Below are 134,481 nucleotides of genomic sequence, written 5' to 3'. Positions count from 1 at the left end.
AAGATGTTCGTGTTTCACATACATAGACATGAATATATTTAAAGGTGAGTGTTTGTATCGATATGCTGCGTCGGTAAGTGAGTCGGTGTGAAGTATATCCAAGAATAGCGGATGGCCTGTTTGGATGCGGGAGGTTATGTACCTAAGGCGGAGTTGTGCGAGATGCTCGGTGATCTTAGGAAAGTCTATATATTCATACGTGAGCCACGTCGGATATGGAAGTTTAATTCGATACGCCAGTCGAATAGCATGTCGTTCCAGTATGCTAAGCTTTTCATAAAAAGAAACAGAAGCATTGCACCAAGCGGTATGCACAAAAGTAAGGATCGGACGAAAGAATGCTTTGTAAGTATGAAGCAAAATATCGGCTTTAAGTCCCCAAGTTGTTCCTGTGAGGCGTCGCAAAAGATTTAATCTAAGATTGGCCTTGTCCGTTAGTTTTTACAAGTGAGCATTCCAGCTGAGCTTTGAATCGAAAACCACGCCTAGATAGGTAGCAGTGGTGGAAGGGCGTACAGGATACCCATCAACAGTTATGCTTAAGAGAGTTGGGTTTCTATGGACTTTGGAACGACATTTAGGCAGTAGAAATACTAGAGCTTGTGTTTTCTCGGAGTTGATCATTAAGTGCCATTTCTTACACCACTTGACGAAATTATCGAGTGTTGTTTGTAAAGCAATGTTAAGCTGATGTACAGTTTTTCCGAGTGCAAGAAAAGCTGTGTCGTCAGCATATTGAAAAATAAAGACGTTGCGTGGTACAGAAGGAATATCGGACGCATAAAGGATATATAATAAAGGACTGAGAGCTGATCCTTGTGGTACACCAGTTAGAGGAAAAATCGGCCAGGAGAGTGCTGTACCAACTGTAACATAAGCTATGCGATTTGAAATGAAAGAATATATTAACCTGAGATAGCACACGGGAAGTTTGAACGACTGCAGTTTTTTAATGAGGCCATAATGCCAAACCTTATCGAACGCCTTCTCTAAATCCATAAGAATAAGACATGATGGTAAAGCTTTGTTATATTGATTAGTAATTATTGTGCTGAGACGAAGTAGCTGGTCATTTATGGAAAATCCAGGACGAAAGCCCGCCTGATGGATAGGTAACCGACAAGTTGTGTCAAGGTACTTATGGAGTCGGCAAACGAGAATTTTTTCCAGTAATTTACTGAATACTGAAGTGAGCTGAATGGGTCTGTAAGAGGATACTGAATGTATAGGTTTATTAGGTTTGTGAAACATGCAAACTTTGGAGACTTTCCAATCTGAAGGGTAGAAACCAGATTTAAGGATGAAATTGTATATTGTTACTAGGAGTAGCAGGAGTGATGGCGGGGCTTCTTTGATGTGTCTGTAAGATATCGAATCGATCCCAGGTGCTGTATTTCTTTTCCGTGCTAGTGCCGTATGGAGTTCATTGACTGTGATGGGTGAAGTAAGAGGATGATTTGGGTCAATGACGTGCTCCGTGGAAGGTTGTAAGGCAGGAAGACAAGATATATCTGTCCGTTCACAACGTTTGGAAGCAGCTGATGGTGTGAAAACGGCCTGTAACTGGGCAGCAAATGCATTTACCTTTTCTGCATCAGAATTGAGAGGAGTACCGTCAGCTATGAGAGGATATGTTATTGTAGTGCTTTTGCCAACAAGGTGATGAAACCGCTTCCAATAGCGAGAAGGATGAGCTTCCTCGGATAAGTTGTTACAAGTTCTTATCCAGTTTCTACGTTTATAAGCAACAAGATAGTTACGAACCGCTCTTTGCCATTGATGATGTAGGCGTAAATATGCATCATTTCCGGTTCTATAATATTCTCGAAGATGTTTTCGAGCTTGCTGTATAAGTGGAATGTAGGTTGGCGGTATTTTACAACGATAATGTACATTTCTTATGTACTTTTAAGTATCATTTTTATTTACGGGCAAAATGAGCTATTTAAATGGCACAAGCTATCAAGAAGAAGAAGAAGAAGAAGAAATTACATAAAGAAATAATTTAAATAGTTTGTATTATATTGAGATTTTTCTTGTCGTTGCTATGACGATTTGTTTATCTGTTTAATGTGGTTGCTATGCTAACTGAAAATGAATAGCTGTAACTCTGTAACTAAGAACCATCTTGTGTACTCTGAATGTATAATATTTAAATGTGGCGAACGAGATATAAGTTGAAACATAATAATGTATATATCTGAAGTGTATAACTGTGTTGAGTTATTCTAGATAATCTTGTGCATTGCATAAACATTTAGAATCAGGGAATATGTAACGTAGCTAGCGAAAATAAATAACGTTACAGTTTAAACCCGTTTCTCTTGAGTTTAAGTTAGCCGTGTTACCGATTGAGCTAGGGCAGCCCCAACTTATCCTTATAGTACCGGTATATTTTACTTTATCACAGTACATATATTTATGGCAGCGTTCATAAAAGATTTTAACTAAAAATCAATCAATCAAATATCGAGACTTCACTGGAAACATTATAGGCTGACACGTCCCACCATGATATGCACCCACATAAAGTCGGTGCTGTTGGTTTCGAGTTCTATGTTTCAATTGTACTTGTCAAAATACATTTTAGGAATATATCTTAGTTGTGTCTTGTGCTTATTTAATAAAAAAATATTAATTATTAAAATTGGAACTTTGTTCAGGATTCAGCCACAGTCAATTAGTTATAATTTCCCCATTTTTCGTTAATATTCATAGGGAAACTACAGATATTGAAGAAATTTGCAGTTGTAACAATTATGTGAAGAATTGTTGTCCATTACAACTTTCTGCTTTTCTATTATCATTTCGGTGGGGGCGCCTAAATATTGTTTGTTTTCACTTAAGAAATAGAACCGACACTGTCTATAGTGCTTTGGAAATCGGGGATCCTTCAGGTTTTGGTAACATTATATTCGAGTCTCCTTCCCCAGAGATTCGGAAAATGGCCGATTCAGAACATGACAAACTTTTGCAAATATGAATAATCAGCTTCATACATCTATGATTCAATGCTATCGAAGATATGACATATGGTTCTGCTGCTTTTCGTCGAAGAAGATACTTGATGATGATCTGTACTTCACTTGGGGTTGCTAATAATTATGGATCAAATGGTGTAAGAAATTATGGACATCGTCGATGTGATCATCATCAAATAGGTCACGATATGGGATGTTTTCGTCTTCCAACATACTTGCTAAACACCTGTATTGTCCGCATCATTCTAATTGGTCTTTGGATAGTTTTGATGGTTTGACATAAACTTTGTCGAGGATCTCACGAATGCCTTGAATTAATGATTTGGAACGTTGAAGGAATCTAAACAATCATTCCATCCTTTTTGGCGTAGTTTGTGTAACCGTTTCTTGTTTTTGGTGATAAGTGAATTGAAAATTGTCTTGAGTCGAGGTTGAAGATGTGCTGGCACAACTTCCTAATCCATCGCTTGATGGTAATGACGATCCTATTTCTTGATGATAGTGGCCCTGTGATTGTGTCCTCTTGGTAATCGTGATTGCTAGTTTGGATTTTCTCTGTGAGAGCATTCACTACTTGATTTATCTGCTCCTGTTAAGTAAAATTTAAAGGTTGATAATTTGCGTTTGTGTATGGTCCAAATTTAGTGCGTTAACAGATTCTGTAAGATGGTGAATGGAATATGATACAACTATAGGTCCAACTCATCTTGTCTTACTCCATTCTTCGGGAAGTGTTTTGGTTCATTTGAAGCTATTAGTATTAGGTCCAGTCTGGGTGGGCATCTTCCGTTATGTTGTGTAACTGATAGCAACTCTGGAGTTCCAGTATCTAGCCGTGTCTAGCATTGAGGTCACTAGTGCTTATAGTCGATTGTCTCATATTTTTAAAGTGGGTAAAGCATCTGCATAAAGTGTATATTTGGTGTTTTATATGCGGAGATGATATTGATAGTTGTTTGAGATGTAAGTAATATGTTCCGAGTTCCCCTAGAGATTAGGGTGCTGATAGTTGAAGTTATACATATGATATATTCTTCTTGATCAGTATAACAATTTCTGCTCCCCTACGGGTAAGTATATTCTAAAGAAAACCTCCATAGTTCCTAATTTTGAGTATTAAACTTGGTTTCAGATGTATTTCTTGGATGAGTGCAATGTCGATGTACTTTTCTGTTAAGAAATGAGTGAAAACATCGTGTTAGTACTGTATTCGACCAACATTCCAAGCGAGAAAATTAGTATGTCGATGGATATTATGTTTATTCTACCATTATCAAAGATGCCCACAACTAGGGATGCGCACGAGACGAGTCGAGACAGGATTTTCCTGACAAAATTCGAGTCGAGACACCGCTCTTCCAATAGAGAAATATACATTTTTTGAATCGAGACATCACTTTTACAGCACATTTTCGAGACGAGACAGCCACAAATCTTGTCAAGTGCGCATCCCTACCCACAATAGCTAACTAACTAACTAACTGGCCTATGGAACCCGAAGGTTCAGTGCCGCGTTCACAAAAGCTCTCCACTGACTTCTATCCTTAGCTAATTGCATCCAGTTTCTACTTTGTATTCCCATCTCTGCGAGATCCATCTTAATATTATCCTCCCATCTGCGCCTAGGTCTTCCTAATGGTCGTTTTGCTATGGGTCTTCCAGTGAAGACTTTGAAAGCATTTATACTTTCTTCCATTCTAGCTACATGACCTGCCCACCTAAGCCTCCTAGACTTGACGACCCTAACAATGTTGGGTAAACCGTATAAACTATGTAGTTCCTCGTTATGAAGTTTCCGCCATTCCCATTCTCGTTCCTCTTGGGTCCGAATATTCTTCTCAGGATCCTGTTCTCAAATACTTTCAGTCTATGTTCTTCCCTCAGAGTAAGCGACCATGTTTCGCAACCATACAGAACAACAGGCATGATTATCGTTTTATATATTTTAAGCTTCAAATTCCTCGACAAGAGATTTTGAACCGAATAGTATCACGAATTCCCTGCTTTCAGTCGACATTTAATTTCTTCGTGAATATGATTTTCGTCTGTTAATATTGATCCTAGATATTTGAAACTATCCACTTTATCAAAAGTATTATTTAATATTTTAACGCCTCCACAATTTGCCGTATTACGGTCCCGACGCACTTCCATGTATTTAGTTTTCTCTGCATTTACTTCTAAACTCATGTCCCTGCAAGCATTTAATAAGATCTCTGCATTTCTTTCTACTGTTCTCCTATCATCCCCTATTAAATTTACATCATCAGCATATGCCATAACCTGGTGAATACCGTTCAACTGTAGGCCCTGGTTGCTATCTTTGATTTTTTTTATGGCGTATTCCAGCACAAAGTTTAATAATAATGGCGACAACGCATCTCCTTGTTTCATTCCATTTTCGACGTGAAAGCTCGTGGATAAAAAAATTCCTACCCGGACTTTGCTTTGGGATTCACTTAAACATATCTTAATTAATCTAATTAGCTTTCTCGGTATTCCAAGTTCTGTAAGAACGTTGTATAATGTTTCTCTCCTAACCGAGTCGTAAGCCTTTCTAAAATCAATAAATAGTTGATGTACCGGGGTATTGCATTCCCACTTTTTTTTCGAGTATTTGGTAAATATTTGGTCGATAGTTGATCGATTTCGTCTAAATCCGCACTGATAATCTCTAATAATTTCATCTGCGTATGTGGTCAATCTTGCTAATAGAATATTTGAAAGGATTTTATAGGATGTTGACAGAAGAGAAATGCCTCGATAATTATTACAGTCAGTTTTGTCGCCTTTCTTGCGAATTGGAACAATGATTGATTCTTTCCACTGTTGTGGCAATTCTTCCTTGTTCCAGATAAGGAGGATGAGTTTGTGTATCTTGTTCCACAATTTTTCGCCTCCAGCTAAAATTAATTCAGCCGGAATTTCATCCACACCCGGAGATTTGTGTTTCTTTAATTTCTTTATAGCGGCTTTTACTTCTATTCGATTGGGTTCTGGAATATACGGTTCTGCGGTGTGTATCTTCTTTTCTCCACGCACATTAGTTTTTGGCTGCGTGTTCAGCAAATCGTCAAAGAAATCTTTCCATCTATTTAAGAGGCTATCCGTATCAGTGAGAACTGTTCCGTCAGCTTTCTTTAATATATAAGCACGAGGTTGATAGCCTTTCTTAAATTCGCTGATCTCCTTATACATGTCCCGAATATTTTTATTTTTACTATTATTTTCAAGTTTCTTAATTTTAGCTTTCAAAAAATCGCGTTTCTTTGTTCTAAAAGTTTTGGAAGTTTCCCGCCTGATATCTGCGAAATTTTGTGTAGTTATTTCATTCGGATTTTGTATCCACCGTAATTTTGCCTGTTTTCTCTTCTCTGCTAATTTAATGCATTCTTGGTCGAACCATGGTTTGTTCCTAAGTATTTCCGCGTGTCCCAATTTTTCTATTGCTGAACTTTTAATGCTATCTCTAATTTCAATCCAAGTATCCTCAACACTAGTGCACTCCGAATCTTCTTAAACCGAGAATCTATTCGAAACTTTAATCTGGTATTCCTCTCTTACCTGGCTCTCTTCTAATTTCTTTAAATTAAATCTCTCCGTTTTCGGACATTGAATATTACCTTTATTGAACGATAATCTCTCCCGTATTATCGCTACTACCAGGTAGTGATCAGTGTCACAATCAGCCCCTCTAAACGACCGGACGTCAATTATGCTAGATTGCCTTCTTCTATCTACTAAAACGTGATCAATTTGTTTATGTGTTTTTCCGTCTGGTGATGTCCAAGTGTATTTATGAACGTCGCGATGTGAGAATTTTGTACTCTTCACGATTAGGTTTTTGGATGTTGCAAAGTTCACGAGTCTAACACCGTTGTCATTACTTTCCTTATGCAAACTTTCGTTCCCTATAATCGGTTTGAAAATGTCCTCTCGTCCTACCTTCGCATTGAAATCCCCTAGTAGAATCTTCATATAGTATCGCGGGAGTTGGTTAAATATCCTTTGCACTTCTTCGTAAAAACTATCTTTTATATCGTCACCTTTATCTTCAGTTGGAGCATGTACATTTAAAACAATAATATCACACCACCGTCCCTTGAGAGTAATAAAAGAAAGTCTGTTAGTAACAAATTCAATCCGTTTAATTGCTGGTAATATTCGTTTGTGAACGAAAAACCCTGTTCCTAACTGGTGATTTTTATTTCCTTCCCCGTAAAAGAACGTAAAATTTCCGGAATTCACAGATCTATTTCCTTCCCACCTAACTTCCTGAACTCCTACTAGGTCCATCCTGTATTTCTCTAACTCACTCGTTACGCATTTTAACGCGCCTGCCCTATAAAGACCTCTAATATTCCAAGTTCCAAATCTCATGTCCATTTTCTTTTGCTGAGGTCGTTCCAAGTTATCATTCCTTGCCCGAGGGCTTTCTGAATATTTCTGAACAAGTACCTTTTTATTTTACAGGAGGAGGTTGTTAGCCTTACCCAAACCCCCAAGCTGGAGGACCACTCCTAGTCGGCTGTCCGCGACTGCTTATTCAGTATATTCGCAGCTAACCTCTATATCTAGAGGCCTTCTCCTCGATCCGCAACCTGAGGACGCGCCATGCCGTGGTGACAGGAACCCACGTTACACGGACCCACAACAGCATCTAATAGAATTGTAAATTTAGTGATGCAATTCGGTGTTGTTTTGAGTTTTAGATGCCTTTTTCTAGTCTTTCGCAGTATTGCAGAATGATTTAAGATTGTGAACACTTGGAGATGTCTTTGAATCCTATCCTGAAGTAAAATCTCTTTCATTTTTCTGTTACTTCGTGGTGGTCATCTCCTTGTTGTGTGCAGTTTTTGTGTTTATGTGGTTGATAGTGATTTTGAACTGGCAGAAGAGGAATTGGTTGCGTTTCAAGTTGATGATGTGTGTTCACTCTTCAGTAGTCCGTTCACTGTTCGAAACTTGGCAGTTGCAATATACAAGTGTCGAGTTTCCTATCAAACTCATGCCTTCTATGTGAAGTGGTAGTGGCAGTGCTGAAAGAATATGACAATGAGAATAGGAAGCCACTGTTCCATTCCCATGTAGAATATATCAGGGGCGGATCCAGGGGCGCGATCGGGGCCATTGCCCCTCCCCCAGAAGAGCATACTTTCTTAATTTATATATATAAATAAAACCCATCCCAAAGTTTGGAGCCCTTAAAAGTAGCAGTATGACAACCCACCTCCCCCCAGAAGTCGGTCCTGGATCCGCCCCTGGAATATATGTATGTAATACCTCAGAATAGTGATAGAAGGAAGAAAGAAGAAAGAACCGGACTGGAATGTGTTAAAAAGGGCTCTGGTGCTTCATCTTGACAGTGGAAGTTCAGATGTCTTCTTCAAAGGACGGAAAATTACCGGCTTGAGTATTAAATGAGCCTGCTCAGTGGTTGGTGTTCTCTTCATTCAATGATTGGATGCCATCTGCGAAAATTCTGATTTGTTATTATCAGAAAAGTGTCACAAGAAGGCATCGCTTGATTTTGAAACGATGCATATTCATCTCAAGTCCGATTTAAACTACTCGCTGTCCAAAATAATACGTTTATTTTTAAAAAAAAAAAAAATATTAACGTATAACAGTTCTGCCAACTAACTACTTGGCTTCATCAGACACTACAGGGTGGCCCAAAAGTACGTTTACACCTCTGCATTGATCAAGTATAACATTCTAGCTTATAGGTTTATTTGCTTCAGCTGTCCCGAGCTTAAGATAAAAGTAAAAAGACATTTAAAACAAATAATAAAGAAGCTAAGTCTACCTGCTGGATAACAATAAGAAATGATATAAAAAAACAATGAGTTGATCAGTACGGGACTGATACCAACTTTGGGGCCACCCTGTATAAATACACAGATAATGTTAGATTATACGTATAAGAGACAGTGAAACAATTCCTGAATGCTGAATTTATAAGGTTATATAGTAAATTAGATATGTATGTACGAGGAGTTGTTATCCAATCATGACAATAGTAAAGAAATAGAAAGATATGCACATCAATACAACATGCAAGAGGACTTTTTGTCTTCTTTTGATCTTACGAATCACCTCTCGAAGTATGAGCACATCTTTTTGTTCTGTTGCAATTGTCACGATTCAATTTGGATTCCAAGTTGGCAACCCGACGCGACGGAATTCGACAATATGCAAGAGGACTTTTTGTGTTATTTTGCTGTGAGGAATCTGTTCACAAATTATTGTGACACATTTTTGCACAAATATACAGTGTGCGTTCGCACTCGAACTGGAACCGAGGGTAGAAATTGTTCACAAAAATAGTTGCTGAACTGATTTAGCTTTTTTTTTTAATGTTTAATGTACAATGAATGTGTTCCGAGGCTATGAGAGGCGCTAATGATGATAATAAAATAATGGAAAGAAGGAAGTAGGAGGAAACAGGAAAACATTTGCAAAAATCATCCACACGGTGTTTGTACGCCATAAAAACCACTTAATGTGAGCGGAAATCGAACCAGAGACCTCACACAGGACCCTCTGCCATTGGCCCACCGCACATCTTTGTTCGTGAACCTCCGACGATACGTTAATGAAAATCCCTTGCAATGATCACTTCGTTCAGGAACCGATGTGAAATTTCGTAAGGACAATGTATCCCGAACTACTGTTCAACTACTATCACTCATTCCGGCAGTGCAGAATTGAATATGAAGAAAAAATTGAATGAAAATTTGAAATCTTGCGGTTTTTGTTGACAAGAGAGAATGCACAATAAACGCAACTAAGAAATATGTGGTGGAAAGGAAGAAATGGAAGGAAATTAAAAAAATCAGAAAAACCAGGACCATAATCTCCACCAGAAATGAACATGTTCTGGAATCGAACGAATTATTTTTCATTGGCACTAGATATGAGTGCCATGCGCTACCAGAGACGGTGTGGGTCAATGAAAACTTAACTCATAATCTATCACCCACCGTGATCCATGATCCACTCGACTCACGATCCACTGTGACCCACTCTGACTCACCACCCACCCAAACCTGTCGTCATCAACTCTGACTCTTGACCCGCGCTCTCCTCTCAACTGAATAAAAAGTTTACAGTTATAATGAAACAAAGTTGAGAAATTATTACTAATCGGAGTTTGAATTTCTATTGTCAATTGCTCAGACACCCTCAGTTACAATACTGGTGGACAGTAGCGTATCCAGGAATTTATTTCGGGGGAGGGGGTCCAAACTAAATATGAAGGTATTTTATATTAAAATTCCTAAAATTGCCCCTAAAATTAGGCTATTTTTTTTAAAAAAGTCGAAATTTCGGGGGGGGGGGGGGAGGCGGACCCCCAGGTCCCCCCCTGCGTACGTCCCTGCTGGTGGATCAGACCTTTACGATATAAAATGTTTGCCATGAGTCATATTAAGATAAATTTGAATTTAATTATTATATATAATTATTTTCTTGTTGAATTACATATATACTTATCAGTGAAAAAAGAGGATGAAATTTGAAAGTCTCAAATCAAGATAAAATAGACCAACGTAAGGAAAAAAGAAAGATAAAGTAGATCAACGTAAGGAAAAAAGAAAGATAAAGTAGACCAACGTAAGGAAAAAAGAAAGATAAAATAGACCAACGTAAGGAAAAAAGAAAGATAAAGTAAACCAACGTAAGAAAAAAAGACAGATAAAGTAGACCAACGTAAGGAAAAAAGACAGATAAAGTAGACCAACGTAAGGAAAAAAGAAAGATAAAATAAACCAACGTAAGGAAAAAAGACAGATAAAATAGACCAACGTAAGGAAAAAAGACAGATAAAGTAGACCAACGTAAGGAAAAAAGACAGATAAAGTAGACCAACGTAAGGAAAAAAGACGGATAAAGTAGACCAACGTAAGGAAAAAAGAAAGATAAAATAGACCAACGTAAGGAAAAAAGAAAGATAAAGTAGACCAACGTAAAATTCGACTGTCTCGAAAGTCAAGTAGTAACTCCTATTGCTATTACTATAATTACAATTATCAATATCCAAAAGTGTCTGTTTCACTTAGATATACTCACCTCAGGTAAGTAAATAGAAACAAATGAAAAAGGAATAAAATTGGAGACTTTGAAAGTAAATCGTAGACAAATTCAACAGTGTCCAGAAGATGCTGTCTACAATGAATGCACTGAGCAGAATTGGTCAGTGGGTCAGAGTGGGTCACTGTAGATGGTGGGTCGCAGTGGGTCACGTCCTGTTGACTCAGGACCCACTGATTCATTCACAAATCTTGAACTACTGACCCACTCCATTTCTGTGCGCCACTAGGGATGCGCACGAGTGGAGTCGAGTCGAAATTTAAGCCTGTTTCGACTCATCTCGAGAAAATGTCTCAACTCGACAGTTTCTGTTTCGACTCGACTCGAATTTGAGAGGAACCGTCTCGAAATTCGGGTCGAGACAAAATATACGAGTCGAAATACACGCACACATCAGCCAGAACATTATGACTATCTACCTAATTGTCAGTATGTCCATCTTTGGCACGGATAACAACGGCGACGCGTCTTGGTATGGACCCAATGATCCTTGAAAGGTCACTGGAGAGAGTTGGCACAACACACAGGTCACCTAATTACTCTAAATTGCGGGGAGAGGGCGATGCGCTCTGACGTCACTTTCAATCACATCCCAGATGTGTTCGATTGGGTTCAGATCCGGGGAGCTGGGGAACCAGCACATCACTTGCAACTCGCCCCTGTGTTCCTCGAACCATTCCATCACACTCCTGACCTTGTGGCATGGTGCATTATCTTGTCAAGAAATGTCACTACCGTTGGGAAACATGGTCGTCATGAAGGGATGTGCGTAGTCTACAAGCAGTGTGCGATACGCCTCGGCCGTCATGGTGCCTTGCTTGAGCTCCACTATACACATGGATGCTCACGTGAATGTTCCCCAGAGCATAATTAGGCTGCCGCCAGCTTGTCTATGTCCCGCAGTACAGGTGTCAAAGAGCTGTTCCCTTGGAACACGATGGATTCACACTCTCTCATCGTCATGATGAAGAAGTTATAACGACTCACCAAGGGTAGTCGTCAACCTGGTTCGATCGTTGATATATGAATCTCGAGTGGTAATAATAGTTTGCATGTAAAAATATCTTTAATAATTATGTATACTATTATTCTCACCTTTTCTATCAAAATTATAAAGTCGATGAACGGTATCCAATGGTTTATTTTCATTCAAACTGTCATGCACACAGACATGATGATTAGGTATCCATAAACAATTACATAGCAACTAACTACCTAACACTATCCCATAATATCTCTTACAGATATTAAAAACATTCTTCTTTTGTTAATATTAAATTAACATTCTATTAAGTATAGTGCACATGTATGAGCACTTCCTGCCCAAGGTACAGGTAATTATTAAACTATCCAAAGTATTTCGTTATATAAAATGTCGCCCGACAATTGGACTGAATATAAAAGTCATAAACGAGCTTGGCTTTTATCTTCAAGAACCACTGGTCCGTTCACAATAATGGTTTTACATTACATATGTCCATCACATTTTGATCGTCCCTCGTATGTATCTTCATTACATATTATAGATATAGATACATTTATAACAAATCTTTCACTTCATTAATACTTATCTTTCATTACATTAATTATATTTATTTCATTATCATTCATTACATTATTATTATATTTTATTATTAAAATGTCGTCGCCCATTTATTTAATCTTTGAAGGGTACGAAGTCAAAATCGTAAGAGGCAATTACAGTTAAAACATGAGTTACCATTATCTAGGGCGCTTTATATAATAATTATATTGGGTGATATTTTAAAATAAACATTGGATCTATAAGGCATCAAAATATAGAAGAATTTCATTCAAGATAGTCGTTGAATAATTAACTTAATAGAATGAATCTTATACTTAACATAATCTTTGACAATTAAGTTTTCAACACAAATCAATCTAATATAAATAACCTTTGCTTTTAATCATTTATGAATCGAATTATAATTCTTCACATTAACAAGAGAGAATTAAAATCATTTGAAAATTAACTTTCCAGTCTATCTAAAACTATATCAAAGCACTTCAAGTATTCATAAAAGTCGTTTTTTTTAAAATTACTAGCGAAAGGCTAGCTACCTCTGAGAGGGTTACGCCCTCTTTTAGGGAAGTGACGTTAGGAGACAGAGGAGTATAAGGTTTGTGGTTGGTCTAAGTGCTTTAAGAGACTTTATTCATAGTATTAAAGGATTTAAGGAACTTTTCGCTCCTTAACATTAGGTTTAAAGGTATACATAAATATAAATATAGACACAAAGAAATAACATATATAGCTGTTATGAAAATCAAAGTAGAAATATGAAAAGAATAATAATAACAATAAATGAGAAACATTATATAAACAATACGGGATATATAAATGTGAGAAACATAATGTGATTATTCGTGGTATTATAGCAGAATGATTAATGGTGGTGAGTGATGAGATGAGGTGCAAGCACAGGACAACACATATGAAAAATATTAGCAGACAGATGCTGTTATCTTCTTGCCTAGGGGGACTCTAGGCTATGATGAGAGACGTAATGGACCCAGGTTAGTATGAAGAATTTACTGTGCGTGAAATGATGGAAAAATGAGTGGCAAATGAGCATGAGTGATGCAGTCAGTTAGCAAGAACAGGGAGGGGTCATCGGGAGGAAGCGTGTAATGGTATAATGTAAAAAGAAGAGATAATGGACTGTGAAAATACCGGGTGGGTGTGGGATGTAGTGCTATGTAGTGCATAGTCTCGAAAAGTAAAGGATGTTGGGTTTGAAAACGGCGACGTATGTATGACAGTCGAAGAGTTTCGAGGTAGTACTGCAAGGCAGGAAAAGTAATGCGCTGATAGAGTTCCTGTGTTGGGCTAGGTAATTTGATACGATAAGCTATGCGGAAGGCGTGGCGTTCAAGGATAAGAAGTTTGTGATAGAATTTTTCTGATGCGGCAATCCAAGCTGTGAAACCATATGTTAGAGTAGGGCGGAGAAAGACTTTATAAGTGTTTAAGACTGTGTGTGCTTTTAGACCCCATGTCGTTCCTGCGAGACGTTTAAGCAAATTCAGGCGATTGTAAGCTTTTGTTAAGATTGTTTTAAGGTGGGGCGTCCAGGTAAGATGTTTGTCATACGTGATGCTTAAGTAAGTGACTGTGTTTGTAGCTAGCAATGGAACGTTGTCCACATAGAGAGATAGGCAACGTGGATTTCGGCGGACTTTGGTAGTTTTCTTTGGCGGAATAAAGAGGATGGCCTGAGTTTTAGTAGCATTTATGGTAAGTTTCCAATGACGACACCAAAGGCAGAAGTCAGTGATGGCTGTTTGTAAGACGTTGTTGATATGCTGGATAGATGTTCCTAGTGCCAGAAAAGCCGTGTCATCAGCATACTGAAAAGAATAGACTTTATCTGGAAGACGTGGCATGTCAGCAACGAACAGAATGTATAATAGAGGTGAAAGTGCGGATCCTTGTGGAACTCCTGAGAGTAAGAAGATCGGGTGAGACAGATGGTCGTTTATGGCAACATAAGTGAGACGCCCAGAGAGAAAGTTAAAGATAAGCCTTATGTATGCTATAGGAAGTTGGAGCCTGAACAGTTTGTGAATAAGTCCGAGATGCTACACCTTATCGAAAGCTTTCTCGAGATCGAATAACACCAGACATGATGGTTTCACTCTGTTATAGTGTGTAGTGATAAGGCTTGTGAGTCGTAAAAGTTGATCGTTTATCGAGAAAGAAGGGCGAAAACCTGCCTGAGTGAGAGGTATGACGTTTCTGCTATTTAGATAAATATGAAGGCGTTTAACGAGGATGCGTTCGAGGATTTTACTGAATGTGCTTGTGAGCTGGATCGGTCTGTACGAAGAGATCTCTTGAGGAGGCTTACGTGGTTTTGGGAACATAAGCGTCTTTGATGTTTGCCATGACAGAGGGAAGTAACCTGTACGTAGTATGAACGTGAAGATATTGGCGATAAGGATGAATAGTGTAGGTGGACACTCCCTGATCTGTCGATAAGTGACGTTATCAAGGCCAGGCGCTGTGTTTCGTTTATATTTGATGGTATCGGTGATCTCTTGTACAGTGATAGGTGCTGTGACAGGTTGATTGTTGGCGAGTTCATGGAGATGATTAGGTTGCAAAAGTGGAGAAGTGTCGGCTCTATCAGCAATATGGGGTGTATTCGCAGGTGGTGGTGGCGTGAAGATGCTCTGCAAATGATCTGCGAAAGCATTTGCTTTCTCCGTATCAGTGTGAGCAGCGGAGTTGCCGATCAGAATGGGGTATGGAGTTTTTGTAAACTTTCCGCATAAAGCATTAAACTTTTTCCAGTATTTGGTCGGGTGTCTGGTGTTAGACAGATTATTACAGGTTTTAACCCAACATCTAAGTTTATAGGCTTGAATGTAGTTATGCACAGTTCTCTGGAGCTGCTGATGATGGCGTAAAGCTTCAGGATTTCTAGTACGAATGTAGTCTCTATAAAGTTGGCGAGAACGTGAGATCATGGTCAGATAATGTGGGGGCAAGCGAGGTTGATAGGGGATATTTTTACTGGTAGGTATATAAAGAGTACTAGCTTCCTGTATAGTATTTGTGAGTGTATTGACCGTGGTGTAGAGCTCGTCTTCCGTAGTGGGGGATGAAAGGTGCTCGGTGTGATGAGTAAGGTAGGACCGATAAGAGACCCAGTTAGCTTTGTCAAAACGATAGGAGGTCCGGGAAGGTATTTGTAAGCGAGTGGATGCCGTAGAGTTGAGATTTATGGTGAGTTTAACAGGAGCATGATCACTACCGAGAGGATCAAGTACTGCAATGGAGCTGTGAGTTAGAAGTGTGCTAGATGTGATAACGATGTCTGGTGTTGTGTTAGACTCTGGTCGCGTAGGTTTGGGCAGATGATGAATGGTGCCAGTGGTGTTTGTGGTGATAAAAGCTTCAAAATTAGTACGAGCGTGTTGCGTACGACTGTGCATATTGAAATCTGCCATGATAATATAGTGCCGATAAGTGTTAGAAATATGCTGTACAAGGTGTAGTGGGAGGGGATGGCCAGGCCGTATATAGATAGTAGCGATGGTGATAATAAGAGATTTAAAATACACAGTGACAATGATGTGTTCCGGTAAAGCGGCAATCGAACAATCGTGTTGGCGATAAGGTAAATGCGGAGAGAAACCAACTGCTACGCCCCCATTAGCACGCTGTGCTGGCAGGACATTGTCTGCGCGTAAGATGGTATAGCCTGGTAGGCGACATGTAGTTGATTTTGTGAGGAATGTTTCATTGAGTAGAAAAACTGTAATACGTTCCTCGTGGAGCAGGGCTTCAAACAGAAGTTTGTTTTTCGAAAAGGATCGGATGTTTAAAAAGAGAAAATTTAGAGCCATGATGAAGTAGGAATTAACCGGGTTGATTGGTTGGAGATGCATGAAAATGGACGGTGTTCCCAGAATATGTTGCCGTGAAGTGAATATGAAAGGTTTCTTTGGCTGCAAGGGTGATTTGCTGTAAGATGTGTGGCCGGATAAAAGGGTGGATGTTTTGCAGTGCGAGCGTAAGAAAGGTGAGCATTTGATTTACTGTGACTGGAGTTTCGACTGTGGGCGGAGTGGTGGGAACATTGGATGTTATACGTAGCGGTACGACCAATTCAGGGTGCTGCGGCGTCGGTTCCGGTTTTGCTTTACATTTATAACTGTAGGTAGGATGGCTGTCAGGACATGTAGAACATTGTGCTGGCTGATGTAAATTTGTGCATAATCTGGTTGAGTGTGGTCCTGCACAGTAACCGCATTTGAACTCATTTTTGCACTCAGCTGTACTATGAGTATTGTAGGCCTGACAGCGTTCGCAGCGAACTGGAAGCGGTGCCATTGAACGTGATGGTTCGACGCGATGTTTTCGATTGTAGATGAGAGCTCCGTGAGCAAGCAAATCGTCTATTGTGTCTTGATGGGGTGTAAGAATGCGAATCATGTAGGTGGGCCCACGGTCGTTTCGGATTCTAAGTGCCTTAGAGATGGTGTATCCTTCAAATTTTAGTTCGTCAAGAACTTCCTCGTCTGTGTAAGACGGGTCTACTCCACGGATGACAACAGAGAGAAGAGCTGGCCTCCGAGGTGGAGGGGGTTGCTTGCGGGTTGAAGGTGTGAGTTGGGTGATCTCTGCTTGTGCCCCAAAAATATCTATAGGGACTTTGTTGCGGATAGTCTTGTAGAGATCAGGATCTGTTGTTTTTATAATGTACCCATTTCTGGTGTGCACAATTTCCTTGATGGAAGCACGTGGAAGATATTTTCTCAGTTGAAGAGTAACGAATTTCTCATTGGAAAACTTGGTGTCGTAGTTGCGGAGGAGGATAGAAAATGATGTCGGAACAGGTGAAGAAGCAGAAACTGTTGGAGCGCCTGTATCCATAGTATCGGTATCAGAATGCTCAGTATGTTGCTTTTTCTTTGGCGGTGAGTCTTGTACACGGGCAGCGTAACTTGGCTTGGATTGAGGCGACCTGGAGCGAACTGAGGTAGTAGATTCAATAGATGCGCCAGAAGTCTGAGAATCTCTTCTTTGGCGGGAGCTTGAAGAGCTTGGTTGTGATTTTGAAGGCCCCTTCCGTAGCCCCACCTTGGTGGGACATACGGAAGGTCCATCAACCACAGAAGGTAGATTTTGATGTCGACCGATATTTCGTTTTCCAGGTTTCGTGCCATGATCCGCCATAGTCAAGTCTATCCGGTGGGCAGATGCCCAAATGCTGTGTATACGATGTGATGTGATGTGATGAGATGAGATGAGATGCTAGCAAGGTTGGACTACCCGTTTGGATAGTAGTCCAGGTAAGGCAGTTCCTCTATTAATGCAGTGACACTGTACACCCTTGGCTGAGATAAGTCTGATGAACAGTGTCCTGAAAAAACGCGGAGAAAAGCCCAGGAACAGGAGTAGGAAGGTTTGCAAAAACCGTCACCGTTCTAAGTAGGTGGCGCTTCAGAGGCAAACCTCTGAAAAGTATATAAAAGTCGTTTTCATTATCAACATTAACTCATAAAATTGAAAATAAAAGTTCACAAGAATCTATAACTGATATGTGTTTAACCTGATTTCATTAACGGTAATCAGCTTACATTCATATTTACATATGATTCTAATAAAGTACATTGTACTGCACAATCATGATTAGGTTCCACAACATGTTGTACCTGTATTTCATCGTGATTCTGATTTTGATACGAAGTGCCATCTCTTGACCTCCAATTACGTCTATCCATGTAGCTTGTTGTATTCCTGTAATTTCGCCCTATATTCTGATTGTTTTAATGTCTACTTCTGTTGGGTGATCTGACATCAGGATTACCACGATTAATTAGGTTAGGCGTATTCCCTACGTAACTTTGCCTATTTTGCTCGTTTTGATTGCTAGAATTTACTCGGCTTAGGTTGTGTTCCGTATCGTTCACACTTCTGATATTTAGATTCCGAACAGGTACAAAATGATCTGAATTATTTTTACTTTTACCTACTCCTGCTTGTTGATTCATAGCATGGTATTGGGTTTCATAGCATTGGACAAGCATTAATAAATGGTTGAAACTCATACACTGTGTAGAGAACAAGATCTGTTGTAACTTAAATGGGAGCAAATTTCGAATCGATGCTATTATTCTAGATTCCGATTGCAAGGGATTAACGACTTTTAATTCGTTGTATGTATTTACAACAAACTCTACAACAGATTTGTGCAAACGAGGATTGAAATGTTGATTTCTAATGGTGGCATCTCGATTTGCAAGCAAAGAGTCATTTTCATAATTCGCGATCAATGCCGCTTTGAATTCCTCATATGTATTGATGTGATCGCGTACTGCTTTAAACCATAAAGAACATGGTGGGAGTAATACATGAGGGATTAATTTCATATATTGTGATCTATCTATACTCATTATATTGCATTCGTCCTGAAATTTTTTCAGGAAAGAAGTAGCGTTTTCATTACATTTACCACTGAATTTACTCATAGCCCGTATTTCACTCATCTTAACACTTAACTTTACCTTTCTTTTATCATTCCGTGTACTTATTGGGTAACAATTCCTATCCATGACGTGATGTGTCGTTGCACTATCCCTTTTCCGCCCATCTGTCCTCTTCGGATGAATTTCTTCCAAAATAATATCCTCATCAGACACAGGGGAAGGCGAAGTCATCTCTGGTGAGTGGGGAAACTCCAATCGCTCACTACCCATATTATTGTGGTATGTGTTGTCCTTAACCTGTAGCGTCCTAATTTCTTCCTGTAGAGTAGCTATCAATTGCGTATTTGCACGTATGTTGTTAGAATTATTGATGACCTGAATCTTTTGCTGTTGAACAGAAGATTCTATTACTTCTAAATCCTTTTTTACATCACTGATTTCTTGGATTTGGTGATTGTGCTTATCTTGACAATCCTCAGATATTTTTTTTAACTTTTCCTCGAACTGCGAGGAGATGTGATTCATCGCCTGGACAATTGACTGTTTCGTTTCATCTAACTTCTGTTCCATCTTCTGTTCTATCGTCTGCTTCAATTCCTCGTATTGCTTATTGGATTCTTCAGACTTCTGTTCTATCGTCTGCTTCAATTCCTCGTATTGCTTATTGGATTCTTCAGACTTCTGTTCTATCTTCTGTTCTATCGTCTGCTTCAATTCCTCGTATTGCTTATTGGATTCTTCAGACTTCTGTTCTATCTTCTGTTCTATCGTCTGCTTCAATTCGACCAAATTTTGTTTCATGGCTTCAAAATCATCCTTTCGACATTGTTCTTGCCGCTGTAAGGTTAGCAAGATTCGTTCTTCGAATGTCATTCCTGGTGCTACACTATGTTCACCGTTATCACCCTCATTGGATTCATTTTCTATTCCCTCACCGTTCATTTTTCTTATAATTATTCTACCACTTCTCAGTCTTGTGAAATTTGTATTCATTAACTTTATTACAAAAGTAAATTCACCCTTACTTTGCTTCGGGATATGAATTTACAGCAAGTCCCGGGTGAGGTAAACCAAAATTTTTATAACGACTCACCAAGGGTAGTCGTCAACCTGGTTCGATCGTTGATATATGAATCTCGAGTGGTAATAATAGTTTGCATGTAAAAATATCTTTAATAATTATGTATACTATTATTCTCACCTTTTCTATCAAAATTATAAAGTCGATGAACGGTATCCAATGGTTTATTTTCATTCAAACTGTCATGCACACAGACATGATGATTAGGTATCCATAAACAATTACATAGCAACTAACTACCTAACACTATCCCATAATATCTCTTACAGATATTAAAAACATTCTTCTTTTGTTAATATTAAATTAACATTCTATTAAGTATAGTGCACATGTATGAGCACTTCCTGCCCAAGGTACAGGTAATTATTAAACTATCCAAAGTATTTCGTTATAAAGTTATCGGGTTTCGTCAGACAATGCAACGCTCTGACACTTCACCAAGGTCCAGTGGCGATGGTCACGTTCGTTTCAGTCGTAGTTGCCGTAGTCGTGGTGTTAACATTCGCACATGGATGGGTCGTCGGCTACGGAGGTCCATCGTTAGGAGTGTTCGGTGCACTGCGTGTTCAGGGTTGTGGGGGTCCATCGTTAGGAGTATTCCGTGCACTATGTATTCTGACACTCTTGCACTTTGCCCAGCATTAAAATCTGATGTTAGTTCCTCCACAGTTTGCTGCCTGTTCTGTTTTACCAGTCTGCCCAGCTTACGACGTCCATCTGTAATAAGATGGGAGGCGCCCAAAACCTCGATGTTTGGACGTCGTTTCCCCTTTGTTTCGCCACTTGTTGAAGACACTCACAATAGCACTCCTCGAACACCCGATAAGTCTTACAGTTTCCGAAGCCGAGTGTTTCTGAGTGAACACTTTCTTCAAAATAATATTAAAAATTATAGAAAGATTTTCGAGACATTCGAGTCGAGTCGAAATTTTTAGAGCAGTCTCGACTCGAAAATTCGAGTCCAGAAATACGTTTGTCTAGACTCATCTCGAATTTTCCAAAGTGTGTCTCGGCTCGAATCTCAACTGGAAGTCGAGTCGAGATTCGAAATATGTCTCGACTCATGCGCATCCCTATGCGCCAGTATACAGAACACTTAGATAAGAAATCAAGAATAAGATATTAGTAGGAATAAAATTTTAGAAGCAAGTTAATTTATAATTTTATTGAAATTGATTTAAATCAAGTAAATTGGTGACAAGTATTTTGGTCAGTTTTATTCATATATAAATAAATGGTCCCGTACTTTGTCTTATTTCATTCTTTGAAATCATTACACACACAAAGGTATTGGTCGTTCCCAAGGGAAAATTTCTCTGCCAAAATGTCCGTAAACACTTGTTTTCTGATAAATCGGATTTTTAAGTTTCATAATCTTTATGATTTGCTCCGGGTGTAGGTCAAAATTACGTTTAACAATATTTACGAGTTCCAATTGTGTTTTCTTTGAAGTACCATAATCAAATACACACACGGATAATGGCTCATTAGTACCGCTTACTGTTACGTAAGATAACTGAATCAAGCAACGTTTACACAATCCTGTTTTCACTAAGGACTTAGCAATCCATCTTGCGGCGTATGCGCCACACCGTTCGATCCTGGATGAGTCTTTCCCTGAAAATGATCCACCACCATGGGCGCCCCAGCCTCCGTAAGTATCAACAATAATTTTCCGCCCTGTCAACCCAGCATCGCCTCGTGGTCCACCAACAATAAAAGTTCCACACGGGTTAACATGAAACTTGGTGTTGTTATCAAGATATCTTTTAGGGATCACAAATTTAATAACTTTCTCAATGACGTCTTTTCTTAACACATCTAGATCAACTTCTTCACAGTGCTGAACGGAAACTACAACCGTATGAACTCGTAACGGAACATAAGCTCGATCATGAATCATATATTCACAAGTTACTTGTGTTTTAGAATCAGGACGAGCCCACCAAAATTGTCCATTTCTTCTAAGTTCGGCAAGTTTTGCATTTAGTTTGTGAGCTAAAAGAATTGTTAGTGGCATGCACTCTTTTGTTTCATTTGTAGCATATCCAAACACGAACCCAGAACTAGAACTACTTGTTGTAATTAGGTTTGTTTTATCAATCAAACTTGGTGATTCATGTTCGAGAGCTAATAAAACATTACACGTTTTATAGTCGAATCCTTTAGATGAGTCATCGTAACCAATGTCTTTAATAGTGTCCCTCACAACTTGCTGATGATCTATGGTAGCACTGGAACAAATTTTACCACACAAAAATACCATTCCTGTTTTAGTGGCTGTCTCACATACAACTTTTGCATCTGGATCTTCACGAAGATAAGCGTCTAATATAGCATCACTAATTTGATCACACATTTTGTCTGGATGACCTTCTCCAACAGATTCTGAAGTAAACAAAAAAGGTTCTTCTTGTGGAAGTTCTGACTCCATTTTACTAATTCGATATTTTTTGTTTAAATTGTTTATATCATCATCTTTACCTCAATTGAGGTTTTTATATCTTCAGGTGCAGATCTAGTTCCCAGTCACCTGTAACATTAAGTGATTGTTCTGTAATATAGTATTTATAATGTAAAACTTGATGAAAATAGTGGATAATGATGAAGATGGTGGATGAATCTCTGTACTTTAGTACAGTGGGACTTCGATAACTGGAAGCTAAAGGGAATCGACAAAAAAAAGTCGAGTTATGAGTTTTTCGAGTAGTAAAATTTCGAGTTGTCAATGTGGCCACAATAAAACTTGGAGATACCGAGGTTTCGTGTTCCTCATTAAAAGTGATTATATAACATCTATAACTTGGAAATTTTATTCGTTGAACCTCTAGAACTCGAAGTTGTCAAAGATCCTTAAATTAAGTAAGATGACTAGTCAGAATGAAATACTGTACCACATGTATTGTTTTGGACGGTGGAGCTTTCATGTCTAGGCAGGTCGGTAGCAAGCCCAAAACTGTAGGGGGGGGGGCTGAAGTTAGGAGGGTCGATCCAACTAACATTATATTATAGTTCATCATCATATTATAGTTCATTTGCAAGCTTACCGTGAAAATTGTAGGGGGGACAGCAAACATTTAGGGGTCCCCGGCCCCCCTAGACCCCCCTGGATACGGGCCTGTGTCTAGACATGAGCAAAACGTGAAGTACACATTAGTAACAATGCCAGGACTAGCAACAATGATAATTATGGAAGAGCAGAGAGTTATAACTTCGAGTTGTCGAGGTCACATCAAGCGAAGTGCGACTTATAGAAGTAAACTTCGACTTCTAGAGGTTCACATTTACGACAATTCGAGTTACCAAGGTTCTTAAATATGCTTATGAAACCCTCAAAATCAAGGGTAAAAGTGTATCTAAAAAGGAAAGGGGACGCATAATCTCACGCCATCCCCGATGCTTATCTTTACCCATCGTATTTCTTTGGAAAGTGAGGGGACGCCACATATATTTTCTGGAAGTGGGGGTACGTCATCCTCCGTGTTCCCCCTCACTTTTACCCCTGCTTAAAATCCAACTTACCAAGGTTGTAATTTTTAAACATTGACTTAGAGAAGTTATTTTAACATTGAGTGTTATGGAGAGTTGATGAAAATGTGTTAAAAAAAAAAAAATCGAGTTACCATGGTCCAATAGTATATGGTCAGAGAAGAAAGAGTTATATCAATTCATTACGTAAGCATTAAACTCAGGTTAATTATTTCAATTATTTTTAAGGATATTTCTGTCACTTTTTTCAATGAATAGGGAGGTTGGCTTAGAAAATACACTGCTCCACAAAACTTAAGCAACCCGTCAGAACGTGGTATAAGTGAAGTGTGGGGCACATTCAACACTGGTTAGTGGATGCATATACACAGAGACACACAAGCAAGGCGAGCACCCACTCTGTCGCATAAGCAGCATCGTTGCAAGCGCGGTGAACAACTTATGCCATGAGGCGTATACCACAGCCCAGAAATGTCCGAGGCTCCAAGCATTGAGTTAGTGGTTCTTGTGTGGGATACACACCTTGCAATGGCTGGTAGACGACATTTGAGTGACTTTGACCGTGGGCGAATAATTGGACGGTTGGAATTGGGCCGATCGCAAGCGGTAGCGGCGCAGGACTTCAACGTGAACAAAAGTGTTATATCGAGGCTGTAGAATCGCTACCAAACTGGAGGTGAAGTCAGTAGATGTCATGGAGGAGGCCGTCCGAAGAAGACGTCGACCGTCGATAACGATTTCTCACAATATCGGCCAAACGTAACCGTCAAGCTTCATGCTCTCAACTGGCCAATAAATTGTTTCAGGGTACAGGACAACGCGTGTGTCGTGAAACTGTTCGTCGGCAGCTCAATAGAGCAGGACTGGATGCAAGAAGACCTGTGCTGTGTGTGCCATTGAAACTGGAACACAAACGTGCGCGTTACACATGGTGTCAGGAACATGTTGCATGGGGGGAACACCAGTGGTCGCGTGTCATGTTCTTCGATGAGTCGAGATTCAGCCTGTTGTCTGATTCTGGTCGAACTTTAGTGTGGAGAGAACTAGGAACACGCTATCATCCAAACTTCATTGCTGAACGGCCGTCCTATGGCGGTGGTTCCATTATGGTGTGGGGTGGAATAATGCTGGATGGGGAAATGGACCTCCATATTGTGCAACATGGCACTTTGACAGCACAACGGTACCGGGATCAAATTTTCAATACACATGTGCGCAATTTCCGCGAAGCATTTGGCCCAGAATTCCTGTTCATGGATGACAATGCCCGCCCACACCGTGCACATCTTGTGTCCGAGTATCTGGATGGCGAAGACATTACGCGTATTTCATTGCCTGCATATTCGCCGGACTTGAATCCCATCAAGCATGTGTGGGCTGCTCTTGGGAGGCGAATAGCTCAGCGCAGTCCACAAGCACGCACTCTCCCTGACCTGCAAACAGCTCTCCTCTAGGAGTGGCGCCATCTGCCGCAAGACTTGATCAACACTCTGATTTGCAGCATGGAGGCCAAATGTCGTGCCTGTATAGCTGCTCGTGGTAGTCACACGCTATATTGACTGCCTATGCCCACGCACAATCCAGCTTCACCTGTTGAGGTATCGTTGTGCTGAACTTTTTGGTCACTCTGTACATCCTGACTGTATTGTTCGTCTTCACTTGTGTTGCATTGTGCATCTGGACCGTCTGTTTGTTCATTATACTTGGTGCAGTGATCGTGTCGTTTTATTTTCTTCCACTTTTTTCGAGTTGTTTAAGTTTTGTGGAGCAGTGTATTAATCATACGAAAGTGAACAGTCATTTCGGGAGACAGAACTTGATGCTATATTATACGTCGATCAATTTAGATTTATAGTTCTGTAAAATTTAAAGGATTCAATGTAATTTACCTATTTTATTTTTAAAGTGTATACAGTCTTCGGGACGTCAATAGCAACACTAGCAGGAATAATAAGAATGAAAGCAGAAGAAAGTAGCAAAAGGCGTTACATTTAATAAAGGTTTCATACCAGCAATTCCCTGGTGGAAGTGCGACAGCAAGGATGGATGACCACCAATTGTGAAAAAATAATATTAGCGCAAGAGACGACTGAGAATATCGGTAGTTGAAAACTGTTGTGAAGTGGTATACCCAGATGGCAGTGACGTTGATACCATGAGAAGTCTGACCTGTCTCAAGCCCTCTTAACATAGAGGTAGCGAAATTTGATTCCGCTTACCTTACATGCAGTATATATCCTCATGTATAGTTGTCGGGGGAAAAATTGAGGAAAACGGTGCTATCTAAATCTAAAATTTGTGTGAGTTGCCATGTTAGAAGAACTTGTAGCTGTCATAAAAGAAAAATCTTGAAACCCTAACATGGGTCATAAAACATTTTTTCCATCTTGCAAGGAGTTGAACAGTGTGCAGCATTCTGGGACATCTTGCTTGCTTCCTGCTATCGCCCTCCCGCTGACATAAAGGAAAAACCAATTTCGCTGCTTTCGAAACAACGGATTCTTTTGGACAGGGAGGGGGAGTGCGCCAAAATACACGTTTTTAATGAGGAGGTTCACTGTTTGTCCACTAGAGTGCAGTGCTGCATAGGTGGAAATACCTTTCTTGCTTTCAAGAAGTTGTACACAGTAAATAGAAAGACTGGGTTTCAAGATTTTTTTTTTTTATGACAGCTACAAGTTCTTGTAAAATGACAAGGCCTCTTAAAAGTTGGAACTCTACAATGACCACAGCATCTGTTAAAATGAAACTGATACTTTACCCTACACTGATCAAGCTTTTCTTTGTGACATTACTAAGAAGACGGTGGTATTCAGTACGGTTAATAAGTTATTATCCCTAAGTTCTGATTAAATCTTAAGCTTTAACTAACGTTATGATTATTGTCCAAAGATAAAATATACAGAGTGATTCAGAAGGATTGCCACATAATTTGGGGTGATTCTACATGTGAAAATAAACAGAAAAAGTTCTATGAACATATGTCCGATTTTCGATCGTTACGGAACTGGAATGGATTGAAGACTACACACATCCAAGAATGATTATGAACACAAGTGTAAATATTACTTACCGAAATACTGTGTAGGCGCTGTGGTGGACAGAGTAATGGTGGGACAGATGACTGATCCACCCTACAAGAGGTATTTAAAAAGTCCCCCATTCGTCTCAATGTTTTTGTCAACGCACTGAAGGGTGTGTTGCATATCAAAGATTATCTCGGCGGGCTTTAATGCGGGCAACAGCGTCGGTGATGCGAGCGACAAGTTCCTCATATGTGTCAACCGTCGTAGCGTACGCATCCCCCTTTAACCAACCTCATAAACACAAGTGTAATGGGGTTAGGTCGGCTGATCTGGGAGACCTGTTAATGGGGCCGCTAAGGCCAATCCGGCGTTGAGGAAATGTGTTGTTCAAATACTGAGATATTTGTCTGGTACAGTGAATCTGTGCAACACTCAAGCACGACACGCACACGGCCTTAGGACTGCTCACTGATCCAACCCACAATTGCACACTTGGTACGCTTGCAGCTGCTTGCCTCGGTGCGACGTCACAGTGCTGCCATCTGTTGAGACCCACACCTCTTGTAAAATGTCCCACCATTATTCTGTCCACCAAAGCGCTAACACAGCATTTCGGTAAGTAATATTCAGATTTGTCTTCATAATCATTCATGGATGTGTCTAGTCTTCAATCTGCCCCACTTCAGTAACTATCGAAAATCGGACACTTTTCATAGGACTTTTTCGGTTTATTTTCACATGTAGAATCACCTCATAAATTATGTGACACCGCTCCTGAATCAATCTGTATATAAACTAATAGATCGCATCGAGCTTAACAAAATGATATGGTTCAGGGCAGGGCGCCCACAGAGAATGGACCCACCACAAAATCCTAAATTTTGTATAAATTTAGTCTAATTTCTGGTGTGATTTTTACAAATTTTAATATACTTTACCCTTATATTGAATTAAGAGCTACCGAAATAAATTTCTGCTTACGTCCATGCTTCAGGGTAAATTATGACGTGTAGTTTATGAGGTTAAATAGAATGTCGTACGTTGTCAATCTGATAATGTTAATAGTTTTAATTCTTTTGGAGTAGGTCATTTGTTTATTAATGCACGACATATGAAAACTGTAACTACACACTATTAAGTACTATACTCTATCCCTTGCTAGTTGGTTCCTCTTAACAGTGACACACAGGTACTCCTCAACAGTAAACCACATACAACTTGTAATAACGAATAATATAAGTTCTTAACGTCAAATGTCACATCTGCAGGCTTCTGATATCAAACTTTTTATTAAAGACTGGTATCAGCCTCATATATTTTAATAAGCTCGACCTTAGCCATAGGAGCTAAATCCACGGTTCTGATTGGTTGGAGTTATCCATTTCTCGCCACGTAGCATACATATAGCACAAATCAAACGCCAGATGTTGTTGGTCCGCGAAAGGACTAGTAATGAAAATTGCTTTTGGCGTGAGTTCAAACCCGGCCCAAGGAAAGTTTCTTTTACTTTTATTTTATAATTTTGATAACACTTTTATCAGTACAATAAGATGAAAATAATATTCATTCGCCCTTGTATGTAATATATAATGTATAAATTGTGCTTCTACTACCATTTAACGAGAGATTTCTGATAGTCCTTATAAACAATAACGTTATAAACCAACAGGAGAATAAGATGCGGAGCCCTCGCGAAGCGACGGATTGTAGAGGGTAAGTGTAGTTAAATTTACATTGATGTTGCACCATCCGGTAGCGACGTAATGTCACATGGTAATTAGTCCACTTTGCACACACAACTTTATTGATAAAAAAAAGTAATTTACTTACGTTACGAAACATAGCTGAGAGAGCGTCAACGAGCGAAGGGGGTTAGAAGCCCTGTAGAGCTTATTTTATTCCACATGTTCTCCCATGATAATACCACGTGACATTACGTCACACTCGGATATTGGAACTTCGATGTAAATCTAACCTCACTCGCTTCCATGTGACCAACTTAACAGTTGGCTAGGGTAGCGCGTAAAAAAACAGCCGAGCTTTGCTAGGGTATGGCGTGAAAAATGTATGCGTATCAGGCGAGCTTAATATTGCTTTTTCGTTTACCTTATACATACACATTCAAATCTGTACTTATGCTTATCAATCTAATTGCCCTTTCCCCGAATTGGCACTTCTATTCTTCCTCTTCTTTCCTGTCAAGTTTTCAAAAATTCTTCCTTGTTGGTACCATGCATTGCAAACTTTATCCTGTCCAAATTTCAAGTTTCTAACTTAAGAGGTTTTAGTCAGAGCGGTGATTAGTCAGTCACTCAGGCTTTTTTTTTTTTAATATACAGTAATTTACGTTATTTTGGAACCTTAGAATATAAGTAATAATTTCCACTTGTTAAATTGAAAATGCCAATATATATTGCACGGAAGGCAGAGAGATTCAAATTTACAGCATAACATCTCTGAAATAAGTAGGCATCATAAGATATATTTATCTTTACCAGTAGCGGTTATTAATTTTTTAAAGCAACGATTGCAACACAAAACCTCGTGAACACGCGCTGACATGGGTCCATCTGTTCTGCGTTAGGTCTACTTAAGAAAATACAAGCAGACAAATATATTCTTCATTCACATTTATATTTATTGACTTAGTATCAATTTACTATATTGTTATCATAGTTCGTTCACAATTACTATTTGACGTAAGTTTGGGAATAAATACAAGACTTAGTTAAAATTGTTTAAATGCTGGCAACATTGCACAATGCTTGAATATTTTTTTTTTATCGGATAGCTATTCTTTTGTTTCTGTGCAAGTGCCCGTTTGAGGCAGGTTAGCCAACCATACGATAATTTATTGTGATTGCGATAATTTGCCTTAATGCTATGGACGATAATCCCCTTGTGATAATAGGTGAATTTGGATATATTTAGAACACAAACATATTTTCTTTCAGCTTTTGAATGTGCAAATAAACTGTAGATTTGCATTAAATAATTATAACAGACTTATACTGAAGGTTTTAACAGTCATTCCCGCCAAAATAAATCAACAGCCATTTGAGAATTGGCAAATGGTAACCCTGCATCGATTCTTTAAACTCAATTACGTTTACGAGTGGTGGAAGAATTGTTGTTCAGAATAAGGTTAATAAGGATTTGTTTTAAATGGCGAGGACAGCGACGCCAATTTGGAGTTCAAAACTAAGATTACTAGATATGTTTAGTATATATTATACTTGTTTCTACAATTACCATGTACATAATGAATATACGAAAATTTTTTGTAATATACGATAATTTTGAAGTCGAAAATCGATAATTTGCTTCTCTCCGGTTGGATATTCTGCTCTTGACGACGTGACCGCTTGAGGAAGAGCCCATTGAAGAAGTGACCGATTCTTTGAGATAGTGACGTTTGGGCGAATTGCCCATTCCCTGTATTTGACGATGTGTCCATTTCTTTTGAAGAAATAACTGTTTCTTTTGACAATGTGACCGTTCTAACTTTTGAATGTGGTAATTTGACAAAGTATCCTCTTCTCGTTGGTTTCCCTGAGCATGTGCTATTTTACCAAATAAATAAACATATAAATAAATAATTTTGAGCTTTAAAAATGAGACTTAATTGCCACGTAGTCTTGAATAAGATTATAGATGTCAACACGATATTGTAACTTTAACCTTTGAATCTAACATGCTTATATTTGCAAATATTGGTCTGGACTCGAACATTATTAAATTCTCAATATTTCACATATTACGAAAACTTTAAAAACGCCTACAGAAGCAACATTTTAATATTATATAAGTAAAATCATAGCTATCCCAAGGTCAAAAGCTACAATATTTCTCCAAAGAGACTAAGACACAAAAGGCTTAATAGATAAGAAACGCCAAATTATTCCCAACAGATAAAGTTACTTCAAGGTCAAGAGCAGGCTTGTATTTAGGTCAAAGAATTAAAAAAAAAAGTGTTTTCCACAAGATAAAATGGACAGTATAAAAGACTTTCTGCTGACCTTTAACATTGTTACATTAACATTTGCGAGTAAATATTGGAGTTTGCAAGATGTCTGGAGTGGATTTGCTGTGGTATATCGCTTTGTTTATTATTCCTATTCTATGGGTTTTTCAACGATTAAGTAAACTTTCAAGATTTAGGAAAATTATCAATAAAATTCCAGGACCTCGACCGGTGCCAATTTTCGGAAATGTTCTACAAGTGAGTGTTAAAGCTGAAGGTAAGTTACTGTTTACATGCTGAAAAAGTATTAAAAAAATGAAATGAAATCTTTGAGTTTTACGTCCCATGGTTATGCCGGTTAGGCTAAAGGAGACGGTGATGATGAGAGATGAATGAAATGGTGGAATGAAGAAAGTGGGAGGAAGCGGGAGAACCCCGAGAAAACCCACGCACACGGTGTTTGTCCACCACAAAGTTCACTTGGCGGGAGCAGGGTTTGAACCCAGGGCCCCAAGCACCAGAGGTGAACGCTCTACAACTGAGCCACCGCGGCCCCTGAAAAAGTATTGACAATGCATTGTTTGCCTTAGGCTAGGTTGACCAGACGTCTGTTTTTTTAACCTTTTTAGGACCGACAGGCAGTAGCGTACGCAGGAATTTATTTCGGGAGGGGTCCAAACTCAATATGAGGGTATTTTATATTAAAATTTCTAAAGTTGCCCCTAAAATTAGGCTAAATTTACATAAAAGTCGAAATTTCGGGGAGGGTCCGGACCCCCAGGACCCACCCCCTGCGTACGTCCCTAGGGATTTCAAGAAAATCGTAGACCTTTACGTTGATGGACCTAGTACCCCTTCTAATTGTCATAGGGACATGAACTATACCTCGTTGTAAAGCTTATTATTATGGACACAGATTCCAACTAGCTAACTGGAGCTCCTCCGTGGCTAAGCGGTTAGCGTACGCGTCTTTGGCGCGGGAAACCCGGGTTCGATTCCCGGCGGGAGCTCATGTGGTTCGGATTCCACGTTAATCAGTAGGTCCACGTCTCATATAGCCTCGCTGCTGAACGGGACGATAAACTCAAAATCAACTCAACGCCAACGAGCTAACTTTTGTGACCTCCATGCCAAACCCTAGAAGAAGAAGAAGAAGATTTTTAAAATGAGATTATTATTGTTTTTGGAAATTTATGAGAGACTGGCAACACTGTTACTTGTACGCAGGAAACAATATTTTCTCGTGTACGTCAGACATTTGGTACAATCATGTAAAAAAAAAAAATGAAGTTAAATACTAAGTGAGAAAAAAATTTTGAACGTGTTTCCTACGAGAATCACTTTGTACATATTTTCCGAAATATTTTGTTCTACCCTGACGTTGGCAGTCCTAGAGACGCCCCTAATTGTCACAGAGATATAAGCCATAATTCGTTCGAAAGCGTATGAGACAGATTTCAACGAGGTAACTTTTGTGCCCCCTGTGCCCAACTCATGAAAAACAATAATAATAAGAAGAAGAACATGAAAAAATGAAAAAATATATTTCGAAGTATGGCAATACTGTTATTTTTCATACTAAAAAAAAGTTTTCACATGTACACAGGGTATCACTAGTTAGTATGTTCATTTATGTTTATTGATATCACTTTTTACGCTTGTAGCTCATTTGCAGGAGAGTTCGGGAACCGGTCAAAACCGCCACAGCCAAAACCCCCACACTCAAGAAATGTCAAAACGCCCACACAAACGGTCATAACCCCCACACAAATGGACAAATCTCCCAAACGCACGAACGGTCAAAACCCCCACAGCCAAAACCCCCACACTCAAGAAATGTCAAAACACCCACACGATCGGTCATAACTCCCACACAAATGGACAAATCTCCCAAATACACGAACGGTCATAACCCCCACAGCCAAAACCCCCACACTGGTAGTCGGTCATAACCTCCAACGGTCATAACTCCCACACAAATGGACAAAACAGCCACACATAGCAACGGTCACAATCCCCACATAAATGGACAAAACCCCCACACAAATGGACAAAACTCCCACATGCAGAAATAGTCACAACTGCCACACAAATTGACAAAACCCCCATACTCATGTATTGCCCTTGTAATTTTTAATAACATTTTTTATTCCACTTAAACTGATGTTGCAACTATTCTTCTTGGGCGTCATAAAGGGCCGCAACAAAGACGTGAAATGACGATCATTTCAGAGTGTGGGGGATTTGTCCGATTTTGTGGGTGTTTTGTCCATTTATGTGGGGATTATGACCGTTGCTATGTGTGGCTGTTTTGTCCATTTGTGTGGGGGTTATGACCGATTGTGTGGGCGTTTTGACATTTCTTGAGTATGGGGGTTTTGGCTGTGGGGGTTTTGACCGTTCGTGCGTTTGGGAGATTTGTCCATTTGTGTGGGGGTTATGACCGTTTGTGTGGGTGTTTTGACATTTCTTGAGTGTGGGGGTTTTGACCTAGACCCGAGAGTTCCTGCCCCCAAAATGCTGAGAGGGAAGGGGAACAAAAAACAACCAACTTTCCCCCTTACTCTTCAGTTGCTGGACCTTCGATGTGAATGAAATGCACACCATTGGAAAGTGTGATCCTTCCTAAAAAGATAGACACCTAATACACTTCTCTAGGTTAATTAGGAACCGAGCTACGGAGGTTTAAACTGCGGGCTCAGCCATTGAGCCGTTCGTCCTGAGTCGTTCGTTGTTCCGAGAAAATTGGGACCGTAAAAAAATGCTTCTGAAAAACAAAATGGTGCCGTAGTTACGTGTAGTACAATTTTTACGTATTCTTAAATTTCATTGCTGAATCTTTGGAAACATTTCGAAATTTTGTAAAATAGTTTCATATTTTTTGAACAGATCGGTGATACCAATCTGGAACTTCATAAAATCCCATCTCAAAAGGCAGAAATTCCCATTTTACTCTTGAATTTCCCACGCGTTATACTAATTACAAACATTTCAAAATTTATAAAATATGAAAATTAAAACTATTGTATGTCACTTGGTTTCTTCAATATTTGAGTGAATTATTCGTAAATTTTGATCTAAGTTTATCAAATAGTTGATGAATAAATGAAATGAAATCTTTGAGTTTTATGTCCCACGGTTATGCCGGTGAGGCTAAAGGAGACGGTGATGATGAGTAATGAATGAAATGGTGGAATGAATAAAGTGGGAGGAAACGGGAGAACCCCGAGAAAACCCACGCACACGGTGTTTGTCCACCACAAAGAGTTAATGAATAAGTACTTTTCTTAATTAGAAGACACTATTGAAAATGTTGATAAAAAAAAGCATATTTGGTGTCAGAATTGTACTTCCATCACAGTTTCTGTATCATAATTAGAGACCGGATGTTATTCAAATTGCCTATTCTTTAATTTTAAAAATATGATGAAAAATAACGTTTTAATGGGGGGGTTATAGTTTATATTTAAGCCAATTTTATTTTATTTTGCCTAATTTACCCATTCCTGCCTAAATAATTGCTTTAGTGCCTAATGTTGCCTATTCTATGCATTTTCTTCAAAATAAGACTTTATTGGTAAAACAGACTTTATTGAACGTATTTAATAATTTAGTATTTAAAGAAAGAATTCTTCCTCTTTAGAGAAATATAGTGCTGTTTGTAGTGATAACATGAAGTAAACCTTTGGACTGTTGTGTGTGCTGATAAAGCGTATAAAATTTGCACTGTTATATGTAGTGATAAAGTGTTGCATAGAATGTATTTGCTAAATATACATGGAATACATGTCAAGCTTCGTTTTTATGTATACACATTAAAATAAGATATTAACAAACATTTATGTTTCTATATTCTTTAAACATTATCTATGACTAATTTTTTTAAATTGTATTGAGTATTTATCTTTATTACTTTGAGTTACATTTTAGTGCCTATTTCACTGCCTATTTTTAAATTTTAAATGCCTATTTTCCAGGCTTTTAATGCCTATTAGGTCTCTAGTCATAATATTCTACTGAAGGCAATAAAACTAAATAAACTTCATTCCCTAGTTATTTCATGTGTCACGTTTTGGAAATTGTCTGTTTTTCGTTTGATAATTTACTTGTTTACTTTTTATTTTTAAATTCGAGAATACAATTTAGGATTCTTGTTACTTGTTGCTGGAAATTCACAAATTAATTCATAATTTACTTTCACTATAACATGCATTTTCCAATAACAACATTTGAAAATTAGCACAGATTTCGCGTTTATTCCAGCGTCATTAGACTACTTTCCGCTCATAAAGAATTTTGTTGGCGTCAGTTAAATAAATATATTAAAAGTCCAATATATGCTGCTAATTTTGACGAAAATCCCTATTGGAGGAATTAATGGTAAAAAAAATCCCATAAAATGGCTCCATACAAATTAACCTTGTACAATTCGACAACGCTTTGAAGGTCGAGATAAGGGCGAAGGTTAATTAATCGATTCGCTAGGTGGATTGTGAAATTATATCAATTCCCCGAGTGTTCTTTTCCTTAATTATTTAAATGTGGTTCCCCTACTCTAGGTAAGCGTTTCTCAACGTTGTTCCGTTTGGGGCACACCAAAATACGTTTCAAACTTTCGCGGCACTCCTGCATGTGATTTTCCCTCTAGATGCAAAAACGCAAACACATAAAAATACATGTAGGCCTAATTAGAGATGCAAAAAAGCCGGCTTTTTTGAATCGATGTTTTTTTCACATAAAAAGCCGGCTTTTTTGGGAAAAAAACGAGAATTTTGGAAATTTTGGCTTTTTTCATTTTCATGATTTTTCTATCTAAATGGCTTTCTTATAGTATATTCTATAGTTAGATAAGAATTCCATGACCTAAATGCCATATTTCGCTCTGAAATTCACCATCAAGGTGGATGGAGCACATGTTTTACGAATAAAGGCTAACATGAAGAATGTAGTATTTGAGAGAAATTTTAGAGGCTATTTAACTTTATTTTAACTTTTGAGTTATCGACATTTTTTCTTCTCTAGATCATTTTAATTTGTCATCCGTGTTTCATTTCTAAGAGCTTAGTACTCTAGCTTCTAGCGCAAAAGTTAAATTTACGTTTTTCTATATATCCGTCAAGGCGTACGGTACGTTTTCAATATATCCGTCAAACCGTACTTCCACATTTCTGTTATACTGTAGCTGTGCAGTGATTTAGCAATAATTTTCCAGACAACCTTGAATACCAATTTATACAAATAATCAGTTGCGGATTTAGAAAAGTACTTTAGGAGGGGTTTCTCTGATTGTTTCGTTTTCTAAAAGGTCCTAATTTTATTTGGGAGGTGCTTGAAGTTTATGAGTACAGGCATGACTAATATTTCGTTTCGTTTATATGTTTAGCAATAATCTTCCGGATACAACTTTAAAGATCATTTTATACTGAGAATCAGTGGCGGATTTAGAAAAGTATTTTGGGAAGGGTTTTTCTTACTAATGTTTAGTTTTTCTAAACATTCGTAACTTTTATTTGACGGGAGCTTTAAGTTTATGAGTAAAGGCATAACTAATAGATATTTCGTACTTTGCAGACATTCCGTAACTTTGGGGAACACGCTTCACTCCGAAAGACCGCCCCCCTACCTTCGCAAAACCGTCACTGCTGGTAATTAGTAATAATAACGATTTAAAAACAATAAGAAAGGAAGTCGGCCAACTCACAGTATACGCACTATTTCTACATTCACAGTTGGAATGAAGAAAAGCTTTGTCAGAATGGTCGAATGCTGGGTTGAATCTCGGACTTTCTGATAGAAGCGCGAAAGCTAACCACTCAGTCATGTTTGTTGTGCAGTTGTATTTATCTTAACTTAAATATATTCCGTAGTCCTTTTTTGTTTGGAGGGGGGAGTTCCGTAATGGTGTGTTGAATCCCTCTTGTTAAAAATGCAGAAAACTTGAGGATTGGGTAAACCGTGACGGTGGTTATATAAAACTTAACTCTAGAATTTCTGTATTCTTAACTGTAGAATTTCAAGAATATACAGAACCACAAGCTCTAGATGTGCAGCCTTTAAGTGTATCATATAAATCTAAGCATTTCTCTTATGTTTTATTTTAATTTTATTTTGTTTCAAAAAGAGGGTATGGAATATTTGAAGTAAAAATACTACATACAATTTTGCTAGTTATTTGTGTATTTTTTTAAAAGAAGTGTTTACTTTTAGGGTTGGCTGGTTTACACCGACTTTTTTTTAATAACTGGTTTTAACCAAAAAATAAAAAGAACGAAAAATGCGAATCATGTGAACTTCATGGTGACTTTTCCACATATCAAACCACCTGCAATAGTTTTATTTCCCTTTCACCTTTTAATCAAGGTGTCCATGTTCAATTTTCGGTCGAACCACAGCCCTTCTTTCATGCGTAAACCAAGTAGCGGTTCGGGTGTCACTTTAAGCGAAAGTCTTCTCCTTGACAACCTCAGTATTACGTAAGGATGTTAAGAATAAACATACGAAACGAAACCAAATTGTATATTTCTGCATGCCTAAATGCCTGTTGTTTTATAAAGAAGCCAAGATTGCTTAAATATATTGATAGAAATTGGCAAAAATTTATCGATTGCCTACGTAGCTTCCAACATTAGTTTGGATTGGACTTTCAATGATATCTACATACTAAATTTGTAATTTAATACCTCAGTTTTAGCGTACTGATTATGATATGTTAACCTTTAAATTTTACATGCAAAGCAATAACAGGATTTTTCCGGTATTATTTTACATTTCAAGTAATGATGGGATTTTCGCGATGGCTAGGACGGGAGCTTCTCAATTTAAGAAATTTACTGACCGGACTTCTTTAAGCTTATGGAACTTCTTCCAGCATAACCCCGCTGTTGCATAACAATACCAAGGCGAAACAAACTTATTTCTGTGAATATGTAATATAAATACATAAAGCAAAATATCTAAATCAAAAAACCTGGTTTAAACCAAAAAAGCCGGGTTTAAACATCCCCCCCAAAACGGATTTTTGGCATTTTCAAAAACAACTATGGTTCTTGCCAACTCTGCTTACTTTTGTTTATAGGAGGTTAAAAAATTCTTATTATATATATTGGTTAATCCTTTGGAATTCATAATGTAAATATGTTGAAGTGAAATTGAAGTAAATATCTTTTCGAAATTCATGGTTTATTTTCGAGGTTTTATATTATTATCAGCATCAACCACTAACTAAATGACTTTTTGTGTTATAGAAAAGCGAAACAAAGTCCGCTTTATCAATTTAAAGCAGAATTTTGAAAAAAGCCCAAAATTTCCCAAGCAAAAAGCGAAGCAGAAAAAACCTAGTTTTTTTCAAAAGAGCCGTTTTTTTTTCGAGCCGTTGCATCTCTACATGTAATACAGTTTTTAAAATTATTGTAAATTGTAATGAAATGAAAAATTAAATCTTTGAGTTTTACGTCCCACGTTTATGCCGGTTAAGCTAAAGGAGACGATGATAATGGTAAATGAATGAAATAGTGGAATGAAGAAAGTGGGAGGAAACGGAAGAACCCCGAGGAAACCCACGCACACGGTGTTTGCCCACTACAAAGGGTAAATTGTAATGTAAGTAGTAGTAGTGGTAGTAAACGGTAAGTAGTGGTAAACTGTAATTGGTTTGAGTTTTCTGGGCTTTTCTAAAATTTAGAATTGTATTGAGCGGCTGTATTTTGGAAGTCAACGCCTGTGGAAGTATCACCATTGATCTCAGCGACCGCGAAGACTATGGATTTGATACGAATATCGGTCGTTTTGGGCTATTTTTTTACATGTCTCCGTATCCCCCATCCCCGCTGAATCCCGGCCCGCATACAATTGTAACTAAATTTGCAAGTCATCGCTAATGGAAGTGTCACCATTGATTTCAGAGACCGCGAAAACTACGGATTTGACACTAATATCGGTCATTTTGGATTACAGTAGAAACTCGATTAACCGTCACCCTCGGATCATGACGGTTAAGCGAATAGACGGATAACAAAAATATCGTTATAAACCTCTACAGTAAGTAGATTTAAAAAGTTCTGGAAGAAATAAATAACCTTATACAAGTGAATAATACATGTTTATACTATATTTAATGAACTGGTAGTGAAATAAACACAATTTAAAAATAATCTGTCATCTTCTGCTTCTTCGAACGCCGAGCTTTTTCCGCGTTCAATAACAATGGACAGTCGCGTTCAATAACAATGGACTACAAAAAATAGTCATGACGTCAGAGAAAATTAAACTTTAATTTAAACAAAGAATTTTCAATTTTACTAGATATTTATGGAAGCGTATCTAATCAGCAATTCTCTTAAGAAAATCTTAGACACAAATCTCCAGTTTACTAACTTTCATATCTCTTATTCCATTGTATACCTGTACTAGCTAATCCTATTGGAGATGATGTCTCGCTCTCCGCTTGTTCCAAGGGCAATCCCGCTCCAGATAGTAATGCACCAGAGTATTGCATTTTGGTGCAATGCTGCCGCAAGCCGGACCGGCGTTGGAACAAGCAACATCTCCTTTTTTTAAAATGGATTTTTATAAATGTCCATCACAACTTATAATGATTGAACAGAACCAGAGTAAACCATATTCCTTCCATGTTACACTAATATACGTTCGTCTCAAAAATAATTCATATCAATTTGGAATTTAATTTCTGGCATCTTGAGTGTTTCAAGTCCATGTTTTTCTCCATAAGGGTTTCAGTACTGTACCAAGTTTTTGTGTGGAAACTGGCATGACCGGAAATGACGCATGACTATTTCAGTCCATTTCGCTTACACTTTATTCCGTGCTCTGCACGGCTCATGGCGTCAATTACGGCACATTTAAAGTACAGTACTGTCCGGAGCAGTGACGGATAACAGACAGTGACGGTTAAAAGAGTGACGGTTAATCGAGTTTCTACTGTACTTTTATATGTCTCGGTATCTCACCCCCACCCCCGGTGATCCCCGGCCCGGAGCCGAGTAGCGTGAGTTTGGAAGTTAATGGGATCAGAGTTTCACCATTCATTTCAGCGACCGCGAAAACTATGAATTCGACACTAATATCGGTCATTTTCTACTACTTTTACATGTCCCAGTAAACGCCCCTCTGAGACTCCCCTGGTTCGAATTTTGACAAAAACGTTTAACTCAGGTCTGGAGCCTCGACCAAGGTATTCGTAACTAAAATTTGGTAACTCTCAGTCAATTTATCTGATTCCCAAGTCGGTTCCGGTATATGTCCCCTTTGAGATCCCCCTGGTTCGAAATTTGAAAAAAGGGCTTCGTCTTGATTTGGGCCTGGGCCAAGGTACCCCTGACTAAAATTTGGTAACTTTCGGTCCACTCGTCTGGTGTCCAGGCCGCACGCAGATAGACAAACACAGAAACAAACTCTTTATTTTATTTATATTAGATTGCATAATCTGATGTCTATAAATGCGTTCAAAAAATCAAGAGTAGTAGTCCTTAGCGCGAGGCTCCCTCTGGTTGTTCGGTTTTCTTTTTGTAAAGTCTGTTACTAGTTACCGGTATCAGCCATGGAAAAGTAGGCTAAAAGCCTTTTCTTCTTGGACGAAGATACAATAACAGGAACTTCGTATTTCGAAATGTCACGCACGTGGCTTGTTCCACAACTTGAATAAGATATTCCAGGCTTCATTTGACAACATGATGGAGCATATTGATTACCATTTAAATGTCAGGCGTAAACTGAATAGGCGTCTACTAAACAGATTGATTGGCCGTCGTGGTAAAAACGATAGTGGATGTTTACATTGGCGGTTACATTCCTCTATTGTGTGCGCAAGGAAAGGTGGCTTCTGACAGTTAGGTGGAGCACGTGGAGTACTGGGGGCGCTATTACCAGAAGGTCCACAACACAGACAGCAGCTCTGACATTTAACAAGTCGTTTCAACTACCGGTCAGTGACCTTCGTTGCTTAGTAACAGCGCGAAAGAACACTACTGTGATTGGCGGACAAACCTCCCACTCGTTTTGTTTACAACATGTGCAGCTATCTGTCAGAGGCCACCTTTCAGTAACTCGATAATAACCTTGCCACTTTTTCCTCTGAGATCTTACCAAACAACACACGTGTATCGGCTACTTTTACCAACTACAATCCAAGATCGTGATCGCATCACGCCATTGCATTAGTAGATTGTCCGATGCTACAACGTGTATGGCAAGAAATGGATTACAGCTAGATGTGTGTGCTGACAACGGGAGTGCACATTAAATACATGAGATGTGACATTTTTTTAAACCCAAATGTTTAACAAGACTTTCTGAGTTTCTGTCTTATGTTGATACAGCTTTCACATGTCTGACCGTGAGCGTAGATAAGTGAGATTTGTTTATGTTTGTAATTGCGAAGATCACTTATAATAGCGCTATGTAGTGTTTATAAGTATTATCATTAAATTTTCAATATAAGTTTGGATTACTAGTGTGAGAACTATTGCATTAACAACAGTCTTGGACATCTAAAATGCAACACCAGGAAGAAGAGGTAGTTGAACCAAGTGTGAATTGAGTACAATACTAAACGATCTGTGCGCGAGTGGCTAGTAGAAAGTTTAGCAATTAGTAGGGTAGCGCGTGGGTATACCGTAGGCATTCAGAACGGCACCGAATGGTGACGTACAGAAAGGATGACACCATGAATGTCTTCATGGCGTATGACTTGTGGGCAATTTCACCAACTACATTGCCCTACTTGGTGAAGGCGATGTAGTTGGGCGAGTTCTCTGGTGTGTAATCATGACAAAATGAAGTCACTCAGAAAGAGATCACATTAACTGTGATCTCAAGTTTCTACGAGGTGTGAAAAAAAATACGGTGAATAATTTTATTAGAAACAAAGCAATAAGCTTACATGGAATTTTATTAGAAACAAAGCAATAAGCTTACATGGAATTTTATTAGAAACAAAGCAATAAGCTTACATGGAATTTTATTAGAAACAAAGCAATAAGCTTACATGGAATTTTATTAGAAACAAAGCAAAAGCTTACATGGAATTTTATTAGAAACAAAGTAATAATCTTACATGGAATTTGATTTAATCTCCTTCAAAGTACTGTCCTTGGGTAGCAATGCACTTATCCCAACATTGAATCCATAACTGGAAGCATTTCTGGAAAGCGTTCAGCTGCTCTGTCGTGGCCCTCTCAGTGTCAGGAATGGTGTCAAAACATTTTCCTTTAAGCACGGTTTTAATTTTCGGGAAGAGCCAGAAGTCACATGGTGCTATATTTGGAGAGCACTGCGAATATGAACAGACAGGAATATATTTTCAGCCAGAAACTCGCGGGTCAAAAGTAAGGTGTGGCTCGGTGCGTTTTCATGGTGAAGAAAGAAGCCATTTGCCCATTTAAATGGCGGTTAAAATGCTTTTCACGGACCTATACGAGATGTTTATTTCTTCGGGAAGCTCTCGAATATCATTCACCTGTTTAAACAAATTATTTGTTCCAATTTTTGCACGTTTTCAACTGACGTGGAACGAGGACTCGGTCGTTGCTCGTTTTCAACCGATTTCTTGCCGCTTTTGAATTGCTCATACCACTTGTGAACAGTCTCCAATGCCACAGCTTTAGCGCCATATATTTTGTGAGCTTCTTTGGCACTTTACCGCAGCTTAGAACAAAACTTAATGTTGGCGCACGAGAGACACTCTTAACACGTCCTCACTCTTCTGCCTCTGAAAGCCAACTAACATGTCACAACTCGTTCAAACTCGACACTAACTATGCCAAAGGTTTAAGCTACCAGGCTTACTAGTTGAAAAGGATACAACTCGAGAGATGGCACTGTGCAACTACATTCACCATTTATTTTGATTACACCTCGTACTTTTAGGATTTTTGAATTGATTAGTCAGTCAAGATTATTTCTTTTATGTAAAGTATATAGAGTGAATTCGTTCGTAATAGTGAATATTTGATTTTCTTTCTTCTTTCTTTTCAGATTTATTTAGAAATCAAGTGACTTTTGCTAGAGAAAGTGCATCTGCTGGTATTTACAGGCTTTGGATGGGCCCTAGCATAAGCGTAGTGGTGTTATATGATCCACGTTTTATAGAGGTATAATAAACTCTTTTGTTTTACGTCACTTCAAACTTGACATTCCGTGACGTCAAGACTTGCTTCTCTCATTATCAAAAAAGTAAAATAATAATAATACAAGCATACAGTAGGACTTGAGAAAAGGGTGCCTATTTCCTTCAAGGACTTACGCGCAACGTCCTAATTTTCCATTCTGTCTACGAAATTTATCATTCTCACCTCGATTTAACTTTCTGCCTTCAAATTTACTATTTTGATCCTCGAACTTACTCTTTGCGTCCTCAAATGTATCATTTTATCTCTCAAATTTATCATTCTTGAGACCCCCAGGCTTGAAATGATGATCAAACTCAAAATACGTCCCCTGGATTGACCTCTGGTTTTATTGCGGTAGGTGATGCACTTGTTATGCTCTTACTAACCCCATTCGACAATAGAATCAGGACATGCCTGACTCGGACAAGAGTGTTGTTCCTACCACATTATCTCTGGTTGGATCGATTTCTTGCCACTCACTACAACTTTCCCGAACGCACTACTCGCAATTTCTAGAGTAGTTGCTAGCTATTAATGGGATATGTCGAGGCCACACTCCACGGCCACAGGGGCCAAAGCCCAAGCCTGGAAATTTCCAGTTTCTGAGAAGATTTCTTCCATCTTCACTTCAGTTGAGCTAAACTATACCCTTGATGTTCCAGTGGAAGAAATTTTAAGATATGTAGCAACGATACATGAAAAAAAATTGTCTTCTATCCCTGCTTCATTCTTCTGGCAGAAACGTCCTAAGATGCCTATGCTAAGGCAATTCGCATTGAAGGCAATTACGGTTCTAATATCACAGGTGTGACAATCTCTTTAGGTTTGAGGTTTATGAATACTTCTCGTTTCAGAAATTCCTGGCAATCTATTCGTCTATACAGTACCCCACTATAACAGTGAGCTATACAGATAGTATAACACACAGCATCGCGGGCTACCTCTCATGACTTACCTGTATGTCGTGATCGACACATTGGCCATCCCTGCTACATATATAATCTGTTTCGATCAATGAAACTTTTATACTCTTAATTGAATTTTGAACTTTAAAATGTAGGTTTGAAAGAAGAAACTCTTCCGGAATACATAAAACTTGCACTCAATCAACCTCCTCAGGGCAATACAGATTAAGAGCCAAAGTGGCATACCCAGATGAGTAGATTGTTATTCTTAAGCATTATTTTGTTATTCTTGCATTGTGTACTTATATAAGTTTCTATTATAGTACTTACCAGTGGCCCACTGCCACAAAGAAAGTATCAATTTATAAATAGCATTTCATTTTGGTTTATTATTGTGAAAGAAACTGTTATCTATACGAATAAAATATTAATAAAAAGTAAGATATTTAGAGTAATATTTACGTTCCATTAGTTATGATAAATTGAAGACGCATAATATTTAAAAGAAAACGTAAATATCAACAAATAAATTATATGTGGGTTCTTCTAGTGGTTACATATTGAAAAGGGTGTGAAAGGGGGAGGAAAATGACAACGAAAACTCCACCTTCACACAAGCCGTCAGAAAAAGAAATGGGGATTCTAGCTCAAGATAGGTACTAGGTTTTGGACACACAGATTCCTTTACAATATGAAAATGTTTTATGAAATATGAAAATATATTATATATTAAATAATGATTTTATTGTCTGTTTATTTATGCAAGGCGGTAGTGAGCAGTACGAAACACATAGAAAAAGGAATGTTTTATTTTGTTCTTCGTCCATGGATGGGAAATGGACTTCTAACAAGTGGAGGTAAGCTAGGTCTATATATATAACTAGCAGCGTTCACCCCGCTTCGCTGGGGTAACCCCGGAACGCAATAAACTTTGTTACTTAGATAATTTTTACTTTTTCGCTTTCAAGTGATATGATAAAAACCATAGAAGATTGGAGTAAATGTTAACATTATATCGCCTGTCATTTATGTTAACCCGCCGAGTGACACGGTCATGTGGGTTGCATATAAATACGGTTAGATTTAGCTATGATGAGCTAACAAAGGATTTGTACGTTATGGACACTTGAATGGTCAATTATCTCAAGACACTGGTAATTGAAAATTAAAGTGATATGATAAAAACCATCTAGGGTCCAAATCTTAATAACCCCCCAAAAATGAAAGAAATTGGTTCAGCCGTATTAGCGTGATGAGCTAACAAAGGATTTGTACGTTCTCTTTTATATATATAGATTTCAGATTCATATGAAACTATCACTACTTGTGTTAAAAAAAGAGAAAATCTCTTAGCATCTCAAGAATCATCTTTATTAAAGACAATCCTGAGGTTTAATTTATTGACACTAACTTTTCGTTAACCGAAGTATGTGTATGAAATATTAGCTGGTCTGAAAGTGAGGAAGCACCAATGTAGAAAGCATGTAATCAATCTGTGGATGTGATATGTGACATTTGCCGTTTTATATGTTTTCGTTTTAAAACATGCACCAGCTAGGCAGTGTACAGGAAAATACTATTAAAAAGAGAATTTTGATATAATAAAAATAATATAAGATATGTATTAACTAAGAATCTATTTGGGAGTTCGATGCAATGTGGCGTCGAGGTGTAAAGAACAGTCTTGAACTCCTGTTTAATACAATGTTTTATTTAATTCAAATGCTGTTTTTTTAATATTCTTTTTACTTTGAATTAGGGATGCGCACGAGTCGAGTCGAGTTGAGATTTAAGCCTGTCTCGACTCGTCTCGAGAAAATGTTGTCTCGACTCGTGTCTCGACTCGAAAATATATTTCTGTCTCGACTCGACATGTTCTGTCTCGACTCGACTCCAATTCGAGTCGAGACGTCTCGAAATTCGAGTCGAGACAAAATATACAAGTTAAAATATACGCACACATCAGCCAGAACATTATGACTATCTACCTAATTGTCAGTATGTCCACCTTTGGCACGGATAACAACGGCGACGCGTCTTGGCATGCACGCAATGAACCTTGGTAGGTCGCTGGAGAGTGTTGGACTAGATGTGCACACACAGGTCACCTAATTACCGTAAATTCCAGGGAGGGCATGATGCGCTCTAACGTCACGTTCAATCACATCCCAGATCCGGCGAGTTGGAGGGCCAGCACATCACTTGAAACTCGCCCCTATGTTCCTCGAATCACTCCATTACTCCTGGCCTTGTGATATGGTGCATTATCTTGTCAAAAAATTCCACTACCGTTGAGAAACATGGTCGTCATGAAGGGCTGTACGTAGTCTGCAAGCAGTGTGCGATACACATCGGCGTCATGGTGCCTTGCTCAAGCTCCACTAGACACATGGATGCTCACGTGAATGTTCCCCAGAACTTAATTAAGCCGCCGCCAGCTTGTCTCCGTCCCGCAGTACAGATGTCAAGGAATTATTCCCTTGCAACACGATGGATTCGTACCCTCCCATCGTCATGATGAAGAAGGTATCGGAATTCATCAGACAATGCAGCGCTCTGCCACTGCGTCAAGGTCCAGTAGCGATGGTCACATGTTCATTTCAGTCGTAGTTGCCAATGTCGTTTTGTGAACATTCGCACATGGATGGGTCATCGGTTGCGGAGGCCCATCGTTGAGAGTGTTCGGTGCACTGTGTGTTCAGACACACTTGTACTTTGCCCAGCATTAAAGTCTGATGCTTGTTCCGCTGCAGTTCGCTGCCTGTACTGTTTTACCAGTCTGCTCAGCCTACGACGTCCGACATCAGTAAAAAGGTGGGGGCGCCCAATGATATTTGATAGTACTTCTTTGCCTGTAAAAATTTGAACGGCACGGTAAGTTTGTGTAGGGTAATTAACAAGCATAGAGCAGTACACACCACACGTTTAGGGAAACTTTGATAAATAAAGCATTTCTACAGTCCATACAGGATATTTTGGTGCTTAAGAATGGTACTCTGATTTGAGAAGAGTTTCTTTAAGTTAACTGTCATAAAATAACAGACCAACTTTTCAGTCCGGAGTGAAGTCGCCTACTTAAGCCTTCATAAAACCATAACTTCAAACTGATTTCTCCAACGCAGCTAAGTTGTGCTTTAATCATGAAAGAGCAGGACATGTGTTTTCTTACATCATACTCCCTCAACATCTTAAAGACAATTTCATTAATCAGAGAGTTGTCTGGCCTAAATTCCTAAACATGGAATGGTCTATAAACAGACTCCCCATCAAAAAGGCTAATTCTGTTGCTTATAGGATTGAGTTGGTTAAATATGAGAAAATTTCTCTCGCCAGAGAAGTGAAGTGCCTTCAGCAGAATCTTCGTTTGAGTTAAGTTTCTACAAAAACAGTCGTCAAATTCTCGCACCGAGAACTGAGTCCAGTATTCTTTAAGTTCGCACTCAGTTGAATACAGTTAGACTGCGGTTAAAAAAAGTATTTGAACCTCGTAAACAAGGACCCTCCTTGCTCACGTTTCAAATAAGGCTCTTATTCAAAATCCCTACGACTTGCTCCATTACTATGGAAACCAGGTATTGCTAGCAATCTTAAATAAACGTGGAAATGTCAATATCCATAAACAGACACTGTCTCCCGTGAAAATGTTAGATGTTCCCTGCTAAGAAACAGGGTGAATTGATTTAAATCAGTGTGATTTAAATCACGATTTAAATCACTAGATTTTTTTTAAATCTTTGATTTAAATCGAATTACGAAATAAATTAATTAAAGAAAAATAAGTAAAATCCCGTTTCTGTTCTGTTATTTCGATTATGAAAGTTAATAATCATAATACAATGAGACTCAAATGTACAGTATAGTATGAAAACAAGTGTCATGCAGAGGATGATTAGGGAAAATCCCGTTTTGAATAGGTAACGGAGCAATTCTGCTTTATTCTTTTCGTAACATTGGGTTTGGGTTTTAAAATCGTTAACTATTCCAACGGGGAAACCACCACCGACATTTAAAACGAAAAATATTTTTTTTGTGCGTATCTGTTTGTTTGTTCCCAGATAATATAACGTATTTAGAGGGGTCCTATCCCCTCTCCAATTTTTTTTGGTTAATTTTATAACTTTAGGCGACATTTATGTATTTCATGCCGCAAGCTAGTTCTGAGTTTTTAAAAATAGACCCCGGCCAAATATCAGTAGCTATTGAGAAAGAAAATGTCATTTTGATAAATGTTGCTGTACTTTTTCCTTAATGCTTAACCTTTTAAATTATATCACCTAGTTTTAGGTGATAGGGTAGAATCTTCATTATTCGATTAAAAAAAGTACCAATAAGGCTTTTTACTTCGTTTTCTTTAAGACTGGAGGCATTTTAGAACAGGTTACATATGCTTTCACGCCTTTCTGCGTTGAGGCATAGTGTGTGATATCATAAATTTAAAAAGATATTTTTGTTATGCATATTATTATTATTATTATTATTATTATTATTATTATTATTATTATTATTATTATTATTATTATTATTATTATTATTATTATTATTTGGCGGGTTACATTTTGCATTCAGAAGATTGAAATTTTGAACAGTCGTTCAGTGCACCCCTTAATAATTTTCAGATATTTTCAGATCTCTGCGTGGAAACAGCGAGGTCCAGAGGGCAAAAATATTTAAAAAAAGAAGGATATTTTAAACAAAAATAGCTTTTTTCGTGATTTTCCCGCCTCAGATGCAGACATATGAATGTACCGTTTGAAAGGCAGTTCCATTCTAAAGAAAATGATGTACATACTATGCTTCTAGGATAAATAGGGATGTCTCAACCTGATTTTCTGTTTTATATGGAAATCTGGGGTATTTGGGGAGTATTGTTTTTCGCGGGCTTACTTTTGCACCTACAAGATTAAAATTTTGCACATTTATTCAGTGCACTCCTCAGTATTTTTCAGATTTGTTTCAGATCCCTGCCTTAAAACAGAGGAGGGGTCCACAGAGCAAAAAATTTTAAAAAGAAAAGGATATTTCTAACAGAAAATTCCTTTTTTCGTGATTTACCCGCCCCAGATACATGATGGAGACATGTGAAGGGTACCGTTTGAAAACTTGTTTTATTCTGAAGAAAATAATGCACAAATCGTGATTCTAGGATAAATAGGGATGTCTAATGAAATTTTTGTATTACAACTGGGTCATCTGAGGCATTGTGGGAATGTTCTTAGCTCATTGTTAAATAGTTTCCTCACCCTTATTACTCAAGATTAGAGATGCAAGGGCTCGAAAAAAAAAACGGCTTTTTTGGAAAAAAACTCGGTTTTTTCTGCTTCGCTTTTTTGCTTGGGAAATTTTGGTCTTTTTTCAAAATTCTGCTTTAAATTGATAAACCAGATTTTGTTTCGCTTCTCTATAACACAAAAGTCATTTAATTAGTGGCTGATGTCGATAATAATATAAAACCTCGAAAATAAACCATGAATTTCGAAAAGATATTTCAAACAGTTTTACTTCTCAACATATTTACATTATGAATTCCAAAGGATTAACCAATGTATATAATGAGATTTTTTTAACCTCCTACATACAAAAGTAAGCAGGGTTGGCAAGAACCGTGGTTGTTTTTGAAAATGCCAAAACCCCGTTTTGGGGGGGAGTTTACACTAGGTTTTTTTGGTTTAAACCAGGCTTTTCTGAGTTTAGATATTTTGCTTTATGTATTTATATTACATATTCACAGAAATAAGTTTGTTTCGCCTTGGTGTTATTATGCAACAATGGGGTTATGCTGGAAGAGGTCACATAAGCTTAAAGAAGTCCGGTCAGTAAATTTCTTAAATTGGGAAACTCCCGCCCTAGCCATCGGGAAAATCCCGTCATTACTCTAAATGTAAAACAATAACGGAAAAATCCTGTTATTGCTTTGCATGTAAAATTTTAAGGTCAACATATCATAATCAGTATGCTAAAACTGAGGTATTAAATTACAAATTTAGTACGTACATATCACTGAAAGTCCAATCTAAGCTAATGTTGGAAGCTACGTAGGCAATCGACAAATTTTGTCAATTTCTATCAATATATTTAAGTAACCTTGGCTTCTTTATAAATCAACAGGCATTCAGACATGCAGAAATATACAATTTGGTTTCGTTTCGTATGTTCAGGCTTAACATCCTTACGTAATACCGAGGTTATCAAGAAGAAGACTTTCGCTTAAAGTGATATCCGAACCGCTACTTTGTTTACGCATGAAAAAAGGGTTGCGGTTCGACCGAGAATTTAACCTGGGACATCTTGATTAAAAGGTGAAAGGGAAATAAAACTAATGCAGATGGTTTGATGTGGGGAACGTCACCATGAAGTTCACATGATTCGCATTTTTCGTTCTTTTTATTTATTTATTTTTTTTGGTTTAAACCAGTTGTTTATTTAAAAAGAAAAAAGAAAAAGCTAGCTAGTGTAAACCAGCCAACCCTAAAACTAAATACTTATTTTTAAAAAATACACAAATAACTAGCAAAATTCTATGTAGTATTTTTCAAAATATTCCATACCCTCTTTTTGGAACAAAATAAAATTAAAATAAAACATAAGAAAAATACTTAGATTTATATGATACACTTAAAGGCTGCTCATCTAGAGCTTTTGGTTTTGTATATTCTTGAAATTCTACAGTTAAGAATACAGAAATTCTAGAGTTAAGTTTTATATAACCGCCATCATGGTTTACTCAGTCCTCAAGTTTTCTAAATTTTTAACAAGAGGGATTCAACATATGAAGGGTATGAGGCAAGAACATGGTAACTCACAATTTTACTATTTTAAAAAATTAGAGATTTTCTGCTGCACAATCCATTTTGAAAGTCGGAAAGCTAATTTTTCACATAATACTATACATAAAGGATTAAACGAAGCGGTATGCGTTGCTGTCTATCTGGTGCGGCATAACTCAGCAATTGAAAATTTGTTAGTTATCATGTTCTTGGCTCACACCCTTCATATCATCACCTGGAACTCTCCTCACCCCACCACTACCCAAAAAAAAGGACCACGGAATATATTTAACTTAAGATAAATACAACTGCACAACAAACATGACTGAGTGGTTAGCTTTTGCGCTTCTATCAGAAAGTCCGAGATTCAACCCAGCATTCGACCATTCTGACAAAGCTTTTCTTCATTCCAACTGTGAAGTAGAAATAGTGCGTGTACTGTGAGTTGGCCGACTTTCTTTTTATTGTTTTTAAATTGTTATTATTACTAATTACCAGCAGTGACGGTTTTGCGAAGGTTAGGGGGGCGGTCTTTCGGACTGAAGCCTGTTTCCCAAAATTACTTAATGTCTAAAACAAACGAAATATCTATTAGTCATGCCTTTACTCATAAACTTTAAGCTCCCGTCAAATAAAAATTACGAATGTTTAGAAAAACTAAACATTAGTAAGAAAAAATGTCCCTAAATACTTTTCTAAATCCGCCACTGATTCTCAGTATAAAATGATCTTCAATAAGGTTGTATCCGGAAGATTATCGCTAAACATATAAACGAAACGAAATATTAGTGATGTCTGTACTCATAAACTTCAAGCTCCTCCCAAATAAAATTAGGACATTTTAGAAAACGAAACAATCAGAAAAATCGCTCCCAAAGTACTTTTCTAAATCCGCTACTGATTATTTGTATAAATTAGTATTCAAGGTTGTATCCGGAAAATTATTGCTAAATCGTTGCACAGCTAAAGTATTCCTAAAATTTTCACGGTAGGCTTGCAAATGAACTATAATATGGTGATGAACTATAATATTTTTGGATCGGGCCCCCCTAACTTCAGCCGGGTTCCCGCTACATTTTTGGGCTGGCTACCGGCCTGCCATGATCCTAGGATAAATAGGGATGATGCTATAGCTGCTTGACTGAAAGTCTATAATTTACCTTTAAAAAGAGCCATAATTTAAAAGGGTTAAAAAAAACATTGTTTGGGATTGATATAGATTAACGATTGAGGATAACTCAAAATTCAACCCCAATACTTTCACTTAAATGGCGTAATTAGCATTTAATACTAATTCCTAATGCTTTTTCTTCAGTTCGCGACTTGTATTATATGAGGAGAAAGATTTGATTTAAATAAAAAAAAATCAACAAAGTGATTTTTTAAAAAAATATCATGATTTTTCCACACCCTGCTAAGAAATAACATAAGAGTAATCTATTTCTCTATCTGGGGATTGATTTACCTAGCCTTAACTAGAAACAAGTCTAACTGACTCAAAATAGTTCTTAATTCCAGTCATACACTCAGAAATAACTTATTTTAACAGATATACTGCCTGCTTCAAAGCTTGTCATAGAGAATACTGCTCCAACTTGAGACTATATATCTGATATATAACAGAGAATCCATCTTTCTCGAAGCAAAACCTTTAAGTCAGGGTTGCTACACTTGAGACAATCAATGATGCCAAACACGCGCCTGAATTACGATAGATTTTTCTAAATTATGCCAGATTCTTTACTTATCTTTCCACACTAATTTTAAAGACTAGCCACACTTACTTTCATTAAGAGGAGCTAACTGTATTCATGTACTTGTATTAAAGAATTGACATGACTCTTACATAAACGATAAAAATGATTTAGTAAATGGCACATCATATGTATACATTCAATTTTAGTTTAAAGATATTTGAATGTGACTTAAATTTATATTTGTAAGTTTTTAGTTTATATCCGTATCAAACACCCAGTTTATGATGGATCTACTGCATAAAGTAGGATCCCAAAAAAGGTCATTGGAATTTGTACCATGCTTCAGTCGAACCAGAAACTGAAACATAAAGAGTGACATTTTCTTTTTAAAGATACTTTATTAAGCTGAGTATTGTGAAAATTTGTTAGTACCTAGATAGAACTACTAACATTATACAAGCGCAATTCCACAACTTTATGTACACATTACCAAATATTGAACCTTCTTGTGTCCATATTGTTAGCGTACGCGTCTTTGTTGCGGGAGACCAAGGTTTGATTTCAGGTGGGAACTCCTGTGGTTCTGATCCCACGTTAATTTGTAAGTTCACCCTCGATGCTAAAACGTATACTAAACTCTAATCGAATACTAAATACAAGTATTTTAAGAAAAATGATGACGCACCAAGATGACGTAAATTTGGCTATCAAATCCATCTTGTGTTTTCAGTTATTTTCCAGTAGTATTTTTTCTAGACATCCTTTCAGAAGACAGTGATGCAAATTTCGTAACTGCGAATTCCTGTCCGAAGTCATGAAATTTTCCGATTAGACGCAAAATTTCCCACCCACTAAGATAGATACCGTAAATTTACAATATCTAGCAATAAATAAGTTTGAAAAATATCGCTTTAGAGGTGCTATGACGTACAGTTGAATTCATTCTCGGTGTATGAAAGGCATTATATATAATTATGCATGATAAGATCACAAACAAAATTTTAAAATATTATGTGCACTTTTAACAAACATTATATTTTCTTTTATGGTGTGGAAGGGGATATTAAGTTCGGCAAGAAGATAAAAAAAATATTGGCCTTAACACGATTCTTGTGTTGCTATGCACCGCATGTTCCTTGCCACAGAAAAAATGCAGTACATTTTGCAATTCCTCTACATTAGCTTGATGTTTCAAGTCTTTTGTGTGTTTCTGAAGTTCACTTTTACCACAAAAGAGTTCAATGTTAACAGGTCTTACATAGATATGGTTCGATTCTCAACACTGACTGCAACTACACGTTAAATTGTAGATCCGAAAGCCACCCTTTGTTAAACATCGCTTATTACCGCTCATCTTAATAATATATGTAAGTTCACCGAGAAGCAAATGTTGCATTTCTCCCTTTCATCCTAGCACGAAACAAAACTAAACACAGCTCTAATACGAAGGAGCTACTTCGAAAAGAAGTAAGCTATACTTATGTGGAAAACAACTTCATAGAGATGTGCATCAAATGATAGAAGTATGAAGTATTGTTACCACGCGGTACCACGCGGAAAACTTGGTCTATTATAATATTTGCCTCCCTCTGTTCGCTCTTTCGTATCATGTGTATCGGATGGTTTTGATATTTGTTCTGATCATTAAAACATAGCAATGATGCCTGTGTGAGGGGGAATTACCCAAAAAGCACCAGATAACTGTCTTTCTATTTTATTTGGAAACAACAAACCCATTTCACGTGTGCGAGAGAAAATGAGCAGAGCGAGATCAGGTTAGTCACGGTCAGTTCGCAGCAGGAGTCCATGGTTAAACATTTGGCTCGCTATCTTTTCATATTGATGTGAAAACATACTCGCAAAACCTTACAAACACAAAAGACTGCACTTCAAAGAAAATTTTAAGACACAGATAGTTCAGTTTTCTCTTAGCATCTTTCTTCAGCAAAAGAGTCGGTTTACTGTATTCGTAAAAGGGGAAGGGTTGAAAGGGTGAATTTTTTTAGGGAAGTAACATTGTAAGTAACATAAACAATACATACCGCTTCCGACACTATACTGAAGCATTTCTTTCAGCGGTATATCACTAGATCTATCCAGACTCTCATCCCACCTCAAGTTGTAAAGTAAAAAGGGACAGAAATATCCAAGATAACTGCGCACTTGAGTTTCAGTTCACAATAATAAAACTAGTGGGCAAGTAAACAGTCTTTTGTAAGCTAAAGAAAACGGTGATGTTGAGAATGAATGAAATGGTGGAATGAAGTAAGTGGAAGGGAACTAAAGAACCACAAGAAAGTCCGCACACACGGGGTTTCTATGCCACAAAGCCCACTTGGTACCAGCTGGGATCGAATCAGAGTCTTCACACACCAAGGGTGAAAACTGTGCCACTGAGTCACGGCAGCCTCGGGGCTTGGTCGAGTCGCTTTTACCTTTATAGTTTCTTAGTATTTAAAGTAATGAATGTTACGATTATGAAATAGATTTTCCTTAATGAGCTGCATAAAAACAAAAGCCTTCGAAATGCATTAAACAATTAGCGCGATTTGATTGTGAACTTAATAGTTTCTGTAAATTTAAAACTGATTACAAAATAAACCCGTAATTTTATTAGGTGAATATAAAATATACTCCCAGCACCAAACAAAACTATTTGAATTGTCATGAAAAAAGAGGAAGAAAAAGCAAATAGCGTTGCAAAAAGATTAGTAAGTAAGTGAAATACATTTAGGACGTGAATTTCGGAAAATAAAAATTACTAAACCCATTTCTCCTTCAGCAGTGCGCAGAATCAATGTCTAGCGAATGAACACCTCCATGATAACAGAGAGAAGTCGGTGTTAAGTCAATGATAAAAGAAAGCTAAATAAATTCATATTAAAAGTTATATCAGTGTGTAAATACGGAGACGCACCAAAGCTCGAAAACTTAATACACTATTACTCCTATGTATCAAGCAATCGTTCAGCTGTCATTTGAGAGGATGGAAATCCCAAGCTCCTGAAACACTATGTTACTAGAGTATAGTATGGAGTGTATTTATATTACAGTGAACTGCTTTGATGCCAAGTGGCCTAACTCCAAAATTGAAATTTTCCAGGAGTGAAAGTTGAAGTTCAATATCTCATGGACAATCCAAGTTTCTTTTATGTTGGGAACCAAAACCGTAACTACTGTATGTAGTTTATTGTTTTATGATTTAGTGTTTAGAAAAATCCTTTTAAGAAATACCTATCTATAGAAGTGAAAGGTACCTATCTCTACTAGTTCTTGGCATCCAAGCAGTCCATTTATTGTAATATACCATGTAAAATAGTCTCGTATGTGATGTACAACAAATGTTACATAATATATTATGGACATTACGGAAGTTAGAGAAGAAATCTTTGAAGAGCTTCGAAGTGTGGTGTTGGAGGAAGATGGAGAAGATAAAATGGACAGAGAGAGCAACAAACGGTGATGTTTTAAAACGGATAGGAGAGAAGAGGACACTTCTAGCCACCATTCTTCGTAGAAAGGCCAATTGGATTGGACACATCTTGCGAAGAAATTTTCTTAACACCGCCATAGAAGGACTGATGGAAAGGAAGCGAGGAATAGGAAGAAGAAGAACACAGATGATCCAAGATTTGAAAGGTAGGAGAAAATATTGGAAGTTAAAAGAGGAAGCTGAAGATCGAGAAAAGTGGAAGAAACATTTCCAGGCCAAAATCTAAAATTGAGTGAAAAAAAATCCTCATTAGTCCCAGGGCCTGCCGAAAGGCAGAATACATAATAATAATAATAATAATAATAATAATAATAATAATAATAATAATAATAATAATAATAATAATAATAATAATAATAATAATAATATATTATTCGTAACTCGTGATACGCTGCAACACAAGCCTCAAAATAGTTAGGAAAGCGAATAATCCAGAAGTTATGTAGTCCTATTGCGTTCATGGGAACGAAAACAATTATTATAACTATGCTAAATTACTATAGACTGCCAATTGTTCATTCAGAGAATTTATGAAGTTCACTTTATCGCAATAGTTTTATACAAACAACATATAGGCTACGGATAATAGTTTTATACAAAGTAGATAATGGATTATTATCATTATATTTGAAGTAGAATCAATATTACGACATTAGTTTTAATTAACTGAATTGAGCTGAAAATTAAATCTTGATCTCGAAAGATTAACTATTAAGCTTGTACGTTCTATAATTTTCTAAAGTAATAAATACTGAAATTGGTTTCAAGACTGTTTCTGAGTGAATACTTTCTTCAAAATAATATTAAAATTATAGAAAGATTTTCGAGACATTCGAGTCGAGTCAAGATTTTCACGAGCAGTCTCGACTCGAAAAATCGAGTCGAGAAATAGGTTTGTTTGGACTCGTCTCGAATTTTACAACGTGTGTCTCGACTCGAATTCGAGTCGAGTCGAGTTGAGATTCGAGACATGTCTCGACTCGAGCGCATCTCTACTTTGAATACAAACTTAAAGTGTGTTGGCATCCCTGGCTTCACCATTCACTGTATAACAACATTGTTTAACACGGGCGAATTCGGGTTACATGCCTGCGCCATTTTGGTTACGAATCCAATCGTAACCGCATCTTTTAGTGCAAACCAATTATTGTTTAATACAATTTCATTATCTTATAACAATTTCTAGTGCAGTAGTCGACATGGCTAACAAGGCGACATACCTTTTAAAACCACAAATGTGGTTACAAAATAAGACAAAACCTATGTCAGTCCACGACCCGCTCGGGACAGTAATACCACCGGAATTACATTTTTTCGCGTGCTACCCTAACTTGCTGTTTTACGCGCTACCCTAGCCAGCTGTTTTAAGTCGGTAACAAAATTTATATCATGAAGGTCAAGGTGGAACAACACGAGCACTGCATGGCATCTACCCGTTCCTCCTCTTCCTCCTCCTCCTCCTACTAGTTATCTGCACAAAAGTAAGTAAATAACTTTTTTGAGTTATTTCCATCTTATTTTAATGAAAAAATGTTATGAAAATTTAAAAAAAATATAAAACTTTCCTTGGGCCGGGTTTGAAGCCACGCCAGAAGCTATTTCCGTTACTAGCCCGTAGCGCTAGCACGCTCGCCACAAGAGCCGACAACAGGAAAAATTTGATTTTTGCTATATGTATGCTACGTGTCAAGAAACGGATAACGCCAACAAATCGGAACCGTGTATTTAGCTCTTACTTCCGGGGGTATTACTCTCCCGAGCTAGTCCTGTCAGTCCGCATATATTTCAATCACGCTCGACCCTAGTCATATGAACTAAATACACGGTTCTGATTGGTTGGGGTTATCCGTTTCTCGCCACGTAGCATAGATATAGCACAAAGCAAACGCCAATAGCGGTTTGCCCTCGTGGCCGAGCGTGCTAGCGGGTGGGTTAATAATGAAAATCACTTTTGGTGTGGGTTCAAACCCAATCCAAGGAAGGTTTATTTTTTTTTAAAAAAAAAAAGCATAATACTTTTTTTTTCATTAAAATAAGATGAAAATAATACTCGTTTTACCTTGCACGTTACATATAATGCATAAATTGTGCTTTTTCCATCATTTACCTAGAGATTTCTGATAGCCCCTATAAACAATGTTGTTATAAACCAACAGGGGAGTAAGTAGTGGGGCCCTCGCAAATCGAGGGGTTATAGGAGTAGTTGGGGGATTGAGGGGGAAAAGACTTTGCACACATAACTTCATTGATAAAAAAGTGATTTACTTACGTTACGAAACAACTGGGCGAGCGAAGAAGGTTTAGAAGCCCTGCAGGGCTCGTTTTGTTCCACCTTGACCTCTATATACGTCACACTCGGGTGGTATAACTTCAATGTAAATCTAACCTCACCTGCTTTCTTGTAACCAACTTAAAACAGTAAGCGAGGGTAGCGTCAGTACGAGTAGCATGTCCGTATGAATAATCAATTATAAGATAAAATACAGCAACCACACAAGGTAAATAACAGATCTTGTCATTATTAGGAAATCAGGTAACGAATCAAAGATTAACAATAATTTATAATTGCAATTTAGTAGCTAAATATAAATGAAGAAATGTCTCTAGATCAACTTCCGACTACCTTCATTTTCTCTAATTTGGTGTTGATTGCCATTCTAATCACAAACGACCGGTTGCACAAGGTCCGCTTAAGACCTTAAATTTACGTTAAATGTTACTTTGCACATTGTTTGCTTTATGCAAAGCGGAGCTAAAACAACCGCTTAAATCTAGGCGGCAGATGAACTACTGCTCAACTTCTTAAGCGGGGTTTTCTTGCGCATTCAATACTTCGTTGTTTCGAAAATTCTGCTTGAATGCTGGGTAGGATTAGAGATGCCGCTTTACTAATACTGTTGATGCTTTTGAAAGAATGAAAGACACGATTAGAAAATTTGTTGAAAATGTCGGATTCATCCAGCAATGATGACAATTATGAAATTATTGAATTAATGGAAATTATAGACAATTACAGAATTCATCCACCACCCATTACGTGGAAAGAACAAATTTCCTTGAGTTAGAAGATAAGTGCTGAACTGCTCAGTTTTTACACTTGGACTTCCTCTTTATCATTGACTGACATTTTCGTTCTCTGCCCTCTTCCGTAGCTCTTTTTTAGGTTCTGTTATTTTTTTCTGAGAATTTTGGGTTCCCGTGCAACACAGCCACTACTGCTGTTAAATTATATAGATATTTTGTTCCATGTGCAGTTCTTGTCGCTCCACGACACAGCTTTGTTCCGCTTATTTTCTAGAATTTTCCTACTGAAAAGTTTTCAATTCTTTTCCTACTTTCAGTATCCATACTTATCCAAGATCTCTTGCTAACAATTCACTTCCACCGCATACGAACACCAATCAGAGACTATTTCCTGAACCAATCATAGGACACAAACGCTGAAAAAAGAAAATCCAAAAGTCAAAAGTTTCGTTGAAATATTGCCAGATCTATAGAAACTCCTGCTTAACAAAACCATGCTTGAAAACTTATTGCGCAACAGACTATGGCTTAATTCTGCTACTCCGAATAAGTTCGGCTTTGCTCAACCAGGAGTTAAGCAAACATTGTGCAACCAGCCGAAAGAGTATTAAAGAAAAACGTATAGATTAAGAATATGAGGTCTAATTGATAAAACAGTTAAACTCACATTTATTCGTGGAAATAGTACCTTAATTTCTTATACATGTTTTTCTTCTTTTTTCTTTTGGTGCATGACAACATGCCCCATCTTGAACAAGTGAAGTTGAGGGGTGCCACCAGAAATAATTATTTAAAAATTACAATGCTTTCTCTATTTATCTCTGAATGCCTTCTTAACTTTACCTGGCGTCTTGCCACAGCTAGTTACAAATTTATATTATGCCTGAAAACTTATATGCCATAAATAATCTGTCTATATATTTATATTCCACAAATAATATCCCTGCAAACTTTATATCCCATATGTCTAGTTACTTATATGTCATAAACAATATACGTGCAGACTTACATGCCATTAAAACGATTACTGGTGCTAGAAACAAGCACATCAACTTGTGCTTGGTTGTCACTTGAAACTAGTTTTGCACAACATCATAGTAGTCAAGAATGTTATAAAATAGAGGATCTGCCCATATGTATCATTATCCTATTAACTCAATAAAGTTAAAAAACAACCTAGCATCAGCACTTCTGATTGGCTACTCTCGTTTACCCCATCGTCTGATTGGTTACTCTCGTTTCCGCCATGAATGTTGGCTCAAAATATTGTTATCTTATTGGGCAGAGTAGACAGAGTGGGAGTGGCGAAAGTGTGACGTATGGTTTCAAAATTTTGTTGTTTAGGCAGATCCTCTATTTTATAACATCCTTGGTAGTAGTGAACCAATTTTTTTTAAACACTGTTTATGTTTTTACAGATGACGTATATGTTGCTTGCCTAACATAGATGACTACCTTAAATGTTAGTCTTCCTTCCTGAATCAATAGGTTTTTATCTCTAAATTAAGAGAATAGATCCCGTATTCTTAATCTGTACCAAGATAGACAAACATAATTCTAATAAGTAGCTTTTATTTCTGAAAATGCAATCACTCTTTCTTAATGTTTAAGTTATTTGTAAGTTTATACACATGTCACATACTCAGAGGAACAGCTGCTACATTAATGCAGATAAATAATTTATAATTTTGCAGGTGCTCATTGGCAATTACATCGGAAACTGTTGACTCCAGCGTTTCACTTTAGAATTCTGGAAGAGTTTCTTCCTGTATTTCACGAGAAAGGACTCATTTTTATGAAGAAACTTGAAGAACAAGTTGGATCACCGGGATTCGACGTTATGCCCCTCGTTTCACTTTTCACTTTGGATGTTATTTGTGGTAAGTGATTTTGTGCTATATATTATTGACCAACTAGATTTGTTAGGTGTTCTCTTTGGTAAGTGCAGTTGTACGTTCTTGACCAACTAAGTCATTTCCAAATGAAGATGGGTCACGTCAGAGCATGTTCGTCTTTTCGGAGCAGGCATCTGGAGAACCAAGAGGGCATTTAGTAAAAGTTAAGAAGTGTTGGCAGCAGAGATTGGCATTCAATAAAAAATATTAGGAAAGACAACAAGTAACATCTATGTACAGACTGGCAGCATACGAGTATTCATCGATCCACGGATAGTCCAAACAAAAAACCATCGACTCAAGTATCGACGTTTTCGTTCGAGGGCTACCACTGCTTGTATGAAAGGACGGGAAACAACGTATTTTAATCCCGGTAAAAGTTTGGACAGGTGTAGTGGTTCCGATTACGGGCGAAGCAGAGCTAGAAAACAAGTTGCAGTTCCACGTGTACAGCACGTGAAGGAGTTTGGTTTGTATGCATGGTGTGATTTTTCTCAATATTGACACCAGAAGCGGTAGTAGATTTCGGCCATTTCCAATTTAACTACATATATTAGAGTGAACATGGAATATATATTCTGGGAACGCTTACTTAATTGCAGAAAACCAATGATAGAGCCTCTCTATTCCAAGTGTGCCTCTGCTGGCGCTCCTGTCGTGTGTTTTTCCTTCCCTTCCTTTAAAGAAGAGGGACAAGTTGCTGTGTCCGAAATCTTTTAATTGTTGGATGCGGAAGCGTTGCTACAATGAATTATTTTACGGACTTAGCTCAGCTGTGTCTTGTTAGCCATTGTAAGCAGCCTACGATCTTCACTCGTCGAGACCAAACGACTAAATGACAAATTGGCAACACGGATGAGGTCATTCACTTCTTTTCCCAAAGCAAAGGGAGGATTTCCTCCATCAGAGGGTGGTAGGGATGAGATAGAAGTATGTTTCGCATATTTTTCGAGGGTACACCTGAAATAGACAGGCTCTACGTGTTAATCAACTATTCGGGAGATGGGACAGGAGTTTCCTTCCCCAGTACCATCAGAATGAGATCTAGGTTTAACTTGGGGCCGTTTTATGTATTAGATAGTCTCCCTTCTGGGCATGAAAACCGAGACCCCGTACACAAAAGACATGCGCGACCGGAGACCGGCTTCAATTTGTGACGTAAGCGCACATGGTTCGTATCCGACGTTAAGCAGTAGGTTCACGTCCTATGTAGCCTCACTGCTGAAACGGAAGTGAAACTAAAAATCAAATCAAATTACGGAAATCGATGTTTATAACAAGCTTTCCAAAGCCTTATATTCATTTAAGTGAAGTGCCCTGTATGTTAAAAGGTATTTGGAAGATTTTAGCGGCCAATAATAATAGCCCATTAATAGTATTAATAATAATATTTAGGGAACAGTGTTGCTCCATTTGAAATACATAGTTCTTGTTCGTAAAAGTGTAAAGTGTATCACAAAAAAGTCATCAACTAACACCAGAGTTTCGAAATTTTTGTTTCTGTGTGTTATTATTACTATTAAAATTTCATATATAATACGATTAGATAATTCTGTTATTATTCATTTACAGAAACTGCGATGGGCACCAAAATGGATGCACAAGAGAAGAGCAATTCAGAATACATTACTGCAGTTCGAAGGTAAGTAGCTATTCAGATACATATTTCTATTTCACGCGCTACCCTGGTCAACTATTTTTAAGCTGGTTACAATGATGCGGGTGAGGTTAGATTTACATCAAAGTTGCACCAGTCGAGTGTGACGCAATGTCACGCGGTATTATCATGGAGGTCAAGGTGGAACGAAACGAGCTCTGCGGGGCTTCTAACCCAGTTCCTTCGCTGACGCTCGCTCAGCTATGTTTCGTAACGTAAGTAAATCACATTTCATGCATTATATATTACGTAAAGAGTAAATGAGAATTATTTTTATCTTATTTTAATAATAAAAGTGTTATTAAAATTAAAAAGAAAAAAATCCTTGGACCGGGTTTGAACCCACGCCAAAAGTGATTTTCTTTACTAGCCCGTGAGCTAGCACGCTCGCACACGAGGAACAACAGCAACTAGCGTTTGATTTGTGTTATATGTATGTTACGTGACGAGAAACGGATAACTTCAACCAATCAGAACAGCGTATTTAGTTCCTATGGCTAGAGTCAAGCGTGATTAAAATATATGCTATTCACATATGTTTATCGGATCCGAATGAAATTTATATGGGACTACCAAGAAAGTACACTCTTTCAAATAAAAAAAGAATCATTAAAAAAAATGATCATATAACCTGCTTGGAAGTTATGTGCGGTAATTCACGCAATTATGGTATGAGCACTGTCAGTTATTCACGAGTCATGGTCTAGCTACGAAGACTATTGTTATACCCTCATAAAATTTATGTTGTGGCGGGATGAAATGCTGTATAGATATTTATGATAAAGCATTCTTGAATTGGACTACACAGAGGGAAAAAACGTACGTGGTGTACGTAAAAACGTACGCTACATGCGTAGATCCTGTAGCTTTTAGACTTAACGTATGGCTATATGTAACATCCGTATGAAAGCAAGAACTGTATACAGGTATTAAAGATGGCCGTATATAACATAAAGCCGACGTATGCAATATACGAAAGATTGTTAGATATCAAACATCATGTAGCGGCATTTGAAAAAGGCAGTATGTATGTAGGATGTGGATAACGTATGTTCCATACTGGTTTCCGTAGTAAACATATGGATTCCGTATATTTGTACAATATACTACTGTCCGGATAATGAATTTTTCTAAGTGCATGAATTTAATCATTGGCATTTTCCTTAGAAACACCGTGTTATTGTGTGGGTTTGAGACATAGAAATATATACGTAACTTTACGAATATTACTTTTTAACTGTAATGTTATGGAATAAAACTAACAGACGTCTTTCCGTTATTACGGTATCCGGGCTCGATCCGTGTACCTTCCCGATTGTGATTTTCGTCTCTGTGAAGGGCTTAGCCATTCTATTACGATCCTGGGTTCGATTCTTGTCTGTCCCTGTTCGGCAAAGCCATTCTATTACGGTACAGCATTACACTGCCCGGTACGCACCATCCTTAACCGGCCACCGCGGAGAACTCTCTACTCTTTGCCCCCGAATAATATAGCTTTGCACTATTTCATTGAGGGGTTCAGAAAGTTCGTCCCCGCGACAATCGTTCAAGGAAGGCACGATACACCTTACCGTAATGGTCCAGATTCGGACGGAATCACCTGGGAGGAGACCTAAGGCGTGTTATGGAAAATAGATGAGAGCATCACCTACTTTCATGGATTGATCACAAGTAATTCAGCAACCACGTTCTCGTCTAGTCATGCAATCTGTAAAAAGAATGAACTGACAAAACTACATATTATAGTGCCGTTTATTAGAAATGAATAAACGTACCTGTAACAAATATGTTTCTTACATTACGTTGCCCCAGTTACGTAGCGAATTCGTAAATATGCTTTAATATTACCCACAAGAACAGTTTTAGTTCACCATGGCGCGCCTATATTCGTGATCACGTTTTTAAATAGAAATACTAAGTATCCGACGAATCTACTCGTAGAAATTGTCCTTTCTTCCAATTCGAGGAATTTAATAATCAGTCTTTCCAGGCAAACGTGATGACAGCATTATGTTGCGATTTCTATTGAAGAATTGACTTGTTCTGACATTTTTCGTGTTAATCGGTGATCAGGAGTCCATTACCTTCAAGTGCACCTTGCCAAGTCCTTTGTTTCACTCGTAATCTCGATCACGCCCCCTTGTCGTTATAAAGTATTACTTGAGGCTGATTTACTTTAACAACGACTTGCACAATACTTACGAAAAATACTAGTTTCTACATCATTATTTTCACAGATCATTTATGGAGCTTCAAAGAAAGCTCTAGTTTTTCTAAAAGATAACATAATTTAAATCATTGAGATGCTTTCTGGCGTCGAGATAAAACTATGATCAGCGAAACTTGCCGAGTCATACTTCACACACACACACTAACACCAAAACCAATTATTGCGTTTTAAAACTCTCCATTCTTTCCTTTTCCTTTTCTTCTACTCTGTCTTTTAGCACCACCAGGCGGCAGCACAATCAATGAGAAGCATATACCACACAAAGCGTACAAATTCAGATAAACGTCACATAATGCACTAACGCAGAATTTGCGTTTAAGCGAAAAATATATTAAGCAAAATTTTGGTACAGTTACACCGTGTTGTAGCATTCCAATCATCATATGATGAAATTAATTTATTTATCAAGTACAGTAATTGTTCTTTTTGACGTCAACTATGGTCCTCTTTCGGGTAATTGAGATACTGAAGGTATATGTCATCTTAGCAATTTTCTTCTTGTTCACCTCAATCATAGGTTGGTGGGCAACATGAAATTTAAAACTATTCTCACGTTTGGGAGAGTTGTTTTACACTTTGATAATGCCTCTTCTTCGTAACTGCATCTACATATTCTATCCTTGGTCTTCTTCTTCCTGGTTTTCCTTCTGCCTTTCCCTCTATCAACATGGTGATCCAATCGGAGTGCCGAATAAGACGGCCAAGCATGCTGTTTCTTCTTTTTCTTATTATCTTCATAGATCTGACGTCCTTCATTAGCTTCCTTTAGTATGTCTTCCTTCCTTTTCCTTTCGTCCATGATATGCGCAGTAATCTGCGTCAACAATAAATTTCAAATGCCTCCAGCTTGTATATTTCAGCTTTTCTCAATGTCAACGTGTCTGATCCGTACAGCGCCACGCTACATACCAGAGTCTTCGTTTTCGAACGTCCAGCGACATATTTCTTGATGTTAGTAGTAGGGATGGCCAGAACCGGTTCTTGGTGGAACCGGTTTTCGGGTCTGAACGGATCCGGTTCTAGAATATCCGGTTCCGGAACCGGTTTTTCGGATCCAGGTCTAGAACCGGTTCTTCGGATCCAGGTCTGGAACCGGTTCTTCGGATCCAGGTCTGGAACCGGTTCTGAAAACAGAACCGGTTCCTTGCAGAACCGGTTCCGCTGGAACCGAAACTTTGTTACCATCCCTATCTAAACGCGAGCTGCTGGCAAGCTGTGAACAGTATGCTAGATGAAATGGTGGAAGCGACAGGCAGGCCCCCAGGCGGCGGCAGCTTGTCTCATTTGGTTAAATAAACTGGGTAACTGGCAAACTCATTGGCTAAACAGGCAAACTGGCCAACTCATTTGGCTAAACACCCACTGGTGAACCAAATTCTTTTTCTGGGGGCACAAGCGGGTCTGGGCGGGGAAGGCACAAGCGCATGGTCCTCTTTGCATTATTTTTGAAGGTGAACTTTGTGCCTCCTTTACGGGTCTTTGGGCTTTCGGATCTAGGTCTGGAACCGGTCCCTAAGATCCGGTTCTGGAACCGGGTTTTCAGATCCAGATCTGGAACCGGTTCCTAAGATCCGGTTCTGGAACCGGGTTTTCAGATCCAGATCTGGAACCGGGTTTTCGGATCCAGGTCCGGAACCGGTTCCAGAACCGGTTCTGAAAACCGGATCTCCGAGAACCGGTTCCTCGCGGAACCGGAACTTTCTGGCCATCCCTAGTTAGTAGTCCTCTTTTCCTATTAAATGCTTGTTTAGCCTGCGCTATTCTGGAACTTACATCTTTTTCGCTTCTTCCGTCAGAGGATATTAGACCTCCTAAATAGGGGAACGTCTTAACATCTTCGATTTTCTCTCCCTCTAGCTATACGTTTGTCCCTTCCTGTCCTGTTCTTGTGCACTTTATCACTTTGGTTTTCTTGTTATTTATCTTCATTTTGCATATTTTTTCCAGTTGGTCGTTCAAGTTTGAAGTGCTTCCTACAAGTCTTTTCGCCCACCCTTCTTGCCCATCTCCAGTCCATTTGCCATTACGTCTATAATCTCTTTTGTAATTATTGATTTTTTCGTTTTATGCTAGCTACGTCTTGATCCAAGTGCTACAAATCCTAGGGCGGGAGTGTTAACTATGATACTCAACCAACCTATCTCATTTTATGGTGTACTCTGAGCTTAATTTCGGTTAACACTACCGCAGCTGCACAATGTGGGACCAGTGGGAAAGTATACTCTTTCGAATAACAAAAACAACAATCAAATTCGGTGCAAATATGTAGAAGTTATGCGTGGCCATACACCCAACATATACAAAGAAATACCTACCCTCACCCAGTATATAGTGTATGCACCTGTGTTACCATTTTGAGCATGTCGACATGTATAGTGTATGTTAATACACGTCGTCCACTGTTTGACAAAGGGTCGTATCTCAAAATCTTAACTTTTCAGGCATTAAGGAAGAAATAATATTTAAGTAGACAGGATAGCAGTTGAATATGTAATAACTCGTCACCTATTTCAGATAATAATTATGTGGAATACTTGATCAGTTAATACATATTCAACTGCGTCCCTGTCTACAGAATTATTGTTTCTTTCTTTACGTCTGAAAAAGTGAGATTTTGAGATACGACCCTTCGTCAAATAGTTCACGAGTATACCAATATTCTTTAAACGACTTTAAATAAGGAAGAGGTTATAAAGTCAACCGTTTATAAATAAACTTTGTGCACTCGTCCCTTTTTGAAGATGTTTAAAGATTACTAATAAAACTCGAACTGACCAAAGCAATATATATCTTTTAAGATTATATATTTTTGTGTTACATAGCCGAAACTGTAACACAAATATATATAGACTAATCTTAAAATATATACACTGCTTTGGTCAGTTCGAGTTTTATTACTTGAAAAATGAAAATGAAATGAAAGCTTTGAGTTTTACGTCCCACGATTATGCCGGTTAGGCTAAAAGAGAGATGAATGAAATGGTGGAATGAAGAAAGTGGGAGGAAACGGGATAACCCCGAGAAAACCCACACTCACGGTGTTTGTCCACCACAAAGTTCACTTGTCGGGGGGCTGGGATCGAACCCGGGACCCCAAGCACCAGAGGTGAACGCTCTACCACTGAGCCACCGCGGCCCCAAGTTTTATTACTTATCTTGAATTTTCCAAAGCTACAATTAATAATTTACACGTTTAAAGAATATTGTATTAACATATGGTGTATTAACATATTAGAATATTGCATTAATGTATACTTGTATTAACATATATTCCAAATGGAAACATACGTGCACATACTATATTGTAATATATAGTAGAGAAACAGTACAGAGTTTTTATTATAAAAGTTTCTATATGGTTTATACACTTGATTACGTAAATAATGTATCTAATAATATTTTCCTCAATAAGTTGGACCTCCTGCCCAAAGCAGCGAGAAAGTTTTAGGATTGTTGGTTAACAGTGACCCTGCCCAATGCAGTTGGGTCTGAAGGAACCTTTTGTCCAAAGCAGCGCAGAGATAGGATACTATCTCCTACCCAGTGCAGCGCGGAGACGAGTAAGCATACCTCTTGCCCGAAGCAGCGATAAGGTTAGGTGAGAGACAGGATCTCTGTCGAACTCCCCTAACAATCACACTCCTTTCTATCATTTCCTTACCTGTTCTATCATTTAATTTTTGGTTCATACATAAATAAGTTTATAAGTAGGATTCACTTATATATGAACCCTAATGCTAATAAAACATATTTTTTTTTTTAAAAAAAATCAAGATTTACTAATTGAATAAATGTTTGCTTTTTAATTATTTCAGCCTAAGCAATGTCCTATACGATAGAGTGGTGTCACCTTGGGTTTATCCTAGTTTCATTTATAAGTGTACTCCCCGTGGATGGGAACACGACAGATGCCTTCGAATTGTTCACAATTTTACAACAGAGGTGGGTGTATACTTTATTATTATTATTATTATTATTATTATTATTATTATTATTATTATTATTATTATTATTATTATTATTATTATTAATCACTAATATTCTAATTGTCTTTCTTTGATGTATGTTTATTTTTATTTTATCATGTTCTTTTGTTTTACATCTGCATGAACACATCTGTATTTTCTTATGATATCTTTGTTTAATTTTATTAGTGTTTACTATATTTTACTCTTGTTACCAGCGGCGCAAATATGTTTCCAACATTGGGGGAGGGGTAAGACCGTTCCCATAGATATTATATATATATATATATATATATATATATATATATATATATATATATATATTTGCTATGTCGAAAATATTTATGAAGTTGAAAAACAATGTTGTGTAGGATTAGAAGAGCAGAGTTGTCTTCAACGTTGGGAGGCGGGCAGATTTGAGGCTTATTCTGAGGGACATCAATTTCATTTCAGGTTCTTTTGTGCCAATCGGATAAAATTATCAAATTTCTCCCCCAAAACACATTTCAAATCGGATTATTGGGGGGACAGTCCCCGTCAGTTCCATGATTGGAGGGGCCATGTCCCCCTTATCCCCCAGGATTTGCGCCAGTGTTTGTTACATATTTCATCACAGTATTCAATCTACGTAATAAATAGGTGAATGGAGGTAATGCTGAAATTTTACTTCGAAATCAAAGCGTTGATTATCTTATATGTAAAGTCTGTAAATGACATGTAGTATTGCATCTGCTTAAGTTATTTTGATGTACTATTATTTTAATGTGTTTCTTTTATTTTATATTCTATTATGATATAATCCTCCATTGTATTTTGTTTGCATATTCGTGGCCAATTATGGCTTAGGCTGTGGTCACTACTATCAATAAATTCAAATTGTTCACTAAATATAACTATCATTATTAGATAATGGGTGCTGTATTTGTTTTTTTTTTTTTTTACAATATGAAAAGTTCGAAGAAAGAATTTGTCATTTTTCCTGTTCTAGGGTTTGTAGTAAAAGAGTGTCAAACCCATGAAGCTTTTGTTGATATGTCAATACACCTCCACACGTGGGATCTATATCCCTCACTTTAAGACTATCCACATACTGACTCGAATACGGGACAACCAAGTTAAGGCAAAGGAAGACAGGACTATAATATGGGCCTACGTTTATGCACCCAGAGGCATATTGATATATTATATGTTGAAAGTAGACAGAGAAATGTTTCTACATCCGTTGGCAGTCTGTTATGAAGTTAGCAAGTTAATTAAGTAATTCTTGGTTTATAAAATATAACTAACAGCTAGTTCCACCCAAGGATTTACCCCGTTGCATGATCAAAGAGGAATAGATCAAAATAGTGCGAACCCAACGATTACAATGAGTATTATTTTTATCCTGTATCCATGAACAAAATTGTAGTGGTTGTAACAACTAAGCCTTATCCATACCAAGTACAGGGAATTAGCTAGACATGTGGTTGAAAAAATATTAATGATGAAATCTCAATATGATTACGGTCCCTTTCCTATTTTAAAATAAGTAAATAATTCGACTTCCGGCGCAAGCTCATGTGGTTCGGATCTCACGTTAAGTTGTAGGCCTCCGTATCATACAATCTAACTGCTGAACAGGACACTAAACTCAATATGAAATCAAATCAAATCAAAATAATTAAATTTAAAAATAATAAAATTTTTATGTTGTCAGAAACATCAAACGTTTTACGTTTTATAGCTAACTTCAGTTTTGCCAAAAGTTTAAGATTACCCTGATAAACTGATTTACATCCTGGGACATCACACACCCACATCATTGATCTATAACTCAAGAATGGTGTTTAGAGTCATAAAGTTCAGTTTTCTGGGGCTGTTGACAAAAATTCTAAATCATGTAAGAAATATGAATTACATGAAAAATATAATTCTAAAGTTACATATTATATCCAATAATATAGTGTTATATAATATAGTTTTATTCATGTTCACTTACATTCGGCCTTTTGGCGAATGTTAAATGCGGCCTTATTGGAAATTGAACATCATTGTTAATGTGGCCTTTGATACAAATAGGATTCCACATACGTGGTCTAACTTCATACCATATCTGTAGAAAAAAAAATACTTTTAAACTTCGTAGGTAGGTTGTGTGCCACTCTTGTTAATTTCTTATGATTAATAAGTAGACATCGGGTTTTTATGCACTTAAAATTCATGAAATATGCACACAACTGTGCCGTTAAATATGTTAAAATATGCACTTAATATGCATTAACAATGCAATTTTCAAACATACAGCAAGGTTGTGACAAAGTTTTGTAGATGAAATACATAATCGGAATTGTACTTTACCTCTCAGGGACTTCTTTTCATAATTTGTTTTTGTGACCACACACAAATTATGAGATTAAAATAAACACAGTAATATGAGAACACGATCTCTGGTTTCTCTTCACATTTGTATTTTAGAGTGCATTTACTTTACACGAAGTAATTCAACCCTCACTTTTCTACACGTTTCCATTGAATATATTATATAAAATGTTCGTATTTGATAACTTATGCTCTTCCTACAATTACAGATTACGAGATGCTTCTCTTCATTACCTGGTGTCAGTTTGAGACATTCGTAGCCTGAAAATGACCTATTAATATCAATAGGTGTTACTGAACAATAATTATAGAGAGGAGCAAGTTTTGTACCTATATTTTCTGGCAAGTTGAAATTTAACGCTCGAAGGTATTTTTCCATGGCTTCAATTGTTTTCTAGAAGGAGTTTGTGGCAACTTTCATCGGTTTCTTTTCCACAGAGCCCCCGAATTACTATGTCATTAGCATTATCAGATTTCCTGACGATATTACAATGTCTTTAGCATTATCAGATATCCCGACCTTCTTTAGAATTTGCATCAAAAATTCCCACATTAGCTAATTAAAAGCTTTTAGGAAAAGAAAATCGTGTGTTAACGTAAGCGCAAGAGTGGTTAACTATTATTATTATTATTTTATTATTATTATTATTATTATTAGGTCTAATATTATTATTAGAAATATCTTAAACAAACGTGCCTTATTTTTGTTTACAGGTTATTCAGCAAAGAAAGAAATACTTGAAGGGTTTAAAAGAGGAAATTGTAAAGGAAAATGGTTTCGGTACTGCAAATGGCGCAAATGGTAAGTAATGTTAATGTATTAGGATATATAAGGAAGCTTCTATCGCATATGCACTGTCCGACAATTAAGTAATGAAACTTATTTTACTGTGATCAAACAAAGATAATATAAAATACTTGTTTATTATAAAAGGTACACCACGTTTGCGTGAACACAAAGATTGGCGCGATCATGTAAGAAATAGAACGAACTCTGCAACTTAGTTTGTTGTATGTTCCATAATGCCGTTTTTACAACTAATTGGATGTCTTGAACATTGTCAAAGAGATGTTCTTTTAATGGTAACTTCAGTTTAGGGAATAGAAAATAGTTGCAAGAGGACAGACATATCTGGATAATAGGAGGTTGCTGCAGGACACACACTTGTTTTTTTCGTCAAATATTCCTGAACAAGTACTGACCGGAGAGCGGGTGCATTGTTATGGACAAGGAACCAGCTACCTGGGATTCAGTATTCAGGCCGAACTTGACGAATTCTCTTCATGAAACGGTCCAAAACACTTAAATAAGTGGGCATTCGCTGTGTGACTTTCTTGTACTAATTTTTGATGAATGATACTCTTTCACTCGTAGAAATATTGGAACATTGTCTTCACTTTTGACTTCTGAAATCGAAGTTTCTTGCCTTTCGGAGATCCTGGGGACTTTTATTCAGTACTCGGATGTTTAGTGGATGTTACACCAACATTCGTCCTCCGCAACAATTGAAAATAGGAAATTTTGGTTTTTACGGGCCGTTGCCAGAATGTCACGGGCGTAAGCAACACGCTCTTGTTTTAGTTTCATACTGCCAGCGTAGCGAGAGCCTCTGAGTGACTGCTGGTAATACACTGCTAAAGTCGTCTGCTGTGAATTTTACCGGGCGCAGCCATATTGGTTACAAACAAACTGTGCTAAGGTGGTTGCTAAGGTAGTTTCAATGAAGTTGTATGTAGCACCTGTGAGTCTTCTGAAAGACGAAGTTAAAATTATGAAAAAAAGGCTAAAATTTTCATGAATATATTTACTCTATGCGTATAGGAAGCCTATATTTATCATAATAAGAAACAAAATTACATTTTAATTACTGCAATTGCCAATAACTTGCTGGACAACATCCCAAGCATGTACATAAGCGTCAATTAATAATAGGCTACTTTTAGAACGAGTTTATAGAACGAGTTTAATTAAACTTATTGAAAATTGTTATGCAATATGCGTTTCTCATACTGTTTCTTTAGCTACAATGAAAATGTTTAATATGGAAGAAAGTTGATTTTTGTTTTAAATTAGGGATCAGATATTTGAAGCAAAGGAGTGCAGCACTACAATAACCAATGCATTTTAAAACATACATTTACGAATACTTGATCTCAGAAACTTTACATCTCTTCGTGAAATTGTTTCCTAATTTATTCTTCATTCTTTTGTTAGCAGATGTTCATTTCCTGCTTGGCACTGGTAAAGTTGAAAGGCGTCACCACAAACAATTACTTAAAAGAATAATTCTCTAACTATCCTATCTAATGTCCTAATGTTATCTGAATTATTTTTCTTTGCACCTGCCACGAACGGCGTACAGATTTGTAACATGTCAGCATATACATGTATTAAAACTATTAAGGGAAACACGTACCAACTTATGATGGGTGGTCATTTCACGTAACACTACATGTATGATGATTCAGGGCAGCTTGAAGCTCGAGCGCATGTAAGGATGCATCTGTAAGGATCAATGAAGTTGGGTATACGTGGAAAGAAAGACAGGTACGGGAAGCATACACCAGCCTGGGCTAATAATCACTACAAGTGGATTTGCAATTCAATTTCTTAGTAACATGAGACATTTTAAACGCTGTTTCTATGTTTTCCCTTTACATAAATAATTTTCTTGCACAGAATTATTTTCGTAGATTAGACGTAAATTTTCAGAAAATGATCCCGTATTTTTCATGCGCACTTAGCTTCCAGGAAATGATGGGAAAATTGTTGCACGCATTCAACAAGAGCTTTGTTGCGTCATGAGCTTAAAAGTCCATTTTCTCAACTTCCACCTTGACTACTTTCCTGACAATGTGGGAGCAGTGAGTGAAGAGCAGGCGGAGCGTTTCTATCAAGATATCAAAGAAATGGAACGACGGTATTAGGGGAACTGGAGTGTTACGATGATGGCAGACTACTGCTGGATGTTGTTTAGGGACCTTCCGGCAGCCACCTACAAAGCTCCAAACGAAGTTTGACCTTTAAAAAAAGACGATTTCAGAAGCAATCTGATTGAGAGTGGTAGTACGTTTTTTGTCTTCACGCGTGTGCGTGTTTCTGTACGTTAATTTATGTTATGGTGTTTCTGTAAATCGCTTATTTGTGTTCATATTATTGCTCAACGAAGACCACCCGTTTGTTCGAAAGCCAGACGTCCCAGGACAAAACGGTTGTCATTCCTGGGTTCAGCGCACGCCAACACATACGAATCAGTTAACTAAACCGAAACAGCTTAGCATTGTTTTATTTTTGCAGACCTGTGTTATTATTGCGTGCGTAGTAATGGCCCCCCAGCATCATGCAATTCTTCGAAAACAATTTCAATCGTTTGCTCAAATTTGCTCCGTAGTAGCTCCAATTGTTCCCTTACCGTTCCCGAGAAAATGGAACCTTAAAGTGGGGGGGGGGGGGCAGAACAACGTCGTTCCAGGCCCCCCAACTAAAAATATCGCTGAGGGGAACGGATGGTGGCATTCGTTTGTACTTCGTTTGCTCCCATTTGCTCCGCAGTTTCTACATTTGCTCCCCTACCGTTCCCGAGAAAATACAAATTTAAACTGAGGGGCCAGAAAAAGGTGGTCCCAGACCCTCGATTTAAAAACAGTCACTGAGAGGAACAGATGGTCGCATTCGTTTGTACTTCGTTTGCTCCCATTTGCTCCGTAGTAGCTCCAATTGCTCCCTTACAGTTCCCGAGAAAATGTAACCTTAAAGTGGGGGGCCAGAACAACATCGTTCCAGCCTCCCACCCAACTAAAAATAATCGCTGAGGGGAACGGATGGTGGCATTCGTTTGTACTTCGTTTGCTTCCATTTGCTCCGCAGTTTCTGCGTTTGCTCCCCTACCGTTCCCGAAAAAATAGAAATTTAAAGTGGGGTGGCCAGAACAACATGGTCCCAGCCCCCCCGCACCCAATAGCAGAGAGGAACGGATGGTGACATTCGTTTGTACTTCGTTTGCTCCCATTTGCTCCGCAGTTTCTACATTTGCTCCCCTACCGTTCCCGAGAAAATACAAATTTAAACTGAGGGGCAGAAAAAGGTGGTCCCAGACCCTCGAATTAAAAACAGTCACAGAGAGGAACAGATGGTCGCAATCGTTTATACTTCCTTTACTCTCAATTGCTCCGCAATTTGTCCGGTTGCTCTCCTGGCGTTCGCGAAAAAATAGAATTTTAGACTGGGGGAGTCAGAACAACATGGTCCTAGCCCCCCACGCAATGGTAGAGAGGAATGGATAGTGGCATTCGCTTCTACTTCATTTGCTTTAATATTCTCCCCAGTTTCTCACTTTGCTCCCCTGCCGTTCCCGAGAAAATGGAACATTAAACTGGTGGTCCAGGAAAGCGTAGTTTCAGCACCTCGAATTGAAAATAATTTCAATGAGGAACGGATGGCTTCATTCGTTTGTACTTAGTTTGCTTCGCGGTAGATATGTTTACTCACTTATCATTCCCGAGGAAATGCAACTTTAAAGTGGGGACTAGAACAAAATTGTTCCAGCATCCCACTCAAATAAACATAATAACATAGGGGAGCGGATGGTGGCATTATTTTGTACTTCTTTAGCTTTGATTTGGAAATGGATAGAGAGGAATGGATCACATTTCCACACCAACTGCTTCAAAATTCCTCTTTCTTAACATCAATCGGAGTAGACGAGTACTCAGAGCAATTGTGGAGCAAATATGAATAAACGACATATAGCCAACATCCACTCCCCTCTGCGATTATATAAGTTGGGAGGGTGGCTGAAATCACGTGTGTAAGTTCTGTCTACTGGAGAACGCTAGGAGAACAACCCAAGAAACTGCACAGCAAATCGAAGTTAACGAAGTACAAAATATTCCACCACCTGCTCCCCTATGTTACTATGTTGAGAGGGATGCTGAGATAATTTTGTTCTAGTTTCCATTTTAAAGATCCATTTCCTCGGGTATGGTAAGGGCGTAAACGTAGCTACTGCGAAGCAAACCAAGAATAAACGAATGCCGCCATCCGTTCCTCATTGAAATTATTTTCAATTCGAGGTGCTGGGACTACGTTTTCCTGGACCACCAGTTTAATGTTCCATTTTCTCGGGAACGGCAGGGGAGCAAATTGAAAAACTGCGGAGCAAATGGGGACAAATGAAGTAGAAGCGAATGCCACCATCCGTTCCTCTCTACCATTGAGTGGGGAGCTAAAACCATGTTGTTCTGGAACGCCCAGTTTAAAATTCTACTTTCTTGCGAACGGTAGGGGAGCAAACGTAGAAATTGCGGAGCAAATGGGAGCAAACGAAGTACAATCGAATGTCACCATCCGTTCCCCTCAGCGATTATTTCTAGTTGGGTGGGGGGGCTGGGACCATGTTGTTCTGCCCCCCTTTAAATTTCTATTTTTTCGGGAACGATAGAGGAGCAAACGCAGAAACTGCGGAGCAAAAGGGAGCAAACGAAGTACAAACGAATGCCACCGTCTGTTCCCCTCAGTGATTATTTTTAGTTGGGTGGGGGGCTGGAACGACGTTGTTCTGGCCCCCCACTTTAAGGTTCCATTTTCTCGGAAAACGGTAAGGGAGCAAACGGAGCTACTACGGAGCAAATGGGAGCAAACGAAGTACAAACGAATGCGACCATCCATTCCTCTCTGTGACTGTTTTCAATTCGAGGGTCTGGGACCACCTTTTTCTGGCCCCTTAGTTTAAATTTGTATTTCCTCGGGAACGGTAGGGGAGCAAATGTAGAAACTGCGGAGCAAATGGGAGCAAACGAAGTACAAGCGAATGTCACCATCCGTTCCTCTCTGCTATTGGGTGGGGGGCTGGGGCCATGTTGTTCTGGCTCCCCGCTTTAAATTTCTATTTTTTCGGGAACGGTAGGGAAGCAAACGCAGAAACTGCGGAGCAAATGAGAGCAAACGAAGTACAAACGAACGCTACCATTCGTTCCCCTCAGCGATTATTTTTAGTTGGGTGGAGGGTTGGGACGACGTTGTTCTGCCCCCCCCCCTTACTTTAAGATTCCATTTTCTCGTGAACAGTAAGAGAGCAAACGGAGCTACTGCGCAGCAAATGGGAGCAAAGGAAGTACAAACGATTGAAATTGTTTTCGAGGAATTGCGTGATGGGGGGGGGGGGCAGGACTACGCACGCGTTATTATTTCTTATTATTCCGTCACTGTCTGTGCAAAGAATATAATGAACGCACGACTACGTGACATGGCACACCAAACGCTGATTTTCTGACAAGTAACACTTCACATCGTTGCTGCCGGTCTGACGCTAAACTATACATTTTCGGAAAGCACTAGTCCTAAATAGGATAACTACACAGTGCGACGGTCAGACGTTGCCGCGTTCAGGACTTATGGAGCGTCAAACATTAACATGGGGTTTATGAGAGTAACCATAGCAGTCGTATTATTTCATGCTAATTCGTCTTGCATTTGAACTCTGTGCTAACATTTGTGTTGTAGCAGTCGTATTATTTCATGCTAATTCGTCTTGCATTTGTACTCTGTGCTAACATTTGTGTTGTTTTTGTGTTTTTTAGGTATGCGTTGTAAGATGGATCCGAAAGTGGTCGTTTGGGCTCTGGTGGCCGAGATCGGGACAAATGAGCGCAATCCAAATTTGGAAGAGCAAAGGATGGTGGCACACATCAAGTCTCTTTTGACCAGCGGGATGGAAGTCGTTGAAGAGATTCGTACGCTCGGCTTCGGTGACAGTGATGGTGACCAGGGGGACGGAGACATGGATTTTGGAGACGAGGAAGACCAAGAGCAGGAGGATGCAGAGATGCCTTCGTCATCGCAGCAGTCTCATACGTCTTCCGCATCTGGCTCATCAGCGTCAGAATACCTGCCCTCTCCTGTGAAGAAGCCGAAGTTCCAGGATCAGCCTCCAGAAGACTCCAAAATGACACCAGAGCAGTGGCGCGAGTACAAGGCAAAAGCCTATGCCTACTGGACGGTAAATCCAAAAACAGGTAGGCCTTGGAACACAAAGACCGGTCGTGCTACCCACTCGACTCTGCAGAATCAGTTCAGGTATATTCGGAACATTGGCGTGCTACGTCACTTTGGGGCAACACAAGGCAAAGATGACAAGAAGACGCTGATGGCAGAGATCAATGAGGCAGTTCGGGGCATGTTCGCGGAGAAACAGCACACTGCTATCATTCACGATCGAACGTTGCGAATTTGGGCTAGGCAAACAGCTAATGAACTGGACCCTAACAAGAGTCTCAAGTTCAAGGCATCACCGTCGTGGGTGTACAGATTCAAGAAGCGCAACAACATCGTGGACCGTGCAATCACCCACAGGGTCGGCAGGACCTGGCAACTGAAAGAGTTGGACTTGCAGCAGCAGGCTGATGCTTTCGTATTAGCGACTCGCGAGCTCATTGCAAGCGAAAGCATCCCACCAACGCAGGTTGCCAATGCAGATCAGAGTAGCTTCAAGAAGTTGTTGCAGAGTACTCGCACTCTCCGTACCAAAGGAACAACAGTCGTGCGAGCGGTTGTGGGATCCATGAGCGCAACAACCCACAGCTACATGATCATGCCCGTGATCACCATGGCCGGAGAGATTCTGCGGCCGATGTATGTACTGGTGTCGGAACCAAGTGGAAAGTTTCCGGGAAACAAGCCTGCAGATCCACCGAACATCAAATCATTTGCTGGCAAAACGTCCAACATGAACAGGGACGACCTTAAGGACTTCTACGAGCAAGTGTTCTGGCCAAGCATGCCTGATGATCGGAAGAAGATCGTTTTGCTATTGGACTCGTGGACTCTGAACAAGGACGACAATCTATCGAACGCACTGAAGCCTGCCGACGTTGCGTTGCACAAGAGACTGATTCCTGGTGGTTGCACTGGAAAGATTCAGCCTTTAGATGTGCATTTCTTCCGTCAGTACAAGTCCTTTGTACGCTTTGTGACCGACACACTGGCCATGGACAGTGTCATGGATATCTGGCATCGCGATCGATTCCTGGCACTACAGTCGTTTTCACTCTACCAGTTCAGCGCACCCCGATTCAAGAACCTGATCCGGTACGCTTTCCACAAGGCTGGCTATCTGGACGAGGAGCCGGGAATGTGGATCTCTCCGCACGAGTACTGCTTTGACTCCCTCGACGAAGGTGACGTGTGCTTCACGTGCGGCGAACTACCGTTCGTCAAGTGTGCACACTGTGAGCGCACTCTTTGCATCTCTCATGCTCTGTTCGACGATTTGCACATTGATTGTACCCTTTAACTTACGCAAACAAGTGCTCAATCAGACAACGTCGATTCAAACGTCACAAACCTTGTGTTCTTCTTCGTTTCCTGTAACTCTCATAAACCCCATGTTAATGTTTGACGCTCCATAAGTCCTGAACGCGGCAACGTCTGACCGTCGCACTGTGTAGTTATCCTATTTAGGACTAGTGCTTTCCGAAAATGTATAGTTTAGCGTCAGACCGGCAGCAACGATGTGAAGTGTTACTTGTGAGAATTCAGAGGCAACTCCTTCAGCATATATGTGGGTTGGCACTGTCCCATATCCACTGTCCCATATATGTTGGTTGTCACTGTCACTGTCACTGTTCCATGGGCATCGAGTTCCTTCCCTTCTGATTCCATGAACCAACCAGGTTAATCTTTTCTGGTATCCATGTCTTCAGGCAGCAGTTGTTGAACCGATCTAACTTTATAGGAGTAGAATTTCAAACACTTGCGCAAGTTCATGTGAGAACTGCCAATAGAGAGCTCGGACCAAGGATGTTATAAATAGAGGATCTGCCCATATGTATCTTCATCCTATTAAATCGGTGAAGCCTAAAACCAACCGAGCATCGACAAGTCTGATTGGCTACTCTCGTTTCTGCCATCGTCTGATTGGCTACTTTCGTTTTCACCATGATTGTTGGCTCAAAACATTGCTATCCTATTGGGCGAAGTGGGCAGAGTAGGGGTGGCGAAACTGTGACGTATGGCTTCAAGATTTTGTTGTAAGGGCAGATCCTCTATTTTATAAGATTCTTGGCTCGGACTGACCCGAAAGTTGTAGCATTGATTTTTCTTTTCTTTCTTTTTCTTTCTTTCTTTCTTTCTTTTTTTTGACACAACATATGCTGTTCGCAAATCGATCAAGCATTCTTATGTTAACAATCTTAGCCGACCGCTTTTCGATGCGTCCACTACACTACCTATTCTTGGAATTTCTACAGCCGTTTGATCGAAGATTTGTTGGAGCATCCGCTCCGTACTCCCCTGTGTAGGTCCTCAGGGTGAAAGCGTAACTACTAGTGCAGATGTACTCTACATCAGTATATGATGTTACACTTGTAGCTCATAGGTATTTAGTGCATATAACGAAACAAAAATAATTAACGTGATTTCTCATAAGGTTGCGTAACTTTTTAAACGTATTCTTCGTTTCTGCTCTCTTTTATTTTTCACCACAACTTCTATCCTATTTCTAATAAGAGTTTTTCTTTCCTTTTTCTTTGTATTTCAAAAATGTCTATACTAACTCCTTTTTGTATTTTTAAAAATATATCACATAATATTTTTTTTTGAATATAAAATCGTGAGATGAATATTCGAACCCAAGAGAAACGCGAATGGGGAATGGCGAAAACTTCATAATGAGAAACTGCAAAATTTATACCGTTTACCAAACATTGTTAGGATCATCAAGTCTAGGAGGCTCAGGTGGGCAGGTCATGTAGCTAGGATGGAAGAAAGTAGGAACGCTTTCAAAGTCTTAACTGGAAATCCAATTGGAAAACGACCATCAAGAAGACCTAGGCGCAGATATAAGGATAATATTAAGATGCATCTCGCTGAAATGAAAATACAAAGTAGAAACTGGGTCCAATTGGCTAAGAATAGAAGTCAGTGGAGAGTTTTATTGAACGTGATATTGAACCTGCGGATTCCATAGTTAGTTAGTTGGAATTTATTTGCATTTAATTCTGTATGTACAATGTTTGTTTAATAACAATGTTAGTAGTCAGTGGTAGTGTACAAGTAGTAAAAGTGATGATGGTAATAAGTAGAGACCGGATGTTTAGGCATTAAAAACTTGGGAAATAGGCACTTAAAATTTAAGAAATAGGCACTAAAAGTAATTCGAAATAATGAAGATAACTACTCAATACAATTCAAAAATACATTCAGGTCATAGATAATGTTCAAAGAATATAGAAACATGCCTGTTTGTTAATATCTTCTTTTATTATATATAGAAAAACGAAGCTTGACATGTATTCCATGTATGTTTGGTAAATACATTCTCTACATCACTTTATCACTACACATAAGAGTTTAAACTTCATATACTTATCAGTACACACAACAGTCCAAAGTTTAACAGCATTTTATCAGTACAGATAGAAGTCCAAAGTTTTGCGACATCTTATCACTACAAAAGACACTTATATTTCTTGGAAGAGGCAAAAATCCTTTCATGAAATACTAAATTATATATTATTCTCCAATAAAGTCTTATTTTGAAGAAAATGCAAAGAATAGGCAACATTAGGCACTAAAGCAATTATTTAGGTAGAAATGGGTGAAATAGGCAAAATAGGCAACATAAAATTGGCTTAAATTGAAACTATAACCTCACATATAAACTTTAAAACGTTATTTTTGATCATATCTTTAATATTAAAGAATAGGCACTTTGCCCAACATCCGGTCTCTATAATAAGATATAAAAATATTTGTTTCCTGAAAATGTGTCTTCTCAATTATAACAAATAGCTATTGTCTCTGGGCTTTAACTTCAGTTCAACAATGTAACCCTACATTTTATCATATAAAATGACGTATCTGATGGAGACAATCATAAATTACCGAAACTGTAAAACAGTAATTAGAATGTTTGCCTCGGACGGATATTATTGCTAATTAAGTTAGGATTTATTAGGCTTTCTGTGTTAATATGTCTGGAATCCATCCGAAAATTCTCTAACCCGATTTGATTTTCAAATAATAATAATAATACACTCAATTAATATGAATACGGCTTCAAACAATCCTTGTGTTGTAACAGCCAAGGTGGGTAATGTTGCCATTACCGTCCCTTCCCAGAAAAACTAAATCTTTGAAAATCAGGAAAGAAAGTTTTACGTTCCCTTCCCTCTACCCAAACAAGTAGCCCCTCCGAGAAGAGTTTCCCGGCCCAGGTATGTGGTTTACAACGCCGCTTAACGCACGTAAAAATGTAAGCTACTGAAAGAGAATGGTATGCTAAAGTTCAACAAATAATAATAATAATAATAATAAGTCTTCAAAGGTTGCAGGAACATAACTCTACTTGATAAACAACACAAAAAGAATTCCGATAGCATTCCCAATTTTAATTATTATTGTAAAAAAAATAAACGTAATGTTGAATCTAACAACGAATTTGTAAAGTTCGTAAAAGTTTGTCTGATTTTGAAAAATATTTTCAACCACTAGTAGATTTAAACAATTTCGATTCATGTAAAAACCACAAGAAATTTATAATTACTGAAAAATTTATCAGGCACATGTTGCATGAAGTAAAACTCCAAGATGGCTCCTGCCTTATCACAAGACATATTCAGCATAAACCATATTTGAAATACACATATTTATATTATAGAAATTCAATACCAATATTTGAACTGATGGTTCAATTAGAATATTTATCAATTTTCTATCTACATTTTTTTTATACTCACGGAAAAACCCAGAATAACTTTAAATTCACAAAATAAAATATACCATACACAATATTACATATGGTGTAACACATACCTAGCGAAGAGAACAAGTGACGGGCCCAATCACTTAATTTCAAAACTCCTTCATCAGAAGGATAAACAACCAATCAAATTTAAGTATAGCAATCACATGACATTGACAAAAGACTAACCATAATACCAGATCATTTAAATTAAGAAAACACCGAACTCTATATCCCAAAAATATACTGTAATGGAATACAGGGAGGAAAAAGGAAGGTGAATAGGTTACCAAAATAATAATAATAATAATAATAATAATAATAATAATAATAATAATAATAATATAGAAGGAAACAGTATAGAAGGAAACAGCGCTGTTTCTAATCTTAAATTAAATCCCTTTTGTATTCTTTTTACTGTATAATACCAATATAAAGATCACTACGGCACAACATCCCCCTCCAAAAAAAAAAAAATTCTTCAGAATATTTTTCATTTTAAACCAAAACACATAGATACAATACAATATAGTAATGAGCATGAGATGAAATGATGATGAAACGGGTTAGTAGCGAATGAATGATGATGAACATGAACAATAAATATACAATTCAAGAAACAACAATGTTCCTTACATGGTTCCACCACACACATTTCTGGGCTCTTTGTAGAGCTTAGCTAAAATAGTATGCGTCACGACTATTTTATTATCGTTTGTTTTGCATTTTAATGTATTTGCCGTAGGCTTAGCAATCACAGTAACAGGACCCCACCAATTAAAGGCTAATGATTTTGTAACCTTATCCTGTAGGGATGACTTTTGCTGTGATTTGATCAAAACACGATCACCGACAGCAAAGGTGACAGGAACAGTACGCTTATTATATATCCTTCGTCTCTCTTCCCAAGCTTTGTGCATGTTTTCTAAAGCTTGCTCCCATATAGTGGCATTATTAGGGCCATCAATATCTTCAGAGGAAATTTTCCACTTAACCATCAAGGTATCAATAGGATCTCTCCCAAGAAACAATCTAAATGGAGAAAATTTCAACTCTGAATGTTCAGCAGTATTTAGAGAAAACTGCAGTTGGTTTATAAAATATGCCCATTTCTCCTGTTTACCATTCAAGTAGGATTTCAGGCTAGTTTTTACTAATCTCACGTATTTCTCAACTGCATTTCCACCAGGAAAGTAAGGAGAGCTCCTAATATGTTTTATTCCATTTCCAAAAAGGAAATTCTTGAATTCTACGGAAGAAAAACACGGACCCCTATCGCTCGTAAGAGAACGACAAAATCCGAAACGACAAAAAATATCATTCAGGGCTTTGATAACAAGCTTGCTCGTTGCATTACGTAAAGGAACTAAATGAAGGAATCGAGACGCATTATCAAGACAAAGTAGAATGTACCGATATCCATAACTACACGGGAGAGGCCCAGCCAAATCTACGTAGTTATGGCCATTCACCTCAGAACAATATTCTGAGATCAACTGCCCTTGAGGTAGATAATTTCGAGCCTTCGAGAGTTGGCACTCATGGCACCCTCTCACATACTCTCGAACTTCATCGTACATATTCTTCCAAGTAAAATACTTGGAAATTTTCTTGTAACTCTTCAAAATCCCAAGGTGAGCCCCATTGGGTAACATCGAATGATAATAACTTAATAACATAGGGACAAGTAAACGGGGAACCAAAACCTTATAAGGTGAATATTTCGCCTTAGTATTTTGATACAAGATATCCTTCACAATCTTATAATCTTGGTATTCCCCACCATGTTCAACCACCTCCCGATAGATATCTTTAGTATCAGCTTCTGTTCGTTGATGTTGTACAATATCGGTATGTGACAGAGGTAAACTCCATAGACTAAACATACAATTCTCCGCGGAATTAATGGAACAAGGATCAACATCTACATCCGTGGGATTGATTTCATAAATCCGCGTCAAAAAATCCACTTGAAAGTTCTTCGCACTCGAAATGTGCACAATTTTGAATTTAAATTCAAATAAATTCTGTACTATATTACCATAACGACCTAAATTCTTCGGATTACGTAACATGTGTACGAGAGCATTATTATCTGTAAATATAGTAAATTCGTTACTCAAGAATGAACGAAACCGCATCACCGCATTATATATAGCAAGTAATTCCAATTGATATATTGTTCTATTAAAATCAGCGGGTTTTAAAGTCTTACTGAAAAACCAAACTGGTTTCAACAAGCCCTCGTCCGTTTTCTGAGACAAAATTGCGGCTTGAGATCTCAACGTCGAATCTACATGCAAATAAAATCTTTTATTTAAATTGGGGATGGACAAAATAATCTGTTCTTCAAAAGCTCGCTTTATTTGCTCCAAACAAGAGTCCTCTCTGGGACCCCAAACAAATTTCTCACGTGGAGAACGCATTTTCGATAAGGGTTCGATAAGGCCCGCGAAGTCATTACAAAAACGAGAATAGAAATTTAAAAAGCTCAAAATCTTCACAAGGCCACGTCGGTTTTGAGGGGGTTTAATATCCCTAATTGCTTGTAGCCTTTCGGGTAACATCTTAATCTCACCGTCCTCGATCAAGAAGCCCAAAAATTCAATTTTTGTCCTCAATATCTTACATTTGTCGGGAGAGAGAGTGAGGCCTCTGTTCGAAAAACGAGAGAGAACTTGTTCAAGTATGGAATTGTGTTCCTCAATAGAACGTCCATATACGACAATGTCGTCCGCGTAGAATTCAACTCCCTTTCCCCTCAAGTCTCCCAATATATCATTAAGAGCCCTCATTAAGGCCTGTGTCCCAATGCAGATTCCCATCGGTACACGCCGGTATTCATATAATTTGTCTTGTACAGCGAAGGCGGTGAGCTGTCTACTCTCAGGGGACAGCTGGACCTGGAAGAAAGCTCGACGGGCATCGAATATTGACATAATTTTTGCATCAGAAAGCGAACTAATACACTCGTCGAGGTTCGGACACGGGACCCCATCTCCACAAATGATATTGTTCACCCGAGCGAAATTTACTACTAGCCTGGAAGATGAATCCCTATTCTTAACTAGAAAACAAGGAGATCTAAACTCAGAGAGTGAAGGACGAATAACATTATTTTCCAATAATTGTTCAATAATATGGGATAATTCCTTCTGCTGAGTTCTCGAAAAAGGGTACTGTCTCTCACGTATCACTTCATCTGATTTTCTTTGGATATGGTATACAAAATCACTAATGCAGCCTATACGATGAGTGATCACATTATCATATTTACTCAATAACCTATCTACATAAGCCCCTAAACTCTTGTCTTGTTCCAATAACTTTTTATCTATACCATCAATGATTTTCTTTCTCTCTTCTACAGTAATATCCCACTTACTCTCATCACCTGACTGTAACATACATAACAATGGATCGCCCCCTATTTCATTATCATAATTGACATTATTAACATCACAATTTACACGTTTCTCACCGACGTTTTCGTCATTTACGTTACAAGTATCAGGTCGCGAAGAAGGCCCAGGCACGGGCTCATTTTCTAACATTGAAATATTATTTTCAAAAATTAAAGTCTGAAGCAACATTTGTTTTTCTTTTTAAATTTGATGAAGGCAAATGAAATGTCCTGGAAGAAAAATTTTCGCTGCAAGAGTACCTGTAACCATGTAGTCCCACTGTGTCGCTCCTGGTAGGCTTAGAAGGCTTACGGCTCCTTATCTGCGGTGCCCTGGTCGCATCCAAATCTTCCCTACTAGGATGTTTACTTCCGTTGTCAGAATTTCTCTTACAAGTCCAGGGCCTACAGGAATGAGGCGAAGAATCTCCCAAGAAAAGTTTGGCGGCAGCTTCGCTCACACTCCCTTCCCTGGAAGGATAAAAACCAGCAACAGACTTCTTTTTGTTATAAGTAAGAGGGGAGGGGGGAGAAGATTTTACTAAGGGAACTTCTATTTTTGACTTGGTCCAATATAACGTGTTTTTATCAAAGTCAATACATAATCCCTCTCGACGAAAACAATCGAGTCCCAAAAGAATTGGATATTCAAGATTTTTCATCACATAAAGCTTGCACTGAAACTTATATCCATCTATAACCAAGGGTAGCAACACTGAAGGACGTAACACTAATGCTTCTCTGTTAATAGTTTTTCCACGAAAACAGTCTTTATAATTAACACGGACTTCATCTAAGTTCTTAACTTTATTAAAAAGGTCCAAACTAATTAAATTAGCCGTGCACCCACAATCTAAGGCAGAGACGACTGAAAAATCCCCAACTTTAAGGTTCACCAAGGCAACGCCCCCACTATCTTCTACAGAGCACACTTTCTTTTCATTATTTCCAACAAACGACATAGATGAAGACGAATTTTTATTTAAACTACAGTTCCGTTTCAAATGCGGACCGCCACAAAGAAAGCACGCAACAGTTTTTTGTTTTTGTTTATTTGTAAAGTTTTTATTCACAATTGGCAACCCTACTTGAGAGAACACCTTAAAATCAAATTGTTTAGAATAGAGTTCATGAAAAGTGTAATCGTTAACCAATCGGTGTAATTCACTCATAGTTTTAGGTTTCTGGTTATAAAATAACCTCCCTTTAATTCGAGGCAGAACGCCACTGGTAATGAAACTTATTAATCTCTCATCACCACAATTTAATTTAAGCAAACGGTCCACTGTGACTAAACGTTTAACAAAGTCTTTCAAGTTCTCTGCCTGGCCTTGGGGCTTATACATATATTCAACAACTATGGATTGTATAGCACATTCCGATAATAAATTATGAAAAATATAATCTCGCGTGAGCTCCCAGGTACGAAGCTGACTAGGCAATTCCAGTAATACATTTTTTAAAGGACCTGATACTTTTCCTCTTAAGGAATACAGTAATGCCGGGAAGGGAAAACGGTCTACATTATGAAACTCATCTATTTGTTTAACAAACTCAAATAACACTATAGGGTTAGATCCATCACAACTTGGTAAATTATCAAAGAAAGATCGAAGTACCAAAGCTGCGGAATTCTGTTCTAGTTTTGAAAAACAAACATTCGAAGAAGAAGTTAACTTACATTCCTGACCTTGCACATTCTTATCAACTAGCGAGCCAGCAAAAGGTGAATGAACACTTGGTACCACAGGCACCGTGTTTGTATTACTCACAGGTGCTACGTTAACTACCTCCTGCTTATCAAGGTCAACAGACGACTGTGGGTCAGCTGTTTTATCTGCAAGGAATCTATAGAGTAGTAATTTTGCTTCTCCTTCTGATAACGTTTCTACGACCTGTCTTTGGTCAATTGGATTCATTGTAACAATTTCTTTTAAAAATATTGATTCGACCTTTCTTTGCTCTGCGTGTTCTACATTTTCATTTTCCTTAAAAAGTGATATCTCATCCATAAAAAAGGAACTATCACCACCAAAAGCCATGATGACTATAAACAAGTAAGCAAGGATATTGACTAACATGTGCCAAGAATTGGGTTCAATCCCGCCTGCTTTATTTTACCAATGAAGACTAACTGACTTTAAACTTCTAAAGCATACCATAAAAAAAATAAGACTTGTTCTCTTCTTTTGTAACAGCCAAGGTGGGTAATGTTGCCATTACCGTCCCTTCCCAGAAAAACTAAATCTTTGAAAATCAGGAAAGAAAGTTTTACGTTCCCTTCCCTCTACCCAAACAAGTAGCCCCTCCGAGAAGAGTTTCCCGGCCCAGGTATGTGGTTTACAACGCCGCTTAACGCACGTAAAAATGAAAGCTACTGAAAGAGAATGGTATGCTAAAGCTCAACAAATAATAATAATAATAATAATAAGTCTTCAAAGGTTGCAGGAACATAACTCTACTTGATAAACAACACAAAAAGAATTCCGATAGCATTCACAAATTTTATTATTATTGTAAAAAAAATAAACGTAATGTTGAATCTAACAACGAATTTGTAAAGTTCGTAAAAGTTTGTCTGATTTTGAAAAATATTTTCAACCACTAGTAGATTTAAACAATTTCGATTCATGTAAAAACCACAAGAAATTTATAATTACTGAAAAATTTATCAGGCACATGTTGCATGAAGTAAAAGTCCAAGATGGCTCCTGCCTTATCACAAGACATATTCAGCATAAACCATATTTGAAATACACATATTTATATTATAGAAATTCAATACCAATATTTGAACTGATGGTTCAATTAGAATATTTATCAATTTTCTATCTACATTTTTTTTTATACTCACGGAAAAACCCAGAATAACTTTAAATTCACAAAATAAAATATACCATACACAATATTACATATGGTGTAACACATACCTAGCGAAGAGAACAAGTGACGGGCCCAATCACTTAATTTCAAAACTCCTTCATCAGAAGGATAAACAACCAATCAAATTTAAGTATAGCAATCACATGACATTGACAAAAGACTAACCATAATACCAGATCATTTAAATTAAGAAAACACCAAACTCTATATCCCAAAAATATACTGTAATGGAATACAGGGAGGAAAAAGGAAGGTGAATAGGTTACCAAAATAATAATAATAATAATAATAATAATAATAATAATAATAATATAGAAGGAAACAGTATAGAAGGAAACAGCGCTGTTTCTAATCTTAAATTAAATCCCTTTTGTATTCTTTTTACTGTATAATACCAATATAAAGATCACTACGGCACAGTGTCTCCAAATCTTTCGGAAATTGGACACACACAGACACATCTATACGATCAACACTATAAAATCGGATCAACACCTCGGAACTGGCTGTGTTTTAACTATATTTACAGAATCTACGAAATTTCTCTTTTTCTTTTAGTTAAAAAACGTCGTTTGGCTTTCTTGGATCTTCTGATAGAAGCTTCACAAGATGGAGCTGTTCTCACAGACCTCGACATTCGGGAGGAAGTTGATACGTTTATGTTTGAGGTAGGTAAGTCTTTACTAACGTGTTTGTATTTTAGGTAAGCAAGGCTTGACTAATGATTTATTATTGACGTACATAGTTTGACAATATTTAGAGGCAGGAAAATTCATTAATGTGTTCAGATTTGGAGGATATAATACTTTACTAATATGCTTATGTTTTATATGCTACTATGTGCTTACTAAATGCTAACATATACTGACGTTAGATGTTATATCATACCGTTACTGGATGTCATACATCTAACAGTCTTCCGTATATTACATATGTATACGTATGTTACATACGTCAGGTGTAATATTTTTCGTAAGTAGAAGCTTTGCTTTGCATATGCTTAAACAAAAGCAAACTATTTGCTGAGAAAAACAATATATTTACCCCCCCCCAAAAAAAAATAACTACACATGGGCAACCAGAGCAAGAGTGAACACGTTTTGTAAATCAAAGAATTGCGGTGGAATGGTGACAGCGAAAGACGCAATATCTCTTTGATGTGAAAGCCTGTTATCTCTAATAACATATACAGTCTAATTGCGACAAAGCAAGCAGAGGATACAGAGGAATAACATAGTTTTGGCGAAGGAAAAATTTTCTACTCTTACCCCACCACATGGGGTAAGAGTAAACAACGGTTGGAGCAACACTGCACAGTCGAATGAAAACATAGAAGCGTAGACATAAACGCCAAGAAACACGTTGAATCATAGATGTGTATGTACTGCTTACATGGAACTACAGGAAGTTATAAAATATCAAACATATTAGTGACAAATGGAACTGCCAACAAAAGTTACAGTAATATATCATACATGTTATAATGACAAAAAATGAAAATAGGAGGAATCAGCTCAACATTCGTCTCAAAACTGTTACGTGCGGTGCTACATACGTACACAGTGGTCATACACGTACACAGACTTCCTTTGATCAAAATTGGAATATTGTTCGTGAGACCACTCATTGCATATGATACAGGAAATCTATATTTCAACGTTTGGGTTATCTGAAAATTAGTTCCCCACAGAATTGCCAGGGCATATCCATGTCATCCGGTACAGGTATATTTGATTGATGAACGATGCTTTGTGATTGGTTGGATGACTTTGATGGGAATTACTTGTTTGCTATTCCTAGCTTCTTTTGTGTTCCAGTGCAACATTGCCTGTCGACATTCCCATGCGGTATAACATGTGCTCAGGCTGTGAACTTCTAAACGATAATGCAAACGTTTTGTTAGTAGTCTATAGCCATCCATTTCTCTTACCTCTGCAAGTGCTTTTTACTCAATGTTACATGTTGGCTCCTATATTTTCTTTACCCAACTACAGCACATAGGGCAAGAGTGAACGTTCACGCTTGCTCCGTACACTCTTGCCCCGCCTCATGCATTTTCCAATAATTGCCCGCCACCCCCCGTCTAAGCACTTTTTTCTTCTTGTGTACTACTGATAAGAAATACGAACCGATACAGTTTTTCCACGAAATATCTCCAGTCTTGTACCTTCAACTGAAACTACATTACATACTGTGACACGACCTACGAATCTTTTACTGCTTTCCTTCTAAAACAAACTTTCCACTCTGATGCTCTTCACACTACATGCACACGGCTCCTTTCCTTTTCCGTTCTGACATATGCCATGCCGAACTAGTTTTCAACATTCGCTTATTTACCGACGTTGCCACTTCTCCGTAAATAGTGTTTTCACTCTTGCCCCGGCGTTCACTCTTGCCCTGGTTACCCATACGTGTTACAGTTTCGCCACTAACACTTTGACTTCATCAGACACTATCTCACAGATCAGATAGTGTCTGATGAAGCCATGGTGTTAGTTGGCAAAATTTCAGTTTTTCATGTGAGTATATTGTTTTGCACAGCAAACAGTTTGTTTTTGTTTAAATACATCAGATATATATTGCATACATCTATTTGTATGTGAGATCCTGACCCCCTATATACAGTTCTTCCGTTCGATCGGAAAGTACGTTTGTTCGGAACACTTAAATAGAAAGTACGTATAAAATATACTTTTTCAGTTATACGTTTCCTTTACGCTAAGTCCAAAAATTACAGGATTTACACATGTAACCTACGTTTTCACGTACACCACATAGTTTTTTTCTGTGTATGTTTATGTTTGAGATAGGTAAACCTTTATTACTCAGATAGGTAAATTATTTTGTTATGCTTAGCATTTGCTATATGTTTATGGTTGATGAAGGTAAAACTTTACTGATATGTATACGCTTAATGTACTTTAAGCTATATCGATGAACATATATTTGAAATAGGTAAAGTTTTACTCATATGCTTATGTTTGAAGTGAGTGAAGCTTTACTTATATGTTAATATTTGAGGTTGGAAAAGTTTTACTGATATGTACCGTATATGTTTGAGTAGGTAAAACTTTAGCTTTTTAAATAACTTCGTGTTTATATTAGGTAAACACATATGAATACGTATATACGTGTATTTGCTGTTGGTAAGAATTAGGTGATAATTTTATGTTTGAATTACGTTAAATTTTACCAACATGTAGGGCACCCCAAGAGTTCGTTAATATTTTAACCAGTCACAACTCATAAACCAATTTATATAGCTCATCGTGATTCCTGCGAAACTGTACCACAATTTATAGTTTTATTCGGCTTTTCATCGAGTGCCCCTTTGGTGATGATAAACAATATCTACATTACGTAGTTTTCCATTACACGGTGGCGACAGGATGTTACACACGTTCGGACATTAAGTCTGGAAATTAGAAGATTTACGGATCTTATATACGCTTTTATTTTGTTACTCTCGATGTAGTTCCTAATTCTTTTGAGATTTGCGTCCAACGGTTATGTACCAAGGCTACAAGATTGTAATGATGATACAGTACAACCAGTCAAATCCGAACTAATTGGGGCTGAAACCTATTCGGATTTCGGGGCGTTCGGATTACCCGGGAAATAATATTACGTACTTCTAATCTTCGATAGCTAAAGATAACTGACTTCAAGTGAAAAATCAGTGTTTGTTTAATCTTGCGTTGTAATTTTTCGTGTGAATCATAATCCAGTTAACCTAAAATGATTTCGTTGTTTTGGATTTTTTGAAATACGTAAGTAGACGTAAACTATTTTCTATTTTATCTAAACTTAACTGTATTTTATAACGTTTTGAATAAGCATTAAGTCTACATATGTTAAAACAAAAAAAAAAAAAAAAAAACTTTTGTGTGATTAAATCTGTCTTTTTTTCATTTTCCAGCTGTAGTTAATTTTTTTCCTGAGAACGTGTTCGGATTTGCCGGGTTTTCGGATTTCCGGGGTTCGGATTTGAGGGGTTGTACTGTAATGATAAAAATGGTGGAATGAAGAAAGTGGGAGGAAATGGGAGAAGCCCGAGGAAGCCCATGCACACAGTTTTCATCCTTCAGAAGTAAACATTTGTCACCTTATTAGAGTGATCTGATTTTTTAAAAAAAATTCATGTTTTTTTCTTTAACTGATGTAAACATTTGTATCGAACATGATTACATGATAATCGTGTCTTTTCTTCTGTCTCTTGAAGGGCCATGATACAGTCTCGACAGCCATTTCATGGATAATGTTTCTGTTAGGACATCATCCAGAGGTTCAGGTAAGGACTACTAAAGCTTTAAAAAGGAGAATTACTTGTAGATGTCTTTTGTAACAAATACCTCCATCAAGCGTACAAATACATCTTTTAACAATTCAGAGTGCTACATATCGGAGACGTACTAACTGGTATTTGTAAGAAATATCTAGTTCTGCAGTGGTTTTATATTTATTTAATTCTTGTACCCGATATCCCTGAAATTCATCCGAGGTCCTCATTTAGATGTTCCTTTTCGAATTATTGTAGTGGAAACAAACTGGCTACCTTACTCCTTCTTTAATAGCTAAGAAAACATCCTTAGCTAAAGCAATAAAGTGGACTGTAACATTGGATACAACACTACGACAACCTAGCTCAAGGACTTTACCGTCCTCAATAATAATAATAATAATAATAATAATAATAATAATAATAATAATAATAATAATAATAATAATAATAATAATAATAATAATATGATAATCTGTGAAGTTGATTAGTGTGAATATGCAGCTTACAAACAGACAAACAACATCACTGATACACAATTTTTCCATAGAGCTCCCTCGTGGCTAAGCGGTAAGCGTACACGCCTTTGGCGTGGGAGACCTGAGTTCGAATCCCGGTGGGAGCTCATGTGGTTTGGATTTCACGTTAATCAGTAGGTCCACGTCTCATATAGTCTCGCTGCTGGAAAGGGACGTTAAACTCAATCAACCCGACTCAACAATTTTTCCATAGAAACTTGTTTCAGTCACTAATCATACAAGAGTTATAAACAAATTTGAGAGGAAGGAAGCTTATCTTCATGTGTTGTCTCATTGTAAATGAATTCGCCCGAAGATAACACTGATACTACATTAGGTCGGAAATCGCTTCTTACACTAATTCTGACGTATAACCACCTGATTTTATCGGTTATATCTTATTAGTTAATTAATAAAATTCCTCCTTAGTATCATAACAAGCTGATTTATTGCCAAGGTACTTAACGACAAATTTGTTGCTTACGTTAACGTTAATGAAAGGAACTACGGCTCTTACAATTCTAATCGTAACTACATTAACTTTGTTGACATAAAATAACGAGTACTTGCGGTTGATATAGAAAGTTGAGATTTGGCATGATTGTAGCTTTTTCGGAACTAACCCACAGGAAAATTGCCAAAAAAGAATATTTTTAATTTTTAGGGGGTCTAAAGGGGTAAAAAGAAATTCCATATGTTATTTAAATAGGCCTTTCTTTTTAAGAACCTATAATGTCATATGTTAGGTACTTGGAATTGGAATAAAAACTTGAAATTCAGTATGCTTGTACGTTTTCTATAGAATTATTTAACAAAATAACTTAACTAATTGATTCGTACTAGCTTTGCTATGTTGAATAACTTACATTAAAATACAAATTGCTGAGCAAAGTAACGTCTATTTATAAAACAATAAATATGTGACAGTTTCGCCAACTAACTGAAAATATTGGCTTCATCAGTGTCTGATAAAGCCAATATGTTCAGCAGGGTGGAGCGAAAAAATCAAATTTTCAAGTATCAAATTCTAATAGGGCTCAAAAATTGTGTATTTGCGGGGGTAATCAATGGAAAAATAACGAAAACTTTCCACTTTGGATCTTCAGTTCGCCCAAATGGCCTGAAATTTGAAAAAGATGACAAAAAAACACCAAAATGTATCTTTATGTGAAAAAATCAAATTATCGAGTATCGAAATCTAATCGGGCTCAAAAGTTGCGTATTTGCGTGCTAATCAATAGGAAAATAACGAAAATAATCACACATTGGATCTTCAGTTTGCACAAAATGCCTTAAGTTTGAAAAAGATAACAAAACCCACCAAAATTTACATTTACGTAAGAAATATACAAATTTCTCTTTTTTCATTTCTATAGCGTCCAAGTACTTTATTTTAGTTGTGTGAGATCATGTTTGTTGATAATTGGTTAATGGGAATGATTTTGTACATTTTATTCTCATAATGGTTTTGCAGCTCTTCACCCATTTCTCAACTTTTTTTTAATGTTTGAAATGGCCCAGAACTCGGCACGAGGAAGAGGTTGCAATTCGAGTTCCACCCACACCCTATCCAACCATTCTATCAATTAGGATGTGCTAAATTATGTTGATTTTGTCGAGGACATTGTCTTCAATTCAGATTATTTAAAATCAAATTTTGGCATGGTGAGTATTGAGAGCAAAGTTGCTCTAATGTAGCCATCTCGTTTTCTAGTCCGCACACTTTTCCTACAGACTCTGTGACATGTTCTACGCAACTTTCAACTTCCTGAGTATCGCATGGAAAATTTAAGAAGTCAAACTCATGAGCAGACTTATCATGCACAACTGATAAGATAGTTTCTTTTGTCAAGCTTTAGAGCACTGGAGGGGGCAACAGCTTACATTTTCTCGAATCTATCAGCTCACTGTAGTCCGTGGCATCAAAATTTATTAAAGGTGTCATAAAAGTTCTAACATAACAATTCAAACAGGACAGTGTGCTCCAGATAGTAGCTATAAGAGTTCCTGGACCTTTCAGTTACTTCCCATGGCTGATATGTGCAAACCGGGTGTTACTTGTACGTTTCTCAAACACATTCTACAAACGAACTCAAAGTGCTTGTAAATTACATTATAAAAACATATGCTTCTGTCTGGTTCGACATAGAGAGATATCAGTCAGTGAAATATGGACCTAAACATCTAAACATATTTTGAAGACAGTTCAAACAAAAAAGAATAATCGATCCTGTGATTGAGAAAAACGCGTTCTTTTGTCATCCAGAGAACATTTTGTTGGCTATGACAGTGGATGAGAGACAACACGTACCAGAGTTAGATTACAGGAGAGTGCTAGAGGCAAGAAATCAAGATCCAAAGGGGAAATCTGTTAGAACTTTTATGGCACCTTCAATAAATTTTGATGCCACGGACTACAGTGAGCTGATAGATTTGGAGAAAATGTAAGCTGTTGCCCCCTCCAGTGCTCTAAAGCTTGACAAAAGATACTATCTTATCAGTTGTGCATGATAAGTCTGCTCATGAGTTTGACTTCTTAAATTTTCCATGCGATACTCAGGAAGTTGAAAGTTGCGTAGAACATGTCACAGAGTCTGTAGGAAAAGTGTGCGGACTAGAAAACGAGATGGCTACATTAGAGCAACTTTGCTCTCAATACTCACCATGCCAAAATTTGATTTTAAATAATCTGAATTTAAGACAACGTCCTTGATTAAATCAATATAATTTAGTACATCCTAATTTATAGGAGAGTTGTGTAGGATGTGGGTGGAACTCGAATTGCAGCCACCCCTCGTGATGAGTTCTGGGCCATTTCATGAAAAAAAAAAAAAAAAAACGAGAGCTGCGAATTCAAATGAAAATAAAATGTATAAAATTACTTACATTAACGAATTATTAAGAAACATCACCTCACACAACTAAAATAAAGTACTTGGACGCTATACAAATGAAAAGAAAGAAAAAGGAATCTGTATATTTCTTACGTAAAGGTAAATTTTCGTGGTTTTTTTGTCATTTTTTCAAACTTCAGACCATTTCCGCGAACTGAAGTTCCAAAGTTCTATTACTATCGTTATTTTCCTATTGATTAGCACACAAATATGCAACTTTTGAGCCATATTAAAATTTGATACTCGAAAATCTGATTTTTTCGGATTAAGATAAATTTTGGTGAGTTTTTGTAATTTTTTTCAAACTATAGGCCGTTTGCACAAACTGAGGAACCAAAGTGTGAATTTGTTCGTTATTTTCCTATTGATTACCACACAAATACGCAACTTTCGAGCCTTATTAGAATTCGATACTCGAAAATCTGATTTTTTCGGATTAAGGTAAATTTTGGTGTCTTTTGGTCATTTTTTTCAAACTTTAGGCCATTTACGCGAACTGAAGATCTAATGTGCGAACGTTTTCGTTATTTTTCTATTTATTAGCATGCGAATACGGAACTTTTGAGCGCTATTAGAATTCGATACTCGAAAATTTGATTTTTTTCGCTGCACGCTAATGTTCAGTAAGTTCGCGAAACTGTTACACATTTCTTATTTTAAAAATAGACGTTGCTTTGCTCAGTCTATTTTGGTGTATGGAAATCACTTAAAATAAAAATTTCCAACTTTAGAGTGGTTTTAAGGGGTAGTAAAAAATCTTTGCCGTTATTTTTTATGGAACAACTATATCCCAAAATGTTCAGGTACTTCTTGCAGGATTAGAATAATGAAATTTTGCATGATTGTAGCCTTCCGGGACTAACCCACAGGAAAATTGCCAAATGTGAATATTTTTAGTGTGTAAGGAGTCCAAAGGGGGGATGAAAATCTCCAAGTTATTTAAATGGGCGTTTTCTTGGGATACAAAATCTTATCTTCTAGATAGTTGAAATTGGGAAAGAAACTTGAAATTCGATAGAATTTTGCGATTAAGAGGTGCGGGGACATAAGTCGAGCAAATACGGGGGCCTGGGAGCAGAGTCTCCATGTAACCAAAGGCTACTCCACGTTCTAAAAATAGAGTATATCAGTCTACGAGTAACACTCATTTCTATAATAGTTAACACTTACCGTTCCGCTCCGTGCTCTGCCTGTCTGATGTCAATAGATGGCGCTAGCGTGCACGTAAATTAAAGATTAAAAACTATTGTGACGATTTAATTGCAAGTTATACTCTATTTCCTCAATTTGATGATTTGAAAACGAATACTCTAGTGACAGGGAAGGATTCTGATACTAAATGAAATTAAGTAACTCGAGCTAAAAATTTTGTACAGACATTTTCAAAATCGGACGACAAAAAATTTGAGACGATAAGAGTCACTCACCAAACGTCCCTCATTAAGATAACATCTTCAAGCAATCGACTTTCGCCGTCTTTCCATAGATATTTAACATAGCTCGTTCGCCATTCATCGTCAAGGCAAAGTACATTTTCTAAATGAGTTGGCCATGGTCCCTGACACTCATTCTTCATCACACAGCTCTCGACCAACTACAAAATGAGATACTACTACAGATAAAAGGTATGGGAATAATCAGTTTGGTTAGTCCCGGTACTTCATAGCTCAATTAAACCCCATCAATTTCAACTTGGCCTTGAGAAAAGCCTCGAGACGAGACGGGAATCCGATGAGAAATTACGAGACGAGACAGGAAACTGTATTTCTTGTCTTCACACCATTTACAACTTTGAGCCTTTCTCATTCATTTCTGTTGGATGCTGTTGGAATTGAGACTACCAGACTACGGACACACAACGTTACCTAATACTGGCATATGTCTCTATTTAGAATATTGATTGTTAGGATAGATACTGTAGAACAAATCATGGAGAATCACAATCAGATCAAGATGGATTAGAACTCATGGAATCTCGTATGCTCTCTCATGTAGTGGAAATCTCTTTCTCTCATTGTATTAATATGATTATAAGAGAATTAGTTGGAGCCCGAGTAGAATCTGATACGCATATATGGAATGTGGGAGTTGAAATTAATAAATATCTCTAGAGTAAATAGTGTGTTGATGTTTAGTTTTGTACAGATGCTTATGCCTATCTCAGAACCAGTGTTGGATAATTTACTTTAAAAATGTAACGCCTTACAAGTTACTTTAATTTCTCTTAAAATGTAAGGTGTTACTTGTCCCAGAAAAGTAACTGTTACCCTACTTCGAAAGTAGAATCGTTCGAAACTTTCAATATTTAAAAAAAAAAAAAAATATTATTTCAAATTTCCGTACTACTGCTACTACCACCACTACCACCACCACCATTATTATTATTATTATTATTATTATTATTATTATTATTATTATTATTATTATTATTATTATTATTATTATTATTATTATTATTGGACATTCTGATTCTCCCCAACATGCAACTTTTCATATATGTCACAAGTAATAAGAACACCAAACGAAGTGGTTTAATAAAAGCGTTCTTCGTATTTGGGATGTCTCGTTCCTATCTCCGAGTTGGCCATCCCACTTGAAATTTTCTTGGTTTTCTCCTCACTTTTACCAGGCGAATGCCAGGATAATATCCCTGTACCCGTAAGTTGGATGCAAGCAGATCTTCCCGATCTCTGTCTAATTCTCCTGATAAATAGAACTTCTTTCTTGTATTGAAGAAAGCATTAATATAATATCATTGACAGCACGCGTAAACAAGTGATTAACATTTGGACAATAGCCTGATCTCAAATGTTTGTGTGTGTGCTGTCTCGGTCTCACTAGATATTTAACTACTGGAAAAAAAAAAAACAACTTACCTTTAGATGCCTCATGAAATTTGCGGATAAACTCTTGGCTGTTGATAAATATTTGACACCGGGACACTTCAGCACCAGAAATTAAACTACTGAAAAACTTACCTTTAGATGCCTCATGAAATTTGCGGATAAACTCTTAGCTGTTGATAAAAATTTCTCACCGGGACACTTCAGCACTAGAAATTTAAATACTGAAAAACTTACCTTCAGATGCCTCATGAAATTTGCGGATAAACTCTTGGATGTTGATGAATATTTGACACCGGGACACTTTAGCACTCGAAATTTAACTATTGAAAAACTTACCTTTAGATGCCTCATGAAATTTGCGGATAAACTCTTGGCTGTTGATAAATATTTCATACCGGGACACTTCAGCACTAGAAATTTAACTACTGAAAAAACTTACCTTTAGATGCTTAATCAAATTTGCGGATAAACTCTTGGCTCTTGATAAATATTTCAAACCGGGACACTTCAGACACTTTACTTTCAAATTTTGTCCGCTATCATTCTAAGCTTTTGAGAAAAAGTATTTTTTCAAATATTCGAACGGTAAAATATCTTCGTTCTCCATCTTCATAAAACAATACCAATTAAAGTAAACTACACTACCATTTCACTGGCAGTTCACTCACTCAATGTATTGATTTGGAGCTGTCAAAATCTATGACAAAATATTCCAGGTGCTTGCAATCAGTACACGTAATTTTCCTGAGACTGTACTCATCTTCCAAAAACAGCAAGTGGCACTAATATCTTATCTGTCTCTCTGTGTGTCGGTGACCGACTGTCGGTCACTGACATAGTTCATGCTCGATTACTCCATTTTGAGAAATCCTCTTACAAGGGAGAATCATTTGTTTCCCAAATAAAAATAGATCTACATATCTTGTAATTACTCATCCCAATTGCACCGCAAAAAAAGTAACGCAAACTAGGTATGTTACTTAAAAAATTGTAACGGGTTACTAGGAAGCGTTACTTCCCACGACTGCTCAGAACTTAGGAACGTAATCTTATGAATGTAGAGATGCTCAGTTGTGAATATATTGTTAAGAGTAATTCGTGGCACAGTTGCAGATTATACGTTCATTCTCCTAATTCACAGTGACTTAAGCTTACTCTAAAAATGGGGTAAAAGTTTTTACATTTAAGTTTCTGCAGATGCTCTCAAATGCGTTTGCAGCAGAGATACAATGTCATCTAATTATACTAGCAAATAGAATTGATACTTGTGTTCTGTGAACTTTTCTGTAACTGAAAGATTGCAATTTTTGGTTTCTGTTATTTTGACAGTAACCTACGGACCAAAGAGAAATTATTATTTAGTTTCTTTTTTATCCTGCAGGACCCTTGTCCAGCTTGATTTATGGTTGTCATTCTTGATCATAGCAGAAATATACTTTATCACAAGTGTCTTTTTGTCGTTCTCAGAAAATAAATTTTAGAGCAAAATTTTATATAAAATTTCATAATGTAACGCCACTACTGAAGATGCATGATTGTAAATTTAATTTTTTTGTACTTCAGGAAAAATTAGTGGAAGAACTAAGTAATATTTTAGGGGACAAGGACCGTCCTCCAAAACCAGAGGAGTTGGCTGAAATGAAATTATTGGAAAGATGTATCAAAGAATCTCTGAGATTGTATCCCAGTGTTGGATTCTTCATTAGGTATATTTCCGAAGAGATAAATCTTGGTAAGTATTCGCACTAACAAACTATCTAAAAAATATTAGGCAGCATCAAGTAAAGTCTCTCCAGCCTTAGAACAAAGTAGACGTAAACAAAACGAAATGTATTACTCCGGTACGCACACGTCTTTCTGAAGTGAGATTGTCTACTAGCTTACTGTCATCGCATAATTTCCAAAGTGAGGATACGGTTAGTTCGAAAATAATTAACGCACTGACACTGACTACTGCTATGTTGGAAATATGTATTTTCTTAAATCGTTATATAAACGAGGTTGCCTTTGTTCCTGTTGTCCCCTTTTGTGTTTTTAACAAGAGATGAATTATTGTCACTCATCGTCGAAATGTAACTGCATTCTACAATTTCAAATGAGCGGGGTCGGCGCGCAAATGCATACTCTTGAGCAGTAAATACTATATAGATATATCCAAGTATGGCGTGGGAGACCCAGGTTCGATTCCCGGCGGGAGCTCATGTGGTTCGGATTCTACGTTAATCAGTAGGTCCACGTCTCATATAGCCTCGCTGCTGAAAAGGACGCTACACTAAAATCAACTCAACTATATGTCCAAGTAAGGGTGAGGTTGAAATAAACTTACATCTGTTGTTAAATATTTTCATTTATTATCACAAAATGCAGCATAAATTCATATACCTTTATTTGGAAATATTATTTTAGTAGGGATTACCGGTATATTGCGGTAGGATACTAGTGCAGTGAGACCAACAAGCAATCACTGGTCATCGGCTCAATGGTACTCAGGTAGGTGGGTTTGTTTACATCTACTTTTTTTCTAAGGCTGGAAAGAGATTATGTTATAGCAAAAATGGTTAAAAATTATAAAACTGATCATATACAAAAATTATTAAATATTAAATACTATTAAATTAACCATATGTAAAAGATGTTAAGTATTAACAAATTGAAAAGTATTAACAAATTGATCGTAAATAAATTATAGATTGGACTGCAAGGATAAATTTCCCAGGGATTGAGGAATTCATCAATTGCATTTTTTTTTTTTTTTTTACAACAAAATGTACACACTGATCGAGTTGAAATTTACTATATAGAAGGAGAATAAGAAGTGTCAGGTCTGAAAAGGTGCTACTGAATATACCTAGGTAGGTTAAGGGGGTGGTTAATAAATCACAAATATATATATATATATATATATATATATATATATATATATATATATATATATTAGAAGTAAGATATTCTTAACGCCATTAGAAGATTAGGAAGGATACAATTGGAAAGGGGTGTAAAGAGTGACCAATCAAATGCCCAAAATGACCGAGATTAGTGTCGAATTCGTAGTTTTCAGGGGTCACAAAGCTGAATGGTGTCAGTCTCTATTACTTTTAAGCCCAAGTTAAAACAATAAAAGGCATACAAGGAAATCGGTAGGAACAATGCCGAAGGCCTTGCAAGTTGTTAGTGATCGACTGCAGGGAGAATTTTCCCAGGGAGAGACAAGTGTAACGCTTGAACTTCTGTGCAGCAAAAGCTTGAAATTTTTGATTCGACTACAGGAACAACCTTCCCAGGAAATAAATGTAACAGTTGCACTTCACTGCAGCAAAAAGTACTCAGCCGATCTAGATTAAGGGATGGTTAATCAATCGCAAAAAAATGGTATAACTCATACATAAATGGCGCCTCCCATATGTGTGATATATCAGGATATTCCATTTTTTGTACGAAGTTTAGAAATGTATAGGTTAATATTAAACATTGATTAGCATTTCTAGTTCAATGTTAAGCTTCATAGAGTCAAAACAGTGAAAGACAGCGAGTAATGACTTTTTAATATGAATTCAGGGTCCGAGAAACATGTTCTATCTTTGATTTTATTGCAACCATTAGTTATAGATGTACTACACAAATCCCCTCGAGGTTAAAAATCTTTTTGGATTGACCTTGAGCATTGACAGATCTAGTGTTAGTCATATCTCTTTAGCATCAAAGTTGTGTAAAATCGTGAATCCAAACTACAGGAATTCCTACCGGGAACCGCCCGCAAGTCTTTAGCTTGCTCACTACATTGTCAAAGATTGGGGTCCACTCCATATTCTGGGATATCGGAATGACAGTTTGTAATTCCCAAATCCCAAAGTAGCCTACAATACTGTTAGAATAATATTATGAGTTGATGCAAAAAAACATGACTTTAAAATATTAACTTTAGAAAGTATTATGTATCCGAAAACTATCGTATTATTATTATTATTATTATTATTATTATTATTATTATTATTATTATTATTATTATTATTATTATTATTATTATTATTATTATTATTATTATTATATTTATTACTATTATAGGTGAATATACAATACCAGGTGGATCAAATGTTCTTGTAGATATTTATTCAACGCATCGGAACCCAAACGTCTTTCCGAATCCGGATAAATTTGATCCTGATAATTTTCTTCCTGAGAAAGTTCAAGGAAGACATCCATACTCCTATTTTCCCTTTAGTGCTGGACCCAGAAACTGTATTGGTAAGTGCTATTTTCTTTTTCTCTCGTTCCCTCGCATAAAAACGCAGATACATGCATTTGCAATTAATAAGCAGTATATAGACTGGTAGGGTCTTTCTATTTCAACTGTGCCCTTGCTGGCGCTACTGTCGATATGTGATTTCCCGTATGTCCTTCGAAAGAAGAGGAAAAAGTTGCTTTGCCCGAGATCCTTCAATAGTTGAATGCAGACAGGGTTGCCACAATGAATTATTTCACGGACTTCGCTGTGTACTGTCTCGTTGGCCATTCTAAGTAGCCTACGATCTTCACTCGCCAAGACCAAACGACTGAATGACAAATTGGCAACACAGCTAAGGCCATTAACTTCTTTCCCCGAAGCAAAGCGTTTTCCTCCCTAAGAGAGCGGCGGGAGTGGGACCGAAGTATGTTTCACATATTTTCCGAGGGCACACTTGAAATGGAAATGTTATAGTAAGCACACATAAGAACATATATGTACGGGTCCAAAAATGTACTCACTGTTCTTAATTAAACAATTTCTAAACAAGATTTACACTCACTAATCTAGTGTGTAGTGTAGTGTAAGGTATTAATTTTGTAGTGGTAGGCGGAGCTGGCAATTTATGCCTTGCGTGAGTGGATGATTGGTTATGGAACGAGCCAGTGAACTAGCCAGTGCAGCAAAAGACAATCGAGTAACAACACTGGCTGAGGTGCACTTATCATTTGCTGAACGCATAAGACGCATTTTGAAGAGGACAAAGAGGAAGGTGGAACATTCCAAGACTGCCACACACTATGAATCAGGACGACTTCGGTCGAAGGATTTAATACTGTCAATGGTTTCAGCATATGGTTAGCAAAGATGTGTAATTTGCAGGGAAGTTTGTATGGATTGACGAGGCGCAATTCAAATTTAACGGTACTGTGAACCGCCACAATTGTATCTACTCGGCTCCTGAAAATCCTCACGCTCATGTGGACAGGGAAGTGAATCTACCGGGGGTTGCTGTGTGGTGATTGGTCCGTTCTTCTTAGAGGGTACCGTAATTCCGTAATTGGTGAGGCGTATCTTGACATGCTTCAGACAAGAATTCTGCCTACCACCCAAAAGCTGTACGGTGAAGAGCTTTTTACATGAAATAAGACCGAGCTTCACCTCACTACTTTCGAGATGTCAAGGTTGTGCCTCGATTAAACACTTCCTGAATGGTGAATTGGTCGAAGAGGTCCTGTTCAGTACCTGCCTCGGTCTTCTGATTTGACATCTTTGGACTTTTACTACTGGGGGAGTGGTAAAATTTGTCACATCAAGTCACATTTGTCACGAGATGTAAACTAGCAAACAGTGAGTACACTTTTTGGACCCCTCGGTATATATACAGGATATGATTAAGAGCTTAGATTTGAAAGTTGATAGTTTGTCCACTCCTGATATCTCCTCATTAGTGTCATCTGATGAACATTTAATATGTCAGTAGAGCTATCTAAATATATTTAAGTTCAGTGCATTTGAGATACATCAATTTTTTTAGATTTGCTAGTTTATCTATTGCTTCCAACATAATTATTAATCATAGGTTTAAGGTTTGCAACATCACAGAAGCCGTTTGTTCCAACTTACACTACCACTATCATTTGTATCTGCTCAATATTAACCGCTCGCAGTGTCTTAATCATTCAACCTCATTCTAACAAACTCAAAGTAATTGTGGTCCCTAAATCAATTACAAACAATTGGGGCCTTTGGATTTCACTTGAAAACACCTGACTCTAGATTTGATTTTAATTTCATGAGTCAGGTGTTGTTCTTTCTCTCAACTTTAAAATACTTCTGCTCTCTTGATTTCAATCTTGATACACTTGTAGTCCCTAAACATCAAAAGATATATGCCATCCCTATATCTCAATCTGAAGACACCTGCAAATCCTAGTTATCAACTTGAAAACACTTGGAATCTCAACTTCAAAATACGTGCGATCTAGAGATCATTTGACGTCAAAACCCTTCTGACTAAAAGATCTAAATTTTAAATCACTTGTGAGTCCAAGGTCACAATTTTAAATCAGTTGTGACTCCAAGATCACAATTTTAAATCACTTGTGACTATAAGACCCCAATTTTTAATTACTTATGACCTCAATATTCAAATTTTAAATGACTTGTGCCTCAAAGATCCCAATTTTAAATGACTTGTGACTCAAAGATCTTAATTTTAAATCACTTGTGACCTCAAGATCCCAATTTTATATCACTTGTGACCTCAAGATCTCAATTTTAAATCCCTTGTGAACTCAAAGATCCCAATTTTCAGTAACTTGCGACTCTGAAATTTACGCTGCTTGAAATTCACCTATTGAATTTAGTTTAAATGTAGTTGTGGATGAAATCTACATGAGTACTAATCATACGAAGTGTTCAGCTTCTGCAAGGAACGAACGGCGGGGCGTAAATAGAGTCAACAGTTTTAGTTGTTTAGAGTTTAGTTGCATTCTAGATTTTAATTTTATTTTAAGGTTGTGTGGGAAGGGAAATACAGAGACATGTAAAATTAATAGTTCCGTTGGACGTTAGGAATTTTTAAAATCTTGTGGCTATGGCGAAATAATAATAATAAAAAAAAAAAAACACACACACACACGAAGGACGAAACAATCTAGTTTTTCTTTTTAATGATAAAATGTGAAACGAAAGATGAAGGTTTTCTATTAAGAACTACATAAGATTCGACTCATTGGTCAACATGGAACGTGACTGCACTGGAGCCACATACATACACTTCACCATAATTGAGGGGCACACATGGTTTAATTTTACAAGATCCTTGATTAAACACGCAAACTTTAATATTCTTCGTTTCTTCTTGAAATTTCTTAACAAGAAAACAACCTACTGTTGCAATATATTGGCACAAAGTGTTTTTTAAATGTGACACTAGCTGTTTCGAAGGAAAATGGTTATGAGTATGTGCAAATAAATAAATATATAAGATATAGATAATTGATGTTTGGTACGAAGATACTTTGAGGATTTTGCAGGTATAATAACAAATAAGATTATATGAAGTATGAGGATTATCGTTGATGGATGATACTAATGTGAATTAGGCAGTGTTTGAAGTGAAAAAAGCAGAGACGGTATGTTTTATTACGATTTTGACTCGACATATCGGCTATCTAAATGTTGAAATACAGTGAGGGTATATTGTCTGAAAGATTGTATTTTTATTTATATAATGACTGAGAACCATTAGAGAACTTCTCTAGAGTTACGGGGATATGAAGAAACTTTGATCCCCGACCAACAACTTTCTGAAAAAAATCCCCTTATTTTCTATTATAGAGAATTGTACACGAAAATTCTCAAAAACCGAGTTTTTATATTAATTTCCTGCAGGAAAACTCCAAGACCCCCCCCCTCGACTGAGGGGTATTTCAAATACCCGGAAGATACGACCCCACAGCAGACAACCCCTAAATCCGCCCATGCTCGAAACTGGCATTTATATGCATTAAGGCAAGAAGACATACATATGCATCAGAAAGAAACAGTTCAATATGCCACATCAAAATATAAACTAGAAGTTCTTTGAAGACACCTCATTTTTAAAATCCAAAGATTGGAAAAAGATAACATATACCTTGCTGTTATTAACTTAGAAATTATTTCTACATAAGAAATAAAATCTTTTTGCGTGCAAAGCTGTTCGTCAATTACTGTGTATAAAATGGATTTATTAAAGGTATTTAGCAGTGATGGCATGTCTTGATCACTTAGAAACCAGAGGCCTTCATCATCATTGAAAAACCAGAGGCGGTATGGCATACCGCCTCACTTCGACTACTGGAATTAGGTGAATATTTAGTTCCTTCACAGATTAAGAATAAATGGACTATATCTGATATATGAATGTAATTTTTTTTTTGTTGTAGCTTACTATATAGGTAAGTTGATGTACACCAAATAAAAATTGTTGATATTTCGGCTTGAGCTAACACCTACCTAGATAAATTATCAGATCATCTCTATGCTCACTCCACATTTAATTTTTTATTTGCAAATAATTTCAAGCGTTTGAAGATTAATTATAATAAATGTAGAAAGTTAGTCATGTAACATCTAGAAAATGCTACTAAATAAGAAAGTAACATTTTTCAAAGCTTTTCTGAAACCAGAAATTTCAGTGATCAGTTTATAAGGTAATAATTGCTGGCCACCCAAGTTTATACACTATACGGCAGTGGCGGAACCAGGGTGGCGATTGCCCCCCCAGAAGAGGAAACTTTTTATTTTATATATAAATAAAATCCATCCAAGAGTTTGGAGCTCTTCAAAGAAGCTCTAAGTAGGAGTATTACAACCCACCGCCCCCCAGAAGTCCGTCCTGGTTCCGCCCCTGCTATACGGAAGGCCTTGAAAACAATTATTAGGATCACGTAAGTAGGACCTGTAATTTTGTTTTGTTAGGGTACGTCTGTTACTCGCACGATAACTCTTGAACGGAAGCGAATTTTTTAAAAAATATTTTTCTGGCGATAAATAGCTAGAGGGATTGTCTTGCCTAGTTCGTTAATGGAGTTAATCTGGTAACATCTTTTACGGGTAACGGTGATTCACATTTGTCCGTTAGTACACTTGCACACATCTTTTCAACAAAAGCTAACTTTTGAATTTTTTTTTTTTTTTTTTTTTTTTGCAAAAGATAGTTGGTTAACGGGGTCTATCCTTTAACATATTAATGGATAACGGTCACCTGCATTTGTCCGTTAATTCAGTCGATAAATCTTGAAGGAAAGTGAATTTTTAAATTGCATTTTTAGAAGTTACCGATCTCCCTGTTAGATGCCAGCAAAATCCTGCAACTGTTGACATCAACTGTTTATTACATTACGCATTCTTCCTGGTACCCCGTAGTTTCTTGTTTAGTATTCGTCTACAAGCAGAACACTTATCTGAGTACACTGAGCATGGTTCTTGTTGCAAGGATTCGTTAACATTCAAGATTGACAAGCCTGATAGAAATAAGCCTTCAAAGGTATAAAGAAAGCTGTACAAAGGCTGAAGGTAATTTTTTGTTTGTCTTAGAATACAAAGGATGGTAATATCATTGTCCATGGCAAAGTTCAACATTTCAAAGTAACTCATGTGACTACTTTCTTTGACAGAAAATTTTGTTCCTATAATAATGTGTCTCTTACATTAGCTACCTTTTCAATGCATTTTTCATTTATTCGTTTAAACTCATGTATGCTCCCCTCATTTTACAAAAGAAAGTGGCTATGGGTATTTCTTTCATTTATTAATGTACACCAAGTACGAAAATAAAAACACTACAAATAAACACCACCAGAAAGTTTTCGAAATAGCTCAGGCTTTCTAGGGTTAAAGAACAAGACAGATATTTACTCTTATTCCTAATACACATTTCTATATTATCTTTTGTATTTTTTCACACATCATTCACATGTATTGACATAGTCCTAATGTATTTTAGAATACATAATTTTAGGAACGTAGACCAGCTAGAGAATATAGTTTTAGAACTGAAATAGGAAATATCAGAGTGTGACAAGGTTTACCCAAACTTTCGACGATTTTTATATATACGAAAATGTGCGTCATCTGTCCCACCCTAAACTGCGCCATTTGACCCCACTACGTGGCAATGAAAATGTCTTCCAGACAGCTCGCTAGTGGACAGCACCTACTTGATTGTACACAGCAACTAGAAAAGAGTAGTCAACAAGCTTCCAGAACATATGCTCGAAATTGTCTTAATTACTGAGTAAATAAGATTCATAACGTACAGAAAATAGTAGCGATAAAAAATATTTCACGTACCTGACACGTATTTTCAACTTTAAAAGTGTGCTGTACCTTCAGTTTCTGGTCTACCGGGATCATATCTTCTCACTCTTCCTACTGTCATGTCTTCTCTCTCACTGTAAAAGATTGGCACCAACGGAGTATTCTTTCTATGTTAGTCACGTGATGCGCCATCTGTTCGCCCCCTACCCTACATTTATTTTTATTGATTTTAATAACATTACATTAAAACAAATAATACTTTGTTTTTCAGGTCAGAAGTTTGCAATGATGGAATTGAAATCTGTGCTGTCAAAAATCGTGATGAATTTCCGAATTGAATCTCTGGAAAAACCTGAAGACCTTAAACCAATGGCAGGCCTTGTAATCCGCCCTAAACATGGAATTAAGCTAAGACTTTTCAAAAGATCAGAATGTGTCCGAGCATAACCAATTGTATATCGGTGACAAGAACGTTGGAACATTGCCGTTAGTGTTTTCGGAGCCGTTAAGAGACACAGAATATTATATATCCACCGACAAGTGAAATGGGAAGGTCAACGTGGCATGTATATGGCTGCACAAAGCAAGCAAAAACATGTATATCGATGGACAAATGTGTCATTTCGGAACTGGTAGGAACGATATAAAAAGCTCATAACTCAAGAACGAAACATAGAACGAAGGCCGAGTAGAGAAACGTGGTAGTTATTATTTTTTTAATTAATGCTAGTTAGAGGCTAGTTACCGTTTAGGGGACTACACCCTCGTAGTTATTTTGTGCCTAGAGTCCAGTAATATACTAATGCATATGGAATTTGTGCCAAGAGTTACTCTATACAAGATTGTCGTAGATCTTACTTTATATTTTCCTGTCCTATACGAAGGCTATACAGGACGAACGTTTATTTTGTATTTTTCTTACTAGTACTGTCATTTCAAATTTTGAAGACAAGCCAAAGAGGATATTCTCGCTATGCGGCTTCATGGAATATTTGTAACGTTAGTCTCGGATACTGATGTGCCGATCGCGAAAGGAGGCCAAACTCCTGAACAGCTCATTTGCATCAGCGAAAGTTGTGGACAATTCTTCAGAAAAGAATTCGCAGCTGCCAAAAAGTCAGTATCCCAGACACAATTGTGGCGCATATATATATATTTATTTATGAGCCAACAGTAGAAAAGGGTGTAAAATATACTCGATCTGATAACATTGCAATGCATGTTGTAGTGTTGAGTCAATTGAAAAGTGACTTGCATTATATGTTGTAAGACAAAACAGCAACTGAAAAATGCCAAATCAGCAGACAAACACAGTAATGAACACCGTTATTAAAAATCAATTGGTGTTAGAAAGCTTTTTCTTTACAATGCATGTTCTGTACTTACAGTGCAGACTTATGACAACCAAATGGGCCAGTTTGTGTTCCTAGAAGATCTTATAATCCCCTCCTATGCTTCAAGACTTACCCCATCACCGCACCTATTTCATAGGCATTGGTACATTAATGGAACCTAGGTACTAAGTTAATTTACCAGACATTGATCCAATGTTTCGTTCTCCAGTTATGACACTTTATTGAAATAAAAACAGAAAAATCAGAATAAAAATGACCCTCAGGAAAGCAGGTATCCAGACAGAGTAAGGCATCAACCATCTGATTGCGTACCTTTCCTCCAGGTAGTTAGTAACCTGAAACATCTGTTGGTGGGAAGTTTAGTGCCGCGACTCCTATCTTAACGAAGACATTTTCCGTGAAGCTAACAAAGATGTGTAGATGAAGAAGAAAGAAGAGGAAAGTGAGACAATATTTTTAGCTCTGTTGGCTTTGATAGAGGTACAAACACCTGGATTACCAGGAAAAGACACATGTATCGATCATGCTTTATGCAAAGGCAATTTAGGTGGAAAACCACACTGGAAGGGGTGGGAAAAATCAATGTAAAAATTCCTGTAATAATAAATTAATAAATTATCTGTAAATTGTAAAAATCTAACAATTACTGTTATTTTGTTAAAATCTATGTTGTCTGTAATGTATTGTTAGTGGAACATCTGTTATTTTTGAGCATGCAAATTGCTTGTCTCGTGAACCATTGTCGGTACTTGTGTGATCATCTGTTGGCAATTTGAACCTATCTCCTCTGTCTTCTTCCTTCACTTCCACTGCTTTCTTTCTGGGACCTAACTTTCTCGCTGCTTTTCGTGTGTGTTTCTCGTGGGCCGTGGTTTGTTAATTGTTGCTTAACTTTTACTACATAGGTTGGTTTTGTTATATGGATTTTTTTTGTGATTGTGGTTACTGCATTCACTGTTTTGGAGAAAACATATTTAGTGGCTTGCAGCATTTGATTTCTGTCAGTCTATAGGGTGGAGATGGTTAATACTGTGATGGTCCAAGTTAATATTTGATTTTTTGGTGTTTCTTTGCATTGTGATTAGCTGCTTTGTAGACAGTGACTCTAGTTGCTGGTTTTCTTCTGTTGTTAGTTCTTGTATATCGTCATGGCTCTCGTAAGGGCCGGTTTCACTTGATGTGATGGTATGATCTTGGATTGATATTCTGGTAATTGTGGTGTTTATTTTTGGTCTCTTTGGACATTTACTGCTGTCTGCCTGTGTGTGCCTTCTTTGTATGTTGGCCAGAAGCTTCTGTTGGTGGATTTGTTACATTATTATTTTCTGTGTGTGTTACCACATCGGAAGCAGATGCGCTGCATGGTGCATTTGAAGCGGCGATGCCCATATTGGTAGCAATTGCAGGATGACATTGGTCTTGATCGTAGCATCGAGTTTTCCTCTTTGTAAAATTTCCCTGCAAATCTCAATCCATTGAATGTTAGTTTGCTTACTTCCTCTCCACTGTTGAAAAATAGTATCAGTAATGGTGCTGGATCATTTTATGTCTGAATTTTATCAGGTTTGTGAACTTAATGTTTTGCTGTTTTAATGTTGTTGTGATATGACGGTTGTCGCCTCCACTCCTTTGAATACACAAGTGTATGTGTTTATATATATATAACTTTCTGGTAGAAGTTTTGTTTGGATTCTTGACTTCGGTTGGTTTGTTCTTTGTTTCTTCTATCGTTTTCTTTCTTTTACTTTCTGTATTAGCTCGAAGTCATCCTTATGTCGTTCTGGTGTTCCTACATCTAGTTGTGGTTCCTCATCGTCAGCAGTTTGATTTTTCTCCTGGGTGTTGGTTGTTTCTTTGTGCCCTTCTTGGCGGACAGGTTTCAACTCTGGTTGTGATTTCTCTATTTCGGACATTTGGTAGGTCACCTGTGTGTGTATTACTTCTTGTTGGTCCTCATAAGAGCCATATTCCTTATTTCTGTGTAGTTTCTCTGTTTGGTTTTCACTTCTATTTGCTTGCTGTTCAAGTGTTTCGCATAAGGGCCGGCATTTTGTTTTTCTTTTTGTACATTTTTCTCTTCTCCGACTGTTCCTCTTTGCAGGTCCTGGTATTTTAAGTGGGTTCACCGCTGGTGATCCATAGTCCTTACGATGGAAAATCTTCAAGGTATCCTTTGTGTCATCTGCTTTGAAGAAGACTGTGTTCGTAGTAACTGTCCACTATGTGGAATTTATCCCGAACCATCTTCTTGTTTATGATGTCCTCCAAGTATTCTAGTGGGAATCTACTGCAAACTTTTAGTATCTTCCCAGGTGGGAGATTTCAGAAACGCATCAATGTCTGTTTGGGTTGCTTGGGTGGCTTCCATTACTTTAGTATGGCTTCTCTTGAATGTGTAACCTCTGTTGTTCCCCTGCTATAATCCTTGTGGCATCTGGATTGATAGCTAGCATCCTCCTCCTCCTCTGGTGACTTTCCAGTTGGTGTCTTCTTTCTTGGCCTGGCATGGTCTTAGTAAAAGCCACACTTTCAGGTTCAAGCTATCGGAGAGGGTCAGAATCTTTAATTTTGTGTTGGTGTTTCTCTAATGCTATCCAAAACAAATAGTATTGCGTTCTCATAGCCGACTGTCGCCAAGGGCTGTAGCTATAACTTGTATGGCCAGTGCCAATCTTGGTGTACAATAGGAGGTCAAGCCGACGGAAAACAATGCTTATTTCGTTAAGAAGTGGTGTGTAAAGTTTTGTAAAAATATTGCTTAATTTTTCACAAAGTATCTCTTGGCGATAGGACTATCTCAAAAGACTACCATATACTGTAGATCACTCTTTGTATTACAACCCCTGGTTAACACCGCAAGGCTTTCCAGATGTTCCAACTCTTGCTGCCTCGGAAGCCGTCTTGTCTTGAAGTTCTATTTTTTTCTCTTCTCTCGATGTACCCTTAGGAGCTCGGTGTTGAACAATCACTCCTATTTGGCTGAGTTCTCCTTTCCTCAATTGTCGGCGGGTTATACCTCTGAAATAACGTCTTTGTGCAGTTCTTGTATGTACGTATAAGTGCAATTATTTACACAATCTCTTCTGGTACCAGCTACCGGAGTGTTGAAGAATTATGAAACAGAACGTCAGAGACTGCGCCAATTGTTGTGACACGAATACGTTTCTAACAATCTTCTCCTTTTTCAAAAGCCTGAAGCAATAAATTGAGCTAATTGGATGAAAAAACAGATTTCGCAATAAAATTTGTTACAAGGATGGTTTGTGACACATGTAATATTTTGGAATTTATTTTATTGCATGCATTAAAGGCGTTTACTCATCCTTGAATTCCAGTCATGATTTTTTTTTGGCTGCAGACTTCTGTACTCATTTGAGTTGAGTTGAGTTGATTTTAGTTTAGCGTCCCTTTCAGCAGCGAGGCTATATGAGACGTGGACCTACTGATTAACGTGGAATCCGAACCACATGAGCTCCCACCGGTAATCGAACCAGGGTCTCCCACGCCAAAGGCGCGTACGCTAACCGCTTAGCCACGGAAGAGCTCCTGTACTCATTTGAGTTGCATAGCTACTTTGATGTATTATTAATCATAACTGTGAAGGAAATTTTGGTTTTTGTTGGATAAATAGCAGCAGAATACGCGTTGAAAGTATGATACCTGCAAATTGTTGCAAATAGATCATGGTAAGTAGCAAAATGAAGCAGACTCCGTAGTCTCTAGTGGTTACAGCGTTGGATTCATGTTCCAGATTCGATCCCCGACCGATGCTTCCCCAATTTTTGGCGTCCACCCAGAGTTTTGAGGCTGCAAACTGAGGAGTTATGTGAATAAAAGACGTGACGTCACAAGGTCAAGAAATCTTCCGAAATGGCGGATAGTGATAGGACTACGCAGACGGCGCTAGGCTGGACGTAGTTCCACCAATCGCTAACAGATGGCGTAAAGCAGCACAGGTCCACAATCGCGCCATTAAGTCGAGTGGTTTGGTTTGGTAAGTAGCAAAATGCTTACAAGAAGTCAGTTTCTGTTTCGGAGTATGTCCTAAGAAAATGGTAATAGAAGCAACACGAATGAATAAAACTATTAGGCAAACGATTAGGATCCCAATAAGAATCCTGAAAATTTACTACAGCATGGCAAAATTCAGAGTGAACAGGATACTGATTTTGAGGTGAGTAAAATCCTTCCTTGCATATACACACACAATACAATGTAGCAGTGGTTCTCAAGCTAATTCCTATCACGACCATATTTTATCACATCCTCTTGCCACCGACCCCCTTAAGCTTGTGCTCGATTGTGATAAGATTGTGATAAGGTTTGTGATAAGCTTGTGTGCGATTTTTAATATACCTATTGCGGGGATCTCACGATATTCATGTATTTTCTATAATAGTAGAATCCATTTCTTGTATGTAGTGAATACAATAACTTCTCTAAAAGCGAATGGATTAAAACCAAATTTGGTCAGTTCATTCATATTATAAATATCGAATCTGATCCGTCATATTGTTTCCACATAGAGACTGTTTGAAAATTTGAAAATTAAATTACTCTCTTAATTTTGGGTCATATGATAAACAAATAACGATTTCTAATTTTGGTTTAAAAAACTTGGAAAGCTGTTAAAATAGTTACTGAGTATTTTAAATGACTTGATAATGGGCGGCACGAAGATTGAACCGGACATTGCCGCACTAGTGAAACCATACGACGCACAGGTATCTCATTAGTTTTCAATTCAAATTGTATTTCAATATCCAGGCTTTGTTGCATTTGTATTTTTCTGGTATTTCAATATGCAGTTCTCATTAGTTTCATATCGTACCTCTTTCATTTAAATTGATTTTTAACATCTCTGCACCTGTTGAAAATGTTTAGTAGACCTATTTATTGTTGTTCATATCAGTATGAAAAGAATAACAAATATGCCTATCAGAACAAAATTCAAAATAACATTTAAAAATGTTTTCTGGTATTAGATTATAATTATATTTATCTCTTCCGCTTATCTTCCTGACCCTCATGAAGCGCTCTCGCGACTGCCTTGGGGATAGCGATCCTCAGGTTCAAAAACCCTGTAATATGGTATCTACTCTAGACACCATTGTTTACGTGCAGCAGTGTACATGCTTTTATGGCGTAGACTCTGTTGTTGTAGCTAATAAGGGATATCACCCAATTATCCGGCTCCGATTTCAATGAAATTCTTTTTTGCTGATATCGGACATGTATGCATTATTTGTTATGACAGAAATTTTTGCAATGGTGCACGTTTTCTATTTTTCTAAGATTTTTAAAAGTTGTGATGTGGTTATTAGAGATTACTCCAGAAGTCCCTCACTACCCTTTGTAAACGGAGTGTAAATGAAAGAACAACTATGTAGATACATATCAGGCCTAGGGGGAAGTCGTATGGTAGGTATGACCTTGACGGCAGCCATCTTAAAATCCACCATTTTGAATTAAGGTCAAGTTTTTGAAATGGGAATAGAGTAATATGATACATAATTTCGAGCTAGAATTTTATCCGAAATACAATGGTGAAGTTAGTTTTAAGATACGCCCATTTGGGGAAAAGTTACAGACATATTAATTGTTTATACATACTATGTGCGTAAGTTCCTTACCTTCGCTTCTAACCGGCGTATTAATGATAATAAGTGGATAAAAGCTTCGGTAATACATATTATGCCTAGAGGGAATGATACGGTAAAGGTATCCTTGACGGCAGCCATCTTGAAATCCGGCATTTTGAATTAAAGTGAAGTTTTGAAAAATGAAAACCATAGCATGTGACATCTCATTTTAATAGTAAATTTTCCCAAAAGGCCAATAGTATGCTTATTTTTGTTCTATAGCTAACTAGTACGACTTTAGGACAGCTTCGAATGTGCGCCAAACGTCCATTATTCGATGTTTCAAATTGCTAACACTCCTAATTGTCACCGCATGTTTTAAGATTCTAACTGGCACTTTGCAATTGTTGCCATGGCTCATGTTTTCTAAATTCATTACATCTTTTAACAGTTGCGATTTGTCAGTTCGTGAATAGTGTTGGGATAAGCATCCAGAAATTTTTTTGAATTTTGAAGACTTGCAATGTAATTATTTATTTTAAACCAGAATACATGAGGAACGTGTGGACGTATGTGACGTAAAGAAATACAAATGAAATTAAAGGAAATTGGTGTTATACGAACACAAAATTATCAAGAAATGTAGCCTAGAGGTTGCGCAAACGACAAACAATAAAATATTTTTAATAAATACAACTTTAAAGGAACAGTAGCAATGAGAGAAATGTCAAAGAGGCATAATATGACTGTTCCCAACACACTGTTTGTTCCATGAACATAGTATGAAAACAGGTAACTTTTTTTTATAAAGAGGTGTAACTTAATCGAGTTCCCGATCAATACTGATTATAAATCTTACAAACATGAACCATCGACAACAATCACTAGAAAACGAATGACTTTTTTTGTCTGACTAGCTAAAAAATTGCCATAGAAAATAAACAAACATACAATAAGGAAATAAATATAAAACAAAACAAAAGACCATTGATTTACTCAAAAATCATATTTCGTTTCCTTTTCTGAAGTGAATTTTCAACTTATTTCTCGTCTCATCTACTATCCATTACAAGCTGCGTCTTCGGTATTACCTGAATGCAAAGTTGAAGTTCTTTCGTTGTGCGATGATTCATGTCAGTAAACGAGTTCTTTAAGGGCAGGTATAGGAAATAAATAATTACATGGCATAGGAAATAAATAATTACATGACAATTTTTCAAAATTCAGAAAGATTTCTGGATGCTTATCCCAATACTATTCACGAACTGACAAATCGCAGCTCTTAAAAAGAATGTAATAAATTTAGAAAACATGAGCCATGGCAACAATTACAAAGTGCCAGTTAGAATCTTAAAACATGCTGTGACAATTAGGAGTGTTGCCAATTTGAAACATCGAATAATGGACGTTTGGTGCAAATTAGAAGCAGTCCTAAATTCATACTAGTTAGCTATAGAACAAAAATAAGCACACTATTGTCTTTTTGGGAAAATTTACATTTAAATGAGGTGTCACATGCTATGGTTTTCATTTTTCAAAACTTCACTTTAATTCAAAATGTCGGATTTCAAGATGGCTGCCGTCAAGGATACCTTTACCGTATCATTCCCTCTACTCATAATATGCATTAACAAGCTCTTATCCACTTATTATCATTAATACGCGGGTTAGAAGCGAAGGTAAGGGACTTACGCACATAGTAAGTATAAACAATTAATATGTCTGTAACTTTTCTTCAAATGAGCGTATCTTAAAATTAACTTCACCATTGTATTTCGGATAAAATTCTAGCCCGAAATTATGTATCATATTACTCTATTCCCATTTTTAAAACTTGACCTTAATTCAAAATGGCGGATTTCAAGATGGCTGCCGTCAAGGTCATACCTACCATACGACTTCCCCCTAGGCCTGATATGTATCTACATGGTTGTTCTTTTATTTACACTCCTTTTACAAAGGGTAGTAAGGGACTTCTGCAGTAATCTCTAATAACCATATCACAAGTCTTAAAGAAAAATAGAAAACATGCACCATGGCAAAAATTTCTGTCATAACAAGTAATACATCCATGTCTTCTATCAGCAAAAGAAAAAAAAAGATGTCATTGAAATCGGAGTCGGACAATTGGGTTATGTCCCTTGTAAGTATCAACTGTCATTGGAGAGGAGAGGAAATATTTACGATCTCTGCTCTTCAGAATATGTGTAAATAATAAAACTAAGACATTTTCTGTTCGTTACACTGTGAAAAGGCTGTCTGAACATTCCACATTTTACGTGCGACAATGCATTTTGTTGTGCAGAAGTTGGTTATATACATTATGAGTACCTCAGTGGCCTTACGATGTATGACAAAAGACAATACTGTCTAACAACGTATTGGCATTACCGTTAAAAATTCGGAACAAATAAAACCAAATTAGATGTGTAATTGTTAAGAAACGCAAAGTATTATTATTTTCAGTTTGATGTCTGTATATGCGTTCGTGTGTGAGTCTACCCAGGAGAAAACTCAGCGAAAGCTCCAATAAAATTGAATCAAATTTAATGTAATTATGTAAGGGTGTGGATTTAAAAAATGATCGATGTTAGTGTCAAATTTCCAGTTTTCAGAGTTGCTGAGATGAATAGTGGCACTTGCGATGCTGTTTAAGATCACGTTCAGCCCCCATTACACTCCAGGAGTGAGAAAGTATGATATGTAAAAATAATTCTAAACGGTTGATATTAAGTGTCAAATTCATAGTTTTCTAGGTCGCTGAGATGTTTAGTAACCTGCCCGATACATTTTAAGTCCAAATTTGGTTCGCATTGATATGGGGTAAGGAGTGAAAAATATAACATCTAAGATGATCAAGGATACTGTCGAATCCCTCAGGGTCCATCGTTCATTACTATGTTTTCGGGGTCACTAAGCTATTACGTGCCAACTCGATGACATTCAAGTCCAAGTTGATTCCAGAACGGGCATGGCAGCTGACTCGGGAATTTACAGGAGCAACACGTTTGGCGTTGCCTGTCGTTGCTCAGTTCCTTATTTTGTGACAGGTTAACGCCGAAGGCGTTGTTTTCGTTACTTATTTCCCTCAATTCTTTATATCCTGATACGGCAACTCCGAGGACTTTATCATGTGTGTGTTTTTGTATGATGTATTTTCAACCATAACTCTAAAACACATAAAGTTCTTTCACGACCTCTTCGGGTAAGTAATACTTCTGGAGGGGCGCGGGGCTCAGAGGTCACAGCTCACCGTGAGCTCTCATGGTGTGTGGAGGTGTTTTTGAGCGCTCCGTGAAAGCATATCCTGCGTTTCCTTTGTTTTTTTTCTTTAGTTTTTTTTGTCCTGTGATTAGGACTGTATAGTGGAGTTAATTACTGGAAATTGTGTTAAGTAGTACTACGTTATGAATAGCAATTCGACAAAATACGTTAAAATTTGAGTTTGACAAGAATTTCTGACAATTACGACCGTCACCGGCTGAAATACACATATGGTTAAGTGAAAATTTTTCCGATCTGATGAACAAAGTGATTGCAATTCAATTAAACAACGAAGACTTCTGTGTATATGTAAAACTGGATACAGCTCTGCATTTTGAACAAGCTTTACGTACTTTGCCAGACTTTGTTCCCTTCCGTCATTCGACTGGTGTTTCCTCTGTGGTGAATATATTGGATGCTACTACTAACTATACTAAAGTCCGTATTTTTGAATTACCGTGTGAACTTAGTGATGATGTAGTACGTGATACCTTGCGTGACTATGGAGAGATTAAACAAATAGTACATGAAAAGTGGGGCACTCACTTAAAATACCCTGTGTTGAATGGTGTTCGCGCAGTTTATACAGAATTGGGGAAACATATATCCTCTAAACTCCACTTCATGGGTTATAAGGCTTCAATTGTGTATCCTGGACAGCTGCATACCTGTTTCCGCTGTTTGAGTACGGATCATCTTGTTTCCCAATGCAAGGTACCACCTCGTCAGTTACCTCGTCCTCAGCACAAACAGGACGACCTTCGTATGACAGCTTTATCCACTGGTAATCTCCCGAAAACCCCGCATTACTCGTTAAACTCACTGTCTACTTCTTTAAGGCCCAGTGTTTCCACGAGTGTTCGTGATGTGTCTGGAGCTCCCCCTCCTTTGGTGCAGGATCCTACAGAATTTCCTACTTTATGTCATGATGTCATAACAGAACCTGAGCCAAGTACTACGGCCTTACAAGATTATGTTGACCCGATTCAGTGGCCCTCGACCAACTCAGTGCTACAAACTGCCGCGCCCAATCTGGCAACGTCGCAGGATGATATCCCATTGTCTACCTCTCATGGTCAGCTTACTAAGAAATCAGCCACAACTATTGAAAATTCATCTGAATCTACTTTGCCCTTTACTAGTGCTCATGGAAATCAATTACGGCGATCGTTACGTAAAAAACGAAAAGTGCTCTCAAATAAAACAGACAATGTTAGCCAAGCAATCCAAGTTAGTGTGAGTGACCCGGAAACACATAGCGGCGGTGGTGGTGACCTTGACTCTGACATGGTTTGTAACAACTTCTCTGCTACAGGCGAGTCTCGTGAAAAGAGTGGTGAAACAGAACCTACTGCTTCGTAAGTTCTTGTGTATAGCTTCTCGTCAGCACCGTTCACGTGCCCTTGGGTTCTTATGCCATATATTTTATTTTCTGCCTTCCCTGCAGCGCAGTTCTCACGTGATGTTTACCGGATTGTTTCTATTTATGTTTTTATTTTTCTTTCTCTGCAAACTTCAGGACGAGTGGTGGCGATTGAGTTTCAGATGGATGCAATATTTCTCCTCTCCTCCCTCTGTAGTGTGGTGTATTTTTGCACAACTTATTCAGTTTTTGGTGTTATCTTTTCAAATTGCTTTATTATTTTATATATTTATTAACTTGATGGCAGGTTCTCCGTCTCCTACTAGACCTAACGTGCGCCGTCTATGTACAATAAATATCGCTGGCATTCACCATCCAGCGAAACAAAATATTTTAAAAACTTTTGTTATGCAAAGTGGTTACGACATCATTCTTCTGCAAGAGGTCCGTTTTGAATGTTTTGAATTTCTGCCAATGTACAATGCAATTGTGAATATCGGACCCAACAATCGGGGTACTGCTATCTTAATCAAAAAGGGTATTGTCGTCGAACGCATTAAGCGACTTCCCTCTGGCCGTGGTATCAGTTTATTTTGTGATGGATTTAATATTGTGAACGTTTATGGTATTTCTGGAACAGTTAACAGGCGTTCTCGTGATCATTTTTATAACGAGGAAATAGTGCAGATTTTACCAGATAATTGTTATCCTATTATTCTGGCTGGTGACTTTAATGTATTGGAAGGAAAAATCGATACCACTGGCATCTTCAACCCTAGTGTCACTTTTACCCGCCTTATCCAACAGTTGCGGCTCCGGGATGTGTGGTGGAATCATTGGACGGTGCCTAAATTTACTTTTAAGAATAGTCATATGATGTCCAGGTTAGATAGGTGGTACATAACGTCTTCTCACTGTTCCAATATCATTGAAACGGACATATGTCCAGTTTCATTTAGCGACCATGCAGCGGTTTATTGTGTTCTTAAAATTCCGACAGGTGTCTCGCATACGCATGGTAGAAGTTACTGGACATTAAATGCTCAACTTCTCCATCCAGCTACCATTAGGAATGATTTTCGTCAACGTTGGCAATTTTGGGTACATCAACGACGTTACTTTTCAACTATTTCTGAATGGTGGACTTCTTACGTTAAACCCCACATAAAACGTTTTTTCCAATGGTACGGAAAAGAAATTCAGCGCAAGACTCATCAGACATTAGAATATTACTACGCTGTATTAAACGATCTCTGTTCTCAACCCAGCAGCTCTCAAAATCTCAGTCATATTCATAGGGTTAAAGCGCAGATTACACGCATACAACTTCGAGCTCTTGAACGATATCAGACGGCTTCCACATCTGCCTCATTTTGTAAATCTGAACGCATTTCCTTTTACCACTATATTCAATCGCAGAAGCGACGTCAACAGAACTACATTGAAGCTATTACGATGGATGGTGCTGGCGAAGTTACGGATCTTATGGATCTTAAGACTCTTGTCTATGAACATTTTTCTTCCTTATATCGAACTGGTTTCATCAATGCTACGGCACTAGAGACATATTTCCCGGAGACAATGCCCCAACTGTCTCCCGACGTACACCAACAATTAATGGCGGACATTACTCCGACGGAAGTCCGCGAAGCATTGAGTACATGTAAAGACCGCAAGAGTCCCGATCCAGATGGACTAATTTATGAATTCTATGTCTCCTATTGGGATATTGTTGGAGCGGAGTTATGCCACCTTTTTAATGAGCTCTTAAGGCATCACAATTTCATTGATAATCAAGGTGTCATTGTCCTCATATCTAAAACGAACTGTCCGGTGACCATACAGAACTACCGTCCTATAACGTTACTCAATACTGACATGAAACTTTTCTCTAAAGTCTTAGCACGACGCTTGAAACTTGTTTGTCACGAGATTATTAGTGATTTTCAGGCAGCCATTCATCCCACCAAGAATGTGTTTTCTGCTCTTAGCAAGATCCGTCACATCACTGAATATTTTAAATTTAAGCGCATGCCTGCATGTTTATTATCAGTGGACTTCCAAAATGCTTTTGACTTTTTGTCCCACGACTATCTCTACACTGTTCTACGAGCCTACAAGTTTCCTGATTCATTTATTGACTTGATTCGTGCGCTGTACTCTTCCGCCGCTTCCCGTGTGCAAATAAATGGCCACCTTACGGCTCCCTTTTCCATACGTCGTGGAGTAAGACAAGGATGTGCTTTATCTGTATATTTATTTAGTTTGGCGCTTGAACCTCTGTTCTACCATCTAATGTCGCTCCCCTCATCAGTGAATCATGATTTTCAAGATATCAATGTTCAAGCTTTCGCTGATGATGTGACACTCCTTTTCACTACGAATGAACAGTTTGCGCATATTGAACAGTGTCTACAGACTTTCATGCAGGTGAGTGGTGAAAAAATCAATGTGAATAAATCGACGTTATTGTTATATAATGCTTCCATGGTCACGTCACACTTTTCTATTGACCACCAGTATCTGATAAATGACCACGTCAAAATACTTGGTATTACCTTTACAGTTCGAACTGACGTGCTGACAGATATAATTTCGGACTCGATTCTTCAGAACTTACGCCTACTTAGTGCAGAGAATAAAGGTCGGAGCTTGAATTTGATACAACGCACCTGGTTTGTTAATACTTACATTCATTCTAAAGTGTGGTATGCAGCTCAGATCTTTCCTCTGCCTGAGTGTTATGCAAGGAAGAGTGACTCTCTCATAGGCTGGTTTCTGTGGAGTGGATTTTATTTTCGACTCCCACGAAATGTTACCTATTGCTCATATTTTACAGGCGGATTACAGGTTACTAATGTGAGACAAAAATGCAAAGCTCTTTATATGCGTAATGGATTGAAGTTATTTCTTGATTCTGACTCACACACATCGCAATGGATATCGTGCTGGACTGTTTCATTAACTGAAAATAATCCGCCATACATCCGCTTTTTTCGTCATTGTCCTGCATATGTGCGGGAACTCATTTTCGCATGGGCATATGCCCCACCGTTACCCGAGGCTTGCACCATGTCCACTAAAATGTTGTATGGCACTTTAATCAACAGTGTTATGTGTCATTCTGTACCCCGAATTTGTCATAAGTTTCCCACCTATGACTGGCATGCGATCTGGCGAAATGTGCACAACAAAATTTTATCTTCGGACATTCGTAGTGTTTGGTTCTGTTTTATTCATGACTTACACCCTACCAATGAACGACTTCATACTATTCATCGTTCTGAATCTCCTAATTGTGTGCACTGCGGTCGACTGGATACTCTTTTGCATCGTGTGTCTGAGAGCACTGATACGACTCGCATCTGGACCTCTTTATGTGGATTATTTGCGGTTATCTGTCGTAAACCAGCTAACTATTTTGACCGCCGTATACTTGCCTTTCCGGACTATGTGTGGTATCCCAATACAAAACTCAATGCCGTTAATTGGCTTATTGGGCATACTATCTATTATACTATGTCCTCTACGCCGAAGTGTACAGTGGAGGAATATTATTTATACTTAAAATATGCTCATAAGACTTTTCCTATGACCAATCTGAATGAAACATCTGTGTTTGCTAATTTCCTCAAAGTGATCTTGTAAGATTTCATAGTATTCTGGTTTGATGTAATGTAACGACAGTGTTTGCAATGTAATAGTTGATACAGTTCAATAAATATGTTAAAAAAAATGCCCTCACCTCTGGTGCTTGGGGTCCCTAGTTCCATCCAAGCTCGCGCCGTGTGGATTTTGTGGTGGACGTGCTCTTGGATTTTCTCGGGGTTCTCCCGTTTCCTCCCACTTTTTCATTCCACCATTTCATTCATTTCTCATAATCACCGTCTCCTTTAGCCTAGCCAGCAGAGCCGTGGGACGTAAAACTTAAAGATTATAATACTTCTGCAAGTATTTCTTTTCACGCGCTACCCTAGACAGCTGTTTTAAGTTGGTCACAAGGAAGAAACTGAGGTTAAATTTACATCGATCATCATGGGGGTCAAGGTGAAACAAAACAAGCCTTGTGGGTCTTCTAACCTCCTTCGCTTGCTGACGCTCCCTCAGCTACTGTATGTTTCCTAACGTAAGTAAATTATTTTTTTGTGTATTATTTTCATCTTATTTTAATGTTATGAAAATTAAGGACCCACACCAAAACTTGGGCAGTTTGAACCCACACCAAAAGCAACTTTCTTTACTAGCTTGCTCAATAGCAGGCTGGGCCACGAGGGACGACAGTATCTGGCGTTTGCTTTCTGCTATGTGTCGGTCACATGGCGAGAAACTGATAACGTTAACGAATCAGAACCGTCTATTTTGTTCCTACTTCCAGCAGTATTACTTCTCCGAAGGGGTCGTGTTATTTCCACCAACTTTCCTAGGAAGAAAGGGCTATAAGCACAGACGCTTCGCTCTTCGTTTTGCGTGACGTCACCAGCGAGAAGCAAGTAGGTATTGAAGCGCACGAAGCAGGCAGAACATGCCTTTTTTTTCTTTCTTTCTTCATAACATTTTTGCTATCGTGGCTCTCTCGTAGACACAAACTCTGAATAAATAAGTAAATAAATGAATAAGTCAGCAACAAATAGAACAATTTCTTAATGCAATTTACATTATGGAAAATTAAGAATGTATATTGCATGGTAATTCTTGTATCACAATCATATTTTAAATTAGTTTATAGGCCATCTGAAATGTTACTGTGAATGCATGTATGTGTTACCAGAGGAATTCCTACAATTTGCTCAACCTGGAGATAAAGTACATTTCGGAACCAATGGTGAGCTGAGTTCCACACCCGGTGTGAGTAAATTACTTTGTGATCATTAATAGAGATATTTCATTAAATATTTAAAACAATTCGAATTATTATTATTATTATTATTATTATTATTATTATTATGATTATTATTATTATTATTATTATTATTATTATTATTATTATTATTATTATTATTATAGATTATTGGAGCATTCAGTTGCGGAAGCTCTTCGACACCCAGTGTTTTTTATTTTTGAATATGCGACATTCAGCCCTAAAGTTTAAAATTTGCTAGTTTATATCTCCTCCACATGAACTTTGTAAAATATAATTCTTCCGTGTTAAACGTCACGTCGGTTACTAACCAATGGTTAACGTTTAATGTACTCATTGTTGACGTTATAATTGCACTTCGCGACTTTATTACTATTAACTGCTAAAAGAAATATCTTTGGTTCATACCAATAAATATTTCTAAAGATGCTGTGCACGCACTTAATAATTTTGAATTCATATATTTTTTCTTTATGTGATAAAATTTTCAATATTTTTGAGGTTAAATTTCGTCCGTTAAATTACTCTAGCACAAAAGTGGCATTAATCATATAAAGGTATGTTTTTTGTGTAATTTTCATACTGTTATTTTTCTAACTCTTGGAGAGGCTGTGTAAATCTTTAAAGAGATTTACTTAACTTTTGTATATCGCTCTGAAGTTGGCGTAAATGAATTTTTTCTTGTTAAATGTTAAATTTGTAGTTCTTTTAAGGTAGTGTTTCTGACTCAAGTGACGTCGCAACAAAGAAAAAAGTATATCTTAATCATAAATGGGAGGGTGTGATGTTATTGGCGCAATATTTAGGAGCTGTTAAAGACATCAAATTGGAATTCAAAACAAGGAACGCCTTTTTATGTTCCCTTTTCATATTCTTTATACATCCCTTGTGGGGCTTAATTTGTGTTAACTGTATATAGAATGCACTGGAAAATTGTGAGTGGTGACCTGGAAAAGACAGGTAATCAATTGATTCTGATCAAATTAATAGAAACCCAAGCCATCTGGGGAAGCAGACCTTTGACAGATTTTGACAGGTTTCGACAGTTAGGTGGCCATCTTATAGGTGTCACTTTAATTTTTTTCTAAAAGATGGAGGCAATGCCTCCATGCCCCCCATAGCTCTGCCCACATGTATTGCCTGAGATCGGTGTCCGGATTTTTCGTTTACAAAATCTGGCAACCCTAGATCGGTATCACTCCGCATACTCATTGCTGCGGATGATCGGTTTAAGATTGAGCGGGAGGTGATACACTGCATGAAGAAACATTTCAAACATATATTATCAGTAAATGTCAGATTATAGAACACTCTATAAAAAATAGAAACATACACACGGAAAAGAAAGTATTTGACAGTTGTCAAATTTTTCCCCCATAACTCGGGAACAAATGAATTAATTGGGATCTTTTGTTGTTATCCTTAAAATAGTTATAATGTGATAATTAGCTAAAGTCGATACCCTGATAGGTTAATTTATTGTTGAGTTATTAGGAAATGAAATTTGTCAACTGAAGAATACTTTGTTTCGTTACTGTACAACGCTGGTAAAAAGAACGTTCACTGTCACTATTATTCCATACCTAGAACATCGAAACCTAGAAATTTGACACCTCGCCGCCACACCTATCTTTCACTCGTAATCATTACAATCTGGTGAAGATCACTCAGGTACATCAGTGTTTTTTCCTACTGCGCATGCGCAAACAAGTCACGCCCCCTTCACGCTGATTGGTTGGCGCTGGTCACGTGACCCCGCCCCTGGCCACGCCCACGTTTGGCTACGACCACTGGACTCACGTACTCGTTCTCTTTTATGACCTACTGCGCAAAGTAGGCCCTTCCTATGTCAAACTCGGGATATGGGGTTTTCGAACATGTCACACTTATTTTAGCTGGGTCTTATAGTTTATGTGGGAATACACCCTTTGTATGACACTTAAAACCCAATCACTCGTCAACGAAGCCGCATATTGAGGTGGTGTTTCCACTCACCAACAACTGCATGTTCCAAAATTACCGAACATCGAGATCAAAGGTCAAAATACTTAAAACCAAATAACTGGAAAACGGAGCCACATATTGAGGTGCTGTTTTGGTCATCAACTACCACATGGCCCAAAGGTCAAAGGTCAAAATACTTAAAACGTAATAACTCGAAAATGGAGCCACATATGGAGGTGGTGTTTCCAACCATCAGCTACTGACCATCGAGGTCAAAGGCTAAAATACTTAAAACCTAATAACTTGAAAACAGAGCCACGTATTGAGGTGCTGTTTCCACATTTAGTCATTGGTCATCAACTACTGACTAAATGTGGAAACTCCACCTCAATATGTTGCCTCATTTACGAGTGATTGGGTTTTAAGTATTTAACCATAGAGGGTAAAGGTTAAACACTTAAAACCTAATAACTCGAAAACGGAGCCACACATTGAGGTGCTGATTCCACATTTAGTCAGTAGTTGATGACCAATGACTAAATGTGGAAACTCCATCTCAATATGTTGCTCCGTTTCGAGTTATTGGGTTTTAAGTATTTTGACCTTTGACTTTTGGGTCATGTGGTGGTTGGTGACCAATTACTAAATGTGGAAACGGCACCTCAATATGTGGCTCCGTTTTTGAGTTATGGGGTTTTAAGTATTTTGACTTTTGCCCTTTGGGTCATGTGGTGGTTGATGACCAAAACAGCACCTCGTTATGTGGCTCCGTTTTCGAGTTATTAAGTATTTTCGGGTTTTGAAAACCGTATACCCCGAGCTGTATCCGTGCGCGAACAATTGTCGATTATTTGAAATTTTGGCAAAAAATAAATGATCCACTCATGGTCGTAGAATGTCAACTTTGAAAACCATGTACCCAAGCGTTCTCGAGAAATTGGAGCTAAGAATGGACCAGCCCTGTCGTGGCAATGTTAAATTTGGCAACGTTGAAATCCAGGGGTGATGTTGTCTTATGTTGGCCACTTGCACAAGAGTTCCGATGCAATTAGCGCTGTTGGTAATTATAAATCAGCCCACCAGATGGCAGTAAAATGCAGACAGAAAATAATGATTGATAGTTTTACTAATAGATGGCATCTCAATATGTAGCAGATGGCCGTAAAATACAGACAGAAAATAATGATTGATAGTTTTGCTAATAGATGGCATATCAATATGTGGCAGGCAGTAAATAATGATTAATAATTCTGCTAATAGCTCTACTTAAATATCCTTTTATTCAGAGATTTTTTGCCTTTCCAATTGTGGCGCAATTGGTAAAGGCAGCAAACTAAAGAACGGAGATTTGGCCGATAACGTAGGTTCAAATCCTGTTCGGAGCCGTAATAATTTTTACGTTTGGCCGGGTTATAAAGGATTACATCCCCATAGATTGTTGAATAAAAAACTGTATCTCTCAATTGGGAGATAAAGAGCTCCAATGCCGTGCCATGGCAGGGGGTTTCAATGCTATAGTTGCAACCTGGCCCCCAGGCAATCATCTCCCAGTTATGAGAGATAGCGTTTCTCCGAGAGGAGTTTTGCAAAAATTTACAATAATTAATTATTATTATAAGTTATTAGTTAAAAAGACATTTTATTATAGTATAGTTAGAAATTCCATTTACAAAAAAAAATAAGGGACAGAGAGAGCGGCTTTGATCCAGTAGAAATTTTATAAGTATTGCTCTCAATATAGCGTAAACGTTATTACAGAAGACACTATTTGGATTTCTTAGTGATCTACAGTGAATGATTGTTGATCGTTGTAAAATAGTGAGCGTTAAGAATAATAGGTTATTAGAAAAAACACTAATTGGTGTTCTATAGTTGAAAGACCCCAATTAAGATAAAACAGCAAACATTAACGCTAATACAATATTACAAAACCATTACTTGGTGATCTACAGCGAATGATTGTTGATCGTTGTAAAACAGCGAGCGTTAGAAAATATTACTTGGTAATCTATAGTTGGAAGACCCCAATTAAGATAAAACAACAAGCATTAACAATAATACAATATTACAAAAAACATTACTTGGTGATCTACAGCGAGTAATTGTTGATCGTTGTAAAACAGCGGGCGTTATTACAAAAACATTACTTGGTAATCTATAGTTGGAAGAGACCCCATTTTACGATTTTACAATATTCTAAAAAAATTACTTGGTATTCTATAGTTAGAAAAGCAGCAAATATTAACGATTTTACAAAAATGGGGAGATTTAGTATATTATCTGAATCATGTCAATATTATGACAATTTAAGGATAATGGAAATTTACTGACAATTGAATTTACTCCTTCCCCAGAGGGAGAAAACCCCCTTGAATGGGTAGAAAATGGTATTCGCCATTTGGTACAGTATGTAATGAGAGGTGTGCTCCCTCATCATCGTGTAGGGTTGACTTTCATAAATCAAAATCATCCCGATAAACCACTTTATCTGTCTTTTCGGACTGCTAATAACATGACTGCTGAAAATGTGTGGGGGCGTTAGAAAAGTAATTCAATCAAATACATCATTCCTATATCAAGATCGTTTTATTCTTTATTTTCACCACGTCGAACTATCTATTGTTAGGGGACGGGTGAAACAGAATTTCTCTGATATAAACGAATACATAAAACGTAACAAAGGTATTATGGTTATTAAAAACACTGATTATTATTGTATAGCCCAAGCTCTGGTTGCAGCTATAAAGCTTATTGAACATAAAGGTAATCGAAAAGAAAGATATAGATATCGCAATCAATTCTCAACAAATATGTTTAACAAGGTATCTGAATTAAGTGAAAAGGCTGGTGTTAGCTTAGAGAATAGTGGAGGGATACCGGAATTTAAAAAAATTCAGGCGTATTTATCGGCATATAAAATCACGGTGTATGACGGGTTGTCGGGCAAAAAAATATTTTTTGAGAGTCACGGTCATGGTAAACGAATTAATTTACTATATATTAACAATCATTATAACGTCATCACTAATCTAACAGCTGCATTTTCATGCGCTTACTATTGCGAAGAAGAATAAAAAATTCCAAACTAAAGACAGGCATGCGGGGAAGTGTAAAGCTTTGTGTAATAAATGACGGTATAGACCACCATGCACCATTACAGAAAGTATAATATATTGCAAGGAATGCAATAGATGCTTTTATGGGGCTCAGTGCTACAAAAACCATACGGCTTCATTATGTGATATTCTGAAAGTGTGTCCTCAATGTCGTAAAGCATACGCGGTAAAAAAAGGGCGGAATCCACATGCCTGTGGGAAAGTATTCTGCACAGGGTGTAATAATATGACGCCGTCAGGGCATTTATGTTACATTCAACCGTGCCGAACACGTACTCCACAGAAATGGCTATTAGTGTTTTATGATATTGAGTGCCGCCAGGATTAAGAAATAGCCGGTGGTATTTTAGAGCATGAGCCCAACCTGTTAGTTAGCCAACATATATGTTATTATTGTAGAAACAGTGCGAGTGAACGGTGTGGTGTATGCGGTATTAGAGAACGTGTATTTTATGGGGACGAATGCATTGTAGAGTTTCTAGATTATTTAACACAAAGGCGTTCTGGAATAAACAAAATAGTCGCTGTAGCTCATAACGCAAAGGGGTATGTCGCCCATTTTGTTTTACGCGCGATGATGATTGATAAAGAGTGGACGCAGCGAATAGTTATGCGTGGGTGCAAAATTTTAGCGATGGATATTTATATTTAAAATTTATTGATAGTCTAAATTTCTTACCAATGCCTTTGTCCAAATTAAGCGACGCGTTCGATTTGCCCGTCTCGAAGGGTCATTTCCCTAATTTATTCAACACAAAGGCTAATCAGTAGTATAGGGGTGCTTTACCCAGCATTGAGTATTACGATGTGGGGGGCTTAAAAAAGAAACAGAAAGAGAAGTTTTTGCGTTGTTATAATGAGGAAAAAGAAATACTTGGAGAGACGGGCTTTATTTTAAAGGAACAGCTCATTAAATACTGTCTAAACGATGTGAAGGTGCTGCGGAATGCATGCATAAAATTTATGAACGAATTTGAAGTTATATCGGGTGTCAACCCGTTCCTAGAAAGTATAAGCATTGCCAGCGCGTGCAATTTAATGTATAGAAAAAAGTTCTTGCGAACAGACACCATTGGTATTATCCCACATAGTGGGTACAGGTCAGTGATAACCAATCTGTCGGTGCCGTTCAGTGGCTCGTGTACTAGGCCGACCGATTAAAAACACAAATAAAGCATTCTGTTAACGGGCGAGAGGTTGTGGTGTGTGGTGGGTATAAAGTGGATGGTTATGCGCGCTATAATGGCGCAGAACATGTTTGGGAGTAACAGGGTTGTCTATTCCACGGATGTCACGCGTGTTACCCCACAGGTCGTGATAACACCGTATATAACAATGCATACACTACTTTTAATATGCGTTATGAGAATACTGTAAACAAAATTATTAGATTAAAAGAACTGGGGTATATACTGCATGAAATGTAGAAATGCCAGTGGCGCGAGTTTCTGAAAGAACACCCGACAGTGAATATATTTGTAAAAAAACACCGCATGGCTAAGAAATGCCCAATTCATCCGCGGGATGCCCTGCATGGTGTCAGGGTTGACACCATGAAACTTTACAAAAAGGTGAAAGAGGGAGAACGTATCATGTATACCGATATAATCTCCCTTTATCCTTATTGTTGTAAGGTGAAAAATATCCTGTGGGTCATCCGAAAATTTATATGGGAGATGACGAGTGTCCTGATATTTCGGAATTTGAGGGAATACTAAAGTGCACGGTATTAGCCCCGGACAATCTCTACCACCCAGTACTGCCCTATCGGAGTGGTGAAAAGTTATTATTCCCCTTATGCCGAACATGCGCGGACACTCTTAATGAAGAAGAATGGACGCATTCGGATGAGGAGAGAGCTTTGACTGGAGTATGGGTTTTAGACGAAGTGCGGGTAGCTGTTGAGAAAGGATACAGAGTGCTCGAAAAACATGAGGTATGGAGCTATGAGGTTGTAATGTATGACGCTGAAAAGAAAGAGTGCGGTCTTTTCACGGACTACATTAACCTGTTTATGAAGATCAAGACTGAATGTAACGGTTGGCCTGCAGGATGCGTCACTGAACAACAAAAAGACCAGTTCATACACGAGTATTATGAGAAAGAGGGTATACAATTACACCGAGAAAAGATTATACTCAACAAACCTAAGAAACGAATTTCAAAGCTAGGGGGTACCGTCTGTACAACCTGTGGGGTAAGTTCGCACAAAGAGAAAACATGGAGCAAATCGCTATCATTAAAACTCCCGAGGAGTATTTCGATAAATTAAGAAATCCGAATATTGAAGTTAAATCATGTATTCCAATCGGCGACAAAATCCGTGTGCTTAACTGGAGTGTTAATGAGAGCGTTATTGCTCCTGCTAAAAATATTAACGTGATATACGCCTAATACACTACGACACTTGCACGCCTCGAGTTATTTCGTTATTTGAATTTACTTGGCGAGCGTGTGTTATATTATGATACCGACAGTATTATTTACACTCAATCACCTGGGGAGCCACTTTTAAAAATATTAGTGTATTTAGGGGAATGGAAGAATGAGTTAGCAGAATATGGTCCGGATGCATATATCGAAGAATTTTGTGCTGGTGGTCCCAAATGTTACGGCTATACCGCTGTTAATACTCTTAATGGTAAAACAAAGACAATATGTAAAATCAAGGGAATCACACTGAATAATAAAACATTAAAATATGTTAACTTTGAACAGATGAAAGATATGATTTTAAATAATTCACCATCTATTATCGTTCCTCTCGGTCAACAAATTGTACGTACTAAAGATTATAAATTGATTACTAAGCCGGAGGCGCATAAAATCTATCAGGTTACTGCTAGGAAAAGAAAAGGAATAGAAAATCTTGATACACTTCCATACAAGTATAAAAGAAAACGAATATTGAGAAATACAGTATTAGTAGAAACGAAAGTAGAGACAGAGTGGTAAGTAAAAAATGGATAATCAAATTTTAAATCATTATTATTATTTTAATGAAATCGAGGTATGTGTTGCTCTAGCATACGATGATGGGGGAGAATTTTCTGTTATTATCACTTTACATAATTACTATGATCGTATTCGTCTTTCACCTGATGATTGGTATACTTTTCTATAATATTATTTATATATTGAAAACTACTTTAATGCTGTTACAAATTCTTCATTGCCTACATAATTTTCCGTTAGTGAAGATTATGAAATATCATTGTGAGATACTCTTAAAGGTATTCGTCAGTGTTTTATTCTCTTGTCAGATGACGAAAGTAATGGTCAGGTAAATTTTTGTGTTTATACATGGAGAAAACTCCAGCTTTATTTGCCATGCATTCAGCAGGCCATAATTACTTGTTCTCAATTATGTAAAGATGTAACAAAGTATGCTCAAACATGTCTGAAAGAGAAATGAATGAAATCTTTCGGTTTTACGTCCCACGGTTATGCCGGTTAGGCTAAAGGAGACGGTGATGATGAATAATGAAGGAAATGGTGGAATGAAGAAAGTGGGAGGAAACGAGAGAACCCCGAGAAAACCCACGCACACGGTGTTTGTCCACCACAAAGTTCACTTGGCGGGAGCAGGGTTTGAACCCGAGACCCCATGTCTGAAAGAGAGTACTACTACTACTACTACTACTACTACCATTCCAGAATTTACTACTACTACTACTATTAATCTACCG

At 37.6% G+C, this 134,481-nt stretch overlaps 1 protein-coding gene and 1 pseudogene across 2 annotated transcripts; one reads left to right on the top strand and one right to left on the bottom strand.

Annotated features, from left to right (window-relative positions):
- Nucleotides 1-21,270: 21,270 nt before the first annotated feature.
- On the bottom strand, nt 21,271-22,589 carry LOC145672913 (S-adenosylmethionine synthase pseudogene; annotated as a pseudogene).
- An 8,065-nt stretch (nt 22,590-30,654) lies between these two features.
- LOC145672911 (cytochrome P450 4C1-like) lies at nt 30,655-111,308 on the top strand. Of its 2 annotated transcripts, XM_081742112.1 has the most exons (12): nt 30,655-30,874; nt 42,589-42,704; nt 44,394-44,484; nt 60,300-60,485; nt 62,073-62,142; nt 68,203-68,329; nt 71,425-71,512; nt 89,296-89,405; nt 92,963-93,031; nt 100,841-101,009; nt 103,340-103,519; nt 109,582-111,308. In XM_081742112.1, exons 1-12 carry the CDS (start codon nt 30,703-30,705, stop codon nt 109,755-109,757), a joined length of 1,554 nt encoding a protein of 517 aa, XP_081598238.1. In that variant the 5' UTR covers nt 30,655-30,702; the 3' UTR covers nt 109,758-111,308. The 2 variants fall into 2 exon arrangements, with proteins under 2 accessions (XP_081598238.1, XP_081598239.1); XM_081742113.1 differs by lacking the exons at nt 42,589-42,704; nt 44,394-44,484.
- Nucleotides 111,309-134,481: the final 23,173 nt, after the last annotated feature.

The sequence above is a fragment of the Thermobia domestica genome, chromosome 16 (genome assembly GCF_964235325.1).
Source record: "Thermobia domestica chromosome 16, izTheDome1.hap1.1, whole genome shotgun sequence".
In the NCBI taxonomy this organism is placed as follows: domain Eukaryota; kingdom Metazoa; phylum Arthropoda; class Insecta; order Zygentoma; family Lepismatidae; genus Thermobia; species Thermobia domestica.
This window is presented reverse-complemented; position numbering and strand designations above follow the sequence as displayed.

Excerpts from the sequence above, each read along its gene's own strand:
- LOC145672911 (XM_081742112.1), top strand. The coding sequence starts at position 30,703 with ATGTCTGGAGTGGATTTGCTGTGGTATATCGCTTTGTTTATTATTCCT. Across the intron at positions 44,485-60,299 it reads TGGACTTCTAACAAGTGGAG|GTGCTCATTGGCAATTACAT; the intron begins GTAAGCTAGGTC and ends ATAATTTTGCAG. Across the intron at positions 89,406-92,962 it reads TTGATACGTTTATGTTTGAG|GGCCATGATACAGTCTCGAC; the intron begins GTAGGTAAGTCT and ends TGTCTCTTGAAG.